The 121,835-nt window shown below is 60.1% G+C and overlaps 9 protein-coding genes across 14 annotated transcripts; 3 read left to right on the top strand and 6 right to left on the bottom strand.

Annotated features, from left to right (window-relative positions):
* The first annotated feature begins 4,871 nt into the window (after window positions 1-4,871).
* Window positions 4,872-23,000, top strand: BLM (BLM RecQ like helicase). Its single transcript, XM_048482034.1, has 19 exons — window positions 4,872-5,066; window positions 6,398-6,483; window positions 7,159-7,291; window positions 8,177-8,853; window positions 9,882-10,070; window positions 10,924-11,042; window positions 11,889-12,002; window positions 12,298-12,396; window positions 13,024-13,172; window positions 13,357-13,463; window positions 13,769-13,929; window positions 14,421-14,616; window positions 15,254-15,444; window positions 15,989-16,130; window positions 17,487-17,686; window positions 17,925-18,117; window positions 18,986-19,108; window positions 19,453-19,642; window positions 22,251-23,000. Exons 1-19 carry the CDS (start codon window positions 5,032-5,034, stop codon window positions 22,384-22,386), a joined length of 3,240 nt encoding a protein of 1,079 aa, XP_048337991.1. The 5' UTR covers window positions 4,872-5,031; the 3' UTR covers window positions 22,387-23,000.
* Window positions 23,001-25,478: 2,478 nt separating this feature from the next.
* On the bottom strand, window positions 25,479-45,673 carry FURIN (furin, paired basic amino acid cleaving enzyme). The gene is made up of 16 exons (XM_048482106.1): window positions 45,414-45,673; window positions 33,980-34,035; window positions 33,504-33,784; window positions 32,424-32,519; window positions 31,608-31,736; window positions 30,756-30,832; window positions 30,418-30,506; window positions 30,076-30,248; window positions 29,781-29,993; window positions 29,597-29,697; window positions 29,412-29,515; window positions 29,191-29,308; window positions 28,246-28,425; window positions 28,024-28,148; window positions 27,411-27,527; window positions 25,479-26,982 (listed from the first exon to the last, which is right to left on the bottom strand). The coding sequence occupies exons 1-16, from the start codon at window positions 45,671-45,673 to the stop codon at window positions 26,441-26,443; spliced, it is 2,661 nt and encodes an 886-aa protein (XP_048338063.1). The 3' UTR covers window positions 25,479-26,440.
* On the top strand, window positions 45,560-51,453 carry MFAP1 (microfibril associated protein 1). Its single transcript, XM_048482063.1, has 9 exons — window positions 45,560-45,753; window positions 45,879-46,098; window positions 46,258-46,387; window positions 46,735-46,922; window positions 47,192-47,300; window positions 48,484-48,644; window positions 50,027-50,186; window positions 50,469-50,558; window positions 50,978-51,453. The coding sequence occupies exons 1-9, from the start codon at window positions 45,672-45,674 to the stop codon at window positions 51,158-51,160; spliced, it is 1,323 nt and encodes a 440-aa protein (XP_048338020.1). The 5' UTR covers window positions 45,560-45,671; the 3' UTR covers window positions 51,161-51,453.
* A 969-nt stretch (window positions 51,454-52,422) lies between these two features.
* On the bottom strand, window positions 52,423-55,609 carry HYPK (huntingtin interacting protein K). The gene is made up of 4 exons (XM_048482069.1): window positions 55,377-55,609; window positions 53,483-53,538; window positions 52,870-52,921; window positions 52,423-52,768 (listed from the first exon to the last, which is right to left on the bottom strand). The coding sequence occupies exons 1-4, from the start codon at window positions 55,554-55,556 to the stop codon at window positions 52,673-52,675; spliced, it is 384 nt and encodes a 127-aa protein (XP_048338026.1). The 5' UTR covers window positions 55,557-55,609; the 3' UTR covers window positions 52,423-52,672.
* Window positions 55,610-57,799: 2,190 nt separating this feature from the next.
* Window positions 57,800-67,826, top strand: SERINC4 (serine incorporator 4). Of its 5 annotated transcripts, none has more exons than XM_048482060.1 (12): window positions 57,800-58,046; window positions 61,702-61,866; window positions 62,177-62,355; window positions 62,458-62,537; window positions 62,701-62,794; window positions 62,906-63,117; window positions 64,901-64,996; window positions 65,094-65,220; window positions 65,694-65,766; window positions 66,495-66,556; window positions 66,781-66,904; window positions 67,032-67,168. In XM_048482060.1, the coding sequence occupies exons 1-12, from the start codon at window positions 57,948-57,950 to the stop codon at window positions 67,035-67,037; spliced, it is 1,317 nt and encodes a 438-aa protein (XP_048338017.1). In that variant the 5' UTR covers window positions 57,800-57,947; the 3' UTR covers window positions 67,038-67,168. The 5 variants fall into 5 exon arrangements, with proteins under 5 accessions (XP_048338017.1, XP_048338019.1, XP_048338016.1 ...); XM_048482062.1 differs by having other exon boundaries at window positions 66,522-66,556; XM_048482059.1 differs by having other exon boundaries at window positions 57,804-58,046; window positions 66,522-66,546; window positions 67,032-67,826.
* Window positions 67,827-70,094: 2,268 nt separating this feature from the next.
* LOC125424652 (peptidyl-prolyl cis-trans isomerase FKBP8-like) lies at window positions 70,095-74,857 on the bottom strand. Of its 2 annotated transcripts, XM_048482066.1 has the most exons (8): window positions 74,393-74,857; window positions 73,118-73,287; window positions 72,761-72,849; window positions 72,414-72,637; window positions 72,135-72,319; window positions 71,354-71,431; window positions 70,791-71,112; window positions 70,095-70,760 (listed from the first exon to the last, which is right to left on the bottom strand). In XM_048482066.1, exons 1-7 carry the CDS (start codon window positions 74,655-74,657, stop codon window positions 70,837-70,839), a joined length of 1,287 nt encoding a protein of 428 aa, XP_048338023.1. In that variant the 5' UTR covers window positions 74,658-74,857; the 3' UTR covers window positions 70,095-70,760; window positions 70,791-70,836. The 2 variants fall into 2 exon arrangements, with proteins under 2 accessions (XP_048338023.1, XP_048338021.1); XM_048482064.1 differs by having other exon boundaries at window positions 70,095-71,112.
* A 1,955-nt stretch (window positions 74,858-76,812) lies between these two features.
* On the bottom strand, window positions 76,813-84,959 carry PDIA3 (protein disulfide isomerase family A member 3). The gene is made up of 13 exons (XM_048482057.1): window positions 84,636-84,959; window positions 83,068-83,146; window positions 82,386-82,503; window positions 82,024-82,128; window positions 81,565-81,694; window positions 80,812-80,928; window positions 80,603-80,728; window positions 78,638-78,820; window positions 78,243-78,351; window positions 78,020-78,148; window positions 77,794-77,873; window positions 77,523-77,580; window positions 76,813-77,207 (listed from the first exon to the last, which is right to left on the bottom strand). The coding sequence occupies exons 1-13, from the start codon at window positions 84,812-84,814 to the stop codon at window positions 77,088-77,090; spliced, it is 1,533 nt and encodes a 510-aa protein (XP_048338014.1). The 5' UTR covers window positions 84,815-84,959; the 3' UTR covers window positions 76,813-77,087.
* Window positions 84,960-89,342: 4,383 nt separating this feature from the next.
* On the bottom strand, window positions 89,343-91,040 carry LOC125424654 (zinc transporter ZIP1-like). Its single transcript, XM_048482068.1, has 3 exons — window positions 90,917-91,040; window positions 90,664-90,794; window positions 89,343-90,266 (listed from the first exon to the last, which is right to left on the bottom strand). Exons 1-3 carry the CDS (start codon window positions 91,020-91,022, stop codon window positions 89,625-89,627), a joined length of 879 nt encoding a protein of 292 aa, XP_048338025.1. The 5' UTR covers window positions 91,023-91,040; the 3' UTR covers window positions 89,343-89,624.
* Window positions 91,041-100,183: 9,143 nt separating this feature from the next.
* On the bottom strand, window positions 100,184-110,602 carry CKMT1A (creatine kinase, mitochondrial 1A). The gene is made up of 9 exons (XM_048482067.1): window positions 110,296-110,602; window positions 103,919-104,115; window positions 103,725-103,822; window positions 101,549-101,770; window positions 101,332-101,417; window positions 101,083-101,206; window positions 100,854-100,988; window positions 100,621-100,746; window positions 100,184-100,407 (listed from the first exon to the last, which is right to left on the bottom strand). The coding sequence occupies exons 1-9, from the start codon at window positions 110,445-110,447 to the stop codon at window positions 100,291-100,293; spliced, it is 1,257 nt and encodes a 418-aa protein (XP_048338024.1). The 5' UTR covers window positions 110,448-110,602; the 3' UTR covers window positions 100,184-100,290.
* Window positions 110,603-121,835: the final 11,233 nt, after the last annotated feature.

Genomic DNA, 121,835 nt, shown 5'->3' on the forward strand with positions numbered 1-121,835 from the left:
TTGCAGACCCCTCCCTGTAGTCCATGAACATCTGGAGAGCCACAGGTTGCAGACCCCTCCCACAGCAGCCCCCATCTAGTCCAACACCCACCTGCAGAAATCTTCCAGCTTCCCCTCCCCCAGCCCCAAAATGTCCTGCCCATTTCCCTGTAAATCTGACTGTCTCCACAGCAGAACTGGCTACTGACTTTGTTATTAAAGAAAATGAAAGCTGCAAATTCTGTGAATATTATCATGTATTTTTTACATAGTACAGTATACAGACCCCGGAGAACTCTCCGATAGGGGCAGGGAGGACGTATTCCTGAGGAGGCCATGATGTCCCCTCAGCCCTAAAGGGGAAGGGTGGTGTACTCACGCAGAAAATAAATCAAAATAAGTATGTGTGTTTGAACAGAGCTGGGGACAAGGAGGTGGTGCTGGCATCACTTCCTGCCATGATGATAAAGAAGAAGAAGAGTTTGGATTTCTATCCCCCCTTTCTCTCCTGCAGGAGACTCAAAGGGGCTGACAATCTCCTTGCCCTTCCCCCCTCACAACAAACACCCTGTGAGGTGGGTGGGGCTGAGAGAGCTCCGAGAAGCTGTGACTAGCCCAAGGTCACCCAGCTGGCGTGTGTGGGAGTGCCCAGGCTAATCTGAATTCCCCAGATAAGCCTCCACAGCTCAGGCGGCAGAGCGGGGAATCAAACCCGGTTCCTCCAGATTAGATACACGAGCTCTTAACCTCCTACGCCACTGCTGCTCCTGCATCCATAAAGGCGCTTTATGGATGGCACTGACCACATAGAGACTTTGATCAGATGCCATCAGGTCAGTTGATCTGGTAAGGTAGCCATTTTCTGCATGTTGCAGAGAGGTCCCTCCTCTGACCACAGTGGGGACACACACACACACCCAAACCGTGGGCCTGGCTTTTTTGCCCCGCGGGGCCGGGTGCAGCCGGAAGAGGATTCCAAGGAGAGCCTGTTCTGTTCCTCCAAGAAGCAACATGCAACCTATCTTTTACTCCAGGGAGGAGAAGGCGAGGAGTGCCGGGAGACCAGAGGCTGCAGATAATAAATTGTATTCGCCAGAGATTCTCGTGGCAAACAGGAGAGGGCTGGACTGACAAAGAAAGTCCCTTTTTATAAGAAAGGGGTAAGAATACATCTCTGCTCAAAACGAAACCACAAGTCTCACACACGTCATGACGAAACTACACTTCAATGCAGCACTTCCAATGAGCCGTATAAGAGTTCTCTTCCATTCTGGCTGTCCCAACCTTATGTAATATATTACCAAGTTCCGGGGGCGGTGCTAAACCCTCGTGGGAGTTATCAGGCAGGTTCTCAATTCTTCCTGGGCAACTCGCCCCCCCCCCCCCGCCCATTCATTCATAATCAAGAATATATTACACAAATTCCATTAATATATTTATTAAACGATACATAGAATAGCTGTTCCCTACAACCGTTTTAATCCTAATACATATAACCTATTTCAACAAACTTTGGGGTGTTCAGCAACTGTGTTCTTTAGCTATCTTGGGGCGCGTCGTATGTTAAAAGCCAGAAAACTTTGGCCAGCTGCGAAGGCTTCTGGAGCGCATTTTACTTCTGTCGCTACAATCCCTGAAGCTGCAGCTATTGCGGGGGGGGGGGGGGGGGTCCCCCCCGCCCCCCCCCCCCCCCTCCCCCGAACCCCCCCGCACACCCCCCCCCCCCCCCACCCCCCCCCCCCCCCACCCCCCCCCCCCCCCACCCCCCCCCCCCCCCACCCCCCCCCCCCCCCACCCCCCCCCCCCCCCACCCCCCCCCCCCCCCACCCCCCCCCCCCCCCACCCCCCCCCCCCCCCACCCCCCCCCCCCCCCACCCCCCCCCCCCCCCACCCCCCCCCCCCCCCACCCCCCCCCCCCCCCACCCCCCCCCCCCCCCACCCCCCCCCCCCCCCACCCCCCCCCCCCCCCACCCCCCCCCCCCCCCACCCCCCCCCCCCCCCACCCCCCCCCCCCCCCACCCCCCCCCCCCCCCACCCCCCCCCCCCCCCACCCCCCCCCCCCCCCACCCCCCCCCCCCCCCACCCCCCCCCCCCCCCACCCCCCCCCCCCCCCACCCCCCCCCCCCCCCACCCCCCCCCCCCCCCACCCCCCCCCCCCCCCACCCCCCCCCCCCCCCACCCCCCCCCCCCCCCACCCCCCCCCCCCCCCACCCCCCCCCCCCCCCACCCCCCCCCCCCCCCACCCCCCCCCCCCCCCACCCCCCCCCCCCCCCACCCCCCCCCCCCCCCACCCCCCCCCCCCCCCACCCCCCCCCCCCCCCACCCCCCCCCCCCCCCACCCCCCCCCCCCCCCACCCCCCCCCCCCCCCACCCCCCCCCCCCCCCACCCCCCCCCCCCCCCACCCCCCCCCCCCCCCACCCCCCCCCCCCCCCACCCCCCCCCCCCCCCACCCCCCCCCCCCCCCACCCCCCCCCCCCCCCACCCCCCCCCCCCCCCACCCCCCCCCCCCCCCACCCCCCCCCCCCCCCACCCCCCCCCCCCCCCACCCCCCCCCCCCCCCACCCCCCCCCCCCCCCACCCCCCCCCCCCCCCACCCCCCCCCCCCCCCACCCCCCCCCCCCCCCACCCCCCCCCCCCCCCACCCCCCCCCCCCCCCACCCCCCCCCCCCCCCACCCCCCCCCCCCCCCACCCCCCCCCCCCCCCACCCCCCCCCCCCCCCACCCCCCCCCCCCCCCACCCCCCCCCCCCCCCACCCCCCCCCCCCCCCACCCCCCCCCCCCCCCACCCCCCCCCCCCCCCACCCCCCCCCCCCCCCACCCCCCCCCCCCCCCACCCCCCCCCCCCCCCACCCCCCCCCCCCCCCACCCCCCCCCCCCCCCACCCCCCCCCCCCCCCACCCCCCCCCCCCCCCACCCCCCCCCCCCCCCACCCCCCCCCCCCCCCACCCCCCCCCCCCCCCACCCCCCCCCCCCCCCACCCCCCCCCCCCCCCACCCCCCCCCCCCCCCACCCCCCCCCCCCCCCACCCCCCCCCCCCCCCACCCCCCCCCCCCCCCACCCCCCCCCCCCCCCACCCCCCCCCCCCCCCACCCCCCCCCCCCCCCACCCCCCCCCCCCCCCACCCCCCCCCCCCCCCACCCCCCCCCCCCCCCACCCCCCCCCCCCCCCACCCCCCCCCCCCCCCACCCCCCCCCCCCCCCACCCCCCCCCCCCCCCACCCCCCCCCCCCCCCACCCCCCCCCCCCCCCACCCCCCCCCCCCCCCACCCCCCCCCCCCCCCACCCCCCCCCCCCCCCACCCCCCCCCCCCCCCACCCCCCCCCCCCCCCACCCCCCCCCCCCCCCACCCCCCCCCCCCCCCACCCCCCCCCCCCCCCACCCCCCCCCCCCCCCACCCCCCCCCCCCCCCACCCCCCCCCCCCCCCACCCCCCCCCCCCCCCACCCCCCCCCCCCCCCACCCCCCCCCCCCCCCACCCCCCCCCCCCCCCACCCCCCCCCCCCCCCACCCCCCCCCCCCCCCACCCCCCCCCCCCCCCACCCCCCCCCCCCCCCACCCCCCCCCCCCCCCACCCCCCCCCCCCCCCACCCCCCCCCCCCCCCACCCCCCCCCCCCCCCACCCCCCCCCCCCCCCACCCCCCCCCCCCCCCACCCCCCCCCCCCCCCACCCCCCCCCCCCCCCACCCCCCCCCCCCCCCACCCCCCCCCCCCCCCACCCCCCCCCCCCCCCACCCCCCCCCCCCCCCACCCCCCCCCCCCCCCACCCCCCCCCCCCCCCACCCCCCCCCCCCCCCACCCCCCCCCCCCCCCACCCCCCCCCCCCCCCACCCCCCCCCCCCCCCACCCCCCCCCCCCCCCACCCCCCCCCCCCCCCACCCCCCCCCCCCCCCACCCCCCCCCCCCCCCACCCCCCCCCCCCCCCACCCCCCCCCCCCCCCACCCCCCCCCCCCCCCACCCCCCCCCCCCCCCACCCCCCCCCCCCCCCACCCCCCCCCCCCCCCACCCCCCCCCCCCCCCACCCCCCCCCCCCCCCACCCCCCCCCCCCCCCACCCCCCCCCCCCCCCACCCCCCCCCCCCCCCACCCCCCCCCCCCCCCACCCCCCCCCCCCCCCACCCCCCCCCCCCCCCACCCCCCCCCCCCCCCACCCCCCCCCCCCCCCACCCCCCCCCCCCCCCACCCCCCCCCCCCCCCACCCCCCCCCCCCCCCACCCCCCCCCCCCCCCACCCCCCCCCCCCCCCACCCCCCCCCCCCCCCACCCCCCCCCCCCCCCACCCCCCCCCCCCCCCACCCCCCCCCCCCCCCACCCCCCCCCCCCCCCACCCCCCCCCCCCCCCACCCCCCCCCCCCCCCACCCCCCCCCCCCCCCACCCCCCCCCCCCCCCACCCCCCCCCCCCCCCACCCCCACTCCCCCCCACCCCCGCCCTCCCACCACCCACCCCCCCCCCCACCCCCCCCCCCCCCCCCCCCCCCCCCCACACCCCCGCCCCCCCCCACCCCCCAACCCCCCTCCCCTCCCCCCCCCCCACCCCCCCCCCCCCCCCCCCCCCCCCCCCATCCCCCCCCCCCCCCACCCCCCCCCCCCCCCCCCCCCCCCCCCCCCCCCCCCCTCCCCCCCCCCCCCCCCCCCCCCCCCCCCCCCCCCCCCCCCCACCCCCCCCCCCCCCCACCCTAGTGCATAGGTGTCAAACTCGCGGCCCTCCAGATGTTATGGACTACAGTTCCCATCATCCCCTGCCAGCATTATGCTGGCAGGGGGTGATGGGAACTGTAGTTCATAACGTCTGGAGGGCCGTGAGTTTGACACCTATGCACTAGTGATTCTGGCTGGGAAACCTTTGACAATATTTTAAGACAGCTCTGAGGACTGATTATAATGTGAAGCCAATAAAATATTTCTGCTGTGTGATAATTGTGCTAAAGCCCAGGCTGCTTTTGACTGCAATGGAGGTGAGGAGCGCAGTGGAAAGTCGAGTGGGCCGGTGATTTGCATAGACCTTGAGGATGAAGATGACTGCGAAGACTTCGTACCTCCCTCCCCAGAGAAAAAAATGCCTCCTGCCTCATCAGCTTTTAAAGGTCCTCGGTATGCCAAATCCAGTAACTCTCTGTGTTCTTGAAACATGTAAATACATCTACGGAAGCCTTTCTCAGGACCACCCTGTGACATAAATAAATAAAAGACACTCGGAGTCCATGGAATGACTGAGCCAGCCCATGGATTTGAAGTGTTCTTTGTTTATGTTACTTGTACTCCACCATTCTCTCTAGGACTGAAAACGGATTAACCAGAGTAAGCCAATACAGTTTTCAGAGAGGGCTGTCCAATAAACATTGCAATAAGATTTGAATGATAGAAATCTGAAAGTAGAGGTGAAGCCAGCATGAATATAAACATGGCCTGTTAAACAATGCAGAAATTACACTGAAGGATTATGTTTACTGGGTACAGATAGTAAGATTGTACTGATGGTACCAGGCAGTAGTACAGGCCACAGTGCTAACCATTTACCCAAGTAGCTTTCTAAACCTTTATGTAAAGGATAAACTCTTTTATTTGTGTAGAAAAGCCCTTTTGAATAGCTCAGTTTTGGATAGTTTGTGGAACTCTCCTGGCCTTCTCAGGTGGGTTATTCCATCAGGTGGGGGGCCACAGCAGAGAAGGCCCGTGTTCAGGCAGTGGATATGGCCCACTTGCTCATGGGTGGCATCTGCAGAAGGGCCTGCATGGATGAGCAAACCCGTCATGATGGCGTATGGGGGAGAGGCGGTCCCATGGATAGGAGGGGCCAAGGCCACGAAGGCAGCTCTGCATGTAATAGCCAGTCCCTTAAACTGAGCCTGGTAACTGATGGGCAGCCAGTGGAGTGAAGGCAGCATTGGAGTAATATGTTCTCCCCCTGGCTTCCATTCATAGCTGAGCCACAGTGTTCTGCATCAACTGGAGTTTCTGGATCAGTTTTGATAAGAGCAATGTCCCATGTACTGCAGTAGTCAAGTGTCAGTGTTCTTGTGGATCCCAAGTCTCCAGATCTGCCATATCAAGAAGAAAGAGGTTTTTGTAGCTGCGTGAAGTTGCTTCTCCAGCAGTAATCTAGTGTAACCGCTGGGTTCTTAGCTGGGTCAGCTGAACTCTGAGATGTGGGGAGCACAAAGTCTTTCCTGATTTCTGTCTTTTCAGTTTATTCACTCTTAGCGATTTGTCAGCAAATGGCCCAAAAAGCTGGTAGGAGAAACGGCCTAATAGGGAATATGTTTTCTTTGGTCATGTGTTGGTTTCAGAATGTGAATATTGGGCAATAGCGAATTTTTCCCCCTCTTTGTAACAAAGGAATTCGAACCTTTGCACAGGTTTTGAAATAATTATTTTCTCTACTGTGTACGTATCTGGAGTTTATATTCATGTCATATTTTCAGAGACTCTCCTCTTGAGAAAATAGTTGAAGATGTGAAAAGCAGCTCACCAGACTCTGGTTTTGCCAGCTTCAATGAAGGGCAGGAAGGTAAAATTGCCTTATGCTGTTGTGTTTGGTTCTTCTCTTTTGGAGAATACGCAGTTTTCCATGTTCTTCCGATGCAGACTGGCTGGCAGCATCGTAGTTGGGTAAATCTCAGGGCATGGTTGGGGGTGCCAAATGTTCTGGGTTTGTAGCCTGGGTGTGGACCAAAGGGATAGAAAGGGAACACTGACAAAGCAGTCATGGCAAAATCAGAAATGTACTTAAGTCTTCCTGAAGTATACGGACACTGAAACTGAAATCGGAATTGAAATTGAGGCTGCCAACTTCCATCCTCTGTCATCTTGGTCGGGCCCACTGTTGATTCCATCTGGGCCCGCCTGTTCCCTCCCTTTCTTCTTCTTTTTTCTTCTTTTATTTTTTCCTTTTTCTTTTAGCCTTGGGATCGGGCGCCTGTTTTAAACTGTTTAAATTGTTTAAACTGTTGAGCTGTTTTAAACTGTGTGTAACTGCTGCTGGAGTTTTAAATGTGTTAAGTTATGCTGTTTGAGTTGCTGTTGGAGAACAGCCATGTTGGGAGCCGCCTCGAGCCCTTCTGGGAAGAGGCGGCCTATAAGTCTAAAATATAAATAAATAAATGTTGGGGATTAGTGGTTTGAACACCAGCTTTCAAATAGCAGATTGCTTGCAACTAACATGATGATGATGATGATGTTTCAGGTAACGTGCTGCCACATGAAAATCTTCTGTACAGTACGATGGAGGGAATCTGTGATCTGGTGGATTCCATCCCAGAAAGAGAGCTGGAGTCTTTGTCTTGTGGGAAGGAGCTTCTGCGGAAGAGAGATCACAGGTTGGAGGCTTCAGTGATTCAGCATGTGTGCACGTGTGCATATTCACTCTCCGGTATAAGCATGCTCAGAACGTGATAAACTCTGCTGAATTGTGTCAACTTCTCAATAATAATCACAAGGCCTGAAACCTATGTTGCTTGTGTCTAAATAAAACTAGTTAAAACGTTTGTATCCCTGAAGAACCAAGGTAAAGGTGAAGCAAATTGTTAGAGCTGCACGAAGAAATTTCTAGCAGTTGTGAACATCTTTCCCCCCATCCCTGAAGCCGCAGTCCTTGGCCCTCGTTTCTGGTTCCTCCAGAGCAGCATTTCTGTGCTGAGCCCTGCCCTTTCCTCATTCATGTGTACTGGTATTGTGACCTTGGATTTTTTTGTTCCTTTATAGCGTCTTTGCTAAATTAACAAGATTGAGTGGCTTCCTGAGGGAAATAGTTCAGATTCACCATTTGTTTTTTCTAAAAAATGCAAAATGGCAGTTAAGAAGCAGAAGTTTCAGCAGCTGTTTCAGCAAAGCCTGCTTGAGACGCTGTCTGGACTGTGTACAAAAGTCTTCAGCTTACTAGTACGAGATCAGCAGATGTGTGAAGGTATGGGGGAGGGGTTGCTCTGGAGTGGCCAAAACAGTTTCCTACAGGCCAGATTCCAAGGGTTGCCATTGGAGACCAGGTCCTCAGAGTGCAGTTTGACACCCCATGCTATTCAGTCTCTTAAGTAAAACCTTTAGGAGAAACTATTCATGGTTTTGGAGCAGGTTGTCATCAGTATGCTGACCACACCCAACTCCATATCTGCCCCGAAACTCTGTGAGGAAGGCGAACTATAAACACAGTAAGCAAATAGTAGGAGAAAGGGATGGAGTGTTAACCTTGTGCTCTTTCTTTGCAGAAGAAGACTATTAAATCATGCTGAAGTGCGCAGAAGGAAGTCCACCCTCTCTCGCACCGTAAACCACCAAACGTCTTGGGGGGACGATAACTTTCTGTATGGTGAGGTTTCTCTTCAGCTGAAACAGAGTTATGCCACCGGCCCCGGAAGGAGCTCTGACTGTGGTAGCGAACTTTTCTCCAGAACGCTACCTCCTGTTGGGAACCTGCACAAATTCCGTTCAACCCCCTTTCCTACCAAAGCGCAGCACCCGGGTGAGGCCGATGCATTCGCTTTTTCAGAGAGTTCTGCTCTGGACAGCGGTATCTCAGCAGATGCAGGAATCTCTCTATCCAGGCACAGGGTTCGTGAAGGATCGTTGCTCGGGGACAAGAGAAATGAGTGCAGGATGCGTTCCAAGGAGACCCTGGCAGGCTTGAGGGACCAAAACAACCCCTGCTCGGCTGAGAGCCGTTTGGGAGCCGTTTGCCACTCAGCAGCAGACGACCAGGATTTTGATATGGATGCTTTTGACGAGCTGGATGACGTGCTCTTTAGCTCCGTGGTTGAGCAGCCGTCGACGGGTCTCCGCCAACCTGTTTGGGAAGATCAGCCTGCCGCAGGGAAAGGAAACTTCCGTCTTCCAAATCCCGCCAATCCCCAATCAGACGGCTTCGTGCCTGTCAAGGGCCGTGCAGGTGAACTGAGCTCATTTTGTGATTGGCTTCCTGGGCCCTGGTGGATAGAGAGGGGGCGTGGCAGTGACCCAGCGACCCCTCAGTGGTACTGCCAGGTGTTGTGTTATGCAGAGTCCCAGTTTTGGGTATGTGCATTTGATTCTGAGGCTTGGGACGGAGCAGGGCAGGGGTGTCGAATTCATTTGTTATGAGGGCTGAAAAATGACATAAATGAAGAAGAAGAAGAAGAAGAGTTTGGATTTATATCCCCCCTTTCTCTCCTTTAGGGGACTCAAAGGGGCTTACAATCTCCTTGCCCTTCCCCCCTCACAACAAACACCCTGTGAGGTAGGTGGAGCTGAGAGAGCTCCGAGAAGCTGTGACTAGCCCAAGGTCACCCATCTGGCGTGTGTGGGAGTGCACAGGCTAATCTGAATTCCCCAGATCAGCCTCCACAGCTCAGGTGGCAGAGCTGGGAATCAAACCCGGTTCCTCCAGATTAGATACACGAGCTCTTAACCTCCTACGCCACTGCTGCTCCTCAAATGTGCTTTGTTTGGGCGGGGGGGGGGCTTCCTTGGCTGGCGAGCCTCCAGCAGGGTCACCAGCCCAGATCAGGAGGGGGGCGGGCAGGCAGGCTGCTGCCTCAGCTGGAGAGCCCACAGGAGGCTTGGCACCCCAGATCAGCACTGGGTGGGGGCGATGACTACCCAAGCTGGCAAGCGCACAGTGGGTTCGCCAGCCCATAACAGCACTGGGAGGGGGATGGCTGCCGAAGCTGGTGAACCTGCAGCTCAGAACTGCCCTGGAGGAAGTGGTTGGCACTGGGAAGGGGGGCGGGGGCAGCTGCTGTAGTCGGTGAGCCCGGTGTGACCTTGTGAGCCCAGGTTAGTACAAGGGCGGGGAGTGGGGTAGCTGCCTGGACTGGCAAGCCACACCGCTTCTTTCACGGCGGCCCGGTCCACTTCCCTGGAAAACCCGGCTGGTGTCAGGAAAGCACCTGTTGGGAAAACTCCAGAGCCATATGCTGTCTGTTCCTCCTCTCCCAGCCCCACTGGTCCAAAATCCACCCAGAAGTGCAGCGCTGGAGTGCTTCAAAGGCTTAACATTCCCCCATTCTGACAAAATGATGAAGATATTTCACAAAAGATTTGGTCTTCATCACTTCCGAATGAACCAGTTGGAGGCCATCAATGCTGCTCTGCTGAATGAAGACTGTTTCATCTTGATGCCTACAGGTGGGTCCTGCGATGACTGGCCAGGTGGCGGTAATGGGGGGGGGTGGGCAGAAGGCAGTGCCATTTGCTGGGGTGGGGTGGGGATGGTTTTTACAAAGGTGAGCTTCTGCATCTGAGGAGCTGATGAGATGCTATGACTCGTGTGCTCAAAATTCAGTGCCAGAACCTCAGAGGTGTAACAAGGGGGAAGAGCAACCGGTGCATCCTCCCGCCACACCCCCAGAATGCCCTCCACACCCCCACAGGGCGCACACCTGGTGCATACACCCCTTTTCCCTTGGAGCTACTCCTTTGCAGAATCATACTTGGTATTTTATAATGAGCAGCATATGGGATATGCAGCTGGAATATGGGCAGAGTCTGTAAACCAGCGAAGGTTCTAGAACAGATTGAGTCTGTTTCAGAATCACCTATAACTCTGAAGAAAACCGTTGTTCTTTGACAGAAACACAAGATATTGTGAGAAAGAAAGCAAACGACCAAACGTGTTTTGACTGAATTGTTTCTTCTTCAGTGGTCACTTACATACGCAAGTGATGTTCCTTCATAACTCAGGGATAAAAACACAATGTCAATATCTCATTGAGCTTTTGAACCACACCTGTTCAACCCATCTTTCCAGAACTTTTTGAAGACCTGTAAAAGTACAAATGCCTTGGGCAGAGCAGTACATTGGGGGGGGGCGGGGCACCAAGCAGTGATGCAGCCGATGCCATTCCCAAAGCAGGTTGCTGCACTGTAGTGAGCACCGGAAGGAAAGCAGGAAAAGACCGGGGGGGGGGGGGGGGGGTGGTGCAGGAGTGCCTTCTGCCCATGCTTCAAACTGTCCGTGCTGTTTCTCCCTCTGATACAGGAGGTGGCAAGAGCTTGTGCTATCAGCTGCCGGCCTGCGTTTCCTCTGGAGTCACCATTGTGATCTCCCCCTTGAGATCGCTGATCGTCGATCAAGTTCAAAAGCTGACATCCATGGATGTGAGTTCAAGTGTGCATGTGGCTCTCTTCTCTTTGGCAGCCGCTGTCTGTGTGTCTCTAATCCTGCTCTAATCCTGTTATGCCTTCTGCCTTGTTACATGGCAGATTTAATAAGCAAGAAAAGGCTAAAAGATTGTGCCCATGTACCGATGGCTCAGTTGAATCTCTGGCCCACCAATTACTTCACTGTCTCAGATTCAAGGGAATCAGATTCAAGTATGTGAATCTCACTCCTTTACATTTACCCGATCTCCCCGATTTAATTAGATTACACTACTTGTTGGACAACCCTGATCCTTCTCTCTGTATGATAGTGGCAGACTTTCTCCTGGAAATTACTAAATGCCAGTAGATTTCCTTCGTCCTAACATGTATATCCTGTATTGTATATGCTTTTTAATCTGTTTTTATTATTGTTGTACTGCCAATAAAGGCTTGCTTACTAATCCTGCTCTTCGGCAATTTATCTTTATATTCCTTCTGATCTGTAAAGAAGTGTTTGGGCACCACAGTTTGGCATCAGGTTAATCCAAGGGGAATGGATTGAACTGGCCGTTAGGAACTCAGGCTGAAAATCAACAGTAGCTTCTGTCAGTCTGGGCAGGAGTTTCACTTGGCCTCTTCCCAGGTGTGGGCATAGCTGGGTATTTTCTGACCTTTCGTTGGTGAGTTTGGGCATGCAGCCCTTTGGGGGAAGGAGTAAGAAAAGCACATGTTGGGCTGCATTGCCGGTAGGACTGAAGAACAGCTCACCACCTGTTGAGGGAGGTTCGGGGCTCCGTTGGCAGCTTTCAGAATGTCAGCACAGCCGTTTTGGGGGAATGTAACCCTTTGTCTGCATTGCAGATTCCAGCTACTTACCTGACGGGTGATAAGACAGATGCCGAAGTTTCCAGGACTTACATGCAGCTCTCAAATAAAGATCCCATCATAAAACTTCTCTATGTCACTCCAGAGAAGGTGTGTGTACAGCCCAGAAGCCACCAAGTGGGAGATGCCGTGGACAGGGGTGGAAGCGGCTGCTGCGACGCTGGACAAGGGCTATTCTGTCCCCCCTGCTGAACCACTAAATATGAAGCAGGGCTTGGGTGGGTTAACCACACTGACGTTTGGTGGGGTTGAAGGCAAATTAGATAAGGACTGTAGAGCACTTCTGTATTCCCAAAGCATGACATGCTTGAGTATAAGTGAGGTGTCATGTGCGAAGCAGCGAGACCAGCTCACCAGGGAAGTTTCTGTCCCGTGCCTTCTCCAGGTCTGTCTGAGTGGCCGCCTGATGTCCACCCTGGAGCACCTGTTTGAGCGGCAGCTGTTGGCCCGCTTTGTGATTGACGAGGCGCACTGTGTCAGTCAGGTGAGGCCGACGGGCTGGTTCAAACCGTCACAGACCTCTGAGCCGGTTGGATTCCTACATTTAGCTGGGGGTGGATGCAACCTTCTTTCCTCAAGAGTCATTGCAGGGTGGGATTCACAGCCAAGGACTGTCTGGACGGCCACCAGCACACGTGGCTTGAAAAGAGGGTCAGGCGGATTAATGGAGCAGAGATCCCTCTGTGCCTACAAAGGAGAGCCTGCATATTCAGGGGCAGTCAGTCTCTGAGAAGTTATTCTCTTGACAACTGGCCTGTTTGTTGACCCTCTAGGGCAGTGGTGGCGAACCTTTGGCACTCCAGATGTTATGGACTACAATTCCCATCAGCCCCTGCCAGCATGGCCAATTGGTCATGCTGGCCGGGGCTGATGGGAATTGTAGTCCTTAACATCTGGAGTGCCAAAGGTTCGCCACCACTGCTCTAGGGCATGATGCTGGCAGGGGATGATGGGAACTGTAGTCCATAACATCTGGAGGGCTGCGAGTTTGACACCTGCGCAGGGGATGTGGTTAGCCACTATAGGAAACATTATAGGACTAGGTGGGCCCTGACTACTCCAGCAGGGCTGTTTTGACGTTCCTATCCCTTCTGTGTTGTCTTCCGGCCAGTGGGGCCATGACTTCCGCCCAGACTACAAGCGGCTGAATATGCTTCGCAAGAAGTTTGGCTCTGTTCCTATGATGGCCCTCACAGCCACGGCCAACCCGAGGGTGCAGAAGGACATCCTCAATCAACTTGAAATGCGTAAACCGCAAGTGTAAGTTTCGTCTGGAGATGATCGGGGTGAAGGCCGGTCCCTTCCGTGGGTCTTGGGGAGAAGGGAGGGAGCTGACTTGAAGCCCAGCAACTTTTGGTTTCCATATCATTTCTTACTGCTCATATATATAGTCTTCAAAAATGTACTGTATTTTAAACATTTGATTTCTGCTGAATTTTTCTAGGTTTAGTATGAGCTTCAACAGGCACAACTTAAAATATGACGTTTTGCCCAAAAAGCCAAAAAGCGTTGCTTTGGACTGTTTGCAGTGGATCAAAAAATATCACCCACGTGAGTCAGCTCCGCTTGTTTTCCCCCTTGCAAAAATCTGGGTGTCAGTAAAGAGAAATACTTGTGGATAAGAAGGAACTGAATCTTTTGGTAGTTAGCAACAGTATTGAAACCCTGTTTAAATTATTAAGCTGGTTGCCATCTCTGCAAGTCTGTTCTAGGGCCTGATGCTCAATAAAGCACACACACAATGTGTGAGTTGTTATGTGTGCTTGCGCGTCTTGCTGCTGGTAAGAAACTGCTGGTGGCAGCCATTCATCAGAGGAGCCAGCACCCCTGTCCTCACGCGAGTTCTCTCTTCCCAGATGACTCTGGAATAATCTACTGCCTCTCCCGGTACGAGTGCGATGGGGTGGCCAGCAATTTGCAGAGGGCAGGTGTGCTTGCGCTGGCATATCACGCTGGTCTCCCTGACAACACCAGAGACCTTGTGCAGAAGAAGTGGATTAATCAGGACGGATGTCAGGTAAAAGGCTTCAAGACTACAAAGATATAGAGCAAAGCTCCGCCCCGCCCCCGCCTCAAGAAGCGAGAGGTGCAGAAGGAGCTGACGCTGGTCTCAGTGCGAATTATTAGCTGTGGAATATGTTGGCTGTGTGTGTGGAATGGCTGGTGTGAGGGTTGATGGGGAAATCTTCAATTAGTGCAAAATGTGCTGAATGTGTAGCCAGTGTAGCTTTGCCTGAGCATGACCTAAAAGCCAGGAGAACTGCGGAGGGAGGGGAGCTCCCAGCTGCCTTGACTCCGAGGCGCTTGTGCCTGTCTTGGGGCAAAGCGCAACAGCCCCTGGGCCGCGTGGTTGTCCCCGTGCCTCTGCAAGTGCTGCCATTCCGCCTTCCTCCTCCTCGGCACAAGCTGAATACCGTGGGAACGGGACCTGCGGAGTTGTTGCATGAGGTGTGTCGTGACCCTGTCCTTGCCTTCTGTTGTGCTGCGATCTCCTCTGTTCCCCTCCAGGTGATCTGTGCAACCATTGCTTTTGGCATGGGGATTGATAAACCGGACGTGCGCTTTGTTATCCACGCTTCCCTCCCCAAGTCCATCGAGGGCTACTATCAGGAGTCGGGCCGTGCAGGGCGCGATGGCGAAATGTCCCACTGCCTGCTTTTCTACACCTACAGTGATGTCACCAGGCTCAGGAGGTTGATTCAGAGTAAGTGCCAGAAGCAGGGAGGCCTTGCTTGGAATGCCAGAGGGAGATCCCAGCCCTTGTCAGGGTGACAATAGAGTCACCTTTTGTTCGGTTAGCTAGAAAGTCCTCTATGCAGGACTGCCCTCGAAGGCTGCGCAGAAGCTTCACCTGGACGTTGTTGCAGGGACGCTGGCATATCTAGAAGCAGTGGACTACAATTCCCATCAGCACCTGCCAGCATGGCCAATTGGCCATGCTGGCAGGGGCTGATGGGAATTGTAGTCCATAACATCTGGAGCGCCAAAGGTTCGCCACCACTGACCTAAGGCAAGCAGTCAGTGCCAAATGGGGCCATTCCTCACCTTCCTGGAGTGAACCACTGTAAACAAAATTGTGCCGCTTCCTTTGAAAGTCCACTCTCCCTAAGTGTGCGGAATTTCAAGCACACTCAGTGCACAAGGTAAGGAGTGTGCAAGCATGGGTGTCAGCCAAGTTTCTGCTGCCTCAGACTAACAAAAGTCTGTGTGCCACCTTTAGTATCCTCCTGTTCTCTGCATGCTTGCATAGAACTGGCTTGAAGCCAGAGTCTGTTCCATAACTTCCCGCCTCACGCACCCCCTTCACCAACAAATCAAGGGGCCTGTTCTTTGCTTTTCAGTGGAAAAAGATCGGAACAGACATTCTCAGCAGACTCACTTGAGTAACCTCTTCAGCATGGTTCATTACTGTGAGAATGTAGTGGAGTGCCGGAGGCTGCAGCTGCTGGCTTACTTTGGGGAAACTGACTTCAATCCAAAGTATTGTAAGGAACATCCTGAAGTAAGTTGTGACAACTGCAGCAAAAAACAGGTAAGTACAGGTTTTGAAATGCAATATTTTAGAATCATTTGAATAGACTTCTCATAGTGGCCAGTCAGGCATGATTGTGGGTTGAAAAAAAGAAGTCTTTCAGGTGGTGTCTTTCAAATCTTCCTCAACATATTCCTCACAAGTTTTAGAGGGAGCCGTGTTTGTCTGCAGTAGAACCGCTAGACTCAAGCCTAGTAGCACCTTAGAAACTAACAAGATTTTGGGGGTACAAGCTTTTGAGAGTCAAATCTCCCTTTGTTATTTAATCCCATCTGACTCTCAGAAGCTGTACCTCAAAAATCTTGCTAGTCTCTGAAGTGCTACTGGACTGAAATCCAGATGATATTCCTAGTGAGTCTCTCAGATGTCGCATGTAAATTCCAGATTTGAGTAAAATCATTCATTTAATTTGCATGTCTTGTACCTTATGTGAAATGAAAGGTGAGAAAAATACTCCGTTATTTATAGCAGCGTGAATCAAGTTCAGCAGTCAAATGTTGCCAGTAGTTTGGTGCAGTAAAACAAACCCATTTATTTTTGTTAGAATTATAAATTGAAGAATGTGACTGAAGAAGTAAAGAACATTATTCGGTTTGTTCAAGACTATTGTGATGAAAGGGGAGCAAGGAGCATGAAGAGGAATGTGGGAAGATACACACTGAATATGATGGTTGACATTTTCTTGGGTGAGCTCTAACACGCATGGTTGATCAGGCGTTGTATTTGCCACAGAAAGGCAGTTGGGCTTTTCCGGGTAGCAGCCGGCCAGGACTGTCTTGGTCTTCCTCGTGCCTTTTGCGAGTCACCTTGTGGCCAGTGCTAGAAAGAGGAAGGCGCGCAAAGCCCTCTTTGCTGATCTGTCCTCACTGTGATTACTTCCTGCTGCTTGCCAAGATCATTATCAGAGGTCTGCAACCTGCGACTCTCCAGATGTTCATGGACTACAATTCCCATCAGCTCCTGCCAGCACGGCTGCTGGCAGGGGCTGTTGGGAATTGTAGTCCATGAACATCAGGAGAGCCGCAGGTTGCAGACCCCTGTTCTAGATAGTTTAATAATCCAGAAGGGATTTCTTATGGGCCCACCTCTATCCCATCAATGTGTTTGTTTATTTACATATTCATTTATTATTTTGATTTAATAGCCCACTCTTTCCACCAGAGCGGGCTCAGAGCAGCTAACAATATAAATAAAATAGCATTTATATAAAAGATTGTATAAAGATAGTCCTAAGAACAAATTCAGTGCTGGACAGCTCCGCTCCGGGGCTGCCTTCAATTATAGTCCTGGTGGAATAGCTCTGTCTCACCTAGTGGAAAATTCAGCCCCTAAGCAAGGGATTTCCAGAAGGCAGCTAGTGCTGCTGCATGTTCTCAGTCCCAGGCGCTGTTGCTGCTCTCCTTAGCCCCAAAGTCCCACTTGGTGGTCAGCAGCCAGGCTGCCTGGAAAGGGCGTGGTCCACTGGGAGGGTTTTCCCAATGTTTCCAGAATATATTGGCTGGCAAATATTAAGTCTTCTGAATTTTGGAAAGTGATTGTACTGCATTGCTTACAGAAAATGATTTATCTAAATTTTTGGATAGTTGGAAACCCTTTGATAGACTGTTTAGACAAAACAGAAAAAAATGAATTGGTATCTTGTAGATTTGAAGGTTAGAAGATGATCAAGCGTAAGACTTTATAGAGAAAAGAGTGAAGTTCATCAGTAGTAACGATTAAGATCTAATTTTACTTACGTTACTAAAGAGCAACTAGTAATATCTTTATGGGATAATACTCGGTGAAGATAAAATCGGGAGCCCTTTAGTTAAATGTACTTTTTGTGATTCTTCTTTTTCTTTTTTGTGTTGTCAAGTTTCTAAGTACTAATAAAATTTCTTTTTTAAAAAGGCAAGATGAATGTACACAGAACTAGTCTGAAATCTTCATTTTCTCTCTACTGTTACTTTGGAAAGTGGTGAATGTTGGGATCTGAGTCTCTGGGCTATTTTCCATTCTCTGCTTTCCTTGGCCAGGCATTCACAGTCTCTGTTTCTGGACAGGTACAAAAAGCGCCAAGATTCAGTCGGGCATATTTGGAAAAGGAGCTGGTTACTCCCGCCATAATGTTGAGCGGCTGTTTAGAAAGCTAATACTGGACAAGATCCTGCATGAAGAGCTGTATATCACGGCCAATGACCAAGCAGTGGCCTACATCCAGCTAGGGGAGAGAGCGCAGGCTGTGCTGAATGGCTCTTTGCAGGTATGCCCACTTACCTAAGCGACTGACTCCTCTCTAGTACAGGTCACAACTTTCCAGACATAGAGTCCAGGGCACAGAAAAACATAATCAGGAAACTCGTTATAGAGAGAAGTCTCTGCAGAGAGAAAAGGCGTGTATGTCGCTTGCTTCCCTGGTTAGTTTCAAGCTCTGAAAGAGACTCTGGGTAATGACCCTTTGCTTATTGTGTACAGTTCAGCGATGATTTGGCTTTCTCCAGGTGGAGTTCTGCGAAACAGACAGCGCCAGCAGCATTCGCAAGCAGCGGGTCTCAGCAGCCAGGACTTCCAAGCGGGAGGAGATGGTGAAGGAGTGCCTCTCAGAACTCACAGATGTTTGCAAAAACCTCGGGAAGCTGTTGGATGTCCATTACTTCAACATTTTCAACACTGCTACCCTGAAAAGAATAGCAGGTAATGTTAACCTCCCCGCCCCCGGTGAAGCTGTAGGGTGGGGATGGGGCGGAATATCAAGTTTGAATAATTAATTAATAGGGGGAGTTAATGTTTCTGTGGGGACGGCGCCTGACAGTTGGCTCTAAACGGAGAGCTTTTGCCAGGTTAAATCTTTCGGGGGCTCCAAAATGCTGTCTTGTTTGTAGCTGCTGACTTTCTGCAGGACTTTGTACTTGTCATATATGACCTTGATCTATGACATGTGGGGGCACGTGAGAAACTCACAGTCCCACTGATAACGCTGCCCCATTTTGCGGTTCACTTGCCAGACCCTCTTGCCAAAGCTCTGCCTGCCCGCCCACCCAACTGCTCCCTGCCTTCCTCAGCAGTGGGGGATGGGAGGTGGGTCCCCAATCTCCCCCTCATCCTTCCCGCCCTTGCACCCCCCCCCCACATGCAGCGGCAGCTCCAGCGGGGTGAATGCCAGCCTGCCCTTTGCTTTGCTGCCACCAGTCTGAGTGACGCACAAGCTCACACCCCAGCTCCTCCCTTGGCAGGAACTTGCAAGCAGGAGGAAGGGGAGGCTCGCCCACCCCCCACCCCCTCTCTGCCCCCTTGCTCTACCCGCCTGTCCCCTGCAGCAGCACCTGGCAGGACGTGGTGGAAGGTGGCTCCACTTTCTCTGACCCTTCTCCAATCTGGGGATTTTATAACCAAGCTCTTTCTTGATAGCAGAACAGGAGATGTATTATGTGTTTACAGCAAGCCATGCAGTGCTCCATGTCTAAACCAAGAGAGGGAGAGTCTCGCGTGACATTGGGGTGGGAGGTGAAGGTCTTTGTGTGTGTCTGAATTCCACAGGTTTGATCCCGTTCTCTGCTTTCAGAGACATTATCTTCGGATGCAGCCGTTTTGCTTCAGATTGATGGTGTTACAGAGGACAAACTAGAAAAGTACGGTGGAGAAATAATCAAAGTGATGCAGAAATACTCTGAAGGGACACTACCAGGTATTATATCTCATCAGTTTCAACCTTTGATACTTCTGTGTGTACATGGATAGGAAAACCCCTCCGGTCTAGGCAAGCACAGAGGTTTTGCTCTGAACTGAAAGGTAAATTCTGCTCAGATGTCACTGTACCTTAAAACCAGGAATCAAGTGAAAGGAGCCACTCTGGGCACAGAGTGAACCCTTGATGGTAGCCATGCTGGGTAAGTCAAAGACTTGCCACTGTCACCAGGCAGCAGGCTCTCTTTCCTTCTGCAGAGGTGCTGCCAGAGGGTTAAGAGTTGCAGACAACCGGTGTGATTGGATGTCGCATGCAGTGTGGAGTGTTTGGGTCTCTTTCTGCAGTAGCTGAAGAGTCAGGCCTAGCGACGGACGCTGGAAGAAGTGACAGGATTGACGATGAAGCCACCTGCACAACATCTGGCTACTTCCGCAGTGGAGCCAACAAGGGAAGGAAGAGAAAAAAGCCCCAATTCTTCAGGGAAACCAAGAAGAAGAAAACGGGCTCCAGAGGCTACCAGGCTCACTCTAAAAGGTACTTTTTTCCGATTCTTCACAAAGTTCGTATAAGTCAGTGGTTCCCAAACTTATTTGGCCTACCGCCCCCTTTCTAGAAAAAATATTACTTAGCGCCCCCTGGAAATTAATTTTTTTTTAAATTTTAACAGCAATTAAACAGAAAGATATATGTATTCATGTTTCTACCTGTGGCCATCACCACCCCCCTGGATCGCTGCAGCACCCACCAGGGGGCGGTAACACCCACTTTGGGAATCACTGGAACTGGTTTGTCGGCTACTGATAGGAATGAAGCCCCATTTTAATTTCTTCATTTCCCTGCGGGCGATTGTGCGAGAGGCCTGGCACAGAATAATCTTGCAGTCACTTTAATTTTGAAGAAGCTTATAAAAGCCTTCACTGGCAGCGCTCTGGTGTCAGACGAGGGGAGAGTCTGAGCGCAGTTCTCACGTAGCTTCGGAGGGCTGAATGGGTCCGGGGGGCTCCAGACTCGCCAGGGCCAGGCGTGTGATGGAAAGGGGGAGTGGCTGGCTGCCCACAGGGGAACACGCAGCGGCAGCATTAAGCACATCTTCCCCTTCAAGCTGGGTGGGAAAAATTGGCTGACATAATGGGAGCGCTTGTTAGAAACAGACAAGCCTATTTTGTTCTGATCTTTCAACGAGTCCCCTGAATCAAGTAATGCAGTGGCAAAATGGGCTACAAGCCGCCTTCTGGAGAGGTGCAGTAAACTTCTGTGTGGAAGATGCCCATTTGGTGATTGCTCCATCCGGGGGGGGGGGGGGGGCACGGATGCCATAAGGGCAGCCTCTCTTGTCTAGCTGGCTTGCAATTCAAAAGGGTAAACCTCTCTGGGGGGTCCCCTGATCAGCCACAGACAAGGAAAAGGCTCTGCCCAGCCACCATGAAGAGCAGCTGTCTCGGAAGCGGCACTCCTTTGGGAACTTGAAGCTCCACTCTAGCCCCAGAGCCTGGGAGAATGTCAAGGGCCAGTGACATCAATCCGAGTCCTCCCATGAAGGGACATTGACCTTCCTGCCAGTCAATTAAGGGTTAAGGGGAGTGTGAACCTCATGTGACACCTGTCTCTAGGCACAGAAAGCCATTGCTGGGAATTGGCAGCATTGAGTCCACAGCTTGTTCCTGGTGGCTGGGGTTGCTGCCTGGAACTGGAGAGGACTCTGTGCAAGGAACTCGCCCCGGCCTGAGAGACTCAAGGCCAATGCTGGCACCTGGCTCTCCCTCATACAATCCAACCCAGAGGACCTTGGGGCTTTATGGTTCAAAAATGGGGATGTGAGTACCATTCTTGGCTGGCAGGATGAAGAGAAGGTCCTGTGTGGAAGTTTTCCACTCTGTCCTCGAGGCCGTCAGTCCAGGTGACTGTGGAGCGTCTGTCTGCTCTCTCAGCTCGCCAGGTACCCAGGAGCTTCCTCTGTTTGGCTCTTGTGGGGCGTTGCTGCCAACACCGGCTGCTGCCTTTCAGCCCAGCCTGCTTCTCAAAGGAACTGGCTTGTTTTGGGGAGAGGGGAGAAGCACCTGTCCTGCTGTACCCCCCTGCTCCACACACACCTGCCAGGTCCCAGTCAGTAACCCAGGCAGGGAGAGTTCATGCTGGATTTGTCTTTTTGATGATCCACAGGATCCATGAAACTCCTCCAGCACCACATTTCCAATGAATCTTTCTTCCCGTCAGCGTTCTTCATACCACACCCATACATAGTAATAGAAGCTTGGATTTCAAAGTGGCTGACAAACTCCTTCTCTTCCTGTACCCACAACAGGCATCTTGTGGGGCAGGTGGGACTGAGAGAGTTCGGAGAGAGCCGTAACATGAAGCCTGCTCACCCAGCAGGCTTCATGTGCAGGAACGGGGAATCAAACCTGGTTCTCCAGATTAGAGTCCGCCTGCTGTTAACCACTGCATCACACTGGGAATATTATGGGATGAGTTAATCTGATCTTGGTTGCCAGCACACATCCTTACACCTAAGAATTGTTTCTAGCTTTTTCATAGCCTTAAACAGCAGTCCAAGCAAGGGTGTTCTTCTCATCCTTGTGAAGCGGTCAGACGGTCACGATCAGCTCGTTGATCCTGCCGTGTTCCTCGTGCTGCCTGGGCCCCCGCTTCGTTCAGACCCCCACCCCCCTCCTTTCCTGTTCTCAGCTCATTAGCCACCTTCTAGTGCAGCTCTCTCAGTCGGGTGGAATGTTGGTTGTTTTGACCCTAGTGGGGGAGGGTGGGGTCTCAGAAGGTGGGGTGAGGTGTCATCAAGCTGGCAATATGGGCTGTCCTTAGTTCTGGCAACAGAGGTCTAAATGCTCCTTTCCTGATGCTGTTTCATAATACAGAAATCAGTTGAAACCAGAGCCTTGTTGTTGTACAGGCTGGGGTACAACTCTGGTTTCTGTTGATTTCTTTATCAATGGATGAAATTTTTGGCCCAGCGCAGAGCGGAAATGTGCTGTAATGATTAATGCCAGACTGGCGAGACCAGAGTCCCCGTCCCCCTCTTGCCCTGAACGCCCTGGATGTCTTCAGTCTTTTGGTGGTGGAGGGCTGCCCTGAGCTACTAGGAGGAAAGAGCTACCAGAGGGTGTCACATTTTCCTTTGACTTCCCAGGGATAACAAAACCTGCACGTCAGCCAGCTCCAAAGGCCCAGGGGTGACTGGAGGAATCCACAAGAGGCCTGGGATTATGGCACTGCCCAAACCTCGAAGCAGGCAATACCTGAAACCTTCTTACTCCTTTGCGTGATGTTCCCTTTGGCCACCTTTATTTGTATGTGCAGTATTTTACAAGTGTCAGAATTTTGGTTGCAAATGTACATTTTCTGTCATAATGCTTTTGTTTAAATGTTTTTAAACGGACACACACTTGTTTGTGCCTTCCTGAAAGACATTGGGATCCACTTCTGGGAAAGGAAGTGAAATGACAAGTCAAGTTCAGGCTCCTGTGCATCTGAATGTGTTGGATGGGTGGATGGTATCAGCAGAGAGCTTGGCCGTGGCTGTTTCGCTTGGTGCTCCTTTCTGAAATAACGACTTAAGAAATATCCGTGCAGAGTGAAGTGACGGCCTTCTCTTAAAGCTGCACTGAAACCTCAGAAAAGATCCAGCCTGTGGCATGAAGGCCTGTTTCTGGGAGTGGTCCAGTGAAATGGACGTTCCCAGCTTTTGCCGGCCAGGGAGGCCTTGCTCTGTCGAAGGGCCTGCTGGAGGCAGTAGCCACGGTGATTCGTTGTTACAATGCTATCCCATAATTGCTTTAATATTGGAGCACGCTTCTTATGTCCTTCATACTCCGTGTTACAATCCAAAAATCTTGGTTCCTTTTTTAACTTCCAGAATAAAATGCAAAGTGTTCAGACATTTGGTGTGTAGTTATGACTGTGTTGCTTCTATGGCTACGAGAGAGATGCCCTCGTTTGATCTGCCTACTCAAATATGTGGCTGTGTGGAACTCAAGTGAGATTGATTATATCATCAGGAGAGTCTCCCAAACAATCCCTGAAAGTTTGGTGCTGCTCGCCCAAACAATGCGCCCCCTGCAGGCCAAAAACCGGAAAAGCACTAAAATGTTTTCAAAAACCCACAAACGGAGGGGCGGAGCTTCGGGCATGAATGGGGGGGGTTCAAACCCGAGAACCCCCCCCCTTACCTACGTCCATGGGCATGGCATATCTTGATAGGAATTCAGGCCTTCGCAGGGCCTTTTTAATGTCCCCTTTTGCCTTCTGAAATCTGAGCTGCTCTTCAATTTTGGCACCAGTCAGAACAAACAGCAGGACTTGGGTGCTGTGTGGTTTCCGGGCTGTATGGCCGTGTTCTAGCAGCATTCTCCCCTGACGTTTCGCCTGCATCTGTGGCTGGCATCTGTGACCCACACATTCAGATCCTCTGAAGATGCCAGCCACAGATGCAGGCGAAACGTCAGGAGAGAATGCTGCTAGAACACGGCCATACAGCCCGGAAACCACACAGCACCCCAGTGATTCCGGCCGTGAAAGCCTTCGACAAGACATTAAACAGCAGGACCTTTGGCAGTTTAAGCAGATTTGTGGAATAGTTTGAGGCAGCTGAGTTAGTTAGCTTGTACTCACGCTGCGGGGGGGGGGGGGGGGGCTGTAGACTGATCGCATCTTCCCCTGACGTGCTTCTGAAGATGTGAGCCATGGATTCGGGCAAAATGTTAGGACCTAAAACTACCGGACCACAGCCACGGTGCCCAGGAAACCCACAACAGTCAGGTACATGGATAATAAGGGTCTCATTTGTGAGTGAGCTGCTGATCTCCTCCAAGGGGTACGAGAGCAGGGACTTGGGGTTCAGACACCATCTCAAAAAGGGTTTTAATGCGAGTTACGATGTTGCTACTGATTTTAAATGGATTTTAATGCTCTCGTTTGATTTATATTGTCTATATTATGTTATATCACTGTTTGTTGTTGGTTTTATTGTACACCCCCCCTGAGCCCTCCGGAGGTAGGGCAGGCTATTAAATTTAATTAGTAATAGTAATAATAGTCCGCCCACGGCAGAGTAACTGAGTCATGCCTTCCCCAACTGATTGCTGTCAGGTTTGTCATTTCTGAAATGGACCCACCTGCCAAAGAAGCTCCTCCTGAAGTTTTGACAAGATTGGATCCAGGTGTTTTTGTGAAGGTCCTGTTGAAATCTGGGTAGGAAGCGTTGCACGCACAAAGCAGATCTGCTCACGGGCCTTCTGCCAGTATGTCTAAGGTACCGGGGCATTGCCTTGGATTCATCTCTGGTGTCTACAAGAATTTTATTTAAAGGTTCTCTGAAGAGCTTGTCTCCTTAAAGAGGATAAGGTACAACAGTGGTCTTTGAATGATAATCTGGAGCACCTTCCTTAGGAGGAGAGGCTGCAGCGTTCGGGACTCTTTAGTTTGGAGAGGAGACATCTGACGGCAGAAAATGTCGAATTTTTTTTTCTCTCTTTCTCACAATACTAGAATCGGGGCATACATTGAAAATGTTGGGGGGAAGAATTAGGACTAATAAAAGGAAACACTTCTTCACGCAACGTGTGATTGGTGTTTGGAATATGCTGCCACAGGAGGTGGTGATGGCCACTAACCTGGATAGCTTTAAAAGGGGCTTGGACAGATTGATGGAGAAGTCGATCTATGTCTACCAATCTTGATCCTCCTTGATCTGAGATTGCAAATGCCTTAGCAGACCAGGTGCTCAGGAGCAGCAGCAGCAGCAGGCCATTGCTTTCACATCCTGCACGTGAGCTCCCAAAGGCATCTATCTGGTGGGCCATTGCGCAGACTAGATGGACTCTGGTCTGATCCAGCAAGGCTCTTTCTTATGTTCTTAAAATCAAAGCAGCAGCAAGGGTTAGACAGCAAAGTCACAAGATGTCGGTTCTCCCTATAGGCAGGAAAAGAACTGAAGGAGAAGGGGTGGATACCTGTAGAAGATAGGAAGGAGAAAAATTCTAGTTCCTGCCTCCCTGGTAAAGTGGCAGGAATAACCCAAAAGATGTCCTCCTGCTTAATGGGAGAAGTGAGTGTTCCCCCTTCACAGAGTTCCAAGGCAGAAGCACGCTCTCCCCTCCTGCAGGAGATCCGAATGCCAGTTTGTCTCAGCCTCCTGGCAGAAGCCTCCTGCAGCCTTTCTCAAGGTGATGCAGGCACTCCTGGGATTGTGTCCAGCAGATAGTGTCAGAAATCTCTGCCATTCCTGGATTAACCGCAACTGCTTCTGGTGGGGTCTCAAAGATCAGCACAGCTCCATCATCCCGCCAGAATTGGGGTTTGACAGGGGAAAGGACAACACATGTACGTTGCATGACAAGACGACAAGGGAGGAGGCTGATTTGCATAGTTCCACCATTTAATAAACTTTAATCTCTCTAGCGTTATATCCACATCCATTAAATTAAAAAAATCTGGCCGCAGGAAACGGCTCCTTGTTTTTAAATTACAAGAAATTTTTGTGCACCAAAAAGTCATGATAGAAAAAGAGTCCTGGGCAGCCCCCGTCCCGCCCCCTGCCACGCAGTGCATGGGCCAGCAGGAGGGCGAGTCCAGGGCAGACAGCAGCAGGAGCCCAGGCCCCGCAGAAGATTGTCATCAAGAGGAGACGGGCTACAAGGCACATGAGGAAAGATGGAAGCTCCAGTGACTTTGGGCAGAGCCAGGGGGAGGAGGTGCCGAGTGGGGCTGAGCGGAGGGAGGCCGGCGGTCCTCCGGAGCTGCTGAACAGGCACGCAGCGCAACTCCTCCGAGCCCCATACCCAACAGGGAACCCACTCGCTCATCTGCCCCCTCTCCCAAGGCAGCAGAAACCGGGGCAACAGCATGCAAGGAGCAGGAAGCCCAGAGCTGCGACCAGGAGGGGCGGGGTGGGTGGGTAGGAGGGGACAAGCTCCAGCCCATTATTGCTGGCAGGGAAGGGAAGGGAAGCTGAGTCTGGAGCGCTTGTCTGCCAAAGACACCGGGGTGGTGGGGGTGGTCAAGGGACCGGGGAAGTCACAAGCTCTCGGGCCTTTCCTCCCCCTCTCAATACAGCTCCTCCCCACCCTTCCCTTCCCAAGGAAAGGAAAGCACCTCACACTCACAGGTCTCTCCCACCAGAAGGGGGACAGACAAACTGGTTCAGTTTAAAAACACTTTGGTGAGTTAAAACCAGAATTGGGCAACCGAGGACAGCTCCAGCAGCATCCACCCACAGATGGCAGGGCTCGGCTCGGCTCAGCCCTAGGAGAGGGAGCAAACAGGCGCAGAGACTCGGGGCCCCACGGCCTCCCCCCTGCTGTGCCGGGGGCCGCAGGATCATCAAAGAGCGCTCTGGTCTCTGATGAAGGCAGTCCGCTCCCCCTCTTCCTCTTCCTCCGGCCCCTCCTGCCAGGCATCGGACGGAAGCCCCTTATAGGCGACGATGCCTCCGCTCTCCAGCGAGTAGACCTTGACCCCGCGGAGGCGCAGACCCGACCGCAGCTGCAGCACAAGGAAGACGGTGACGAAGACCAGGACGATGAAGGCACAGCTCAGGCTGGCCACCAGGATGGGCAGGCGGGACGGGGGCGTGGAGAGCGGCACGCCTTCTGGCCGGGCAGGGGAGGCTCGGCTGCTCTGGGTCTGGTGGGAGCAGGTCTGCTCCTGGACGTTGTAGTGGGCGTGGACTGGGCAGGACAAGCACTGGGTGGACTCCGGCCCCAGGCAGGTGGCACAGGACGGGTGGCAGGGCACGCAGAGGTGGGGGCTCAGGTGGGGATCGAAGCTGTTCTCTAGAGGCGTGGCCATGGTGCCAGGGGTGAAGGCCGGGGGGCACATCTTGAGACAGCTCTTTTGATGGAGGTAGAATCCCTCTTCGCACACTGCAGGAGAAGGAAACAGAGAGGAGGATCGGAACGGGCAGCTCGGCAGCACCAGGGAATCCTGCAGCGGGGAAAACTCTTGATCCCCTCCCACGGCAGGGTCTGAGCGGGCTCCTACCGTGAGTCAGCCGGCCTGGGACCCAGCAGTACAGGAAGGGGCAAGGATATACTGGGGGAGGGGGCTTTTATTAGGAAGCAGCCCCTCACCAGGAACACAGTGAAGGTCAGAACACCTTCCCCAGCAGATGACAGACGTGGCAGAGACAAGAAAGCCCGTCAGGCGGCATCAAGGACGGCACACAGAGAATGCAGGCGGAAGAGCAGTGTGAAGGGAAGCCGCCGACCCCAATTGCCCACAAAGGGGAGGGGGCCCCTCCGATCCTCTCAGTCCGCAGATGCCCCACGGGGTTCTGGGCCTCTGAACTTACCCACACAAGCCTGGCTGGGAGCCAGCGTTTTGCAGCCCCCGTTCTCAAACTGGTTGGGGAGGCCGGGGGAGTCTGCGGCTGTCCCGTACAGCACGAGCGTGAACTTGGTGAGCGTACCTGTGACCGGAACAGGGGGAGTGGATCAGGCACAGGGATCCTCCCATTCCACCTTCACTCAAGGGGTTCTGCCAGCTCAGCACTGCAGGCCTTCCCTCCAGGAGGCAGCCGGGGTGGGGGGCAGCACTGAGCAGCTGGCAGACCCCCCCTCCCACCTTCCCATCCCCGAGCAAAGACAGCAGCCGCCCCCAGCTCCAGGCTCGGTGCTCTGGGGGGAGGAGCCATGGGGCGCATGCCGGGCCCTGCTGGCTGCCTCTTCTCCCCTTAAAGCCAGGAACAGGCCAGACCGGCTGCTGCTGCTGAGCCTTCTCCCGTCCGCCCACTCTGCCCTGCGGCCTCAGCCACTCGGATTAGAGCAGGAAGGGCTTAGCCAGCTGCTGGGGGAAGGGCAGAGTGTGCACAGCTGGCTTGGCAGGAGAGGTAGAGGGACGCACTCAGCTGGCATCACTAGGAGCCGGGAGCGCAAAGGGGAGAAGGTGGGGGGGGTGCCTGATACCGTAATTATTGGCTTCACTGGTGTTCTCTATCTCCAGCGCCCAGTCCCCCGACGGGTCCTCGTCCCAGGAATGTGTCGTCATGAAGGCCCAGTCGTTGAAGCCGTCCGCTGAGTAGTCGTGTGGCCTGGCCGGGGGGAAGGAGCGAGTGAGGCGGAGGGGCTGCGCTGGATGCAGAGCCCCTGTGGCACGAGCGGGGTGGTGGTGGTCGTGGCATGGCCTACCTGGCAGCGAGCAGGGTGGAGCGCGTGCCTGCCGGGCTGACGAGGTGGATGGCCAGATCTCCCCGCCGGTTGTAGGAGAGGGTGAGGCGCGCCTGCACGTGCTCCAGCTGGCTGATGTAGCTTGCCTTGCCCTGGCAGGCGTCCACCCGCTGGCGCACCTCTAACCGCTTCCCTATGTCTCTGCAGAGGGAGACAGACGGGCACTGCTCATAACGGCCAGAGCAGCGAAGCGGGCAAGGCTGCCTTGGGGGGGGGGGGGGGCGGGCAGGACCAAGAGCTGCACCCTGAGTGCCTGAAGCAATTTCTACGCTGCACTTTGAGCCCAACGGGGACGGGCGGGGTGGGAGTGGAAGGATAACATAAAATGCTGCATGTGGGCACAGCCAAAGGGAACGGAGAGCCCTGACTGCCTGCCCCGGCAACGGTCTGGAGTCATGAGGGACAGCCAAGGCCACGGGGGACAGCACTGGCTCATCAAACGGATGCACTGGGAACACCTGGTCTCAGAAACAGGTCCCTCAAGTCACAGCCAAAGCTCACGGGGGGGGGGATCGTGTGTCTCTCCAGGACGCCCCCCCCCCGGGCCACCCTCACAGAATAAGAGCTGCAGCCACCCCAGCAGACAGTGTAAGATATCTCCTCCAGCAACTAACTTCCCTTGCTGCACGCGAGGACAGCAACTGCCCCTTCCGTCTCAGCCCCAGCCGCCGTGTAGAAAGGCTCCTCCGTGACCAGCCCTGAAGAGCCCCCTGTGCAGTGCCCCCCCCCCCCCCCGGCCAAACCACAGGGCTGCATTGCCAGCAGCAAACCCCACAGGTTCCCCCTGCCCGAGTCAAGAAGGCCGCCCTTCGTTCCAGGCTTGGACAACAGAGGAAGTTTCCCACCCGGGGACCAAGCGCAGCCTCACCCCGCTCCACCCCACGCGCAGCCAGCTGAGGAACTCACTTGGGTTCCTGGAGGATGTCGACCACACACTTCCGCTGGGGGCCCACTGAGGTCCAGTTCTTGGCCAGAGCCACCATGGCCCCGGCATCCAAGAGGCCATAGCCATAGGAGTGGCTCACTGCAATCACAGAGGCAGGCAGGAGTCAGGCCTGTGTCCCTCCACTGCGCTCGCACCCAAACCCAAATGGGGATGGGTGGGGGGACAGGACGGCTGCAGCTACCTTTCCGGCCCACCCCGTTGACAGCCCAGTCGTTGGTGTTGAGGTGAGCGGGCTTGGAGGTTCTCACGACAAGGTGCTGCATGTCCCGCCAGGTGAGGTTGTTGCTACAGAAAAGGAAAGGGGGTCACCTGGCATGTAGCAGGCACAAAGAAGCCCCCAGAAGACCCCCCTGCCCAGCCACCTACTTGGCTTCCAAGGCCAGCGCGATGATGCCAGCAGCCAGTGGGGCCGAGGCCGAGGTGCCCGTGTGCGATTCGGTGCACTTCTGCCGCAGGTCTGTCGTCACCTGGGGGCGAGAGGCAGAGGAGAGGTGAGCCCCCGCTGCTCCCAGAGCCCCCCGCCCCCCAGCCCTCGCCGCGCGGGACTCACAATCTGCTTCTCGTTCTGGCTGCCGCTGCTGTAGGTAGTGGCCAGAGTGGAGGAGCAGGCCTCGCTGTACCAGGGGACATTCCCCGACTGGGTGCTGCTGCTGATGGACAGGGTGTAGATGCTGTTGGTGTAGCCGTCGCAGTTGCAGCTGTCGTGCTCCCGGCCGCCGTTCCCCGAGGCCCACACGAAGATGGAGCCCAGCCCGTTGCGCCCCTGCAAGGGAGAGGCAGCGAGGCTGAAGCAGCAGCCCCACCGCACCGGCCCCCAGACCTGTCGGCCCAGCCGGCCCGCTGACCTGGCTGACCCCCCTGTAGAAGGCCTCTTCGGCCAAGCGGGCGGGGCCGTCCACCGTCTTCCCGTCATCCTCGGGGCCCCAGCTGGCGCTGTAGATGTGGATGTGGTTGGGGCTCAGGCCCAAGGATTGGGCTTCCACGGCATCGGTCACCTCCCCGTCCAGCATGCGCACACCTGGGCAAGAGGCAGCGTTACTGTGACGCCCCTGGCGGCAAGTCTCAGAGGCCAACGTGCACCCCCCTCCCCCTGCTCTGGGGGCCAAGTAGAGCCAAGTGGACTTTCCAAAAAGAGAAACCTCCCCATTCTGGACCAAAGCAAGAAGGCGTCTCTGCAGGCCGCTCACCTCCAATCTTGGCATTGTATGCCACGCCCACACCACAGATGCCGTTGTTTGCCACACCGGCCACTTCACCTGCGCACCGTGTGCCATGTCTGCACCCGGACAGAGAGAAAACAACACAAGTGGGTCTGCAGGATCCCATCACCATGGGGAACTTGGCGGAGGAAGGGGGGTGTGTGTGTGTGTGATGCCTGGCCGACGGCATCTTGTCTTTTTCTGCACCCAGCGCGATACGCATCCAGGGCCGGAAGGACAGGCCCAGCCTCCAGGAGAGGACCAGCCCACTCTGGGTAACCCCCTCCCCCCACTTCCTTCCCCTCTTCCACCAGAAAGACACTTACCTGTTCTCATTCATCTGCGTGTAGCGGGGCTGGGGATCCGAATCCTGGTCGTTCACATCAAAGCTGGCCGCAGGGTCCTGCAGGAGAAACACACGGTCAGCGCCTCCCCTCCTCAAGACACACCCCCCCCCCCAAACTAGTCCAGGAGCGCTTCCTGGCTCTGCTTCACACAGCACCGTCCCAACTTAGGCGAGTCCTGCTCTCGGGAGGTGGGGTGGGGTGATTCACACAGGATTGGGGTCCTCGTGGGACGATCCGCAGCAAAACTCTCCAACTCCGAGGTGCAAATGCTGCTGCAGCCGTCCCTCGTGATGGCCCTCCCCTCCCCCCTCAGGCTCCAGTCATCTGAACCCCCCAGAGTTCCTCCCCAAGTGTGGACCACCACCCCACAAAGTCCACTACAGGCCCCCTAGTGAATCCACCTCAACTCTGGGCCTACCCTCGAGCTCCATCCAGGGCCGCGGTGGAAACAAGCGCCACCCCAAAGCCCCATCCGCCAAAGGCTCCCACTGGGGCCAGGAACAGCCATCGCGGCCCCCTCGCATCACCTAGGGAGGCACCGAGTGCTGCTGCAACCCCGCTTGACAACAGTCACGCCCAACTGCGTAGCCCGGGAATGAGGCAGTGAGCCCAGCTGGGAAACACCCCCCTCCCCTGAGAAGGTCAGAGTTGGGCCGTTTCTTCCTTCGGCACTTTTACCTGGACTCCAAGAGGGGATCTGAGGGAGCTCCTCCCCCCCCCCCCACCGCTCCCAGGAGCGCAAAGTCCAGGCAGGGAGCAGAGACGCACGCAGAAAGGACCAACACTGCCAGACACGCCCCTGTGCCGCCCCCTCCCCTCCCCCCGACTCACATAATTGACTTCTAGATCCGGGTGGTTCTTCTCAATGCCGTCGTCCAGAATAGAGACCACAATGCCTCGGCCGGTGTAGCCCTGTCGCCAGGCCTCCCGCACGTTCAGGTCTCGCTGGTTCCCGTTAGACTGAAAGAACAGGTGGCAGCCCGGTCAGCCCAGCCTTCGGGGCACGCCGCCACCCCACAGCCCTCCCCCCGCCTGCTCGCAGTCCCCGTTTTCGCACACTCTTCTGCACACCTCAGAGGCTGTGGTGGGGAGCACTCTGCTAAGCTGAGCCAGGCCCAGCCGGCTCCAGCTCTCTCTGCAGACGGCCCCCCTCAGGGCCACCCAGCGCCTGATGCCCTTGCAACGGCTCTGCTTTTGCCAAGTCCCCTGCTGGAAACGCCATGCCTGCCACCTCCTTGTCCTCAGCAGAGATTCCTCTGTTCCAAGGAGCAGCTGAGGCAGGGGCTGGGCTCTCTCTCCAGCAGGATCAAAGCCCGCAGGGTCATGGATTCAGAGAAAATGCCGCTCTGCTCCATTTGAACCCAGAGCCCAAGAAAGGGCATGGATTTGCTTGTGGGCTGACACTAAGCCCCAGGGCAGGAAGGAAGTCGTTAACTCTGCAGGAGGGGGAAGAGGCCGCAACCAATCCTGTGAGGGCACAATTGCACCCCGCCACGTCACGTGGGTGGAGCCACGCCGCTAACAGCCCAGGCCCCGCCCTTCTTCAAGACTATGATTCTGGGTGGTTTCAATCAGAACAGAGTACAGAGAACCATCCTGCAGGCCCTGCCTCCCAGCCACGAGAACCTGCATCCCGCCCTCCCTTACCAGGTACCACTGCTGAGGGAACTTGGGGTCTGTTGGCTCCAGGAAAACATCTCGTTTCTTCCGTCTCTTGGCTACCTGCTGCTCCAGCCAGTGCACCTGAAGTGGGGAGGAAGATGGTGATTATGGGCAGGCACGCAGCATCCCCAGCCTCTTCCAGTCATGCCAGCCTTCAGGTGCACAGAATCTTCACAGCACTGCTCAGGTCCTCCCAACTAAGCTCCACCGTCCAAAGAGGCAGCCAGAGTCTCGCAGGCCCTCCTTTGGGGACCAGGCCCAGAAGTGCCTCAGCAGACTCCAGGACAAGCGGGTGGGGGCAAGAGGACCCTCCCCCTCCTGGCCTCCACAGCAGCCGTAGCTAAATGCCACCAGCATCGGTGATTGGCAGAGTAACTAGATGGCGTGTGCCTTCATTGTTTTCCCATTTCAGAAAGCCAATTCACATGGGCACGTACATGCTTCCTTTGGGGCCTGAACACCGGCCAACTTCCCTTGGCTGCACCACACATCAAAGACTGCTGACACCATCAAAGACTTTTGATGTATTCCCCCCCCCAATCCCCCAACATGGAGATGCTGAAGACAATTTAATTTCAGGGTTCCTATCGGCACCCACACAGTTCTGCTCAGCAGACTGAGGATTGGTTGGGTCTCCTGATGACCAGGCACTATTTCTTCTGGACCACGGGGGCACCCCTGCCGCTTCCGCCTTTCCAGAAGCTCTGGGTTGGAGACTCTCTGGTGCAGAAGGAAGGGGCAGGAGGCAGACCTGTTGTCTGCTTCGCAGCTGGAGAGATGCTGGCCGGCCAGCAGGCTGCTCATCTGCAGGGCTTTCCTCCCCAGCCCCAAACAAAGGCAAGCGGAACCCCTCAGAAACATCTATGTCTACAGCCCACTGTGGGCTGAGAGCCAGGACCACCGAGGAGGCAGGCAAGAAGCCTCGGTCCAGAGCACGAGAACCTGTCCGGAGTGTCAAGGCCACGGAGCCAGCTGCCGCAGAGACCAGAAGCAGCTTCCGCAGCAGCAGCCGTGGCCACGCAAGCAAGAACAGGCCGAGTTCCATCCAATTGCCTCCAGACTCACCTGGGGCTCCCTGCTCAAGGCGCCGTGCCAGCCTGGGTGGGAAGAGAGCGACCGCTTCGCCACGCCTCGGTGGCAGAGGAGAAAATAGTCGTCAAAGATCTGGAAGCAGTGAAGAGCAGTCAGAGCAGGAAGCGCAGCAGGCGGGCAGCTCTGAAGACCAGCGGGGGGAGGCACAGGGCGAGGGGTGGGGGCTGCTCCTCCCCCCCCCCGCCCCAGAGTCTTCCCTCTCCCCTTCCACCTTTCCCAGCAGGCCACAGGGACTGCCAGACACTCCAAGCCAGCTCAAACACAACGTTGCTGCTGCTCTTTCAGCAAACCTCCCGTGACGGACCCAGAGCAGCAACTGCAGCAGCAGCCGCTCTGCAAGGGCCCCACAGCGTATGGGGGCTGGGCTGAGGGGAGACAGCCCTGCTCAGCTCTCAGGTGCACCCCATGACCTTGCCCATCAGATGGACATGGAGCTTCTGGGCGGGCACCTGCTCCAGTGAGGAGGGATGGCAGAGCCAAGCCCCAGCGCTGCCTCTGAGCCAGGCTACAGGGGGAGGAGTGAGCAGGAAGGGGGGGCAAGTGGGGGCAGCAGCCAGCCGGAAGGAGAGCTGGGTCTGGGACCCCCCCCCCAACCCCACATGCCCCAGTTGGGCTAGAAAGGCGGACAGCAAACAGCTCAACTCAAGAGGCCCGCAATGGAAGCATGAACCACTATGCAGAACTCTGGGGAAAGGGACGCCCCCCTCTTTCCCTGCCCACCCACCCCCATCCCAGATATTAGTAAAATACACTCCCTCACCCTTCACCCGCCAAGGAGGAAGGGGGCACGTGAGGTACAGCAACCCCTGTGGGTCTGTCTCTCTGGGGAAAGAAATCGCCCCCTCCAGCTCTTTTGGGTCACCACAGCAGCCCCTCCCACCAGGCGTGTCCTCAAGGGCTGCCCTGTGACTCCGCTGCAGACAAAAGCAAAGGGCCTCCAGTCGCCCGGCTCAGCACTGCCTGCCCTCTGCCAGTCTGGGCCGGGCAGGGAGGCAGAATTGGAGGAGGGCGGGCAGGTTCTAGGCCCGTGGTGGCGAACCTTTGGCACTCCAGATGTTATGGACTACAATTCCCATCAGCCCCTGCCAGCATGGCCAATTGGCCATGCTGGCAGGTCCCCCCCCCCCCCCACCCCCCCCCCCCCCCACCCCCCCCCCCCCCCACCCCCCCCCCCCCCCACCCCCCCCCCCCCCCACCCCCCCCCCCCCCCACCCCCCCCCCCCCCCACCCCCCCCCCCCCCCACCCCCCCCCCCCCCCACCCCCCCCCCCCCCCACCCCCCCCCCCCCCCACCCCCCCCCCCCCCCACCCCCCCCCCCCCCCACCCCCCCCCCCCCCCACCCCCCCCCCCCCCCACCCCCCCCCCCCCCCACCCCCCCCCCCCCCCACCCCCCCCCCCCCCCACCCCCCCCCCCCCCCACCCCCCCCCCCCCCCACCCCCCCCCCCCCCCACCCCCCCCCCCCCCCACCCCCCCCCCCCCCCACCCCCCCCCCCCCCCACCCCCCCCCCCCCCCACCCCCCCCCCCCCCCACCCCCCCCCCCCCCCACCCCCCCCCCCCCCCACCCCCCCCCCCCCCCACCCCCCCCCCCCCCCACCCCCCCCCCCCCCCACCCCCCCCCCCCCCCACCCCCCCCCCCCCCCACCCCCCCCCCCCCCCACCCCCCCCCCCCCCCACCCCCCCCCCCCCCCACCCCCCCCCCCCCCCACCCCCCCCCCCCCCCACCCCCCCCCCCCCCCACCCCCCCCCCCCCCCACCCCCCCCCCCCCCCACCCCCCCCCCCCCCCACCCCCCCCCCCCCCCACCCCCCCCCCCCCCCACCCCCCCCCCCCCCCACCCCCCCCCCCCCCCACCCCCCCCCCCCCCCACCCCCCCCCCCCCCCACCCCCCCCCCCCCCCACCCCCCCCCCCCCCCACCCCCCCCCCCCCCCACCCCCCCCCCCCCCCACCCCCCCCCCCCCCCACCCCCCCCCCCCCCCACCCCCCCCCCCCCCCACCCCCCCCCCCCCCCACCCCCCCCCCCCCCCACCCCCCCCCCCCCCCACCCCCCCCCCCCCCCACCCCCCCCCCCCCCCACCCCCCCCCCCCCCCACCCCCCCCCCCCCCCACCCCCCCCCCCCCCCACCCCCCCCCCCCCCCACCCCCCCCCCCCCCCACCCCCCCCCCCCCCCACCCCCCCCCCCCCCCACCCCCCCCCCCCCCCACCCCCCCCCCCCCCCACCCCCCCCCCCCCCCACCCCCCCCCCCCCCCACCCCCCCCCCCCCCCACCCCCCCCCCCCCCCACCCCCCCCCCCCCCCACCCCCCCCCCCCCCCACCCCCCCCCCCCCCCACCCCCCCCCCCCCCCACCCCCCCCCCCCCCCACCCCCCCCCCCCCCCACCCCCCCCCCCCCCCACCCCCCCCCCCCCCCACCCCCCCCCCCCCCCACCCCCCCCCCCCCCCACCCCCCCCCCCCCCCACCCCCCCCCCCCCCCACCCCCCCCCCCCCCCACCCCCCCCCCCCCCCACCCCCCCCCCCCCCCACCCCCCCCCCCCCCCACCCCCCCCCCCCCCCACCCCCCCCCCCCCCCACCCCCCCCCCCCCCCACCCCCCCCCCCCCCCACCCCCCCCCCCCCCCACCCCCCCCCCCCCCCACCCCCCCCCCCCCCCACCCCCCCCCCCCCCCACCCCCCCCCCCCCCCACCCCCCCCCCCCCCCACCCCCCCCCCCCCCCACCCCCCCCCCCCCCCACCCCCCCCCCCCCCCACCCCCCCCCCCCCCCACCCCCCCCCCCCCCCACCCCCCCCCCCCCCCACCCCCCCCCCCCCCCACCCCCCCCCCCCCCCACCCCCCCCCCCCCCCACCCCCCCCCCCCCCCACCCCCCCCCCCCCCCACCCCCCCCCCCCCCCACCCCCCCCCCCCCCCACCCCCCCCCCCCCCCACCCCCCCCCCCCCCCACCCCCCCCCCCCCCCACCCCCCCCCCCCCCCACCCCCCCCCCCCCCCACCCCCCCCCCCCCCCACCCCCCCCCCCCCCCACCCCCCCCCCCCCCCACCCCCCCCCCCCCCCACCCCCCCCCCCCCCCACCCCCCCCCCCCCCCACCCCCCCCCCCCCCCACCCCCCCCCCCCCCCACCCCCCCCCCCCCCCACCCCCCCCCCCCCCCACCCCCCCCCCCCCCCACCCCCCCCCCCCCCCACCCCCCCCCCCCCCCACCCCCCCCCCCCCCCACCCCCCCCCCCCCCCACCCCCCCCCCCCCCCACCCCCCCCCCCCCCCACCCCCCCCCCCCCCCACCCCCCCCCCCCCCCACCCCCCCCCCCCCCCACCCCCCCCCCCCCCCACCCCCCCCCCCCCCCACCCCCCCCCCCCCCCACCCCCCCCCCCCCCCACCCCCCCCCCCCCCCACCCCCCCCCCCCCCCACCCCCCCCCCCCCCCACCCCCCCCCCCCCCCACCCCCCCCCCCCCCCACCCCCCCCCCCCCCCACCCCCCCCCCCCCCCACCCCCCCCCCCCCCCACCCCCCCCCCCCCCCACCCCCCCCCCCCCCCACCCCCCCCCCCCCCCACCCCCCCCCCCCCCCACCCCCCCCCCCCCCCACCCCCCCCCCCCCCCACCCCCCCCCCCCCCCACCCCCCCCCCCCCCCACCCCCCCCCCCCCCCACCCCCCCCCCCCCCCACCCCCCCCCCCCCCCACCCCCCCCCCCCCCCACCCCCCCCCCCCCCCACCCCCCCCCCCCCCCACCCCCCCCCCCCCCCACCCCCCCCCCCCCCCACCCCCCCCCCCCCCCACCCCCCCCCCCCCCCACCCCCCCCCCCCCCCACCCCCCCCCCCCCCCACCCCCCCCCCCCCCCACCCCCCCCCCCCCCCACCCCCCCCCCCCCCCACCCCCCCCCCCCCCCACCCCCCCCCCCCCCCACCCCCCCCCCCCCCCACCCCCCCCCCCCCCCACCCCCCCCCCCCCCCACCCCCCCCCCCCCCCACCCCCCCCCCCCCCCACCCCCCCCCCCCCCCACCCCCCCCCCCCCCCACCCCCCCCCCCCCCCACCCCCCCCCCCCCCCACCCCCCCCCCCCCCCACCCCCCCCCCCCCCCACCCCCCCCCCCCCCCACCCCCCCCCCCCCCCACCCCCCCCCCCCCCCACCCCCCCCCCCCCCCACCCCCCCCCCCCCCCACCCCCCCCCCCCCCCACCCCCCCCCCCCCCCACCCCCCCCCCCCCCCACCCCCCCCCCCCCCCACCCCCCCCCCCCCCCACCCCCCCCCCCCCCCACCCCCCCCCCCCCCCACCCCCCCCCCCCCCCACCCCCCCCCCCCCCCACCCCCCCCCCCCCCCACCCCCCCCCCCCCCCACCCCCCCCCCCCCCCACCCCCCCCCCCCCCCACCCCCCCCCCCCCCCACCCCCCCCCCCCCCCACCCCCCCCCCCCCCCACCCCCCCCCCCCCCCACCCCCCCCCCCCCCCACCCCCCCCCCCCCCCACCCCCCCCCCCCCCCACCCCCCCCCCCCCCCACCCCCCCCCCCCCCCACCCCCCCCCCCCCCCACCCCCCCCCCCCCCCACCCCCCCCCCCCCCCACCCCCCCCCCCCCCCACCCCCCCCCCCCCCCACCCCCCCCCCCCCCCACCCCCCCCCCCCCCCACCCCCCCCCCCCCCCACCCCCCCCCCCCCCCACCCCCCCCCCCCCCCACCCCCCCCCCCCCCCACCCCCCCCCCCCCCCACCCCCCCCCCCCCCCACCCCCCCCCCCCCCCACCCCCCCCCCCCCCCACCCCCCCCCCCCCCCACCCCCCCCCCCCCCCACCCCCCCCCCCCCCCACCCCCCCCCCCCCCCACCCCCCCCCCCCCCCACCCCCCCCCCCCCCCACCCCCCCCCCCCCCCACCCCCCCCCCCCCCCACCCCCCCCCCCCCCCACCCCCCCCCCCCCCCACCCCCCCCCCCCCCCACCCCCCCCCCCCCCCACCCCCCCCCCCCCCCACCCCCCCCCCCCCCCACCCCCCCCCCCCCCCACCCCCCCCCCCCCCCACCCCCCCCCCCCCCCACCCCCCCCCCCCCCCACCCCCCCCCCCCCCCACCCCCCCCCCCCCCCACCCCCCCCCCCCCCCACCCCCCCCCCCCCCCACCCCCCCCCCCCCCCACCCCCCCCCCCCCCCACCCCCCCCCCCCCCCACCCCCCCCCCCCCCCACCCCCCCCCCCCCCCACCCCCCCCCCCCCCCACCCCCCCCCCCCCCCACCCCCCCCCCCCCCCACCCCCCCCCCCCCCCACCCCCCCCCCCCCCCACCCCCCCCCCCCCCCACCCCCCCCCCCCCCCACCCCCCCCCCCCCCCACCCCCCCCCCCCCCCACCCCCCCCCCCCCCCACCCCCCCCCCCCCCCACCCCCCCCCCCCCCCACCCCCCCCCCCCCCCACCCCCCCCCCCCCCCACCCCCCCCCCCCCCCACCCCCCCCCCCCCCCACCCCCCCCCCCCCCCACCCCCCCCCCCCCCCACCCCCCCCCCCCCCCACCCCCCCCCCCCCCCACCCCCCCCCCCCCCCACCCCCCCCCCCCCCCACCCCCCCCCCCCCCCACCCCCCCCCCCCCCCACCCCCCCCCCCCCCCACCCCCCCCCCCCCCCACCCCCCCCCCCCCCCACCCCCCCCCCCCCCCACCCCCCCCCCCCCCCACCCCCCCCCCCCCCCACCCCCCCCCCCCCCCACCCCCCCCCCCCCCCACCCCCCCCCCCCCCCACCCCCCCCCCCCCCCACCCCCCCCCCCCCCCACCCCCCCCCCCCCCCACCCCCCCCCCCCCCCACCCCCCCCCCCCCCCACCCCCCCCCCCCCCCACCCCCCCCCCCCCCCACCCCCCCCCCCCCCCACCCCCCCCCCCCCCCACCCCCCCCCCCCCCCACCCCCCCCCCCCCCCACCCCCCCCCCCCCCCACCCCCCCCCCCCCCCACCCCCCCCCCCCCCCACCCCCCCCCCCCCCCACCCCCCCCCCCCCCCACCCCCCCCCCCCCCCACCCCCCCCCCCCCCCACCCCCCCCCCCCCCCACCCCCCCCCCCCCCCACCCCCCCCCCCCCCCACCCCCCCCCCCCCCCACCCCCCCCCCCCCCCACCCCCCCCCCCCCCCACCCCCCCCCCCCCCCACCCCCCCCCCCCCCCACCCCCCCCCCCCCCCACCCCCCCCCCCCCCCACCCCCCCCCCCCCCCACCCCCCCCCCCCCCCACCCCCCCCCCCCCCCACCCCCCCCCCCCCCCACCCCCCCCCCCCCCCACCCCCCCCCCCCCCCACCCCCCCCCCCCCCCACCCCCCCCCCCCCCCACCCCCCCCCCCCCCCACCCCCCCCCCCCCCCACCCCCCCCCCCCCCCACCCCCCCCCCCCCCCACCCCCCCCCCCCCCCACCCCCCCCCCCCCCCACCCCCCCCCCCCCCCACCCCCCCCCCCCCCCACCCCCCCCCCCCCCCACCCCCCCCCCCCCCCACCCCCCCCCCCCCCCACCCCCCCCCCCCCCCACCCCCCCCCCCCCCCACCCCCCCCCCCCCCCACCCCCCCCCCCCCCCACCCCCCCCCCCCCCCACCCCCCCCCCCCCCCACCCCCCCCCCCCCCCACCCCCCCCCCCCCCCACCCCCCCCCCCCCCCACCCCCCCCCCCCCCCACCCCCCCCCCCCCCCACCCCCCCCCCCCCCCACCCCCCCCCCCCCCCACCCCCCCCCCCCCCCACCCCCCCCCCCCCCCACCCCCCCCCCCCCCCACCCCCCCCCCCCCCCACCCCCCCCCCCCCCCACCCCCCCCCCCCCCCACCCCCCCCCCCCCCCACCCCCCCCCCCCCCCACCCCCCCCCCCCCCCACCCCCCCCCCCCCCCACCCCCCCCCCCCCCCACCCCCCCCCCCCCCCACCCCCCCCCCCCCCCACCCCCCCCCCCCCCCACCCCCCCCCCCCCCCACCCCCCCCCCCCCCCACCCCCCCCCCCCCCCACCCCCCCCCCCCCCCACCCCCCCCCCCCCCCACCCCCCCCCCCCCCCACCCCCCCCCCCCCCCACCCCCCCCCCCCCCCACCCCCCCCCCCCCCCACCCCCCCCCCCCCCCACCCCCCCCCCCCCCCACCCCCCCCCCCCCCCACCCCCCCCCCCCCCCACCCCCCCCCCCCCCCACCCCCCCCCCCCCCCACCCCCCCCCCCCCCCACCCCCCCCCCCCCCCACCCCCCCCCCCCCCCACCCCCCCCCCCCCCCACCCCCCCCCCCCCCCACCCCCCCCCCCCCCCACCCCCCCCCCCCCCCACCCCCCCCCCCCCCCACCCCCCCCCCCCCCCACCCCCCCCCCCCCCCACCCCCCCCCCCCCCCACCCCCCCCCCCCCCCACCCCCCCCCCCCCCCACCCCCCCCCCCCCCCACCCCCCCCCCCCCCCACCCCCCCCCCCCCCCACCCCCCCCCCCCCCCACCCCCCCCCCCCCCCACCCCCCCCCCCCCCCACCCCCCCCCCCCCCCACCCCCCCCCCCCCCCACCCCCCCCCCCCCCCACCCCCCCCCCCCCCCACCCCCCCCCCCCCCCACCCCCCCCCCCCCCCACCCCCCCCCCCCCCCACCCCCCCCCCCCCCCACCCCCCCCCCCCCCCACCCCCCCCCCCCCCCACCCCCCCCCCCCCCCACCCCCCCCCCCCCCCACCCCCCCCCCCCCCCACCCCCCCCCCCCCCCACCCCCCCCCCCCCCCACCCCCCCCCCCCCCCACCCCCCCCCCCCCCCACCCCCCCCCCCCCCCACCCCCCCCCCCCCCCACCCCCCCCCCCCCCCACCCCCCCCCCCCCCCACCCCCCCCCCCCCCCACCCCCCCCCCCCCCCACCCCCCCCCCCCCCCACCCCCCCCCCCCCCCACCCCCCCCCCCCCCCACCCCCCCCCCCCCCCACCCCCCCCCCCCCCCACCCCCCCCCCCCCCCACCCCCCCCCCCCCCCACCCCCCCCCCCCCCCACCCCCCCCCCCCCCCACCCCCCCCCCCCCCCACCCCCCCCCCCCCCCACCCCCCCCCCCCCCCACCCCCCCCCCCCCCCACCCCCCCCCCCCCCCACCCCCCCCCCCCCCCACCCCCCCCCCCCCCCACCCCCCCCCCCCCCCACCCCCCCCCCCCCCCACCCCCCCCCCCCCCCACCCCCCCCCCCCCCCACCCCCCCCCCCCCCCACCCCCCCCCCCCCCCACCCCCCCCCCCCCCCACCCCCCCCCCCCCCCACCCCCCCCCCCCCCCACCCCCCCCCCCCCCCACCCCCCCCCCCCCCCACCCCCCCCCCCCCCCACCCCCCCCCCCCCCCACCCCCCCCCCCCCCCACCCCCCCCCCCCCCCACCCCCCCCCCCCCCCACCCCCCCCCCCCCCCACCCCCCCCCCCCCCCACCCCCCCCCCCCCCCACCCCCCCCCCCCCCCACCCCCCCCCCCCCCCACCCCCCCCCCCCCCCACCCCCCCCCCCCCCCACCCCCCCCCCCCCCCACCCCCCCCCCCCCCCACCCCCCCCCCCCCCCACCCCCCCCCCCCCCCACCCCCCCCCCCCCCCACCCCCCCCCCCCCCCACCCCCCCCCCCCCCCACCCCCCCCCCCCCCCACCCCCCCCCCCCCCCACCCCCCCCCCCCCCCACCCCCCCCCCCCCCCACCCCCCCCCCCCCCCACCCCCCCCCCCCCCCACCCCCCCCCCCCCCCACCCCCCCCCCCCCCCACCCCCCCCCCCCCCCACCCCCCCCCCCCCCCACCCCCCCCCCCCCCCACCCCCCCCCCCCCCCACCCCCCCCCCCCCCCACCCCCCCCCCCCCCCACCCCCCCCCCCCCCCACCCCCCCCCCCCCCCACCCCCCCCCCCCCCCACCCCCCCCCCCCCCCACCCCCCCCCCCCCCCACCCCCCCCCCCCCCCACCCCCCCCCCCCCCCACCCCCCCCCCCCCCCACCCCCCCCCCCCCCCACCCCCCCCCCCCCCCACCCCCCCCCCCCCCCACCCCCCCCCCCCCCCACCCCCCCCCCCCCCCACCCCCCCCCCCCCCCACCCCCCCCCCCCCCCACCCCCCCCCCCCCCCACCCCCCCCCCCCCCCACCCCCCCCCCCCCCCACCCCCCCCCCCCCCCACCCCCCCCCCCCCCCACCCCCCCCCCCCCCCACCCCCCCCCCCCCCCACCCCCCCCCCCCCCCACCCCCCCCCCCCCCCACCCCCCCCCCCCCCCACCCCCCCCCCCCCCCACCCCCCCCCCCCCCCACCCCCCCCCCCCCCCACCCCCCCCCCCCCCCACCCCCCCCCCCCCCCACCCCCCCCCCCCCCCACCCCCCCCCCCCCCCACCCCCCCCCCCCCCCACCCCCCCCCCCCCCCACCCCCCCCCCCCCCCACCCCCCCCCCCCCCCACCCCCCCCCCCCCCCACCCCCCCCCCCCCCCACCCCCCCCCCCCCCCACCCCCCCCCCCCCCCACCCCCCCCCCCCCCCACCCCCCCCCCCCCCCACCCCCCCCCCCCCCCACCCCCCCCCCCCCCCACCCCCCCCCCCCCCCACCCCCCCCCCCCCCCACCCCCCCCCCCCCCCACCCCCCCCCCCCCCCACCCCCCCCCCCCCCCACCCCCCCCCCCCCCCACCCCCCCCCCCCCCCACCCCCCCCCCCCCCCACCCCCCCCCCCCCCCACCCCCCCCCCCCCCCACCCCCCCCCCCCCCCACCCCCCCCCCCCCCCACCCCCCCCCCCCCCCACCCCCCCCCCCCCCCACCCCCCCCCCCCCCCACCCCCCCCCCCCCCCACCCCCCCCCCCCCCCACCCCCCCCCCCCCCCACCCCCCCCCCCCCCCACCCCCCCCCCCCCCCACCCCCCCCCCCCCCCACCCCCCCCCCCCCCCACCCCCCCCCCCCCCCACCCCCCCCCCCCCCCACCCCCCCCCCCCCCCACCCCCCCCCCCCCCCACCCCCCCCCCCCCCCACCCCCCCCCCCCCCCACCCCCCCCCCCCCCCACCCCCCCCCCCCCCCACCCCCCCCCCCCCCCACCCCCCCCCCCCCCCACCCCCCCCCCCCCCCACCCCCCCCCCCCCCCACCCCCCCCCCCCCCCACCCCCCCCCCCCCCCACCCCCCCCCCCCCCCACCCCCCCCCCCCCCCACCCCCCCCCCCCCCCACCCCCCCCCCCCCCCACCCCCCCCCCCCCCCACCCCCCCCCCCCCCCACCCCCCCCCCCCCCCACCCCCCCCCCCCCCCACCCCCCCCCCCCCCCACCCCCCCCCCCCCCCACCCCCCCCCCCCCCCACCCCCCCCCCCCCCCACCCCCCCCCCCCCCCACCCCCCCCCCCCCCCACCCCCCCCCCCCCCCACCCCCCCCCCCCCCCACCCCCCCCCCCCCCCACCCCCCCCCCCCCCCACCCCCCCCCCCCCCCACCCCCCCCCCCCCCCACCCCCCCCCCCCCCCACCCCCCCCCCCCCCCACCCCCCCCCCCCCCCACCCCCCCCCCCCCCCACCCCCCCCCCCCCCCACCCCCCCCCCCCCCCACCCCCCCCCCCCCCCACCCCCCCCCCCCCCCACCCCCCCCCCCCCCCACCCCCCCCCCCCCCCACCCCCCCCCCCCCCCACCCCCCCCCCCCCCCACCCCCCCCCCCCCCCACCCCCCCCCCCCCCCACCCCCCCCCCCCCCCACCCCCCCCCCCCCCCACCCCCCCCCCCCCCCACCCCCCCCCCCCCCCACCCCCCCCCCCCCCCACCCCCCCCCCCCCCCACCCCCCCCCCCCCCCACCCCCCCCCCCCCCCACCCCCCCCCCCCCCCACCCCCCCCCCCCCCCACCCCCCCCCCCCCCCACCCCCCCCCCCCCCCACCCCCCCCCCCCCCCACCCCCCCCCCCCCCCACCCCCCCCCCCCCCCACCCCCCCCCCCCCCCACCCCCCCCCCCCCCCACCCCCCCCCCCCCCCACCCCCCCCCCCCCCCACCCCCCCCCCCCCCCCCCCCCCCCCCCCCCCCCCCCCCCCCCCCCCCACCCCCCCCCACCCCCCCCCTCCCCCCCCCCCCATCACCCCCCCCCCCCCCACCCCCCCCCCCCCCCCCCCCCCCCCCCCCCGCCCCCCCCCCCCCCCCACCCCCCCCCCCCCCCATCCCCCCCCCCCCCCACCCCCCCGATCTCCCCCCTGCCCCCTCCCCCCCCACCCCCCCCCCCCCCCAACAGCCCCTTCCAGCATGGCCAATTGGCCATGCTGGAAGGGGCTGATGGGAATTGTAGTCCATAACATCTGGAGTGCCAAAAGTTCGCCACCATGGCTCTAAGGTGCTACTGCTGGACTTGAGCCCCCCTCGGCGCCTGCCCCAGGCCGGCCGGCCCCCGGCTCAGCGCACCGCCCTTCCCGCCCTCGGCGGCTAAAAACCGTCCCTGCAGAAAAGTCAGCGCGGCCAGTTGTGGCTCGCCCCCCCCCCCGCCCTGAGCGACTGACGACAGCTGCGGGTCTCACAGGTCTCACTGCGACGCAGCGTCTCCTGCTGCCTCCGGACGCGGGGTGGGGGGGGGGGGACGGCAGCAGCAGCAGCTCCGGCGCTCTCAGGAGCCAGGCAGCGGGTGACACCCCCCCCCGCCCCGCATGCAGACGTCGCTCTCCCCCCCCCACCCCCACCCCGCGGTCCGGAGGCTCAATTCAGCCCCTTCCGCCCCCGCCCCCCCCCCGCTGCACAGGACGGCCCAGCCAGAGCGGCCCCCGCCCGGAGCCCCGCGCCCGCCCGCCCGCCCATCAGGGACTCACCACCCGCCGGCGGAGGGGAGCCGCTCAGCAGAGGCCGGCGCTGGCAGGGCGTCCCGGGGCCCCGGGGGAAGCGGCCCAGCGCCGCGGCATGTCGCTCGGCGGGCCCGACGAGGAAGGGCGGCTGCGGCGCTCCAGGCGCCCCCCCCCCCGCACGGCAGCCTCCTCCGGCGAGCGAGCACGGACAGCCACTCACGCAGGGTTGCGTCCGGTCCCCCCGCCGCTCCGCTCGCCTGCCTGCCTGCCTGCCTGCCCGCCACCAATCAGAGCCCAGGAGGAAGTCCCGCCCCCCGCGGACTGAGGCGGTCCCCACGGCCTGCTTCCGGAAGTGCGCGTCTGGGCGGCGGAAGGGCTTCCGGGTCGGGTCAGGCGGTGTTTGTGGTGGCTGGTCGCGCTCGGTCGTTGGGGCCTCTTCCGTCGCCGCCGCCGCCTCCCCGCCGCCGCCGCCGCCGCCATGTCGGGCTCCAGCAGCGCCCTCATGAAGCAGCCCCCGATCCAGTCGACGGCCGGGGCCGTCCCCGTCCGCAACGAGAAGGGTAAGTGGGGGGCCGGGGCCTGGGCCTGGGCGGGGGCGGGCGGTCCCCTGGCCCCGGGGCGCCGGCATGGCTGTGCGGCCCGCCCGCCGACCGCGGCCCCCCGCTGCGCTGCTCTCCTCCCGCAGGGGAGATCTCCATGGAGAAGGTGAAGGTGAAGCGCTACGTGTCCGGCAAGCGGCCCGACTACGCGCCCATGGAGTCCTCCGACGAGGAGGACGAGGAGTTCCAGTTCATCAAGAAGGCGAAGGAGCAGGAGCTGGAGCCCGAGGAGAAGGACGAGGACCTGGCCAGCGACCCCCGCCTGCGCCGCCTGCAGAACCGCACCAGCGAGGACGTGGAGGAGAGGTCGGCCCCCGCCGGGAGGGAGGGGGGGAGGGAAGGGGGCACAGAGAGAGAGCGCGCTGGGAGCCCCCGGCAGAAGGGGGAGGGGGGAAGGGACCTCAACCCTATCACGGGGCAGCTTCTGGAGGGGCTTTGGCTTACGTCTGAGGTTGTATATTCTAGGCTGGCGAGGCACCGGAAGATCGTGGAGCCAGAAGTAGTGGGGGAGAGTGACTCAGAAGTGGAAGGCGAGGCATGGCGCATGGAACGAGAGGACACCAGCGAAGAAGAAGAGGAAGAAATTGATGATGAGGTACAGATCTGGTTGCACTCCTCCTGGCTGTCCGTGTTCCTAGCTTTGAAGCTTGCAAGAAACAGAGTTATTCCAGAACCGTCAGAGGTTGGGCATTCATGCTGTTGCACTCATCTGAATTTCAGAGGTCTCTTTTTCTGCAGGAACAAGTTGTTCAATAACATAGCTTGTACCAAATCAGTAGCTGTCCATGGATTCTAACGGGTAGTGGTTCTCAGCACTAGGTATATGTGATCCTTGAGCTGAAGATGCTAAAGAACAATCTCAACTTTTATTTTATTGCATACATAACAAATCTCTCTTATGGAGCCACAGGGGCTTCATGCTTCACTTTCCCCTTTTGTTAGGAAATTGAGCGCCGCCGTAGCATGATGCGCCAGCGTGCACAGGAGCGGAAAAATGAGGAGATGGAAGTGATGGAGTTGGAGGACGAAGGCCGCTCTGGGGAGGAGTCAGAGTCTGAGTCGGAATATGAGGAATACACGGACAGCGAGGACGAGACTGAGCCCCGCCTTAAGCCAGTCTTTATCCGCAAGTAAGCACTGTTGTCTTTTAAGTAGCATATAACAGTCATCACCTGATTTCATTTCAGGATGGCAACAGAAGGGACAGGGAATCTGCCTCGGAAGAATTCCCTTTTTTGTAACAATAACACAGGTTTTTTTGTTGGCAGCATAGGAGGCTCTGGAATTTCCCAAAAGAGGCTGGGTGGGAAAGTAGATTGATGAACAGAATCTAGAAGACAGTTTCATTGCTGTTTTCGGGCTTAACAAGCATAGGGCTCACCAAAAATGTCTGCTGCAGGAAGGACCGAGTTACAGTCCAGGAGCGAGAGGCAGAAGCACTGAAGCAGAAAGAATTGGAGCAGGAGGCCAAGCGGATGGCTGAGGAGAGGCGCAAATACACGCTTAAGGTAACAGTAAAATAGTGAATTCTTGCATGAGAGTGAGAGAGAAAATTGTAAGATGGATTTGTAATTGGTTGACTGACAGAACACAAAGGGTGCTCACCAAAAATTCTTCTTCATCCTGGAGAGAACTGATTAACCTTGTTTTGTTTTAAAATTTTGTCCTGTTTTATATGCCAATAAAGGCTTGTGTTTAAAAAAAACTGATTAGCAGGGTGCTACAGGATTTTGTCCTGGGCCCAGTGCTATTCTGTATTTTTATTAACAACTTGGATGATGAAATAGAGGACATACTACCGGTAATCGAATTTGCAGATGACACCAAAGTAGGAAGGGTAGCTAATGCCCCAGAGAACAGGGTTAGAATTCAAAATGACCAGGACAAATTAGAGCTGAACCTAAGCTAACAAAATTAATTTCAATAATTGTAAGATACTGAGGCAGAAAAAATGAAATGCACAGATATAGGATGGGGGCACCTGGCTTGACAACAGTACATGCAAAAGGGTTCCAAGAGTCTTAGTAGACCGCAAACTGAACATGAATCAGCAGTTTGGTGTAGCCGCCAAGAAAGCCAATGCAATTCTGGGATGCATCAATAGGAGTATAGTGTCTAGACCCTAGGGGCATAATATTCTGCATTGGTCAGACCTCACCTGGAATACTGCATCCAGTTTTGGACACAATTGAAGGATATTGCCAAGGTGGAGTGGGTCTAGAAGAGGGTGACCAAAATGGTAAAAGGTCTGAAATCCATGCTGTATGAGAAGAGACTTGGAAAGCTGGATATGTTTAGTCTGGAGAAGAAAGGGTTAAGGGATGACCTGATAGCCATGCTTAAATATTTGAAAGGATGTCATGTTGAAGATGGAGCAAACTTGTTTTCTGCTGCTTCAGAGACTAGGACAAGAAGTAATGGAGACAAATTATGAGAAAAGAGGTTCTACCTAAACATTAGGAAGAATTTCCTTACAGTAAAGGAAATTCGACAGTGGAATACAATGCCTTGGAGTGTGCTGGAGTCTCCTTGGGAGGTTTTTCAACAGAGGCTGGATGGCCATCTGTCAAGAGTGCTTTGATTGTGTCTTCCTGCACGGCAGGGGTTGGACTGGATGGCCCTTGTGGTCTTTTCCAACTCTTTGATTCTATCATTCGATTAGAAAACTCACCCTATTGCTTGGCAATGCAGATTGTAGAAGAAGAAGCCAAGAAAGAATTGGAGGAAAACAGGCGCTCCCTGGCTGCCCTCGATGCTCTGGACACCGACGATGAAAATGATGAAGAAGAATATGAGTCATGGAAAGTGCGGGAGTTGAAGCGCATCAAGCGAGACCGTGAGGAGCGGGAAGCGTAAGTGCACTCATCCCATGCCCTATCTGTGAAGAATGCCTTAGGGAGCTGGGGATGTTTGGTATGGAAAAGAGAAGGTTAAGGGGGAGCATGGTATCCGTGTTTAAAAATTGGAATGGATGTCATGTTGAAGAAGAAGCAAGCTTGTTTCCTTCTGCACCAGAGACTAGGGCATGGTGGCGGGCTGATGGGAATTGTAGTCCATGAACATCTGGAGAGCCGCAGGTTGCAGACCCCTGGACTAGGACAAGGACTAATGGATTCAACATGCAGGAAAAGAGATTCCACCTAAACATTAGGAAGAATTTCTTCTTGATGGTCAGGGCTGTTCGATAGTGGAATACACAGCAGCTTGTTTCTGCTGCGCCAGAGATTAGGATATGCAGACTACTAGGGCCTAGAGAAAACATTAGGAAAAACTTTCTGACAGTAAAGGTTGTTTGACACTGCCTTGGAGGGTGGTAGAGTCTCCTTCTGTGGAGGTTTTTAAACAGAGGCTGGATGGCCATCTGTCAGGAGTGCCTTGATTGTGTATTCCTGCATGGCAGGGGTTGGACTGGATGGTCCTTGTGGTCTCTTCCAACTCTGATTCTGTGAAAATAAGGGAGTAATATGTGGGGGCTGCCTTCTGGACAGGTGATATTCCGTTCATGTCATCAAAAATCTATTATGGAAAGAATATCAGTGGAGAAGTCTGATGGTGTTTGTATTTTTTTCCCCCTTTGGTCTGCTAGAGGCCAGGTTTGGCTTAAAAAGCAGGACAAAAATAGCAAGAGTGTGTTGCTTGGAAACCTTCACTTCACAACTAGATAATGCAGAAAAAAGATGCAAGTATAACCCAATTTTTAAAAAATCAAAAGCTCAGTTAACTTAATTCCATTAGTTTTTAATTTGGTTACTGTGAACATCTTTTTTTCAGCATTAAAATGTACATAAAAGCAAACATATTAATGCTGACACAGCATTTTAAATGTTAATCAGAACTTCTGTCAACATACTGAGAAAGAAGCAGGTTTTAAACGTAGAACATGTTCAGCATCCAACACGGATGACAATAGAAGGCATATTACATCATTGTGTAAATTGCAGCAGACTATTTTTCTGCTCTCATTACCAGTCTTGCTTCTAGATAATTCTGAGTACTAATCTTTAGGCAGATAGATGTCTGATTACAGCAGAAGCTTCAGAAGCAGTTGTCAGAGCAACTGGTTGTCATGCACGCTTAGTACTCGGGAAATGCATCCATTAGTCGGAGAGCTGATTCAAGAGTGATTTTCATTGGCTTTTTCCCTTCTCGTTGGCTTTTGTAAGTCGCTCAGACCTGGCCGCAGGGGCAGGCATAGTGAGATCGTCTACACAGACTGAAGTTTTCCTTCCTATAGGTTAGAGAAGGAAAAGGCCGAGATTGAGCGGGTACGGAACCTGACTGAGGAGGAACGTCGAGCAGAGCTCCGCGCAAACGGCAAAGTCATCACCAACAAGGCAGTCAAGGGCAAATACAAATTCCTGCAGAAGTACTACCACCGCGGGGCCTTCTTCATGGTATGCGGGGAGAGAACCCCAGACTTTGTCTACAGACAGTTCTTTCTGCTGTAACTATTCACTTTTGAAGCTTCTTGCTTCTGGAATGCGATGGGAGCTGTGTTGAGTTTGGTGTGTGCCTGATGGCTTTGCAGCTGGGTGGGAAAAGAGGGTTATCTTAAGAACTGGCCCCTGCTTGTCTAGACTAGCCGTGGGGTCACCTTCCTCCGACACCTACCTTGGAAATGAGAAAATGTGTAAAAGCAAGGCCCCCCTACTGATATCTGACTCATAATTCCCCAGGATGAAGACGAAGACGTGTACAAGAGAGACTTCAGTGCCCCAACTTTGGAGGATCATTTCAACAAGACCATCTTGCCAAAAGTCATGCAAGTGAGTGTAAAGAAAGAGCATTTCAGGGGGGAGGGAATCACTGCCTATGTTCTAACTGGGGGCTGCAGCTGACTTTTGTTTTCCCATATGTATGCATACTACACCCCCCCCCCCCCAAATGCCTGGGCCTTTACTCAAATCTTATGTGTTTATTTGACATATTAGTAGTAGTACTATTTCACAGCTGGAATCAACTGGTTTTCTGGGCTGCGTGGCTGTGGTCTGATAATTTTTCCTCATAACATTTTGCCCTCACTCATGGCTAGGATCTTCGTACTGTGACCTGCCTCTGAAGATGCCAGCCATAGACACGTGCAAAATGTTAGCAGCAAAAACTGCTGGAGCACAGAACACCCAAGCAGGCTGTTCACTTGATCAATACTTTTCCTTTCTCTTCAAAATTCTCTTCTGCTGTCCAGGTTAAGAACTTTGGCCGTTCTGGGCGAACAAAGTACACGCACTTGGTGGACCAAGATACAACCTCCTTTGACTCTGCCTGGGGCCAGGAGAGCGCACAAAATACCAAGTTCTTCAAGCAGAAGGCGGCAGGGGTGCGAGATGTCTTTGAGAGACCTTCTGCCAAGAAACGGAAGGTTAACTGAAGGGTGAAGATCCGAGTATGACATGTTGCCATGTTGGGCAAGAACTCTTCCCCTCCTTTACTTGGAGGCCAAATCTCCTTGGCTCCCTCCCTTGTAGTGGAACCACCAGTCAGCACCAGCTCAGTAGGCTCTTGGACCCCCTGCAGAAGAACTGGCGACAGGGCACGTCCTGTTCTTTGTGTGGTGTGTGGGCGCACTTTCTGGGCAGACTGTACATTATCTTCTGTTCTTTATGTCGGGGTAATGGGGAAAAAGCAGGATGAAACCATATTAAAGTGTTTTTTTTCCTTTTACACTGCTGTTGCTGTGCTGCTTAGTGGTGGGAAAGAGGAGATACTGCAGGAGCCGCAACTAAGGCCTGCTGGTGGCAGACGATGGTGTGACACAAGAATGATGATCTCAGTTGCTCATGTGAACACTCAGCAAGGGCAGGGAGAAATGCCCAGAAGCATTCAAGCTGACCTTCCTGAAAGGCTCAGTGACCAGAGACGGTTCCCCCTTCATTCACAGCAGGGCTGTGCTCAGTTCCATAAGTCTTCTTACAGTTAGAGAATTTTAGAGCAGGTCAATAATGAGATAAGAACGGCTACCGAATGAGAAAGTATACGTTTGTGTGACTGATATCAGAATCTCCACACACGTTAGTAGCAAAGCTGTGGGTAAAATTCAAAAATAAAAATAAAATCTGCATAATACCTTTAACTCTAGCTGCCAAAGTGACACAGCTAAATGCAAGTTGTCAAGTTCTCCTCAGCAGACTGGAAGTAATAAAAAATAATCTCAGGGAGCAAAAAAGATAAGATCTTAAGAGTTACTCCAGCCACAGTCCAGTTTAAAGGCCAAGGGTGGTTGGATCAGTGGCAAATTTCAGTACTAGAGATGAAGCAGTGCTAGAGATGGTGCAATCAGCACAAGGTTTTGCCCAAAGACCACCAAGCGCTTCTTTGCTTTCAGGTTCCACAGGATTCAACGACCTTATACCTGATGTTGGGATCATTTGAACATCACTGCCTTTCTTTTTCCAACAGCAAGGATACATTTTTTGCTATTTGCTCTCAGGCCAGAAGTGCACTGAACAGCAACACCATTACAAACCTCTGTTCAGCATTTTACACACAGTGTAAGACATGTCTGTCCCCACTTGATTCATTTCAATAACAAGGACCAACTCTTTGAATCATGACAACAGAAATCTACCCCAGCCTCTTCTCTCATATATATATAGTTTTTGTAACATGCAGCCTGATTAAATTTGCACACTGTTTTGTTTTATAGTATGTTTTATTAAGCCAACAAAAAGTTATTTTGGACATTAATAAGGAGGTTCCATTAATGTGAAAGAGATAACAGGTCTCTTTCTATCACCACTCCCGCCCTGAGAAGGGAAAGGTCACACAGTGGATCCTGTTCAATCCTGTATGAACCACATTATTCCAGTAGCTTCAAAGCAATGAGTACCACATGCTGAGAAAAGGCAAAGTTCTTTCATTTCCTCACTTTGTCAGTCAGCTCTCAATTGGTGAGCGTGATCAGTGCCTCCACTACGTTTCCCAAGTGCTCTCGTAAGCTGCGCTCTGCTGCTGCCCTGGATATCTCCATCTCATTCATCTATCAGGGAAATGGAAGGAAAACTGTCATTGAGGCTGCATCTGTCATGTGACGCTTGAAGAGAACTGTTCTCATGCACCACCAGCAAAACAACGACTCACAATTAGCTCCAAGTCTTCTTTCTTGATGGTAACTTTGGCCAATTCCTTCTCTCTGAAAGCAAAACAAACAAAATCTGTTTAGGGCCCCCAGATAGCATCCCACTCCACGATCAAGCAATGCAGGCCCTACAGCGATGTTTCACAGCCTCTCGTTTGCATTTGGGCTTGCAGCCCCATGAGCAGAGGCAGAATTCTGGTGCTGCACCAATGGAACTCATAGTAAGGATTTATGGCCAAAGTATGGTAGAAGGCTTTCACAACTCGAATCAACTGGATGGTGGGTTTTCCAGACTGTGTGGCCGTGGTCTGGTAGTTTTAGCTTCTTAGGAGCTAAAACTACCAGACCACAGCCGCAAAAACCCACAGCCAATTTATGGCCAGACTCATTTCTTAACATTTGAAACATGTATATCGTGCTTCTACCAGTTAAACTGGTGAAAACTGCTGCCACTTCATGAAAAATGCAAACGTTGTCTCGAACTTGGCTGTAGCTACAAGGATCTGCTTTGGTGCCAAGTCATGTTCATAGGCTGTGGCTGGCGCACCTGGCAGCTCTTACCAGGGTGGCTGAGAAAGTTGCCGACATGCCTGCTCAGTGAAAGGAAGAACTCACCGCTCCTGTTTTGCTTTCTGCTCCCTGGATCTTCGGTCTCCGATCACAGACATAGCCTATGGGGGGAGGAAATTCCAGAATGTGTTAAGAACTCAACAAGGGTCTACCAGACAATCCACAGGAGATCTCTTAGAGGAGTCGTGGTCCATTTAGTGTAGCATCCCCTTTCCAGCAGTGGGTGCTCACAGGGAAGCCCTCAGTAGAGCCTGCCAGTTGCTCCCCAGCATGTCACAGTCAGAGGCCGGGTGCATATAAAACGGTTTGGCTACCACAGCTAACAGCCCTACGTCTACCCAACCCCCTTTTTAAAGCCCATCTCAACTAGTGGCTGTCACCTTGTTCGTGGCAACAAGCCCCACAAGTTGTGTGAAGGAGTCAGGCATCCATGTGATACACAATGACCTCCAGTTGCAAATGAAAAGTTATCTCTGTGTCTGCATCACCGTTATGTAAACATCATCACGTCACCCCCACAATTGCTGTTATTAAAACTAAAAAGCGCCAGGTAAATTTTTCTACACTGTTTTCAGCATTCCAACACCCTTTTTAAGATATGGCACCCCAAACTGTACACAGTATTCCAAACGAGGCCTCGCCAAGGGGGGAGGGGCTGTATAAGGACAGTCGTGTACCCATGCGAACAGAAAATGACCCCCCTAAAAATATTATATACACATAATTGTAAGTTGCTTGAGAATGTGAAATGATCCCTTCTATTTTTTTAACAGCATATCTGGGGCAAAAAGTATACTTGTAGTTGAATAAATACTGCATATTTTCAAGTTTCATTATCAGTTCCTTGCCTGATGGTTCCCAGCATGGAATTTGCCTTTTTTTTATTCACAGCCGCTCACAGATAACATTTTTGTCAATCTATCCAACCACAATCACAAGGCATTTTTTTTGGTCTGTGATCACCAATTCAAATCCCACTGGTGTGTACATGAAATTCAGACTCATTGTCCCAATGTGCATCACTCTGCATAGACTTGCCCTGAATTTCATCTTCTATTTTGTTGCCCATCCACACAATGACAAGAGTCCTTCAGCAGCTCCTCAAGATGTGTTTCCACTACCCTGAACAACTGAGTGCCAATTGTGAACTTTGCTCCCTCACTGTGTTCCATGTGCTTTATGGAAAAAACCCTAACCCACACCAGCTCCGACAGGTGTCTTTTGGGGCTCTACAGCTTGCCTCCCTCCACTATGAAAACTGTCCATTTATCTCCACCTTCTACCCCCTCTTCTATACTCAGGTACCCATTCAGGAAAGAACAAATGATCTTATCTGTGTCAAAACCTTTGGTTAGGAACCCGGCCAAACACTTTCGGAAGTCCGGGCATTCGGTGTCTCTTGGTTGCCGGCGGCACTGGAAGCACCCCAAGCAGCTGGCAGAGCAGGACTCTCCCCCCCGCCCCCCACGCCGCACAGAGGCCCAGCAGCGGCAGAGTCGCTCGTCCGGCCACCGGTCTGTCGCAATCAGCGCCTTCAGGCGGAACGGATGCGCAGCCCACGGGCGGCGGCTGCGCAGGTGCACCGGGGACGCTGCGCCGCTCTCCAGCCTTCCAGCCCTGAAGACTGGAGCGGGGCCGCCCGGCGCAGCCTCAGCAGAAGACGGACCCCTCCCGCGGGCGGGGGGGGGGGAGGGCTCCGGCTGGGCCTGGCCGGGGGGAGGGGCTGAAGAAGTGGCTGCAGCTCGGACAGGCGCCCCGCCCCCGCCGCCCCGGCCGAGACTGAAGGCTTCTGACGGGCATGAGCTGGGGGGGCGGCGGCTTCTCCCCCTCCCCTCCCCTCCCCTCCCCCCGCCGCGGCCAGAGCGGAAGCGCCCCTCCACCCCCACCCCCCGGCCGGCCGGCCGGCCCGGTCCCCTCGGGGGCGCATGCGCGCGCGCACCGTCTCCAGGTTGGAGCTCTGAATCTCCTTCTCCTCCGCGTAGTCGGTGACGCGCTCCAGGTCGGCCGCGCCGCTGTCGTGCTTCCGCGGCTTCTCGGCCGGGCGGCCCCCATCGCCGCCGCTCGCCGACCCGTTGGGCTCCGCCTCCAGCTCCAGCTCCACATCGCCCTCCGCCGCCATCGCTCGCTCCGCCGGCCGCCGCTTCCGTCGCCCGCGGTGACGGACTTCCGGAAGCGCGCCTTGGACGAGGGGCTGGCCCAGGGCTCTGCAAGCCGCGGCTCGCCGGATGTTCACGGACTACAACTCCCATCAGCCCCTGCCAGCATGGCCCATTGACCGTGCTGGCAGGGGCTGATGGGAATTGTAGTCCATGAACACCTTCTGGAGAGCCGCAGGTTGCAGAGGCGCAGCAGGCCCGAAGGCGGCCGGGCTTCCTTTTCCCTGCTGGGGCTGCCGGGCGGTCGTCTGTGTGGCGCAGGGCCGAGGAGGAGAGGCTCGCGGCGACGACACGGAGCCCTGCAGGGCAGGCCGGGCCGTCCTGCTCCGCTGGTCCAATGGGATGCTCCAGCGGCGGGCAGATGTGCTGCTCTGAGAATATGATGGGGGGGGGGGGTCTGAGGGGATAATAAAGGTGCGACCTGAATCAGTGTTTGGTAAAATTGGCTTTGCCCCGATGGTCTCGGGCTCATGTTCCTTAATAAAGACCACTGAATCAAGAACCGGAGTCTGATTATTGGACTCAGCCAAGGGTCTTCAAACTATGGCCCTCCAGATGTTCGTGGACAACAATTCCCATCAGCCCCTGCCAGCATGACCAAGTGGTAAGGCTCATGGGAATTGTAGTCTATGAACATCTGGAGGGCCATAGTTTGAAGACCCCTGCTTTCCGGTTCCGAACATTGGGTCAGAATTCAAAATGACCTGAACAGACGAGGGAGCTGGACCAAAGCTGACGAAATGAATCGTCTCCACCAAAAGAAGAATCACAGGAAAAGGGACAGAAAGGCTTGGGGTTCTGCATAACTCATCTTTTAAAGGACAGAGTGGAAACTGCACAGAAGTTGAAGAATTTTGTTGCAAGTCCACCCTTGTTGAGGGAAATCTTTATCAGTGCACCATCTATTTGTACCATCTGCTCGGCAAACTGCCGGTCCTCTCCCAGGGGGAGAGGGGGTGGGAATCTTGGACACCGTCTACAATTGGGTTATGTTGCTACTGCATTTTAATGTATTTACTGTATTATTATTTGAATTATGTTGTTTGTTGTTTTGTATTGTTTGGTGGTTTTATTGTACACCCTTTGTGGGTGGGCAGTATACTAAGTTTAATAAATAAATATCAACAGAGATGAATGTAAGATTCTACACTTAGGCAGGAAAAATGAAATGCTCACATATAGGATGAGGGACACCTGGCTTGACAACAGTACATGCGAAAGGGATCTGGGAGTCCGAATAGACCACAAACAACATGAGTCAGCAAAGTGATGGGGCAGCCAAGAAAGCCAGTGCAATTCTGGGCTGCATCAATAAGAGGATATTATCTAGAGATTGAGGGGCGTAATAGTAGAACTCTATTCTGTGTAGGTTAGACCTCACCTGGAATCCTGTGTCCTGTTCTGGCACCACAGTTCAAGAAGAATGTTGACAAGCTGGAGTGTGTCCAGAGGAGAGCTACTGAAATGGAAAAAGGCCTGGAATCGATGTCCTACAAGGAGTAGCTTAGTGAGCTGGATATGTTGAGAGAAGAGAGGGCTAAGGTGTTGCATGATAGCCAGATTTAAATATTTGGAGGAATATCACATTGAAGAGGGAGCAAGCTGGTTTTCAACTGCTCCAGAGACTCTACGGTACAGGAAAATACCTAAACATTAGGAAGAACTTCTGGACGGTCAGGGATGTTCAACAGTGGAATACGCTGTCTCAGAGGGAGGTGGAGGTTTTTACGCAGGGCTGGATGGCCATCTGTCGGCAGTGCTTCGATTATGTGTTCCTGCATGGCAGGGGGTTGGTCTCTTCCAACTCTACGATTCCATGAAAATAAATAATTGATCACTGGCCGCAAAAAGTGAAAAATGCCAAGAAAAGTTGCTTGAGCCAAGTCAGTGTCAAAGATTTGTGGGGCCTGTTGATCTGCTTAGGGAGCCCCCCGCCCCGCCCCGTTCTCCCTCTCTTGCTCTGTGGCTTGCCTTGCATTTTCCCTCCGGGGTGACTTCAGGTCAGCAAGGCCCTCATCACCTGTGGCAGCTCAAGAGCCACCTGCCCCGAGAGGTGCTGCTGCTAAGCCCTCTATTTCTGCTGGGTAAGAGGGTTAACGGGGCAGATTTGGCTCCTGACATCATCCAGCGGAATGGCGAGTTTCACTGGGAGATCAGATGAGGGAAGGCCTCCCCCACCCTGGCCAATCGCAGGCCTGGAGAAAGCAGGAGGCGGCCGGCCACCCGCTGCCTCTCCAGCAATCTCTCTCTGCCCTCTGCCTGGAGGGCAGGGAGGTTGGGCAATGCCGCCAGGCTTCTGATGCTCCTTCAACTGCATCGCTAGGCAGGGGCCTGGGCGACACACCCCAGAGCCAATGACGGGGGGTGCAGAGCAGCACCCCCAGGCTCTCCCCCAGGGAGCTGGGAACCTCAGGACCAGGGCAGGAATGGTTCCAGCCTGCTGCGTGGCTCAGGTAAGCAAGGAGAAGGGGAGGGGGAGGGAGGCACCCAGAGCGTAGGATGGTGTTGCTCCCTGGCCAGGGTGATTCGGTGAAGGAACCACCACCACCACGGCCAAGAGGAAGCTTGCTGAAGGAGGCCTTCCTTCCAACAGAGGCTCCAGGTTGATCGCGCCACTGCTGCTGTGAAGTCTTGGCGTGGAATCAGTGGAGGCGTGGCTTCCACGGGAGTGGGATTGGGGCCTTGGGGAGCCTGCTAGCAGGCAGAGAGGGAGTGGGTGTGACGTCTCGCGGGCCGGGCGAACCCTTCAATTGAGGCTGGATAGCAAAGATTGCCGGGGTGGCCTTGCTGGGCCAGAGCAGACTCCAGACTCCTGTCCAGCGTTCTTGCCTCCCGCTGTGGCTGGAGGAGAGCAGGAAAGGCTGGTCCTTCCCAGTGCACCCTGCAGCTACTTTTGGGGTGAGCAGCAGACGCTCAGGTGAGGCTCAGGGTCACGGCCCCCTCAGGCAAGCAACAAGGCAGCCAGTGGGTCGCATCCGTTCCCCTCCATTCACAGAACTCTCAGTCAGCAGGAAACGAAGAGCCCAGATCCTGCTTTACGCTGGTGCAGCTGACAAGGGAGCAGAGCAGCCGCGCGTCCGGAGACGAGGTTGAGCTCTGGCGATTGTTCCCACTGGATTTTCCTGTACGGGCAGGACAATCCAGGGATGAACAATCTCTGTCGTGCAATCGTTGTTTGAGATCTCATAGCAGTGTGTGGATGGAGTTTTGACTGGTCTTGGGACTAGGGCCGTGGTGGCGAACCTTTGGCACTCCAGATGTTATGGACTACAATTCCCATCAGCCCCTTCCAGCATGGCCAATTGGCCATGCTGGCAGGGGCTCATGGGAATTGTAGTCCATAACATCTAGAGTGCCAAAGGTTCGCCACCACTGGACTAGGGTGTGGTGCGTTCCGGTGATCTGAGGCACTTCCTTTCCTGAACTGGGGGAACTTCTCTGCCCAGCCGCTGCCCATGAAAGCTACAGCCAGGTGGGGCCCCTGATTGCTTCACTGGGGAAATCTGTGCGTACCCGAAAGAGCAGGTTCCAGGACCTGCTTCAGTGCAAGAAAGTTCTGCGCAGGAGAAGGCTGCAGCACTCACACACCAGCGTTCCAGGGCAAATTTGGGCACTTTGCGCTTGGGAGGCCCTGACTCCGAGGACTAACCTGCCAACCTGACCTGGCAAAGTATATTGGATGGTTAGAATCTCAGATGATGCTTCCTGTTTCTTTGGCCGTTTCCCCACTTTTAAAATGACGCCCGTTTCGTCTGGTCCAGGACCTTTTTAGCGCGAGGGTCGTGTTCCCTGGGCTTCCCCACTGCCCCGCGCCCTGTGCAGGGTCATCAAAAGGCGCCGTTTTGAGCAGCGCCAGAATGACCCGTGCTGAGGGGGTGCAAGAGCAGCAGAGTCAGGGCGGCTGCCTTGTAGCCGCCCCTGTCGTGGGGAGTGCAGTTGGATCCCGCGCTACTCAGCGAGAGTAGCACGCAGCAAACAGTGAGTGGGGAAAGGGCCCTAGTCCTCCAGAGTTCCAGCATCTCTTCTCCAATCTAATGGCTGCCCCGCCCCGCCCGCCCCCGCTCAGTTTTCCCTCCGGCACTTCCTTAGCTACCCCAAGCCAGCTGCCTGCAGACAGTTGTGTCAGTGCTACTGTGCCTTGGTGTTGTTAAGTACCCCTTCCAGAGGGGCCCATCCAGATGTGCCCAACTGATGCTCTCCTGATGGATAACTGGATCCCCTCCTCCTGGGATCCCTGGGGTACTTGGGGTTTCCAGGTCATGGCTCTGCATGGGGTGGGGGTGTTGGTGTCTGTGGGGGAGGGGCTGCTTGTCCATCTTCCACGGCCACATCTGGCCAGGGCAGCAGTTAGGGTTGCACAGGGAGTGACTGCTGTGACTGGAGGGGTCAGTTTCACATTTGTCACCGTCCTGCTCAGTGGCCTGAGGCAAGCCCCTCCCTCGCAACCTCGGCCCCCACCTGCAGTATAGGGATAAAACTACCTGGTAGGGCTGGTGTGAAGATCATTTCCACAGCTAATTGAGTCATCAACTCAGGAAAGGGACACGGGTAAATTCAGATTTACCGAACTCAGGTTGGTGAATTGGGATAGTTCTCTTTTCCTCTGTTGCACCCTAACGACAATCCTGTGATGTAGGTAGGACTGGACTGAGGTTGCCCAGCAAGCTTTGTAGCAGACTATAGATTTGAACCTGAGCCTCTGCAGTCTCCCTCTAACCACTACACCACACTTGTTCCTGATTTTCTTATAAGGGCTTCCAGAGATATGAATCCCAAGCCAGTCCCCAGGAGACGTTTTGGATGAGCCAAACCGCCCCTTTGGACTAGGATCAGAGGCTGTGTCTTCTTTTGGCTGCATTGCATCAGCATTGGGCCCCTGGCTCGAGGGCCTGGTTTTTCTCACAAGGGCCGTTAGGTCCCTGTTGCACAGTGTCCCTTCTGGGATTAGAGACCACCAGTAGGGCTGTTTTAGCCAGGGAGTCACCCAGCCCAGCATCCCTACCGGCCCGCGATTCTGCTTCCTGACGTCTTGGATTCTGAGAGCCTTGCTGCCACCAAGCCATCTTCCCCTGCCGCCACCCCCCCAGCCTCCGTGGGCCCAATTACAGATGGCAGAGAAGGGCTCAGCTCCCCTGGAAGGAAGGCATAGGAAGACGATCACATAAGCCCATTAGCAGGGACTTAAACCCTCCTCTTGGCAGCCAGATGGGCCAGGCAAGCAGGTGGTTGAGGCCGAGCCTGTTGGGCAGGTCTGGGAATCATTGCGACGTTGGGCCTGGGTGAAAAAGAGGCATCCCAGGAACGTGTCTGATTCCAGGAAAACAGGAGGAAGAGAAGACACAAAACCTGCCAGCAGCACGGAGGAGAATAAAGCAAAGGAGTAAGAATGCGAGCGTGGGTCCTTTCCACGTGGCCAGGCTGGGAGGGCACGCACGGATTCCCAGCCTCTCTTTGGTCTGTTCTCTGCAAGTGAGGGCTAACAAGGTGCAACAGGCTGCTGGCGGGAAGCCGGCGGCACCCGCAGATGTCTGAGCCACGGGGCATTTTTGGAAACGGCTGACCCGCCCTCGCACTCCTTGCACTCGGGACAAATCCGTCTGCAGCAGCCTCCCCCAGGAATTGGCCTTCCCTGCAGGAGGCCTGGAATGTTTTGTGCCATTTGCCTCGTGGCCTGATGGGGCGCTGGCTCAGCCACATTCTCCTGTGGCTGTCATGGAACCCTGTGGCAATTGAAGGGGGGGGGGCTTGCCTTCCCCACCGCCCCAGCAGCAGGTGGTGGCTGAGCCTCCCAATCCTCCCCTAATCCCTGAGAAGACATAGAGTTGCTGGGCTCTCCCCCCACCATACAGGGTTATGTCCTGGAGCTTGTAGGGTGGGCTGTCGGGGGTCTTGGCCCAGGACCTCCCGTTTCCCATCCGGGTCCACTCTCCTTTGTTCAGGTGCTGAGGCACACATTTGCTTGCAAGGTGGTGTGTTACCTAGTCAGCTGGTCTGCCTGCCTTGGGAACTGGGAGACCCGGGGGGGGGGCTTCCTGGCCCCCAAAGAAAGATCGAGCAGGACCAGCCCCCCACCCGCACAACCGGGCCTTTGTCCTTTCCCCTGCTCAGATCTGCTGCTGCTGTGGCCCCGCTCCCTGCGGCTCGTCCTGCCCCTGCTGCCGCATCAGGGTGTCCACTGGCACACGGCTGCTCTACGTGCTCTTCCACGTCTTGGCGTGCGCCGTCTGCTGCTTCATGCTCTCCCGCACTGTGGTGGAAGCCATCAAGGAGAAGGTGAGTGAGGGCAAAGGGGGGGGGCCTGAAGGGGGAGCACGGTCTCTCAAGTGCACCGGCAAGCGCCCACCGGCCCAGGGCCAGGCTGCTGCTGCTGCTCCCCCCCGGGGCGGGGGGGCTTGTCTGCTGCTGGCGGGATGACGGCATCCTCTGCTCTTCCTTGTAGCAGCGCTGAGCCCCAGCCTCCCAAGGCAGCCTTTGCCAGCCCCCCCCCCCCCGCCTGGCCCCCTTTCTGCCCAGCCGTCGGGCCCTTGGCGATCTTTGGGGCGCTGTGCAGCTGGCCTCAGGCAGCCTCTCCCCACACTCTCAGGTGCCTCTTTACGCTGTGCTGTGCGAACATCTCCCAGGGGGCAGCGACTGTGACATCCTGGTGGGCTACTCCGCCGTCTACAGAATCTGCTTCGGCACCGCCTGCTTCTACCTGGGCCAGGCGGCCCTCCTGATCAACGTCAAATCCAGCACCAACGGCCGGGCCCTGCTGCATAACGGGTGAGGGGGGACAAAAGCCCCCGGGGGTGGGGAGGGGAGGGGCCATGAGGCCTCCCGGTCCAAGGCCAGCCTGCCTGTTCATGGGCTCCGGGTCTGTTGCAGGTTCTGGTTCCTGAAGCTTCTGCTGCTGGTGGTGCTGTGGGCAGCAGCCTTCTTCATTCCCGACCAGCGCTTCATCCGAGGTACCCCCTCCCCACGTCTGCAGTGCGAGGGACACGGGCCTCATGGTAGAGAAGGCAGCCGGGCCGGGGGGGCGGGGCGGGCGGCAACAGGGAGGAGCAGCCCAGGGCAGCGGGCTCAGCTGTGTCGGGACCCTGACGCCCTCCTGTGCTTTTGCCCCTGCAGCCTGGCACTTGGTGGGCATCTGCGGGGGCTTTGCCTTCATCCTGGTGCAGCTGGTGCTGATCACAGCCTTTGCCCACACCTGGAACAAGAACTGGTGAGTTCCCGGGAGGCCCCCAAAGGAGGAGGAGGAGGAGGAGGAGGAAGCTGCTGGGCAAAGGAGGGAGGGGGTCGAGGAGCCCTCCTAACGCGAGACTCCCCTTGCCAGGCTGACGGGCGCCTCCGGAGACAAGCGCTGGTGCCTGGCGGTGCTGCTGACCACGCTGGGCTTTTACCTCGTGGCCTCCATGGCCTACACCTTCCTGTACAAGTTCTACACCCACCCGGGCGGCTGCGTCCTCAACAAGGGGCTGTTGGCCTTCAACGGCTGCCTGTGCCTCCTCCTGTCCTTTGTCTCCGTCACGCCCTGCGTCCGCCTCCGTGAGTGCCGTGGGGACGGGGGGAGGGGGGTGGGTGTCCTTGTGGCCCTGCGGGGGCCACAACCTCAGACTGAGACCTGCAGCGAGCGAAACCGGGGATGCTCCGAGAGCTCAGTTTCTGAAGGGCAAAGAGGGGTCAAGACCCCTCCTCTGCAGCTCACTCTCCCAGCAGCCAGGCCGCCACAGTGGCCGTGCTCCGAGCTGCCCCCTTCTTCGTTCAGTTCTCCTTCTACCTGCGCGTGTCGTGTGACTGAGCATCCCCCGGGGATGACCAGACTGATCAGTTCCAAAGGCAAGACTGGGGTATATATTCTTCGACAAAGGCTGCTTCTGTAGGGAACCTCAGAGCTGGCGGGAGCAGGTAGGAACAGCTGCCCCCTGCTGTGTCCTTGTACTGCTCTCTCTCTCTCTCTCTCTCTCTCTCTCTCTCTCTCTCTCTCTCTCTCTGGTGAGCTTGGAGAGGCCTGGTGGCCTCCCATAAGCATAAGCATTTTATTGTCATTGTGCACGCACAACGAAATTTACAGCAGCATTCCTCGATGCACACAATTTCAGACTCATACCCCGTCCTCACTTTCCCCTTCCTCCACCCACCCCTACACACATCAACACGAAGCCGCGGAGTTCAGCATAGCCACAGCTCTAGAGTAGAAGCTGTCTCTAAGCCTCTTTGTCCTAGTTTTGATAGACCTGTATCGTCTGCCGGATGGTCACAGTTCGAAAAGAGAGTGTGCTGGAGGAGACGGGTATCTCAGAATATTTTGGGAATTATAGAGTTCTTCCAAGGAGGGGAGAGGGCAGCCGATAATTCTCTAAGCAGTAGTGATCACCCTTTAGCGCCTTCCTGCCACTGGGCAACTGGAGAACCATACACGGATGCAGTGGGTTAAGACACTCTCTATAGCACAGCGGTAAAAGGACACCAGGAGTTTTCCATTCAGTTGTTGTTTCCTTAAAAGTCTCAGATAGTACAGTCTTTGCCCCTCCTTTGGTCTGACTCCAAGAGGAAAGCCCCAGGAGGTCCACAAGGCACACTCCACGTGAGTTTACAGGACGTTCTCACCTCCGGGGGGGGGGGGTCTTCCACGAGAGATCTCTGTGTGGAAGTGACGGTGGGAAAGGCCTGAGTCAAAGATGATGGACAGCGTGAGAGTTGGGCAGAACATTCAGGAGGCCTCCAGGCACTCCTCTGTGATGGATCTGGTTGCAAACGTTGTCTTATTTTGCTGTGTGTCTCTGGCTAGCAGGTGGGGTGAGAAGAGAAGGTCGGCAGCGGGCGTCCGGATTAGCAGCACACATTCTCAACAGTCAAGTCTGTTGAGGAAAAACAAGCAATATGCGCCAGAAAGCTCTTGTTGGTTTTCTGATTATTTTGATTAAATTGTAGGTATATCAGAGCAAATCCAATCAGCCATCAACAATATGCATGAAGAAAAAGAGAAAACAAATACACATGTTCATAACATGTAGAAGACAATGACACCCACACACCCACACACCCACATTTCACTGCTTTCTGTGAGAAGAAATCTCTTTCTGGCCCAGGGAACAGCTGGGGGGGGGGCAGGAGAGGCTCTTGGGGAGGGGCTGTGCAGCTGGGGTTGCATTCCAGAAGAGGTACCCCGTGGCTGCGGAGACCAAGGGGGGGGGGGGCGAGGGCTGGGACTTCTTGCCACGCCTGCTTCAGGCTAAAGCCCCTTCTTCAGACGTTTGCAGGGTGCCTCTTGACGGCCCCGTGGGCGGGTGGGGGGCGGGGGCTTGACTCTTTCCCTCTCTGCTCCCAGGACCATCCAGTTCTGGTCCCCTGCAGGCCTCCATCATCTGCTGCTACATCATGTACCTGACCTTCTCCGCCCTCTCCAGCCGGCCTCCGGAGAAAGGTCCGTGTCGCCCCCCCCCTCCCCGCTTTGCCTCCCGGGGGAGCTTCGAGGGGCGAGACCCTCAGAACTGCTCACGGTTCCTGTTTTTCGCCCACAGTGCAGTACCAGGGCCAAAATGTCACCATTTGCTTCCCCAGCATCGGCAAGGACGGGATGCAGACGGAAGACACGGTGGTGGCGGTGCTGGGGGCAGGAGTCATGTACGTCTGTGTCCTCTTTGCCTGGTGGGTACTGGCTGCGTTTCCTGGAGGGCTCTGATCACCAGGGAGAAGGGCCAGAGGTGGCCGGATGGGGGGCTGGATGAAGAATCCGTAGCCATCTCTCCCCACCCCCACCGTCACTCCACAGCATGAGGGAGAGGGAGGGAGGAGGCAGGGCGGAGTCCTCCCCCTGGAGAGGGGCTCCCTTGCACTACCCACTGCCGTCCCCACCAGGGCTGCGTTTTCAGTCTGGGAACATCTGCAGAACTGACCCCTACCCCGCCCCCTTGCTGGGCGGCCTGCTGAGCTGCAGAGAGGCCGGCCAGCTGGGAAACCTGTCGGAACGAGCTCTGACGGGATGCTGGAGTCCTGGAGCAGGGGGCAGGAAGGTCCTTGTGCCAAGTCGCGCAGTGGTGGGGGTGAGGGGGAGGCTTTGCGCGCCTGTGGCTGCTGCCGCCACCGTCTTCATGTTCCCCCTCCTTCTTCTCTGGCTGCAGCAACGAAGCGTCTCTCCTGGCAGAGATATTTGGGCCTCTGTGGATGATCAAGATCTACAGCGTGGAATTTAAGGTGAGCTGTGGGTGAGGTCAGCAGTTCCTGTTTGGGAAATACCCCAAATGTTGGGGGCGGAGCCTGAGGAGAGTGGGGGTTGGGGAAGGGAGGGGAGGGGAAGGTGCGGCATAATGCCACAGAGGTCACCTTCCAATGTGGCTGTTTGACCTTTGTCACCCGGAGAGCAGCTGTAAAAGCACGAGAACTCCAGCCACTACCTGGAGGTTGGCAACGGTGTACAATAGCCACTGTCTTCTTTGGCGTAGGGCGGGAAGGTCCTCCTGGAGCTGCCTGCTGGTCTTTGTGGTTGATGCCGGAGGGTTTAGGGTCCAAGGCAGCGCCTGGAGCTGCTTCTGCGACCTTTATTTTCATCCATGTGGATAATGTGTGGATCCCCCTGAATTAAACTTGCCAATGGCTCCTTCCGCACATGCAGAATAATGCACTTTCAAACTGCTTTCAATGCTCTTTGAAGCTGTGCGGAATAGCAAAATCCACTTGCAAACAGTTGTGAAAGTGGTTTGAAAACGCATTATTCTGCGTGTGCGAAAGGGGCCAATGTGGGTCGAATCCTGCATCCCTCGCCGTTTGCACAGATGGTTCAAAATGGGGATGTGTCATTGTACCAGCCAAAAACTGGCGCCTGGTTTCCTTGGCTCCCAGAACAAGCGCTGCTCCCCGCGGGGTTGAGCCCCATCCTGGCCCCACCTGTTGCTGCCCTGAGCCGTGCTCTCTCTTCCTTGCAGAACCCCTCCTGCTTTTTCTGTTGCCAGGACCGGACGGAAGAGGATCTGGCAGGTGAGGCCCTGTGAGTCCCGGAGGAGCCAGCCAGGCTTTCCCTTCTGCAGGCGAAGGAGCCGCCGTGCGCGCCCTCTCTCCCCCGGAGACTCTGCTCCCTTTTCCTGGCCCCGGGGCAAGATTCCTCCCTGCCCGAAATGAGGCACCCACGAGAGCCAGGCCGGCTGGCCGGCTGGGAGTCCTCTGAGACTGGATCTGTGTGATGCGGAGGTGGCTTTTTTGTCCCTGGTACAGAGTCTGCAGGGTCTTCTGGGGGCCACAACGAATCCGACCGCGTCATCTACAGCTACTCAGCCTTCCACTTTGTGTTCTTCCTGGCCTCGCTGTATGTCATGATGACCCTCACCAACTGGTTCAGGTAGGGGCGCCTCCTGCCCACTTCCCCCCCTGTGCAGCCAAGCCCCTCTGCAGTGGGCTTCCTGTGCTCCGGCCTTCGGCTGCACACCTGCCCAGGAAGGCTGCTGTAGCTCTAGCTCTCTCTGCAGCTATGAGGATGCGGAGCTGGAAACCACCTTCACGCACGGCAGCTGGTCGACCTTCTGGGTCAAGGTGGCATCTGGCTGGGCCTGCATCCTGCTCTACTTCTGGCTTCTCCTGGCTCCTCTCTGCCTTCCGGGCTCCCACCAGCGCCACCCCAACAACCCTGCGCAGCGCATCGTACGGAGGCGGCGGCGTGCGCTCCACCGTGTCAGCGTGGCTACGTAGCCTCGGGCTGGAGGCCATTGTCCGTGCCACGCTCTGCCGTGGGCTGACCCCCTGACCGGATTGCCTGAGGCAGACATCGAGAGAGGTGCCGGGGAGAGACCGATCCCCAAAGGGTTTCTACCGGATGGGCTTGGCAGCGCCACCAGTGTCTGCCAGGGACACGGATGTTGCCCCCCACGGGGCTCCTGGTCACAGCGAGAGGAGCCAGCAAAACGTGCCGGGATGGTGAGGAGGGACGTGGCTGGGGTGGGGAGTGACTCCGGAGCTGCTGGAGCAAGGAAAGTCGGACTGATGCGGCGCCTGGAGCGAGGGCAAGGGCTGCGTGCAGAGCCACCAGAGCAGGAGCACTGTCTTCCACCACGAGCCGGCCTCTTCAGTGAGGGGGACGGGGCCCGGTTGAGGGACGGCCGTCTTCTTCCACCCAGGAGCACTTGTGCTGGTGGAAGGCCCATCCTGCCTCGCGGAGAAGCAGAGTGCAGAACCGGACCCCTGATCTGCAGGAGAGGGAGGCCGGAGGCTGCCTGGGACGGGGTGTGCTGGTCACGCCAATAAAGGCTTGCTCTGTTCTCCTGCTCCGGAATGTCTCCTCTTCCATCTTTCCCCTGGTGCCTGGAGCGGAGGGGGTGGCTTCCCAGCATCCATGGGTCCACGGGTCCACTCGCCTCGTCATCCTGCCCCACAGCAGAGTCTATTATTTGGGGCTCCCCAGGGTTTTATGGTCTGGCGGGCAGGGTCCTTCCGACAATCCAAGCAAAGGGAGACAGGGAAAACCTGAGGCTAGTCAGAGAGGGCCGGGGCCCCCTTCCCAGCTCTGGCAACCTCTCAGGGCAGCAGGGGGAGGGGGCAGATAAGCGGGCTCACTTGGCTTCCTGGGGCAGGGAGGGCCTAATCCTATCAGGGCATTAAGTAACACCACAAAGCTCCAGGCCGTCTGCTCCAAGCCAATTAGCTCCAAGCGGATTCTCTGCTGCTTCTGTTTCAAAGCCAGCCTGCTTCTTCCCATTTCACTGTTCCCGTTTCCCCAAAGAACCCTCGAAACAGAAGCCGTGAAAAGCATCTGGACATGACGTCTTCACTGGGTTACAGTTTCTGACCAGCTGGATGAGCTTACCAAGGAGGGGGCAGGCGGATGGGTCAGAGCTGCACTTGTTGCCCTGGCTGGCCACGGGGCACAGGGAGGGAGGGTCTTCCCGCAGTCCCTCCCAAAGCATTGGCAGCAGAGCCCTTCACGGGATTCCCTTCTGGAGGGGCTGCAGCCCTCTTCCTTGGGAGGAGCGAGTCCCTTGACCGGAACATGGTGGTGGAGGGATAGGAATCATTGGAGAAAAACCAAAAGGCTCAAAGAGGAGGTGGAGTGCAGCCGGACGTGAGAAGAGAGTTTGTTGTCAGAAAATACTGGAGGAGGAAGAGGAGGAGGAGGAGGAGGGGGAGGAGGGTGGTGACGGCCCAGTGGGAAGTATCTGGCTGAGGTTTTGTGATTGGAATCTATAGACCTGCCGTCCTGGGTGAGCAGGAGGATGCTGCCTCCTTGAACAGCCTGGCGGGATCCAAACCACAGGCCCTGGAGTGCCTAGATGGTGGTGGCGAACCTTTGGCACTCCAGATGTTATGGACTACAATTCCCATCAGCCCCTGCCAGCATGGCCAATTGGTCATGCTGGCAGGGGCTGATGGGAATTGTAGTCCATAACATCTGGAGTGCCAAAGGTTCGCCACCATGGGCCTAGGAGACTTCAGTTTCCCTGACTTGGGTGTCCACAGTCACAAAAGTTCCTGACCTGCGTGGCTGACAGCTTCGTTCACCAAATGGTGGAGGAAGCCACGAGAGGCTCAGCCCTACTTGGCTCACTATTGACCAGCAGGCAAGAGACTGTCGATGGGGTGAAGGAAGGTGTGGGGGGGGGACCTTAGGGGGAAGTGACCAAGTCCTCCTAGAAATCCTTTTACGGTGGGGCCCAAGGACATTTGAAGTCACGCTTGTCTGTTAGATTTTAGTCGGGCAGACTGTAATGAACCCCGAGGCACAATGCGAGTCATTGCGTGGGCAAGACTGCTGGAAGGGGGAGGGGGGCCTCTCCTAAAACAAGAGCTCTCCCAAGCTCAAGGCATCGCTCTTCCAACAAGACAGGGACATGGCATACTCTGTCTTAGAAAAAGATGTTAGTAGGATCAGCTGAGGTGCAGCAGTTGAGAAAATTGTATGCTACTCCATTCAAATATTGTCCCAAACAAAGATGAGAATTGTCATACATTTTTACACACTTGCTTTGTCAAAACCAATATTTTGTGCATTGTTGGTACTTTGATACAAGAGCATTTATAAACTGAATGCCAAAATGTATTTTCTAGTTTCAAACGGACAGGGGAAGTAGGCCTAGGTAGGCACTGGGACCCAGCTGGAGCAGTCCACAACAAGGGGTCTGAATGCCGTTTCCCTGACCAAACACTACCCTGCTTCTGCTGCTCATTAAGGACTTTCTAGCAAGGGGGAGGTGTTCACAAGCTGGATCTGAGGGAAGCCTATTACGGGGGTCTGGATCCAGGATGGGGATGAGTGTGTGGATGGGGTATTGGTTTAACACAAGAGACTCCGTAGGAGCATATACAGTTAATAGGGTCAGTATTTACCAAATGGCGGAACAGTGCTCTGCGTGTTTGTGATGAGGGATTCCATGTATATCTCCACCAAGAATCTACGTTGTGCTTAACCCAGTCACAAGTTGGGTCATGGGTATTTGGGACCTTTTAAAATTGTACGTGTCACCAATCTGTGGGCAGCTCAGGGATCATGGCGCAGTGGCTTGAGGTGTGTGTTCACTTAGAAAAGAATCCTACTCACAGTCTTTTACTATGCATTTTATTCATTGTATAGTCCACCTTTCTCAGTGAGACTCAAAAGAGATTTCACAGCGTAAATCAATCACTCAATCAGATGAGATATCTAATAAACAATGTGATAACACTAGGATCATAGCGATTTGAAACAGCAAAAATTATACAATATTTCAAATGCAAAAAATGCTATTACAAAGGTAGATACAGTAAGATAAAACATAACAGATAATGCATAACATACAGTGATATAATCCACAATTCTGTTGCTTTTATCAAAGCGCCTTCCTGAATCATTCCATGATCATGCAGCTCGACTGTCTTCATAAAATGCCCTCTTGGGCCACTCTGTTTTACAGAGTGAGCAGAATGACACAAGTGAGGAGCCCTTCGGACATGCTCAGAATGGTCACAGAAATTGCGTGCTCCCCCTGCCTGTGAGATGATGACCCTCACTTGTTTGCTGGGGGTGGAGAGAGACCTCAGCTTAACCCATCAGCGTCAGGAGAAAAAGCCCCCCCCCCCCAGCACAGAAGAAAACAGCTGCTGGGCTTGCCGCTCATTCTCAGGGGTCAAAAGGGCAACGGGGGGACCGCACGGGCTGCCACTTGAACGATGAGGGCTGCAAAGGGACACGCCCAATGCCTTTGCTCAGTGGTGGCCACAGGCACTCCGGACCGTCCAGGGGTGCTTTGCCGCTGCGTGTATCTGCAGGCATGACGAGCAGAGGCCGCCTTTGGAGTCCTCTTCCTTTCAGGGGAAACTCAGATGAGGAGCAACAGACAGGCTCAGCTGTGGCTGCCTCAAAGCAGAGAGGCCAGAAACTGCTGCCGCCTTCCCAGCAGCTGCGCAGGCAACTCCCTCATCTGGAACACAAGCGGCGGCCACAGGATTTTGGGGCGACAGGGAAGTGCGCGCCTGGTCTGGGCCTGCTGGCGAGTGGCTGAGGGGTCCTCCTGGCACGTCCCCTCCGGGCTCTGGCTGGCCTCTCTGCCGCCTGGCCATCCGGGAGAGCTCTGCATGAATGGCCTAAGAGAGAGGATGGGGCCCTGCTGGTCAAGTCCTTCTCCAGGCCCTTCCCCCGACCTCTTGACAGCTCTATCCATGGGGGGGGGGGTTGATTCCCCTGGCTGTTCCCCTTTTCTCTTGGAGGGGGCCAGGTCGATTTGCCTGAGCCCGGCTGGCTGACTGGCCCAGGTGAGCAACTAGGGTTGGGTGAGGCTGCAATGCTGGTTCCGCCCTGGCCCTGTCCAAGGGCCGTGCTGCTCACCTTTGCGGTGGGTTCCAGCTGGAGGGCTCTCTTCAGCAGCTTGGCCGCGGCCTGGTCCTGGCCCAGCTCGGCCAGTAGCTGAAGGAGGGAAGGAGGGAGCGCGTGAGTGGGGGGTTGGCGGGCGGTCCGGCTCTTTTCACGATGGACCCTCCAACCTCCCTCCCTCCCGCTCGCTGCCCTAGTCACAGAGCAGGAGGAGGAGGAGGCGGCAGCACTGGTGTATCAATAGAAAATTGAGTCCGGGGCAAGAACCACCCCCCACAATGGGCGGCCACCCTGCCCCGCCCCCTCACATCCCCCTCTTTCATCCTCCCAGCCCTCCTCTGCATGCACGCCCCCCCTCCAGCCAACTAGTGCCCTGCCCCCTTCTTATTCTACGGGCCCAGCCCATCTCCATGCCGGCCCGCTTCTGCCCAGCCCCCACCCCTGGCTTCCTCCTCAGGCCTGCTGGCTTGCCCAGGGCCACGGGGCTCTTGCAGTTCACGCCTGAGCCGCCCATTGAGGGACCGCTCAGTGCCGAGCAATGTGCCATGGCCGCGTGCCCCCTGCCCTTGCGCACTACCTCCACTCATGGATAGCCCTCTGGCTGGGGGGAGGTTGCTGGGGAGCTGGGGAGGGGCAGCTGGGCGAGTCTGAGGTGGGGGTCAACCCCAGACTCCAATACGGCGGAGGGGTGGGGGGTGATTGCCCACCCCCCACATGACTAAACGGCTGCTGCCCAGGGACGTTTGGCCCCATATGTCCCCCTGGGCAGTACGCCCCTGGGAGGAGGCGCGCCTACCTTGCCTTTCCAGTAGAGGGCCTGGGCGTCATCGGGTTCTAGGCGCTCCGCCTCATGGCAGAAGTCCAGCGCTGCCTCCCGCCGGCCCAGCTTCAGCTGTGCGGCGGCGCAGCTGGTGAGGCACTTGAGCCGCAGCTGCCGCAGCTCGACCTCCTGCTCCTCAACCTCCTGGTCCTGGGGGCCGTCTGTGGGGAAGAAGCTGACCGCTCAGTGCCCCCCGCCCCACCCGGCCTTGGGCGCCTGCTTCCCGGCCCTCACCCTGTGTCCAAGGTCTCTTACCGGCGGCAGCAGGCGAGGAGGGCAGGAGGCGCAGTGCCCGCTGGTAGGAGCGCAGGGCCAGCTGGTAATCCTGGCGCTCGAAGTGGAAGCGGCCCTGCTCTCGTGCCCGGTCGGCCAGGCCCAGACGTTGCGGGGCCGCCAGGAGCGCCAGATCAGGACTCTCCCGCACCTGCAGCAGCGTCACCTGGTAGAGCAGCGGGGCTTCCGCAGGTATGTCGGGCTGTCTGCGGGGTTGCGGAGAAGAAAGGCTGCCTGGGTGGCCCCCTCGGTGGCCGGTGAGCCAGGCCTCATCGCCCGCCCGGGTTCCAACTTTGGCCCTCAGAGCAGCAACGCTTGGCCGGACCTACCTGCCCAGGCGGCCGTAGGCATAGGCTGGCCTGGTGAGGATCAGGGCCACTTCTCCCGGCCGCATGGACAGAACTGCCAGATCCAAGGCCTAGGAGGGGCAGAAACAGGCCGGGCCCATCAATGCCCAAGTGGGCGCCACCAGCGCAGGGGGAGGGCGAGCCCCGGCAGCCACGAGGGGAGCCTCTGGCTGCAGCTGGGGGGGGGGGATGTGGCAAAGAGCCACCGGGGCCCTCCTTGGCACCGCCGCCAACGCAGCCAGCCAGCTGAGGGGCCCGGCTCAGCAGAGGACCCCCCCCCCATTCTAAAGGCCAAGGCAAGATCCAGACCCACCCCCACCGCCGCCAAACACATCTGACCTGAACGGCCTCCCCCTGGCCCAGAACGAAGGTCAGCCGGGGGTCCTTCTCCACCAGGCTCTGGTCCTGCAGGGCTCCCAGGAGCTTGACCGTGACCTCCTGGCCCGGCTGTGGCCCACGGGCCTGGCCCTGGCCGCCTCTGACCCGCAGCTTCCTCACACTCTTCTCTTCTGAAGGGCCAAGGAAGAGGGGGGGCTGCTCTCCTGCTGATCCCCCCTCCCCCCACGGTCTGGCCCTCTTTCCAGAGAGGACCGGCCAGGCTGAGACAAGGGTCCGCTGGGTTGGGCAGGTGCGTTTGAGCTTGTGCCCGTCCTGGCCACAGGGAGCTGTTTTGTGCAACCAACCAGATGTGTGTGTGTGTGTGTGTGTGTGTGTGTGGTTGCGCGGGGGGGGAGCTTTCCCAGGAGAGGGGGCCTCCCATACTTCCCTCCTCTGAGCCAGAATGAAAACCTCCACTTTCCGTGAGCCCTTTTCTCACCTTTTCTTCCAAATCCAAATCCAAAAACCTTTATTAGGCATAAAACCAGTGCCAAGAATTTCAAATACAATTTCTTCCCCCACCAGAGTGGCAGAGCAGGAGCAGCAGAGGGGTCATGCGGCTCTTCCCCAGGGATGCCCCCCTGCCCCCTCGCCGGCTGGCTGGGACCCCACCCAAAATAGCCCTGGAAGCGAGGCCCTTTTCTCAGGGAGAGTTTCCCACCAGCCTCTTTCCTCCCCGAGCACTTCTCCGTCATCCCCCACCCACCCACCCGTCTGTCCCCTGGCTCAACGTCCTGGGGGCACCGGATCCTTCACCAACAGCAGCTGCTTCTGACACCAGCCAGCCCAGCTGCTGCCCTGTGGCTGAGGGCAACCCCCACCGGTGACCCTCCGCGGCCAAGGGGCTCAGAGCAGCCGGGGGGGAGTCGAGCGATGCCCAGAAGGGGGTGGGGAAGCTACTGATAGGTGCAAAGGCTGCCGAAGCAACACTCCACACGGAAAAGCTGTGTTGGGAAAGACTGACGCGCACCCCCCCCCACCACGCACACACGGGTGCCACAGATTTGCCTGGGCTACATCCAGGCCAGATACAAGCCGTCCAGCTGCTATCTCTCCGACTCATTGCTGGGCTTGCTAGAGGACGCCAGGCTGCCCAGATGATCGAGCAGCAGCCAGCCAGCCTAGCATCAGTGGGGCACTGGGCCTGCCTCCCACCCCCCCCCCACCCCCGCTGCTGAGAAGCGTCCAGCCACACTGTCTGGCTTTCTGACACTCTCCCCCTCCCCAACAACTCACCGAGCAAGTCCTCCCAGCCGTCAGCAGCAAAGAGCCCCTCAAAGTTGCCTTCCAAAGTTGCCCCCAGCAAGTGCTCCACAGACTGGTGGAAGGCCTTCTCTTCTTGCTGGGGTGGGGGCTCTTGAATAGTCACAGGCGGCAGCAGGAACTGGACTCTGCGCCTCAGGCGTGGGCCACGGCATCCCTCCTCCTCCTCCTCAGCTACCTCTGGCAACTGGGGCCCAAGGCTGGCCCTTGTCATTTCTCCTTCCTGAACCCAGGACATCAACCGCCAGTGAGCATCGGAACCCCGCTCTGCTGCGGAGAGCAGCTAGGTGGGCAGGCGGACAGGCACCGTCAGCTGTGAGGGCACTAATTCCCTGATTGCATCTAGGGTGTGATTAGGGTAAGCCCTGCAGCTTGCTTCCCTGTACACGTGCAGAAGGCTGCAGCCGGCTCCCGCCAGTCCTGTCAATCATGCAAATACCGTGCCTCTGATTCTCTGTTCAGAATAAAAGAAAAATTACCATTTGATGAAGAAGAGTTTGGATTCATCCCATAAGGAGGCTCAAGGTGGCTGACAAGCTCCTTTCCCTTCCTCTCCCCACAACAGACACCTTGCGAGGCAGGTGAGGCTGAGAGTTCCGAAGAACTGTGACTAGCCCAAGGCCACCCAGCAGGAACGTAGGAGTGCGGAAACACATCTGGTCCACGAAGACATTCCTGACACTTTGCCTGGAAATCTGAAAGAATGCTGATCAAAGATTTCTTGCACACAGGGAGGACTGTGCTCTGGTTCACCTGCCCACACACACACACTCTTAAAGGCACAGGCAGGGGCATTGGCACGCTTTCCCCTTCTGCCAGCCATCACTTGCCCATGCCTTTGTATTTACACTTTTATAGTGAGATCGCTGCTGTCAATAGAGTACAGCATGGGGGGGGGGGGGCGGTGTGTGTGTGTGGAAGGGAGGTACTTGTTGGTCTTTTCATTGATATGTGTAAGTCCAGGTGGGCCAGAGGCCCGCCCTCCCTCAGAGCAGGAGGAGCCTTCAGGGCAAGCAAGGTCTGGAGGTCCATCCTCACTCTGTGGTGGGGTGGGGATGGGCTGCGAAGTGGCTCACAGGGTGTTTGTTGTGAGGGGGGAAGGGCAAGGAGATTGTAAGCCCCTTTGAGTCTCCTGCAGGAGAGAAAGGGGGAATATAAATCCAAACTCTTCTTCTTCCTCTTCCATCTTCTCTTCTGAACTGTCGCCTTTTTCTTCTTCCTCGTCCAAGTTTTGTTTCTCTCCAAGCAGCTTCCCTCCTTCCAAGGATATCCGCCGGGTGGGCTCTGAACCCCACTGGCCTTCTGGGGGCTGTGGCACAAGCCGCATAGGGCATGATGTCCAGAGGCATCTGCCGTGAAGGGCGCTGCGCCCTTTGCACTCTGCTCATGCCCACCAGAACTAGGCAACTGTCAGGTGAAGCTAGCCGAGTAAGACCAGGCAGTAGAGGCTCTTGTTATTAGAACTGCGACATCAGGGACTCCTGAGGACCCCGGCTGAGGCTTCGTGGGCTTCTTGGGGCAGTGAAGTCCGGCTTCCTGTCCAGGGTGTCCTCGATAGCGCCCGTGACATCTGCAGGTAGCAAGTCAGCAAGCCTGCTGTGGGAGCATCTTCGGTTCAAAAGCTGGGCTTTCCAGGTGGTCTAATTCCTTGGCTGCATCGGGAAATTGCCCATTGGACACAGGTTGGGTGAGCTGTTCAGTGTTCCAGAAGGGGCCCTGACTTCTCTGCTGAAGTGGTGCCGGGGGGCGGGGGGGAATCCCTGGAGCTCTCCAGAGGTTCACCCTTGTTCTCCTCGGGCAACTTGAGGGCAGTTATAACTTTTGCTAATAGGGATTGGAAATCCTCCCCATCGAAAAGTCTCCCTTCGGCAGAGAGTCCTCACTAAGCCCCTCTCCCTGTCTGAGGAAGGAAACTAGACTGGCTAACAACAGACCAACAGGGGGTTAAATAGCAGCAGCCGACTTCCTGAGCCACCAAGATGCCCTCCCGCCCTTCAGAGGAAGAACAGGAAACTGCTGTTTTTTTGTATTGTCCTTTTCTTTTCCATCTTTTATCCTTTTTCTTTCATCCCTCCTGAACCACCTTCTCCTTAAGTCTTTCCGCCCCAGCATACTGTGTCCAGACTTCTGTTATAACAGACTTCCCTCTGTGATACACCTCTGAAGATACCAGCCACGGATGCAGGCGAAACATTAGGAACAAGATCTACCAGACCACGGCCACACAGCCCGGAAAACCCACCAAAACCCGTTCTGCGCTCAGATTCACGTATTTCCTCACACGTGTCCCCCTTCTTGACATGCAATGTGGCTCCCTCTCCCGCTCTGTCTATGCCTTCAGCGTGCTGCTCTCGTTACGGGGGTTTCAGCGGCACCATAAAGCAAAGCCATTCTTGGGACGGGGGGTGTTTTATTGTTTCACTCCTCCAAATGTACAAAACATTAGAAAACAAGCCCCCGCCCCCACCCCCCCAAACATCAACCAGTCCAGGGCATCCGTGGCCAGTGCAGCTAAGAGAAGAGGGAGCAGAAAATTAAATAGAATGGCAGCAGTTGGGTCCCTTCTGATCCACGTGGCTTCTTCACCTTCCAAGAGCTTCTGCTGCACGATCGGTCTGCCCATGTGGGCCAGCGGCTTCCTCCGCAGGCAAGTGGGTGCCCAGACCTCTCAGAGGTCTTCCTTGGGTGCCGCCTTCTTCTTCTTGGGCTTTCCGTCCTCCTGCAGGACAGGCGGGTAGGTGGCCTCCCGCTTCAAGTAGTTGATGAAGTCGCTCACCTCACGGCCCCCCTGCCAGGAAAACCAGACATGGAGCAAGGTGTGGCAACTGGCGACAGGGCACACTTGATGGGCCAACCTGCACCCACCCCCCAATTATGAAAGGAGGAGAAAAATCTGGCTTCACCAGTGGAGAGGAGTTGATAGCCTTTTCTCGCTGGGCTGATGGCCTTGCATGAGCCACAACCTCCCTCAACAACACTCTGTATCCCAGAGCGGGGGGGAGGGGGGGCGCCTGGAGAGGGAACCACCTGGGGTGATCTCAGCTCCTCTGGGTTCAGGGGAAAGAGGCAGGATGAAGGGCCACCACCTGCATCCATGACTCACCTCGTATTTCTTTGGGCTTTGCTTGCTGCCCGCGGGAGCAAAGTAAATTGTGGGGAAGCTACAAAGAGAGAAGCCCTGTTCACGTGAGTGCACACAGCAATTGCCCCACAGGTCTGATTCCACCAGGGGCCCCCTCGCTGCAAAGACACCCAACAGCCCAAACTACTTGCATAATGCAGCTGCTTCAGGGAAGCCTAGGCGGCCTGGGGGCAGCTGGCCAGCCGGAGAGGCTAGGACAAGAAAAGGGCCATCAGACAAAGCTCAACCTTACCCTCGGACTTCATAGGGTGAAGGCACATCATTGGCTGTGGCGTCCATCTTTGCTATGACGACGTTGGGATCTTTGCTGAGCTGTTGAAAGGAGAAGAGAGTCAGGGCTTCTGACCACAGCCCAAGGCTTCCCAAGCAGGAAGTCGCATTCCTCTTTCCTCGCTGCTGCTCCCCATCGAGGGAGCGTCTGCACTGAAACCCACCCCCTACCGAGGCCTCAGGCACACCTTCTCGGCTAGCTCCTTGTACTTCGGTTCAAGGTTCTTGCAGTGGCCGCACCAAGGCGCGTAGAACTCCACAAGCACATCTTTGCTTCCGTCGTTGACCAGCTCATCAAAGTTCTCTGCCACCACCACCTTGGGGGGAAAAGACAGGCCACAGTGAGGGCGAGGCTCCAGTGGAGGGGAGGACGTGAACAGAGAGAAGAGCCGAAGTGGCAGTTGCTCCAACCTTCACAGGCCCATCGTTGTTCTCTGGGATGGGCTCGGACTTCAGGTATCTTTTCAGATTGCCATCAAAATAATCCTGGAGGAACCTCTCAAGAACCTTTCCATCACGGCTGCAAACCAAACAAGAACCGTTTCAGGCATTTTGCATGCACCAATTCCTCCACCCCCAGAGAACCTCAGGCTTTTCCTACTCTAGTTTTTCTGATACTGCAACTACTGCTGTGTGCCTCTTGTGAGGTTTCAAGGGCTATGAGTTTTAATCTGCACGTTGCCTGCTCCGTTCGACATCAACTCAAGCATTTCATGCAACAGCATCAAGTGGCATATGCAGTTTGAAGCTAAATGGAGGTGAGAAGGCACTGCTATCAGGAAAAATGGACAGAAGGCTCTACTTACGAGAATTCCTCTTGCATGACATATTTCTCTCCCTTGGCTGTCCTTATTGCAACAACGGGAATGTCCCCAGTGGTGCTTTCCAGCCCAAATTCTGAGATCTCGTGGCTAAAAGTCTTCTGATTAGCAACAGCAAAGTTGAGAGTGTGCCCAGCATCCAGGAAACTCCGGGCCACCTTCATCACTCTGGGAAGGGAAAAAAGACCACTCATCTCTGCCCCGGGAAGCAATTGGGAATCTGCAGTGCAAGGCAGCACGAGGAATTCTTCTGCCTCAGCAGGCATCGGGAACTGAAGGCATTGCGGGAAACTGGGAGATTGATAAAGGTGAGCGGTGGCAATTCCGGGCCCTGAGGAGAAGTCAACTAATCAAGAATTGCTAATCAAATTTGTCCCACCCAGAGGAGAGCCTTTTGCTACTGCAAGATGTAATGTGCTGCCATCAGCTCTGCTGGAGGGAAGATTTAAGAATATGGAACGTTCTAAAAGAGTTTGTTCATGTGATAGGACTACGGTTGAAACACTTGACCATTCTTCGTTTCTATGCCCTAAATACAATAAGATACGCATGAAATACATGAATTCCATTTTCTTGCAATGTTCTCAGTGGCAAGAGTGTTATAAGATACCCAATCTCCTGAACAGCTCTGATGTGCTCTTTTGTGAAACTGTTGCAAATTTTATACTGGAAATTAGTAATTTTAGCAATTTTAACTGTATTTCTTAATCAAATTTGCAGATGCCAACAAATTAGGAGGGGGAGCTAATATCCCAGAGGACAAAGTCAGAATTCAAAATGACCTGGACAGATTAGAGAGCTGGGCCAAAACAAACATGAATTTCAACAGAGATAAATGTAAGATTCTACACTTAGGCAGAAAAAAATGAAACGCACAGATATAGGATGGGTGACACCTGGCTTGGCAACACTGCATGCGAAAGGGATCTGGGAGTCTTAGTAGACCACAAACTAAACATGAGTCAGCAGTGTGATGTGGTGGCCAAGAAGGCCAATGCAATTTTGGGCTGTATCAATAGGAGTAGAGTGTCAAGATCAAGGGATGTAATTGTACCACTCTATTCTGCATTGGTCAGACCTCACCTAGAGTTTGTGTTCAGTTCTGAGCACCGCAATTCAAGAAGTATATTGACAAGCTGGAACGGGTCCAGAGGAGGGAAACAAAAATGGTCAAAGGTCTGAAGTCCATGCCCTATGAAGAGAGGCTTAGGGAGCTGGGGATGTTTAGTCTAGAGATTAAACATGGTAGCTATGTTTAAATATTTGAAGAGATGCCATGTTGAAGAGAAAGCAAGCTTGTTTTTTGCTAGAACACGGAGTAATGGATTCAAGGTGAAGGTAAAGAGATTCCACCTAAACATTAGGAAGAACTTCCTGACTGTCAGGGCTGTCTGACAGTGGAATTCACTGCCTCTGGAGAGTGGTGGAGTCTCCTTCTTTGGAGGTTTTTAAACAGAGGCTGGATGAACATAGTGCTTTGATTGTGTGTTCCTGCATTGCAGGGGGTTGGACTTGATGGCCCTTGGGGTCTCTTCCAACTCTATGATCCAACCTTGCTGAGCTTAAAAGACCACCCTTTCAGCTTTCATTTTTACAAGACGGAGCCTGTTGGGAGCAGCCTAAAGGAGCCTCCATCATAGTAGCCAGGAGCAGAGTCAGGAGAAGTGTTTAGTTTGCACACTTAAATCATGCTGCGTTGTAAAGATAGACTGTTGCGGCACAGAACAATTGCAGTGGATCCTATAAGGACAAAGAACTTTTTACATGCTCTATTGAAACTGTTCTATGCTATTTTTTACATTTCTAGCAAGCTCTCTGCTTGTTTTACTACTTAATACTGACATCGTTCTTTTTGTTTGCTATGACTTTATTGGTTTTTTCTCCCTTTGTGAGCTGCCTCTATCAAGCCGGTCTCCAGAAAAGCAGCATAATTTTGCTCTACACACCAACCTGTTCCGCCAGTAATTGGAGCCCTTGGGATTCTTCTCATAGTCCACGTCATAATAAGCTACCAGCAGGTCCTTCCCTTGGATCAGTTCTTTGTTGTCTTCTGTCATGTGTGGACAGATGCCAAAGCTGACAGGAGGAGACAGAGCGTGTCAGTCAGCTTCTGGGCCAAAGACACAGGGGTGAAGGACGAAAGAGGCGGCTTCACTTACATGTTCTCCTGAATAAACTTCTTAACCTTGCCTGTGGTGATTTTATCCTCTGTGTATCGCACAGAACTTTCCTCAAACTTGTTTGCCAGGTGAGGGGGACGGAAAAGAATGATGCCCCTGTGGAGAGTTGACAATGGCAGCTTAGCAATGGGTAGCGCACACCCCTCTTCTGAATTCAGCCCCCAAACTGTGTTACTAACTCCTCTGACAGAAACTTCCAATCTGCTGGGTTGGCAGGTGCCTACACTCCTTAACAAATTCCCCAAAGAAAAGCTAATCGATTGTCAGCTCAAGTTCCAACTTGCACGCTCCCAGGAGTGCGGCCCGCAGGTGCCAGATGGAACAAAAGGAACCAGCTCAAAAGGGTTTCGGGGTTAGGGAAAAAGAATGAAAAAAAATATCTTTGCCTGTGTAACAGACACAAAGTGCTGTCTGGCAGAGTCAAGAGCCAATCAGAAGCCTGGCTAATACTTTGGGTGAACTGCCTGCAGGAATGGCCCAGACTTTAGAACCACAGGAGTCCAGGTGCAAGAACCACAGGAGTCCAGGTACAGGACGGGCTTTCTGCACAACCGCAACAGAAATTGAGGAACACACAGGCCCGTCTGTAGGCTGTAGCGACACATCCCTGGTACATGAATATGGTTAAACAAACATGCCGCAAGCTTACAGCCAAACACCTTTGGCTATGTTGCTTTCCCTGCATTACAACAGAAAACGAGGGTGTCAAAGGCTGCCCTCTGAACCACTTACTCGCCATCAGGCTCGTATTTCCTGATGAGCTCCTCATCACTGGTGTGTCCAAAGCGATAATTGTCACGCAAGGTGCTCGCAGCTTTCATGAACTCTGAGTGCGCATCACCAAACAGTTCCTTGAAAAAGCCTACAGCATGAAAAATCGGGATAGAGAACATTGGTAATGCATCAGGCACAAGCAAATAGGAGCAAGACTACTCATCTATTCCACTCAGCATCTCCACAACCCAGAAATAACTTCAGCCTCTGGCCTGTTGCACCTATAGCTGGAGAAGAGCTCCAGTACTTCATGTCAACACTGTTGTGTTCTCACTTGAGAGCCATCAGATGAACAGACAGCAAACCCCCAAACTGAAAGGGAAGAGAGCACCTTCAAGCCTAGCGAGTACAAGGCCCAGAGAGCCTCTCACTCTGCATGCAGCAAAAGCTCAAATGGTTTGTTCCCAAACTACTTACCCACCACGGCGGAATCCTTTTCACTGATGAATTTCTCAAAGACTTCACCACGGAGAGCAACTGAGGCCGGGCCTGCCTGTTTCTTCAGATGGGTCACGATGCCATCTTGGGAGAAAAACTGGCAAGGTTAGAGGCTGACTGCTAAACCAAGGGATGCACAGAACACAAGCGACAGCTCTGCCAAAGTGCCGCACACAAATCTGCCAGAGCTGTAGGAATGCCTTTTTCAAACGTGACCCTTGAAAGCGCCCCCATCCCAGCAACTGTGCAGCAGCCCCCCTTGGAGCTCATGTGCCTGGTCAGCTATTGCATATGAAACCAAGTGCCCCTGCAAAAGAAGACTCTGGCCTGCAGTGCCATACCAGCTGTCCTTGGCCCATCATAGGTGCCCGACTCCTCCCCGTTCCTGAAGATCTTGAGAGTTGGGTAGCCACTCACACCGTACTTGTTGCAGGTGTTTGAGTTTGCTGTACAGTCCACCTGAAGAGAGAACACATTCAATGTTTGTACTAGATACTCAAGGTTTGTAGCCTTCATTCTGGCATATTATGGAGCTTCTCAGTACACACTACATGCAAAGTGTTAATACAAAAAGAGAATCCCTCAAAAGCAGCCTCCTCAGAAGTCCAGAGAGATCCAGGCTACCTCAACATGAGGATCCAAGTCATAATAAAAATTAAATATGCCAACAAAGGATGTGCCTGAAAAGTATCTGACGCCAAATAGCCTTTCTGGCCCTCACTGTAACCAAGGCTATGCAACCACACACTACGGAAATTTGGTGGAAATAAGTTCTTCACTATAGCTATACCCACCTTTGTTCCCAACTGTACGCACAAGCTCCACGACACATCTGAGGAACCAACTCCTCACTCACCAATTAACAGTCTACTACACTTGTAATCCAGCCAGTTTGGGATCCCAGGGACTGTAATGGAACGCCACCATCATGTTAAGCCTCCTTCCCTCACACGCTAGCTTTCAGGCCAGCCTGCTTATTCTGGGAGCCCCCTCTCCTTGCAAAGAAAAGAAATGCCCACGAACCTTCACAAGGGGAACAATCCCTTTAAGCCTTGTGGCAGCCGACTCGTATTCGGGGGCAAGGCGCTTACAGTGTCCGCACCTACAAGACAGTTTGGTGAAAGGTCACTATATGCTGTTCCATTCCTCTCCAAGGCTACTGGTCCCCTAACATCCTTCTACAAAGAACTTGGTTTAGAAAACAATCGACCACCTCCCCTTTGATCTCTCCCTTGCAAAGACATCGGCATAAGCAACAGTCAACAATAGTGGCACACCACTCCTAAAATGTGTGCTGCATTCAACAGGACATTGTGAAAACACAGTTCCAATTAACTTCACAAAGGCAGGGTGGATAAAAATCAGTGTTTTTAACAATAAACATTTTTGGTAAATACTTTCAAGATCTGAGTATTACTTTCACTGACTTGAGATCTACCATACTATTAGAAAGGAAAGTTCTACAATGGTAGCAGGCTATACAAGAGACCTGGAATAGGAACATTCTAAGGACATCCCTCTATCTATGGGCACTACAGCATGCGTGCAAAAAGCACAACACAGAAAAGGTTGCTTAAATGGGGGTGGGGGGATCAAGTTAAGAGTTCTGTCTCAGGCGGTAGAGTGGAAACCACTTAAACATTTTGAAGTAATAATCTCACTGCTTAATAGTTGCAGATTTTTTTCCCTGTGGCAGATTTTTTGTTCCTTTTGGACAAATCTGTTTCAAACTTAAAAAATCATTTGGGACCTGAGAAATCAGGAGAGCTGGTTCTTCTTTTTCCAAATAAACAACAGGAAACGGAGATGTTTACAATGAAACAACAGAGTGAGCCATTAAAAGCAAACTTTACACTTATTGTGATGACAAAGCAAGACTTAGTTAGCAAAAAAAGTAGCTTCACTATTTCCGAGCTTCTCTACAAGCAGCTCTTCAGTTCAAAAAAACTGCTGTCGAAGGAAAAAAAAATACGCAGCGCGGCTTGACCGAAAGGAGGGGGCTTCAGCAGAGCCAGAAAAGCACTTGGGGGCGGGGAGGGGGCGCCGGGAAACAGCCCCCCCCCCCCGCCACCGGGCACTTTCCCTCCACCCGAGGATGCTGCTGCTGCTGCTGTTGCCATCGACCCGCGCCCGGAAACGAACGCGCCCCTTTGGAGCACCGCCTCCTCCCGGTCGGGAGCCAATGGCAGGCGGCAGCGAGGCCCCGCCGCGGCCAATCTCGACCAGACACGGCACCGAGGCCCCGCCCACCTGGGGCGGCCGCCCCGAAGCACCCTGGGGGCTGTAGTCGGGATCCCACCCCAGGGGAAGCCCACCGCCCTCCGCTAAGGGGGCCCGGCCGGCGGCCCACGGTGCCCTCCTCCCGCTCTGCTCGGACGGACACCTGCCCGCCCCTTCCCCGCCCGGGCCCGTCCCCGCCCTCCCCGCAGCGCCTGTCGTCCGCCCCCCCCCCGCCGGTCCGCCCGGGGTTCCTTCCGAGGGCAGCGCCGGGCAGCAGGGCGGGGGAGGGGGGGCGAGAGGCGCAGCAGGCGCGGAAGCCTCCCCGCCCGCCCGCCCGCCCGCCCGCCGCCGCCGCCGCCGCCGCCACCCACCAGGGCGCGTAGAACTCGACGAGGGCGAGGTTGCGGTCGGCCAGGCCGCTCTCGAAGTCGTCGTCGCTCAGCTCCAGCACGTCGGAGGCGCCCCCGGGCCGCGGCCCCAGCGCCGCCAGCACCAGCAGCACCAGCAGCGCCACCGGCGGCGGCAGCGGCAGCAGCGTCGTCCTCTCCATCGGGCCCCGGGCGGGCAAGGCAAGGCAGGGCGGGCGGGCGGGCGGAGGGGTCGCGGCGGCGGCGGAGCGGGAGCCGGAGGGCGTCTGCGGGTCTCGCTCTCCCTCACGCTCGCCTCAGCGGGAAGCTAAAGGGGAGACGGAAGTCCCGCCCCTCTGCTCGAACAGTGTGGCAGGCGCTCATTGGTCCGCGCCTGCTGACGAGGCCCAATGGGGAAGGATCAAAGAGGCGGGACCTTGCGTCGGGCGCCCCGCCTCCGCGTCGCTATGACGACCGCGCGGCTTCACCTGCGCGGCGCTGCGGTCCGGCGGCACCCCTCGGCTCTCCCAGGACGCATGCGCAGGAAAGGGGCGGGGCCCTTGTCTCGAGTGGGGGCTTCGCGGCGGTTCCTGTGGCGCAAAGTGCGGAATCCCACGAGGAACCCCCCGGGGTGGGGTGGGGTGGGGTGGGGAGGGAGGGAGGGAGGGTGTCCCGAGTCGGAACTCACATCTGGGGCCGGGAGCTGCGATTCTCCCTTATTGGACCCGAAGAGGGCGCGGGGCTGGAATTCCCCCCCCCCCTCCGCCACGGGCCACCCTCTTAAACTCGCACAAAATGCAGCCCTTGATGGCTCTCAAGTGAGACACAACAGCGTTGACATGAAGTACTGGAGCTCTTCTCCAGCTATAGGTGCAACAGGCCAGAGGAGCAGCAGTGGCGTAGGAGGTTAAGAGCTCGTGTCTCTAATCTGGAGGAACCGGGCTTGATTCCCGGCTCTGCCGCCTGAGCTGTGGAGGCTTGTCTGGGGAATTCAGATTAGCCTGGGCACTCCCACACACGCCAGCTGGGTGCCCTGGGGCTAGTCACAGCTTCTCGGAGCTCTCTCAGCCCCACCTACCTCACAGGGTGTTTGTTGTGAGGGGAGAAGGGCAAGGAGATTGTCAGCCCCTTTGAGTCTCCTGCAGGAGAGAAAGGGGGGATATAAATCCAAACTCTTCTTCTTCTTAAAAGCTGGCCAGAGACATGAATGCCTTTGCGCACTCGCACAAGACAGGCGGTGGACACGTCGCTCAGTGTTTGCTGCCTGGGAGGTGGAGAAACCAGATGAAGGCAGAAAACGCCTCTTGTGGCAACGAACACATATTGGTGCTGTCATGGGAAGGCTGGCGGGCTAAACTTTGGAATACTGAAAAGAGTGAACAAACCCACAGTGTCGTCACACTTGATATGCTTGAAAATATTGTATAAAGCTCAGAAAGTAATCATCTAATGCTGTAAAGTGTCATCTTCCCAAAATTTCTTTTTTTTACATTCTCGAACAGACTCCCCCAGTCTTTGTTTCTTTACCCCCAACTTTACCAGCAGCCTCGGTGCTTAGGAGAGGAGAAGTGATGAGCAGCGCTCTGTAGCAGCAGCAGCCGCCATGTGTTTCGTCTCAGCAGACGGCGCGGCACCGTCTGCTCCTGGGCCAGCAACGCTCCCTTTCCCGTTTCCTGGAGACCTGGCTTAACACTGACTTCCTGGCCTTGGGCTGACAGAAGGAGAACATTGGCCCGACCTGTGGCAGCAGCCAGAGCACCTGTGCTGAAGACATGTCGCCGACACCTCCCGTCCAGCAGGGGGCGCTGCAGCTCCACCTGGCACCGAGACCTGCCTGAAGCTTTCTCGCCCTTCTCCAGCTACCCAGCAAGGCTGCAAACTTGGCACTTTCCGCAGGGGCTGGGAGGAGCAACCACGTCATTCAGCTTTGCCCCTTGCTGAAAGTGCAGAACTACACCTGAAGTGCTGATATTAAGCAGGGAAGATATCTGAGCAGATTTTAAAGAGGTCAGCCTGCCAGCATCTGAAGGACAACTTGGTGACCCCGGGAAGCCAGCATGAATTTATCCTACCAGACCAATCCACTCTCCTCCTTCGATCGAGTGACAAGCTTGCTGGATCTGTATCATGGGAAGGCCACCCTCGGCGCTGTTTTCACTGATTTCAGTAAAGCTTTTGACAGGGTTCCACACAATGTCCTAATGAGTAAACTAGACAACTGTGGACTGGACTCTAGGGCAGTCAGGTGGATGAGGTACAGGTGGGAGAACCACACCCAAAGAATAATTCTCAGTGACATTTCAGCTGCTCAGAGGGAGGTGGCCAGTGGGGGTGGGGAGAGTCCAGTGGGCTCAATATTTGTATAAATGATCTAAATGAGGGGGTAGAAGGACTACTTAAATTTGCAGATGACGCCAAATTGGGAGGAGTGGCAAAAACCTCCAAAGATAAAGTCAGAATTCAATTAAATCTGAATGGACTGGGTGAGCGGGCAGATGTGAACACAATGCAGTTCAACAGAGACAAAACTAGAGTCCTACATCTGGGTAACAAAAATTAGATGTACCATCCTGGATCGGGGATACACTTCTGGGAAACACTGTGTGAACGAGATCTAGGGTTACACGAGAACTGTAAACTGAACATGAATAGTCAGTGTGATGCAGCAACAAAAATGGCTAATGTGTTCTTAGGGTGCTCCAACAGAGGCATAACATCCAAACTGCCCGATGTTGTAATCCTGCTGTACACTGCATTGGTTAGGCCGCATTTTTGGAAGATGTGGACAGAATTGTGCAGGTGCAAAGGAGAGCGATTAGGACAGTGATGGCGAACCTTTTCAAGACCGAGTGCCCAAATTGCAACCCAAAACCCACTTATTTATCGCCAAGTGCTGACACGGCCGTTTAACCTGAATACTGAGGTTTTAGTTTAGAAAAAATGGTTGGCTCCGAGGCGTGCGTTACTCGGGAGTAAGCTTGGTGGTAGTCATTAGCTTTGCTTTGAAGCAACCATGCAACTCTTCAAACCGGTGAATCACGACCGTAGGAGGGTTTACTCAGAAGCAAGCCCCATTGCCAGCAACCGAGCTTAATCCCATGTAAAGGATGGCGCTTTAGTTCTTTGCATGAGAATCAGTGGGGATTAACAGCGCTTAACAGGGTTACTTACACTGATTCCCCAAAACTAGGTTTTAGGTTTAATGCCAATAATCGAGCCCAGTGGCCCAGGCCAGCCTAGATGTGTCAGGAGGGGGGCGATTCCCCCCCACATGATGAACTCTGTGCGTGAGTGCCCACAGAGAGGGCTCCGAGTGCCACCTCTGGCACCCGTGCCATAGGTTCGCCACCACTGGATTAGGATGATCAGGGGGCCCTTCAAGAAAAGGCTGAGGGACTTGGGAATGTTCAGTCTGGAGAAGAGGAGGTTGGTGGCTCTCTTTAAAGTATCTGAAGGGCTGTCAGAAGAATTTGGATTTATACCCCCTTTTCCCTCCTGCAAGGAGACTCAAAGGGGCTCATCAGCTCCTTTCCCTTCCTCTCCCCACAACAGTCACCTTGTGAGGTAGCTGGGGCTGTGAGAGTTCTGAGAGAACCTTGACTGGCCCAAGGTCACCCAGCAGGAATGTAGGAGTGGGAAAACATCTGGTTCACCAGATAAGACTCTGTAGCTCATGTGGAGGAGTGAGGAATCAAACCAGGTTCTCCATAGTCTACTGCCGTGGTGGCGAACCTTTGGCACTCCAGATGTTATGGACTACAATTCCCATCAGTCCATAACATCTGGAGTGCCAAAGGTTTGCCACCACTGGTCTACTTGCTCTTAACCACTACACATCACTGGGCAGGGAGCTGTTCCTGTCTGCAGCAGAGCAGAGAACACACAATTATGGGTATAAAATTGCACGTGGAAAGAACAGTAGGGATTTTTTGTGTTTGCAGTGAAAGTAGTTCAGCCTTGGTATCAGCTACCGATGGAGGTGGGGAGCTCCCCCTCTCTGGCTGTTCACAAGTAGCTGCTGGACAAATAGCAGCTGGTCAGGGTTGTTCTAGGACCAGATTCATCCAGCACTGAGCTGGGAAGGTTGGACTCTTCCTGTAGAGGACATATGCCGGGCGGCCACCTGGTCATCCATCTGAACATTTATCAGACATTACAGAATCCAGTCCCTTGCAGCCACCGAGACCGCGTTTGGCAGAAGGGTTTTGGAACATATTTTTGGAGACTGAACAGATCCCACCCATTTTGGGGACACTGCTCGGGGAGGTTCCATCCAAGATGCCCTCAGTTGCCTCCAGGAGAATGGTCCATTGGTCACTTACGATGAAGGGGCCTTCTCCTTGTGGGCGACGAGGGCATCTTGGCCCTCCCTGATGCTTAGTCAGTCTCAAATTCTCTACAGTCTACGCACTAGTTAGTCATAACTGTATTGTGTTTCAACTTGAGGTTTAGTTATCATGGGGTTTATGCTAACATTAGCCTTGTTACTTCCTGTTTGTTGTCTTGTTGGAAAAGTTTTTATACACTGCTTTGTCAGTCATTTTACTGGAGCAGGAGATGGACGCCCAAGCCTTCCACAGGAAATAGCAAGTTTTAGTTCCTGCCTCCCTGAGAAAGGGTTGGGAAATGATGGCCCGTATAGCTCTTTCCAACTCCACGGCTCTATGTGGTGGGAGGGATGGGACAGCAAATCATAGAGACTCCAATTTCCAAACTGTCACAAAGCAGGAAGATAGTTTTAATAAAATCACTGAAGGACACAACAGTCCCTCCCCCCTTTATAATAACTTCTTATAATTTGCTCCCTTTCCTGGGCAGTGCCCCCCCCCCCCCATACACATTCCAAACTGCTGGCTGAGCTTGCAGCCAGGATGGAGTAGCCCAAAGGATGGAAAACGACGTGAAAAAGAGGCCTTTGAGTGGAAGCTGTTGGAGGCAGCCTATGTAGAAATAAAAATATGAGGGGTCTGTATTAAAAGCAATCCCCGCGCCCACCGGGGTCCCTGGGCAGCCTCAGGCCAGCAGGCGCAGGCCGACCATGCCCGAAAAGCCCAACAGCACAGCCAGCACTTTGGGCAGGCGGTTGGCGGGAGAGCCGAGCTCCTGGGGCAGGATCTCCAGGAAGGTGATGTACATGAAGGTTCCGGCCGCCACGCCTTGCAGCAGGCTCCGAGCAGTGGTGTTGCCGTCGCCGCCAGAGCTCTGGGTCAGAGCCATGCCCAGGCCGACGCCCAGCGGAGAGGTGAGCACGAAGGCGCCCAGAGCGGCCGCCAGCCACCGGAGCGGGAGGGGGCTCTGGAGCAGCAGGAGGCCCAGGCTGGCAGCCACGACGCTCTTGTGCAGCAGGACAGCCCCCGCCAGCTGCAGCACTCTGCTCGGCGTGTCCTGCAGGCCCACGGACAGGCCCTCGAAGACGGAGTGCAGGCACAGCGCCAGCGTCAGCACCAGGGAGCGGAAGCGAGAAGCGCGGCGCCGGGGGGCCTGGTGGTGGTGGTGCTGCTGCTGCTCCTCAGGGCCGGCCTGCCCGGGGCAGGGGGGCAGCAGCAGCGAGGCTTCGTCTCCGCCGGGCTCGCTGCAGTCCAAGGCCACGTGTTCGACCACCAGCACCAGCAGGAAGCCCACGGCCAGGACCAGCTCCGGCACCGGGAAGTCCAGCTGCAGCCCGAGAGAAAGCAGGAGAAAGGGCTTGGCTTCAGAGACCCCTCCCCCCCGCCTGCCTTGACCCTAACCCCAGCCCACTCCCACCCCCCACCCGGCAACACGTCCCTTGCCCAAAGCAAAGTGTCTACCTGGGAGGTTAGGCAGACCGCAGGCAGCCACCCTCTGGCCAACATAGCCTGCAGGGCGAGTGCAGAACGCCCCGGCTGTGTCGAGGCACTGCTCCTGCAGCTGGCGGCTCGACGGCCCGTTCGCAGCCGAGAGCAAGACCTCGCTCCCCTCCCAAGACCCGCCTCCCCACTCCAGCAGCCGCCGCGCCACCGGCGGGCCCTCCTCCTCCGACCGTCCTGGCCGAGGCCTCCCCCCAGCCCCCGCGTGCGCCCCGGCCCGGTACCGAGAGCCTCTGCCGGCGCAGCTCCTCCCGCAGGTCGCGCAGCGAGTCGGGCACCACGTCCAGCAGGCAAGTGGCCAGGAAGACGCCGCCGGCCGCGCAGCTCGCCAGGCTCCGCCAGCGCTGCGCGGCCCCTGCGCCGGGGGGTGGGGGGAGGAAACGAGGCGGTCAGGCGGGGGCGGCGGGACCCCCCGCAGCTTCCCTTCGGCCCCGCCGCGCCTGCCCTCCCGGCTGTCGGGCCGTGTGGCTCACTCACCGGGCCGGGCGAGGCGGCGCAGCGCCGCCGGGAGGAGGGCGCAGAGCAGCGGCAGGAGGCCCAGCGCCAGCAGGCAGCCCAGCTTGACCGCCGCCAGCGCCCACATGGCCGCTCCGGCCGCGCCCGCCCCCCGGCGCCCTTTTCAAGCCTCGCGCCACGTGACGCCCCGTCGCCGCCGCCGCCCCCCTTCCCCCCCACCCCGGGGCCGCCTTTGCCGTCGGGGCCCGCCTGAGGTGGGCCGAAAGGGCTTGGCCCGGCGGTGGGTCCGCCGCGTGACTCGGTCTGGCCCTGCGGAGGAGGAGGCGGCGGCGGCGGCGGCAGGGAGACAGTTTCATCTTGAGTTGCCACTGGTTGCAGGACTGAAGTAGTTAAACCTGCAACGGGTCAGCTGCCGGGCAGTTTAGCTGCATCCTCATGGCATTACATGTGTTAGGATTCCTGAAACGGAACCCCCTTTGTAGTTTACGTTGTTCATTCCAAATGCCATGGAAGTCAAGCCTAATGTTTCTTGGTATTGCCTGTGGGGTTGTGTCTGTCGCTCACCTCCAGCGCCAAACACCCACAGGCTGGCCCTGGGAGCCTCAGCCAAGCCGGGCCCCTTGGTGGACTGAGAGGGGGCCAGGAGGCACCGCTGGCTGCCCTCCCGGGATGGAACGACTGGGCGACTCACAACTGGTCCCTCCCCGGTCTGGCAACAGCCGTGTCTTGGGGAGGCAGAGGGTCAGAATCTAGGCTGGTCGAGCGTGTGCAGAGGCAGATCTGGCTAAGACTACGATGCCATTTTGCGTGGTGGTTACTTTCTTCCTACAATAAACCACCCCACACACTCTTGAAATAACTTGCTAATCTGCTATGTTGGGTACAACTTCTCCTCCTCCTCCCCTCTCTTGAATTCCCACCTCCCAGGAACCTCCTCCCAAACAGAAAAAGTTTTCATTTTTTTTTAAAGTAATGAGACATGTTTTAAATGCAAAGAGAAAACTTGAACCTGGTGATACCGAAAAGGCAGAAGCCAAGTTTGTGATTGAAAGCAGTGAGGTGGGGCTGTTCTGAATAAACCCCAAAGACTGGATCAGTGTGTCTTGTCACTGACAGCAGCGTCGGCATCTTCCACGCTGTTAAGAGGGTTGGGCATATTCATGGAGAATAGATCCATTTCAAGGGTGGCCAACCTATGGCACTCCAGATGTTCATGGACTGCAATTCCCATCAGCCCCTGCCAGCATGGAATTGTGGTCCATGAACATCTGGGGTGCCATAAGTTAGCCCCCCCTGATCTATTTGGTCTTGCTACTAGCAGTTAAGATGGCGAAAGGCAAGATTCATGTTCTAAGGCAGAGGAGCTCTGACTATGCACATTTTAGGGTGTTGTGGGTTTTCCGGGTTGTATGGCCATGTTTCAGTATCATTTTCTCCTGACGTTTCACCTGCATCTGTGGCTGGCGTGCCACAGGCAAAACGTCAGCAGAAAATGCTACTGGAACATGACCATACAACCCGGAAAACCCACAACACCCACTAGTGATTCCAGCCATGAAAGCCTTCCACAAGACATTATACAAGTTTTGTTTTGATTTGTTGATTTGGGTGTTGATTTCCCAGGGTTGCTTTGGGCTCAGGGTGTGGGTGGAGCTCTGCTTGTGGGCTTCGTGGAGACATCTGGGCTCCTCCTGTGGCAACGGGCAGCATGAGCAGGGGTTTGGGCTAGAATGTGGCCTGTATGGCCACCGCCAGCTCTATGGTTCTGTGACTTCATGAACCTTTGGCTTGAACCTGTGTTTTCTTCACATGCATTGTCTTGCTGTACTCGTGACAACAATCTTGGCAGGTAGGTCGGAGCAGCAAGAGTGGCACACCTGCAGCCACCGAGCAAGCTGGTTTCCAGCTAGCAGCTGTCTGCTCGTGCTCTCGGGGAGCCGGTCAGTGCCTGGCCTTTGGGTCAGTGGCCTAAATGGCGCCTGGGGGCATGACTGCCTCCCTGTGCTGCCCTCCCCCTGCCTGGCTCCCTGCGCCCCACTTACGGGCACCAGGGGGGAGTGGGGGGGAGGAGGTGGCTCAAATGCCCCCCACCCCTGACCTCCCTGCAGGCCGGCCTGGGGCCCGGGGAGGGCAGAAGTCATCCTGCAGGGAGGCTGGGAGGGGGGCAGGGCACCATGGTGGGCAGCTCAGGTGCACGCCATTTCATCAGGTGGATGCCCCCCCATGTGACAAAACAGCATGCTCCCGGAGACCTGGGATACCCCATATCCCCATCAGTGGTCCGCCAGTGCTTTGGGCCAGAGGCCCGTATCTGTGAGCCGATGACTTGTCTGGGAGGGGTGGAGGGGGTTGTACGGCTACCTCTTCCTGTGGGCAGCCCTTTGCTCGCTGCCCGGTGCAGCCTGTCCTTGCCCAGGAGACCCTCGCCCTGACCCTTGTGTTTGGCCACACCCTCGCCCTCTGCTTGAGAAGGCCCACTCCTGCATCGGAGAGGGAGGGGAACTAGTGGCCCAGGAGAGAGTGTGGGCAGCCGTCTTCTTCAGCCTTTGCCAGGACTGAGTATCAGCTCAGTTGACCAACAGTGTTTGGAGAGCTTACAGAGGCCCCCGTTTGGAGAGCTTACAAAGACCCTACTGCCACTCCCATTGAAGCCCTGTCACTTGTGGCGGGGGGGGGGCGCTCCTGACCCCTTTTGTCAGAGCTGAAGCAACTCCCTGCTCTGTGGGTAGTGAGGGAGCGTGGCTGGAGCACCAGCAGTCCCAATGATGCCTGAGTCAGAAAGAGAGGGGTATAAAAGGAATGGCTCCTGGAGCAGGTGGAGGCTGGGCTGAGAGGTCCCCTCTGAAGCAGACTGCTTACACTCCTCTGGTGATTGGCAGCCAGACCCCCCCTCCCCGCTCCAGTCAGCTTTTCATTCCTTGACAAGAGGGAGGAGGCCAGAGGTGGTCGTGGTTTGGGAATTAGAGGAGGTGTGTAGTTTTTTTCATGAAATGTGTAATGAGGGGAAGATAATTTTAAGAGTTTTGTAGTTCATTTTATTTGGGGGTTATATTTGGTTAGTTATGTTTAGTATTATTGGATATTTTTAATTTGTATAATTATGAACTGAAGCTGTTTTTAGTGAGATCCATACCGCACCCTTATAGGTTTAGTTTTGTATAAAGTTGGCGAAATGTCCCTCTCTCACTGTGAAAACCTTGACTGAGAGTCTCAAATTGGGAGAATTCCATCAGAGCGATGGTGACCGTGAAGAAGAAGAAGGAGGAGGAGGAGGAGGAGTTTGGATTTATATCCCCCCTTTCTCTCCTGCAGGAGACTCAAAGGGGCTTGCAATCTCCTTGCCCTTCCCCCCTCACAACAAACACCCTGTGAGGTAGGTGGGGCTGAGAGAGCTCCGAGAAGCTGTGACTAGCCCACGGTCACCCAGCTGGCGTGTGTGGGAGTGCACAGGCTAATCTAGTTCCCCAGATAAGCCTCCACAGCTCAGGCGGCAGAGCTGGGAATCAAACCCGGTTCCTCCAGATTAGATACACGAGCTCTTAACCTCCTACGCCACTGCTGCTCCAGGAGGCGCTTTGAGTTCTCTGCTGAAGAGCATTTCTTTCCCTTTGTCCCAATGCTGGCTGCTGGGAGTCTCCTTATTTCATCCTTGACAAAAGGCAGAGATTCACACAGGAGCTGTCTTCCTTGGGGTTCAGTATCCCATGACTGTCTGTAGGCCGGACACTCATCTTTGACTAGCCACACTCCACATCTGTGGAACAGAGCTAGGGAAACTGGTCTGTCTGCACCCTGAGTGTTTATCTCCTCTCTGCGAAATGGGGGCAGGGAGGAAGACGGTGCTTGAAGCTTCTCTGGAATGGGTTTGCTGAGTTCTCTTGCTGTGACTCAGTGTTCCCGAGCTGTACGTGGGGACAGATCATGAATCTCTCTGCTCCTATTCTTATCCCATCCTGCCTCTAAGGAGAGACAGTGATGAGTCCAATGTCAGTCAATAAACACAGGGCTGGGTGGGAGCCCAGAAGGGCCACCCTGAGACTCTAGGGCCTGTGGAGCCCGGCTGCCGGCATCCCTTGCTTACTTTCAGAGAGCAAATAAGTGAAACACCCTCACCAGGCACACCAAGTCTGGTGATGTGGACTCCATAGCCACCCCGCCAATACCCACCAATCACAGAGTGGCATGCCACCAGTACCCCTGAGTGGCATACAAAGATACAGCCAAATGATACATGCTGATGTATCATTTGCTCCTGATACATGATGATGTATCAGGAGCAGCAGTGGTGTAGGAGGTTAAGAGCTCGTGTATCTAATCTGGAGGAACCGGGTTTGATTCCCTGCTCTGCCGCCTGAGCTGTGGAGGCTTCTCTGGGGAATTCAGATTAGCCTGTGCACTCCCACACACGCCAGCTGGGTGACCTTGGGCTGGTCACAGCTTCTCGGAGCTCTCTCAGCCCCGCCTACCTCACAGGGTGTTTGTTGTGAGGGGGGAAGGGCAAGGAGATTGTCAGCCCCTTTGAGTCTCCTGCAGGAGAGAAAGGGGGGATATAAATCCAAATTCTTCTTCTTCTTCTTCTTCTTCTTCTTCTTCTTCTTCTTCTTCTTCTTCTTCTTCTTCTTCTTCTTCTTCTTCTTCTTCTTCTTCTTCTTCTTCTTCTTCTTCTTCTTCTTCTTCTTCTTCTTCTTCTTCTTCTGATGTGGTAATTCCTTTCCCCCCTCACGATATCTGGCAGCCCCCCCCCAAAGGTGGACTCCCCAAGGGAGGGAGCCAAGAGGGCACAATGCCCTCCTCCTCCCTTGGTAGGAGCACCATGGTCTGGACGGGGAAGGTGCTGCAGTGAACGTTCTCCGGGGAACCCCGTGGTGGTGGGAGAAGGAGCATCCCCAGCCCTGCAGCCTGGTTCCCTTCTGCCAGGGACACACTCAGGGCAGTTCCTGGCCCTCTGTGCCTCACCCTGACTCCTGTGGCTTGCTTAGCAGAGGCCCCCTGAGACAAGACCCCGGACGGGCCCTGCACAAGGCAGGAGGGGGGGACTTTGGCCAGACCAGGGGAAGGCAGGCCCAACAGCCCCTTCCCAGAAAGCCTTCTTGTCAAGCCCTGAAGAGCTCCCGAGGGAAAGACACCGTGTAAGTTGTGGGTTCAGATCCCACAAACCTGGCTACAGGCTAGACCCAGACCAGCAGTCGCAAAAGAGAGCCAACAAGAGGCCGGGCGGGAAGAGCCCCCACACCTCACGCAGGAGCAGTGCTTTTCCCCCATGACTCACCCAACCAGGTAGGCCAGGCAAGGACCAGAAGACCTGAGGTGGTCGCCCTGCCATACAGACCCAGCATGGCACAGGGGAAAGGCCCTCAGGGGGCAGGTCCAAGGTCGCCTGAAGCAAGCCCAGGTGGAGGCCAGAGCACGCAGTGGTGTAGGAGGTTAAGAGCTCGTGTATCTAATCTGGAGGAATCGGGTTTGATTCCCAGCTCTGCCGCCTGAGCTGTGGAGGCTTCTCTGGGGAATTCAGATTAGCCTGTGCACTCCCACACATGCCAGCTGGGTGACCTTGGGCTAGTCACAGCTTCTCGGAGCTCTCTCAGCCCCACCTACTTCACAGGGTGTTTGTTGTGAGGGGGGAAGGGCAAGGAGATTGTCAGCCCCTTTGAGTCTCCTGCAGGAGAGAAAGGGGGGATATAAATCCAAACTCCTCCTCTCCTCCCTCCTCCTCCCTCCCTCCTCCTCCCTCCTCCTCCTCCTCCTCCTCCTCCTCCTCCTCCTCTTCTTCTTCTTCTTCTTCTTCTTCTTCTTCTTCTTCTTCTTCTTCTTCTTCTTCTTCTTCTTCTTCTTCTTCTTCTTCTTCTTCTTCTTCTTCTAAGTGGAGCCACGCAGGTTAGACCTGACAGGCAGGTAGGCTACTCCTGTGCTGCTGGCTCAGTGAGTCCTTTAGGACTGCCGCCATCCCCAGAGGTTCTGAGAGTGGTGCTGCCTGGGAACGAACCTCAGTCCCAGGCATAATGCTGTAGAGTCAGAGTCCGCCTTTCAAAACAGCCGATCTCTTAGACCACAGGCCTTCTGGTTCTTGGGCAAAGATGGCTATTGAAGTGAAGCTGGCCTTTTTGAGGTCAAGACCAGGAAATGCCAGCTGACTAGCTGCTGAAATCCCAAAGGACCAGGACCATCCCAGATGTTGCTTTGGGGAAAGGAGAGGGAGGGGCGAGCGGAGTCACTTGTGGAAACACTGATGTCTGGAAGCACAAAGAGGATGTGAGCGGGTGCCCGGAGCTGCTGGGGTTTCCCCTGGGCTGCGTGTCCTTCTGGTGACTCTGAATCATCCCAAACCCTTTGGAGTCAGCAGGCCTGCTGGAGGATGGGAAGGCCCAGGCCTGTGGGGGGGGGAAGAGATTGGCCGGCAAGGGGGTGACCCCTGCAGCCTCCTCTAGGAATGGACTCCTCTTTGTATGTTGCATGTTGAGGGCAGGTAGGGATGCTGTGTAGTTAGGTTGTTAGACTGTGATGTCTGGAGGGGAGCCACTCTCTGGTCCAGCCCCCAGTGCCCGGAAGCCACGGTGGCATCTGCTTTTCTCAAAATAGTTCACATGAAAACAGATCAGCACTTGCAAAGGACTACTTAGCAGAACCCTGAACAATAGACTGGTTTTAAGTCTTATTTGTTGGCTGTTGTGGGTTTTCCGGGCTGTGTGGCCGTGGTCTGGTGGATCTTGTTCCTAATGTTTTGCCTGCATCTGTGGCTGGCATCTTCAGAGGTGTGTCACAGAGGGAAGTCTGTCACACGTTGTGTCCGGTGAGAAGGGAATGTTTTAGTGGGGTATATATTGTCCATGTCCCAGGGTGGGGGATCAATCAGTAAGTATTTGGGTCTGATTTGTGTTGCCCTTAACTGTCTACTTAAGCAGCAGCCTGCCAAGTGGAGTGGTTGCGTGGCCATGATGAGGGAGCAGAGCGTGGTTGGACTGTGAAGGAACGTGTGTGCACGGAAAGCCGACGGTGCTGTGCTGCCCAATGGGACAGACAGGTTGTGTGTGGCATTCCTCCTCTGTGCCATTCTGATGGATGGGCGGGGGCAGGGGGGGAGATGCATGCGTGCATCAGAGGGGTCTGAGGAACCTCATTCCTGACATTGACCCTTACAAGGAAGGCCACGTATTCAGAAACAGCAGCTTGCACACCCTCTGGTGGTGGACTGCTCCAGCAGACTCCGGCAGCCGCCAGTCCCGCCCTGGAGCACTCAGCTTGTACGGCCGTGAACAGGACAGGATTGCTGGCCAAGAAGCAGCTGGGAAAGGCGACTGGCCCCTCCTTTGTTTGCTGATCCGCCCTCCCCTGGCTCCCGCCTCCTCCCTGCCTCCGGGAAGGAAACACAGACAAGAGCAGGCAGGGTCCATTTCATCACCAGGTGAAATTAGGGAAAGGGGTCCTATGCAAGTGTAACCCCCATGCTCAGAATGGGTTGACCCAGTAAGGGGTGGAGACTCAAAGCAGCAAGAGGCTGCAGACCTCATGTAGTTTGAAGGAGACAAGGGTACCAGACTCGGACCTTGATTTCTATAAGCCCTTAACACCTTGTTAAGGTAACTGCAATGTTGTTGGGAACTACTGGGAAGGTAGTTGTTTATTTTTGCTATGTTGTAAATGTTGGAGCTTATTGTTTCAGGGTTTCTTTTTGTGTTTGTAATGGGTGAGAGTTCTCCTGGAAACCTTCATCATGTTGAATCCTGTTCACCAAGCCCTGGGAGTCTTCAGGAGCCAACCCACTTGCAAAGAAGAATTGGACTTGGCAGTATCAGTAGACTGTAAATATAAGGACTTGAAAATGCAACCTGAACAGGACCTTGAAGTTAAATGTTGATGTTATATGTTATATGTTAAGAAAGTAAACCATTTTGTTTTTAAATTTTGTTGCTGCAAACCCATTCCAAGTTCTGCCCCACAGAACCCACAGATAGAGGTTACACAAGCACGGGGTCATTTTTTACCCGGGGTGTGAGGTCACATCAGGAGGTTTATTAGGGTGTTCGTGAGGTGGTTTGCCATTGTCTTCCCGAGTTGTCCACACTTTATCCCCAGCAAACTGGGTCCTCATTATACCAACCGACCTCATCAGGATCAACCTTGAGCCAGCTACCCGACACCGACTTCCATCAGGATCAAACTCAGGTTGCAAGCAGAGCTTTAACTGCGGTACCGCAGCTTTCCTTTCTGTGCCAGTGGCCTCCTCCCTGTGACATTAACCCTTGTAAATACTGAAAGGGATCCAGTAAACAGACCTGGATCGAAAGAGTCATCTTCTGCTGCTGGGGCACTGGCGTAATGCCCATTGGGCAAGGTGGGCAGCTGCCCAGGGCATCACCTTGTGGGGGGCATCAAAATGCTGGGTTCGTTTTTGGGTATTTTAGTGGTTTTCCATTTTTGGCCTGCAGGGGGCGCAGTTTTTAGGCTAGCGGCACCATAATTTCAGCATATCATCAGGAAACTGTCCTTATGCTACCCCCCAAGTTTGGTGTGGTTTGGTTCAGGGAGGCCAAAGTTATGGACCCTCTAAACTGTAGCCCCCATCTCCTATTAGCTCCCATTGGAAACAATGGGGGATGGGGCACTCCCCTTTGGGAGTCCATAACTTTGGACTCCTTGAACCAAATCTCACCAAACTTGGGAAGTAGCATAAGGACAGTCTCCTGATGATATGCTGAAATTTTGGTGCTGATATGTCTAAAAATGCATCCCCTGCAGGCACCAATGTCCTGGTGCAAAAAGAACTTTGGTCGTGGTGGAGTGGCCGCCCGGGGGGGGTGGCATCCAACTCAGGTTTGCCCAGGGCTGCCTCGTTACGCCCCTGTGCTGGGGTCTGCTGCTTGCCAGGGGAGTGGCCTCTTTTTTGGGTGTTGTGGTTAAGAGTGGCAGATTCTAACCTGGAGCAGAAGAGGCAGCTGCCTCTGGACCATGGGGGGAGAGGGAGGGGGCGCGCTGCCCTTCCATGCCTGCTTTGCACAGCAAGTCTGTGTGCACCCAGAGCGGCCCATGGGGCACAGGCGCCTCCCATACCTGCTCCTTGTCCCCCCATCCCCACCTGCTTGCCCAGGGCTCTTGCCAGCCTTAGTCACATGCCCAGGGTCACCCGAAACCCCCCCCCCCACACACACACACACTCATGGCTCCCTTTTGCCTTCTATTGTGTTGGAGGGGAGGGCATTTGGCCTTTCTCTGTGGAGGCCTGTGATGATTTGAGGAGCCCCACCCACAACATTGCCCTCCCCAGGGGGTAAGAACAGCCAGAGGCAGAACGGGTCACAGCAGTTGGAAGTTTATGGGGACACGCAGGATGCGCAGGGCCCGTGCCTGAGACAACGCATGCTGGCGCCCTCTGGAGCCCCGGGGGGTTTGCTGCGGGACAATCAGCTGCGGAACTGCGCCACGGGGGAAGGGATCCGGATGTCCTGGCCCCGCTCCAGGCGCCGCTCGCAGTCAATCAGGTAGTTGACGCCATCAATCACCAACTGCACCAGCTCCACCTGGCAGGGAAGGGAACAGAAAAGGGGGGGGGATCAGGCAAGGCAGAAACCGTTCCGGGGGCCCTGGGTGGCGTGCGCTGGGGGTCCGGCCAATTGCACGGAGTTGCCCCCGCCAAGGTGCCCCTGCCCCTCCTAAGACCCCCAGCCCTGCTCGAGCGATGGCCACGCAGCCACGCCCTGAGTCGCCACGTGGCCTGCTCTCGTCCGAAGCACCTCTGATTTCCCGAGACGATCCAGGTTGGAAATGTCGAAGGTGCTCCCCGTGGCTGCCGTGTCCACGCCACCAGTGCCACGTTTCTGCAGCCTCAGGTTCTCCAGGATCTTAGAGAAGCGGCTGTCCTGAAGAAGTGGGGGCACAGAGGTCAGTGCTGCTGGGCTGGGCTGAATGGGGTGGGGGCCGGGGGGGGGGAGGGCCTCGCTCGCTGGGCAGCAGCTCCCCCCCTTACCTTGCTCAGCAGCGGCAGCTTGATGTGGACGCCGGCTCGGAGCCCCGTGCCCAGGTTGGAGGGGCAGGTCAGGATGTAGCCCAGCCGCTCGTTCCACATGAACTCCCAGCCCCGCTCCTGGATGAGGCGCTCCACCTGCAGAGGGGAGAGGCCAGGAGGGACAGGTCACAGCCGGTGGCTTTGGGGTCCGGGGGAGGGGGCGGCGGAAGGGGTCGTGCTGCGGCCTCACCTCCTTCAGGCCCCGGCAGAAGCGCTCGAAGACCCGCTTCATGTTGCCCCCCTTCTCCATGGAGATGACGCGGGTGTGGTCCTCCTCGTTGATCCAGATCAGGAAGGTCTTTTCATGGTTGTGCCTGGGGGGGGGATGGGGGAGAGTCAGGGCGCAGACTCCCCCTGCCCCTTCCCTCCCCCCCGCCGGGGCTTTGGACGATCAGCCCCCGTCCCGTCCCCCCCCCCCCCCCAGGCGGAGCAGCTCTACCAGATCCCCCGCGCGTCGGGCCAGTCGCGAGCCATGCCTGCGGCCGTCAGCAGCGGCGAGACGGGCTTGTCGAAGAGGAAGTGGTCCTGCAAGAGGGACCCGGCGTGAGGGAAGCGACGCCCCGAACAGCCCCCAGCAAAAGGCCGCCTTCTTGCCCACCCCCACCTCCTCCTGCGGCGCCCCCCCCCCTTCCGCCCGCCCCGGCCCTGCCGCTCACGTCGATGAGCTGCTGCTGCTCCTTGTCGGTCATGTCGCTGAGGCGGTAGTACTTGCCGGCCAGGTCCCCGCTGAGGCCGGCCAGCGCGTCGACGGCCACCCGCTCCACCTCGCGGCGCTCGGCTCGGCTGCAGGCCGGCGGCAGGCTCAGGCCGCGGATGCTGCGCCCGGTCCGCACCCGCGACGACAGCACGTAGCGCTCGTCGAAGTGGCCCGCCTTCACCTGCCGGAGGGAGGGAGGGAGGCAGGGAGGGGGGGCGCCGTCAGACGGACTTCTGCGGCCCTGCCCTGTGCCCCCCCCCCGCCACCGGGGGCCGGGCCGCCTCCCGCCCTCACCGGACAGCCCCCCCAGCCGCTGCCAGCCCCGCCCCCGTCTGTCTGCACGGAACCGGCGCCGGTGCTCCCCCCCACGGGGGCTCCGTGCGCCTGGTCCCGCCTCCTTCTCCGGGCGGGGTGGGGGGGAGTGAGTCCACAGCTGGGCCACACAGCGTGACTGAGAGACCCCTGCCTGCCTGCCTGCCTGCCTGCCTGCCGGGGCGCCCCAGCCGCTGTTCCCGCGGCGCGTTTGAACGGACTGCGGCGGCCCGGCAGTGGGCAATGGGGGCTCCGTCCTGTGACCGACAGACCCTGGGCCCAATGGGGGGCCGCCGCTAGTCCCGCCCCGCCCCGCGAGGCCTCTCCTCCTCTGCTGGCCTAAGGCGGGGACTGCAGCCAGCGATAGCCCGCCGCTGCGCCCGCCGCTGCTGCCGCTCTCTGGCCTCGTGGGGGGGTGGGGGGTGGGGGGTGGGGGGTGGGGGGGCTGCCGCCTCTCCTCGGAGGGAGGGAGGAGCCCTCTGGAAACACGCAGCATCGGGGAGTGCGAAGCGCAGGTGGCGGCTCAAGCCAGGCGGCGCGCAAGAGACAACCGCCCCTCCCCCGCCCGCCACACTGGGGAAGGAGCTCGCGGGGGTGGGGGTGGGGGCGGGGGGGGGGTGGTAGCCCCTCCAGCGCCATTGAGCTCTGTGCGGACTGGGACCTACGAGGCGGGCTGGTTGCTCGTCAAAGGTCTCAAAGGTGCAACCCAAGACCCCGCGCGTGCGCGGGGGGATTCGGGCTCTCTGATCCGGAGCGGTGCGCAGCTGGTCTGGGGGTGCAGAAAGGCTGCGGATGCTCCGATCCAAGCAGCGGGGGCAACCCCGAAGGCCCCGGCCCGGAACTAGGCTCTGGCCTGCTGAGGCTACGGAGCGTCCAGTGGGCCAGACAGAGCTGGTCTCTTGGGGCCCTCAGGCAGAGGCGAACCTGCCAGGGGGTGCGCCTTGCACCGGGCGACCAAAAATTCAGGTTTGGTGAGGTTTGGTTCAGGGGGTCCAAAGTTATGGACTCCTAAAGGGGGTGCCCCCATTGTTTCCAGTGGGAGCTAATAGGAGATGGGCCTGCACCTTTGAGGGTCCATAACTTTGCACCCCCTGAACCAAACTTTACCAAACCTGGCCGGTATCATAAGGAGAGTCTCCTAAAGATACCCTGAATTTTTGGTGCTGCTATAATCTACGCCCCCTGCAGCCCAAAAAAACTGAAAAAAACCACTAACAAATACAAAAAACACAAACGAACATGGGGCCAGGGGGGGGGAGGCGCACAAAACTCAGATTTTGCACTGGGCTTCATTTTCCCTAGCTATGCCTCTGGAGCCCTGCTTAGGACAGACGACCCCCAGAGTCTAGCCCAGGCAATGGCGCTGTCCCCCGGGCAGGACACTCAGAGGCCCCGACTTAGCAGTGGTAGCAGTTTCACAGGGCCCTGACCGCTTGCTGCCCAACCCGCCCCCGCCCTCAAGCCACATGGGCCGCCCCCTCCTGCCGCTTCGGAGAGGTCAGGGGCAGCAGGCGCAATTTTGGGAAGGCTGTAGAGGGGGGCACCAATTTAACACTTGCCCTGGACGCCCCCCCAGCCTGTGGTTTGTTTGGGGCGTTCCAAACCCATGGGCGGGAGGGGGGGGCAGAGCTTTTAAGGGCTCTTCGGGGGTCTCTGTTTGGACTGACAAACAAGGATCTTGGAACCAGCTGGAAGGAGCTTCCGCCTTCTTGGGAACATTTAGCCCAGCAGCATCCTCCTCTCCCCCATTCTTCACATACAACCCAATTAGTCAACTGCCCCCCCCCCCCGGCTTCTCCCTGCGGACGCCCGTGTTACTCCACCTTGCTGGCATCCAGGTCTGTGGGGTGCTTCATAGTGTGTGGATTGTAGCCGTTGTGTCGCTCCTCAATCACTGGGTCAAAGATGTCGGCAAACACCTGGAGTCACAAGGGCGATGGGGCACTCGGTGGTGAGGGGCACGGGGAGTGGCGGGGGCAGGCGTCATCAGGGACAGGTCCTGGCTCCTGCATGCTTTCGTGGGATTTCTTAGTCTCGTGCCACCATGCGGGTGCTGGATGCAGGGGGTGCCCAGGGTTGTCCACCCCGGTTTGGATGCACTGGTCCAGGGTCCAGCCGTTGGGGGTCGCTCTGTCACACAGCCGGGCGTAGATGGTGGGGGTCAGGTTGCTGGCCATGCAATTGTTGTGTTTCCGCAGATCTGGGTACTCTGAACTGTGGGTGGGGAGGGGGGTAGAGAGTGGGCTGGAGTTAGAGGTGTGTAGCTCTGACCCATTTGGCCTCTCCCCACCCTTCACCAGGTGAGGTTGTGTGGCCGCCAGGCCCATCTGCCTTTGAATGGTGTTCTGCATCTATTAGTGTTTCTTCATCAATCTGGAGAAAGAAATCCATTTCTTGCCATTACCCTATTTCCCCGAATATAAGACATCCCCAGAAAATAAGACGTCGTAGAGGTTTTGCTGAAGTGCGAAATATAAGGCATCCCCCGAAAGTAAGACGTAGCAAAGTTTTTGTTTGGAAGCATGCCTGATGAACAGAACACAGAAATATAACACATCCCCTGAAAATAAGACATAGCGCATCTTTGGGAGCAAAATTTAATATAAGACACTGTCTTATTTTCGGGGAAACATGGTATTTATCCTGCTGACTTTGCAAGGCTGCTCTCCCCATTTTGTCCTCATGGGGTTAATGGCTGAGAGATGCTGGCTGGCCCAAGATCGCCCAGTGGGGGGTGGGGGTGGGGTTGAAGCTGGTCCTCCCAGAACTCCGGGCAGTGATCTAACCACTATACACGCTGCCCATTGAAGCTCATAGCAATGAATTAACCTCTGAACCTCCATGCTGATCCCATTACTGAGATCCTTGTAGGAAAGTTAGTTATTCATTCTGTGGAGGAAGAGCTTTGGTTCCTCTGGACTTGGCCTGTGCAGCACCCAGGAGCCCCCTGTTCAGTTTCTCCACACACTCTGCAAATTTAGATGCCCCACCTCGTTTTCTAAAGTGAAAATAGCCAAACTCTTTAGCCTTTCCTGATAAGGAAGCTGTCCTGACCCCGGATCATTTGGATGACTTTCCCCTCATCTTTCCCAGAGCAACAACGTCCCTTTAGCAGTGGTGGTGAACCTTTTCGAGACTGAGTGCCCAAATTGCAACCCAAAACCCACTTATATATCGCAAAGTGCCAACATGGCAATTTAACCTGAATACTGAGGTTTTAATTTAGAAAAAATGGTTGGCTCCAAGGCGTGCGTTACTCAGGAGTAAGCTTGGTGGTAGTCGGTGGCTTTGCTTTGAAGCAACGGTGCAACTCTTCCAACGGGTGAATCACGACTCTAGGAGGGTTTACTCAGAAGCAAGCCCCATTGCCAGCAACCAAGCTTGCTCCCAGGTAAAGGATTGCGCTGTAGTTCTTCACGTGAAAATCAGTGGGGTTTAACAGTGCTTAACAGGGCTACCTGCACTGCTTCTCCAAAACTAGGTCTTAGGTTTAATGCTAATAATCGAGCCCAGTGGCCCAGGCCAGCCTAGATGTGTGTGTGGGGGTGGGGGCGACTCTGCGCATGCCCACAGAGAGGGCTCTGAGTGCCACCTCTGGCACCCGTGCCATAGGTTCGCCACCACTGAGATATAGTGACTGCACTGCACGCAGAACTCCCAAATGCATCTGCACCAAAAATCTCCACAAGAGCTTTACAATTTTGGCCGTTTTGTTTCCTAATAACCCCTCAGCACCACCCCAAGATCTCTTTCCTTCTCCACGGCTGGCTCGCTTGCATTATGAGAACTGTCTGTTTACCCCTGTGATCCTATTGTTGTCTAACCAGTTGCTAGCCTCGCCCACACCTGCAGCCGCCCTCTTCCCTGTGCTTGCAGAGCTAATGCCAGAGCCACTGGGGAGCTTATTTGGAATCCGATGAAGCAATCCTCCTGGGGCCTGTGTTTCGTATACAAGGGCAACACTGGAGATGGATCCGCAGCAGCACCCTGGCAGTGCTGCTTGGGTGAGCCTCGTCTACCGCCTGGGGGCATGTCGGTGCAATGCAACGCTAAGCATTTTGGCACACACTCAGTCACACACACAACCCCAGGACTGTCATTATCTGCAGGCCGGCAGATCCTCCAGAGGTCACTACTGATCACTCGTATTAGAATCTGTGTATTGCATGGGGCGGGGGAGACGGTGCAGAACCCGCCCCCCCCCCCACCTAGCCTGTACTGTCTCAAGGACCCCACCTTTCACAACTAGCAGCAAATGTGAACAGTGCTGAAGGGGGGGGGGAGGACCCTGTTGACCACCAGGATGCCTTGCTAGGGTGGCCTCCTCCATTGCAGGTGGGGGTGCATAAACATGATCTAGGGCAGTGATGGCGAACCTTTTCGAGACCGAGTGCCCAAATTGCAACCCAAAATCGCAAAGTGCCAACATGGCAATTTAACCTCAATACTGAGGTTTTAGTTTAGAAAAAATGGTTGGCTCTGAGGTGCGTGTTACTCTGGAGTAAGCTTGGTGGTAGTCAGTGGCTTTGCTTTGAAGCAACCATGCAACTCTTCCAACGGGTGAATCACGACCCTAAGAGGGTTTACTCAGAAGCAAGCCCCATTGCCAGCAACCGAGCTTACTCCCAGTAAAGGATCACATTTTTGTTCTTCGCCTGAAAATCAGTGGGGTTTAACAGCACTTAACAGGGTTACCTACTTCTTCCCCAAACCTAGGTCTTAGGTTTAATGCTAATAATTGTTGCTGCCTTTTAATGTTTTTACTTACCCTGTATTGTTGCTTTTATTTGTTGTACACCACCCAGAGCCCTTTGGGGATGGGGCAATATAAAAGCCTCAAAAATAAATAAATAAATAAATAAATAAATAAATAAATAAATAAATAAATAAATAAATAAATAAATAAATAAATAAATAAATAAATAAGCTCAGCGGCCCAGGCCAGTCTAGATGTGGGGGGGGGGCACTCTGTTTGCATGTGCCCACAAAGAGGGCTCTGAGTGCCACCTCTGGCACCCGTGCCATAGGTTCGCCACCACTGATCTAGGGAGACAGCCAGGCCCACTGCTTCTGTCTGTGAGGGTGTTGTGTTTCCATTAGCCCAATCGTGTGTGTGTGTGTGTGTGTGTGTGTGTGTGTGTTCTGCACAGGAAGCCAGGTGGGTGGCTGGCTGGCTCTGCCCTCTCTGCCTGCCACAGGTCATCAGCACCCTGTCGTGGGCTGTGTGGCGAGGATCCATGTGCTCGCATGGCTCTCTGCCTTGGCAAGGGAGGTTACCCCTGTGGTGCAGGCACCAGATACCAAGGAGCGCTGCTGGTGCCTCGCCCGTGTTGGCAACATGCCAGTGTCAGGGTTTTCGGCCTGCACTGCTCCAGTTCCCGGTCTGCCAACTCTGGTCTCTGGAAATGCTGTCTCTTTGACACCCCCTGGTCAGTGTGTGGTCAGCGGTGGCCATCTGTTACCACCACTCTCCGCATCCCTGCCGGGTGCATTTCCTGCCATGACCCTTTGGTCTCCTTAACTAGCTTTCATTCCATGCTGTACATTCATGGTCAAATGCCTGTCCCCATTTAGATGACCTGGAAGAATCGCCACCTGCTCTGCCTGCCCTGAACTGGGGGCCTCCGCAGGCTCCTGGCTTTCCTCCGCGGAGCAGGTTTAGAATTTGCCCTGAAGTCTGCCCAAGTCTGTCGCAGCCCAGCAGCCCCCCTCTTCCGTCCAGGCTCAGCCGCTTCCAAAATGCTCCCTGGGGCCCAACCGCGGGGCTGCCTTATTTCATATATCTGCTCTGGGATTTAAAAAAAAAATCCAGTTTAGGATCATAGACTTCAGCTGTAGGGGGGACCTTCCATTGCATAGGGCAGTGATAGCGAACCTATGGCACGAGTGCCAGAGGTGGCAATCAGAGCCCTCTCTGTGGGCACACGTGCACAGAGTTCATCATGGGGGGGGGTGGAAAATCACCCCCCCACACACAGACATATCTAGGCTGGCCTGGGTGCCTGTTCTCTGGGTGGCTGATGTCCGAGCGGGGGCAGAGGAGGTGGAGATGCTAGAGAGGCGCAGAGGTGTGCATGGGACTTGCTGGAGGCTAGAGCAGGCTGGCCCCTGCTTGAGCGGGTGGGGTGGAGGCACTGGAGCAGCACAGGGCAGAGCGGCGCAGGACCTAAACCTCAGTATTCAGGTTAAATTGCCGTGTTGGCACTTTGCGATAAATAAGCTGGTTTTGGGTTGCAATTTGGGCACTTGGTCTCGAAAAGGTTCACCATCACTGGCATAGGGTTTGGTACCTGGTGGATTCCTTTCCCAGGCCTGCCGCCCAGTCCCAGAACCCTGCACTTCTCTACTGGGATTGCTTTGTGACTCTCTGTTTATTTAGACAGTGCTGTGTCTCTTCCCACCCACCCCCTCTTTGTGTTGCTTGTGGCTCAGCTGCTGCTTCATGGAGAGAGGAGAGACCCAGTCTGCTAAGGAGGACCTTTCAACACTGAAGGAGTTCATCGCCTTAAGGAGATGCTGCCTGTAAGCCGCTTGTCTCCTGACCTCCTTCCTCATTTAGACGAGGAGCTTCGTTCTTTCCCTGACCTCCCCGGGACCTCAGCAGGGTCACCGGGGGCTGGGTTCAGCTTTGCCGCTGGAGGAGGGGCACCAGAAGAGTCACTGTCTGCAGGCCCTGGTCTGCAGCTCTCCTGCTGGTCACACAGCAGGAAGAGGCAGCCCCCTGTTTGGGGGATGGGGGCGGGGGGCTGCTGCACAAGGGCCTGATGAAGATAAGGGACAGGCATGCTTAGTGCCCGTTAGTAAGGTGTTCTAATGAACATTTGGCAGGTGCATGAGGTGTGTGTGGCTTGTAGCTTTCCAGGTTAGCTGGTTGCTCTAGGCGAGGGGGTGCCTGCATTCTATGCCCCTTCTGGGAGGTCCCAGGAAGAATGTGGGGCTGGGGAGAGGGGGAAACCCTCTGCTGCCAGGCTAATCCCCTGCAGGGTCTGGGTTCAAGGGGTGGATGGCAGGAAATAGCTGGAGGAAGAAGCCCAGCAGCAACTCTTGCAGGTCTCTGCTGGCTTCTGTGAAACCTCCGGAGAAACCCCGAATTTGCTGGAGAATCCTCAGCTGCTCCCCTGCCCCCCCCCCACACCTTCCAGCTGCTGCACTTTCTCCCCCTGCCCCCCCGCCCCGCCCCACCCCAGACTTGTCTGGGGAACTTCTTCCTTGGATCTTTTCTGAAGGGACCCAGCATTTCTTGGGGCCTTTCTCAAGGGCTTCTGCACCAAATGGTGAACAAGTGTTAGACTAAGAGTGGGAGACCAGGGTTCCAAACCACCCCACCCCCACGACTCTGCCCTGAAACTCACTGGGCAATCTTGGGCCAGTTTCTCTCTCTTCTAGTGTCATCTACCTCACAGGACTGTTGTGAGGGCAAAATAGAGTATGGGGGGAGAATTACAAGTGCCACCCGGAGCTTCTTGGAGGACAGCTGGGATCATCACATGCAAGGTTGCCAGCTGGGGGGGGCGAGGGGGCGGTGTTCCACGCTCCTGCGTGGGAAGGGATAGCTGGAGGTTTCCACAGCTGGGAGGAGGAGGTAATTAACATTGCCCGGTCAATAACATCTTCCTAAGCTCCAGGCCAAGTGGCAACCTGGCCGGCTGAGCCCCTGGGCCCTTGCTGGGTGGAGGAGGGGCTGCTGCTGCCCGCAGGATGAAGCTGTGCTAGGAAGGTGCTGGTGGAGCTTGTTGGGAAAGGTGTCAAGAGACGACCCGACCCCTGGAAAACCCTCCGGAGAAAGATCCGGGTGTTCTAACGAAAACCAGGTCTCTTCCCGGGATAAAACCGGGGTGCCCGGAAAAGGCAAGTGTCGCCGTGCCGAACGCCAGGAGGCCCTCACTGGGGGTTCTGTTCCGGCCGCCCGTCGCCCCCCCCCCCGGCTGCTTCCTCCCCAGGCAAGGCGGCCGAGGCCGTGGCTGTCGCCTGGGAGTGGCCAGCCACCCGTCCCATTTCCTGGTGACCTTCATCGGGCGGGCCGGGTCGCTGGGACTGGGGAGCGCTGGGAGGCGGCAGGCAGGGCCTGGTGGTGCAGCGCGATTTGCCCAAGGACGCGGGCACGAATCCTGGCGGGCGGGCGGAGGCCGGCAGCGCTCTGTCTGTCCCCTGCGCAAGGAGGCCTCTCAGGGCTGCTGCACTAGAGGCGAAGCTGCGGGAAAGGGGCGCAGGGAATGCCCGGCTCGGGGGCGCTGCGCACGGCAGGCGATTCTGGCACGGATCGGTGCCCTAGTGTGTGCGACAGCCCCCGCCCGCCCGCCCGCCCGCCCGCCCCCCGCCCGGCTAGCAGCAGCCCAGCAGCACTGTCGGAATGCCGCAGCCCAGTCGGCCGGCCGAGCGCCTGGGAAACCCTACCTAGCCGGGTAGAGGCGTCGCTGGACCCCCGCGGCGCCCACGGGGTCTCGGGCCAACAGCAGCCCCGCGGCCAGGGAGCCGGCGGCGCCCACCATGGCCAGGAGGCCGGCGGACTTGCGGGCGGAGAGCGCGCGGGCGAAGGTGTTGGCCATGCTGCAGCGCGGCGCAGAGACGAGCAGACGACGACCACCACCACCACCACCACCAGGAGCCGGGGCGAGCAGAAGAGCCAGCCAGCGAGCGCGGGCAGCAGCAGCAGAGCCGGGCGGGGGGCGGGCGGGCGGGCGGAGACGTGAGCGGAATGGCTACTGCCGCCAGGCGGGGGAGGGAAGGAAGGAGGGAGGGAGGGAGGGCGGGCGCCGCCGAGATTACGCCGCCCGCCCGCCGGCTCAGCCCGCCCCAGCCCAGCCCAGCCCAGCCCAGCCCAGCCCAGCCCAGCCCAGGTGAGCGAAGAGGGCTGGCTCGGCTCCTCCTGGCCACCACGCCTAGCCCGAGTCTTCCGGAGGACTTCAGCACCAGAGGCGCGGACAGCTCCCTGCCGGCTGGCGTGGCGGAGGAGGCGGCGGCCGCCCGAGCAAAGTCCAGCCGGGCCCGCAGGACGCACCTGAGCCGCCGCCCCTCCCCGCGGCTCCTGGCCAGCCGGCGCACCTACATCGGCAGCCCGGAAGGAGCCAGGGGGCGGCGGGCGGGCCTGACTCTGGAGCCAGTGAGCCACGAGCCTCCCCCCCCCCCACCCGAGGCTCCTGGCAGGGCCCGCACCAGCCGTAAGGTCCGACCAAGGATTGCCCGACTGCCCAGCGGCTGACACGGAGAGTCCAGGAAGGTCCGGCTGGCCAGGGCTGCCCGCGGCACAGAGCTGGAGAGGGGCCTCCTGGCTGAGCGGCAGGGGCAAAAAGGACGGGGCCAGAGGGGCTGCCCGCTGACACGCATGGGGCACTGGGGGCAGGAGAGCTGCTTGCGCCAGGCGGTGGAGGCCAGCCAACTCTGGAGCTGCAGCGGGCAAGGAGCCCGGCTGCAGGAGCAAGGGCAGACCCGCCTCTATGGAGCCTTCGGCCGCGTCTCAGCCGCTGCAGACCCATGCAAGACCGTCGTGGTGCTGGCACCGTGACCAGACCGAAGCTCACCCCAGGCTGAGAGTATGCAGAGGAAGCTGGCTGGTGTGGGGGCATACTCCAGGGAGAATCCAGGTTGGGCTCAGAGGGGCGGAGAGGACCCCGTTTTAAATTCCCAAGGAATTCCTCTGCACTTGAGCAGTCTTGGCTGGAAGATTCTATGTCAGACCTATGTCGGAGCCCTTTTGCTGGGAGGGAGGGCTTTATTACACACACACACACACACACACACACACACACACACACACACACACACACACACACACACACACACACACACACACGTGCACGCGCGCACACACGGGGAGAGAGAGGGGGCCATAACCCCCAGTTTGATGCCAACATCAGAAGCTCTGACTACTGGCCTCCCACCCAACAGTCACATGGACACTTCTCCCCCACCAGGGTGACCCTGCTGTCCCCTTCATCCTACTCTGCATACAAAAAAGCCCCCCCCCCCTTAGTAGTAATCGCAACCCAAATGTTGCACAATATTTGTGTCGAATGTGTTAAAAATGAGATTAAAATGAGACTGGCACCAGTTCTGCAGCAGCCCCCCCCCCCCCGGCAGGTGTGAAATAATCTATGACATGATTCAAATGAGAACACCATTCAGTTTCTCAGGCTCATTTCAGAGCACTTTCATGCCCTGCCACTAACTCTGGGGCGGCTGCTGACCGAAGGACAGGGGGACCCACACCTGTGGCTTCCTCTTCCTCCTCCTCAAGGACCCAAGGAGGCAGTTAACTGGGATGTCCTTTGGCGGCAAAAACCACACAAGCTCTATACACCACACCTGTCCTGTTCCACTTCCTCCTGCTGGCATTTCCCAGGAACAATCAGTTGCAACCCAAGGGTGTGTTTTTGTTTACCTGTGGGCAGGTGTGCCTACATGATGGCTGTCACGTACTTGGAATAACCTTTGTTACCTAGCAGCAGGAGCTGCTTGCTGGGTCCGGGAGAGGCAGAGCTTATAAACCACAGGCCACAAGCAGGACACAGCAATGGTGGAGGGAGGGAAGCACATAGCCAGCCACTCCCTGCCAAGGAAGACTGTGGTGTGCCCAGGAGGGGCAAATGTGGAACAAATGTGCACCCTGGAGTTTTGCCCATATAGCCCCCCCCCCCTCACGCAAACCTGGGCCTTCCTCCTGCGTCAGCTTCTGCCCCTGCAACTCCATAGGCAGAGAAATCCCTGGCAGCACGCCCAGGTGCTCAGGGCACGGAGTGCCAATCTTTGGCTGGACAAGAGAGATGCAAACATGGGCTGAGCACAGCAGGAACGCACCACTGCACTTTGCAAGAAAGCAGATCTGTCAACCCATGAACCACTCACAGAACCAGCATGGAATAGTGGTGAAGAGTAGCGGACTCTCTATGCCTAATAAAGGTTTATATATACGTGTGTGTGTATGTGTGTGTGTGTGTGTGTGTGTGTGTGTGTGTGTGTGTATATATATGTATATTTATATATGTGTGTATGTGTGTGTGTATGTATATATATATGTATATATATATGTATATATATGTATCTATGTGTGTGTGTGTGTACATATATATATGTATCTATGTATGTATATATGTATATATGTATGTGTGATGTATGTAGATGTATATGTGTGTGTGTGTGTGTGTGTGTGTGTGTGTGTGTGTGTGTGTGTGTGTGTGTGTGTGTGTGTGTATGTATGTATATGGAGTAGCAGAGTCCATTCTGGAGCACTGACTTCAGCTCCTACTCCTCCACATGAAGCCTGCTGGGAAACTTTGGGCTAGTAGTCACAGTTCTTTCATAACTCTCTCAGCCCCACCCACCTCACAAGGTGGTCGTTGTAGGGAGAGGAAGGGAAAGAGTTTGTAAGCTGCGTTGAGATGCCTGATGATTGCGAAGAGCAGGGTCTACATGCAGACTCTTCTTCATCATCCAGGAAGGGCATGTAGACCTACGGTAGACAGAAACCCAAGTGGAACCAGCCTTTTGCACATCTGGGAGCAGCTCTCTATCCCCCACTCCCCTAAATGGGCACACAGGAAAACGACACAGCAGGGGTCTCACACGTAGCCAAGCCAGAGTAAAAGGCACAAGCCCACTTGTGGAAACCCCCCCCCCCCCGCCGCCACAGGCATTTGCAAAACGAAATGCAAGCAACGGCACATACAATCTTCTGCATTCAGGATCACCACCATGCAGAAGGGGGGGGGGGTCATGGCCACCTCCACCCCCATCCCCCGTGCAGCAGCATGGCTTACAAGATACCAGCTGTGTGATTTGGGGAGTGTGACTCCCCCCTCCATGCAAGCAGACTTGTGCAAACAAACATGATAATCCAGTGTGGTATCCTTCACCTCCTCGTCCCAATCTGATGCCCACTCGGAAGAGAGCTGAGGTTGGTGAGAAGTGCACTGTGAGAATTCATTGCTGATTGGCCTCCTGTGGTCCCCCACGGCTTGGGGATGTAGCACCTCGTTGGGGGCTTTCCTCTCCATGCAATGGATGTCTATGCTTTTGCTGGCAGTGTGGCTCAAGCTGTGCTGCTGGGGCCCCTTTAGACAGCCCCCTAACCATCACCCAGCTCCTGTGAATGCCGCTTTTGATGCCAGCATGGAGACTTCACCTGCGCTGGAGGGCTGTGATGTGTTGGGGTACACTGGCATACCTGCCCCGCACCCCCCCAGGACTGAGCTGTTGGCATCCTAAGCTGCAGCAAAGCATCAGGCTGGAGCAGTGTTTTTATTTTCCACCAAAGTTAATAACATCTGTATGAATTTGTTTATAGAAATGACCTTATACAAAGCTTTGGATCCTGCTTTCTTTTCACGGAATAAAAGCAGGAAGAGTCTGTCTCTGGCTGCCACCAGCTTCAGCTTGGGGGGCAGAACAAGAATCTGAACATGATGACGACTCTGCCAAACATCACCTGCAAAGTGGCCTCTGCCAGGGCCTGGGCCAGACCCGTGTTTTGACACAAAATGCTCCAAAGTGTGGTGCCTCCAGGAATCTCGTACGTCTGCATGACTGAGAACACACAAAGGAGGCGTTGGCACAACAGGGTTGATTCTTCAGGTTTTTTGCAACACAAATTGAGGAGGTTCCTGGGGGCCACCCCACTACTCACACTTGTCAGGGGACGTACAAGCTGGAGTGGTCCAAAGCTTATTTTGTGGGGCAGAGTGCAGTTTAAACATCATGAACTCACAAAGCTGCCTGATACTGAATTGGATCACTGGCCCACTAGGATCAGTCTTGCCTCTGCTGCAGACCGGCAGTGGCCGTCCAGGGCTGCCTCAGGTTCACATCACCTACTGCCAGATTAAAAACTGGAGATGCCTGGGAGGGACTCAGCCCGAGACCTTCTGCATGCAAAGGCAGCCAATCAATAATCTATTACAGTCAGAGACCAGCAGAATAGAACCTGCCTGAGGAGAGTGGCTACAAGAACATATATACAGTTTCCCCCGACAATAAAAGAAACCAAAACCAAGTCAAAATGTCAGCACTCAACCCCTGTAAATTCTGGCAGCTGCACAGAACCCGGCAACTTCTGTCTGAGGTTTCCATTTCAAGGTTTGCCAGCAGATGCGCCCTTCCTCTGACCTTCCTGGGGTTTTTTGAAGGATGGGCGTAATATACGTAATATGCTGAAGACCAACCTACAAGGGACAGCGCTGCAGCACACATAGAGCTGGTCCAGTTCCCCCAGCAGTGCAAGGACCTGGATGCTTCCTTCTAATAGGAGCAGCAGTGGCGTAGGAGGTTAAGAGCTCATGTATCTAATCTGGAGGAACCGAGTTTGATTCCCAGCTCTGCCACCTGAGCCGTGGAGGTTTATCTGGGGAATTCAGATTAGCCTGTACACTCCCACACACGCCAGCTGGGGGACCTTGGGCTAGTCACAGCTTCTCGGAGCTCTCTCAGCCCCACCTACCTCACAGGGTGTTTGTTGTGAGGGGGGAAGGGCAAGGAGATTGTAAGCCCCTTTGAGTCTCCTGCAGGAGAGAAAGGGGGGATATAAATCCAAACTCCTCCTCCTCCTCTTCTTCTTCCTCCTCCTCCTCCTCCTCCTCCTCCTCTTCCTCTTCCTCTTCCTCTTCCTCTTCCTCTTCCTCTTCCTCTTCCTCTTCCTCTTCTTCTTCTTCTTCTTCTTCTTCTTCTTCTTCTTCTTCTTCTTCTTCTTCTTCTTCTTCTTCTTCTTCTTCTTCTTCTTTTATTTTATTTATTTATTTATTGGATTTTTATACCGCCCCATCCCCGAAGGGCTCTGGGCGGTTTACAACATATAAAATACAATATGAAATAAGTAACCATTTAAGGCAGCGATAAAAATTATCAATTCCTATTCTAATTGTAAAAATTCGGCAAGTTGGAAATGGCGTCCAGCATTCCAGTAATAAAAATCCCTCCCCCCTCAGAGGGGCAGGCATGGCGAGTCTGGATTAGATGGCCAATTGTGATTGTCAAGGGACAGAGGAAGGGGGCACTATTAGTGTCTGGTTCCTCCAAAGGCCCGGCGGAACAGCTCCGTCTTACAGGCCCTGCGGAACTCCCCAAGGTCCCGCAGGGCCTGGACAGCTGGAGGAAGAGCGTTCCACCAGGCCGGGGCCAGGGCCGTAAAGGTCCTGGCCCGTGTGGAGGCCAGCCGTATCACTGAAGGGCCAGGGACCACCAGTAGATTGGCCTCCGCCGATTGGAGAGGCCGTGTAGGGACATATGGAGTGATGCGGTCTCTAAGATACGACGGTCCCAGGCCGCGTATGGCCTTAAAGCAAATTGTGGCTACATTCTATAGAGCCGTTATCAACAGGATACTTGTCAGGGTACCCAAAACCAAAGTACATAATCGGAATAACTGGTGTTTACTAACCATTAAAATGAATCATCAACTAATTAAAAAAACAATTAAGTAATTTCCATTCATACTACATTCCGCCCATGCTAAAGCTCGCTGAATGATCAAATCATGAACTGTATGGAAAATAAAGGGTCAGTGCCACCCATCAGATGGAGCTGTTTACGGAATGTGCACCATTCTTCTTCTTCTTCTTCTAATAAAGCCAATTGAAGGACACAGAGGTCAGAGTGAAAGCTATCCTGGGTTTGGGAATCAGTACATTAGGTAGTAAGTCTGACAACACCTGGGTGTTGTGGGTTTTCCAGGTTGTATGGCCGTGTTCCAGTAGCATTCGGAGAAGATGCCAGACACAGATGCAGGTGAAACATCAGGAGAAAATGCTACTGGAAACTGGTCATACAACCTGGAAAACCCGCAACACCCTAATGATTCCAGCCATGAAAGCCTTTGACAATACATTCAACAATACATTTGACAACACCATTTCTTCTTCCTGAAGGGATGGTATTTTGCAGCAGAATTTAAATGATGCTGAAGTTCCAAAGGACCCAAAGCCTTTGCTTGGTTTAAAATTGAGATTTGGAATAACCCTAAAGCTCTGCATGCCTGGAGGTCACCGCACTTGGAAGCACTTTATACAAAAAGCAGGCTTTGGACCGGAGGCTCTTCCACTGGGTCACAGACCCTCCCCTCAATATAATAAACCATGGTGGTTGAATTGGAGCATCGGGAAGCAAGGACTGCAAAGGCGGCGCTCCCCTGTGCTGGAATATCTTCATACAGACCCAACGTCACAGCCATGATGGCGGAACAAACAGCATCCCTGTCAGATTGTGAAACCGTTGGTTCAAAAAGCTTTATTGGAAGGCATCAGTGGCTGGCAAGAGGAAAGCCAAAAGCCAATTCTAGATGGTCTTCTTCTCTCAAACCCAAAGCACCCCTCCTCCCCCCTCCCATCTCCCCGTGCTAAACCGCTGCACAGCACAGAGACAGATCTTCAAGGCACAGTTGCAGGCGGCCTCCCCGGATGCGGGGCTCCCTCCGGACAATCCCGCTCTGCCACTCTGAGGCTGCTCCGTTTGTGCGGGGACAAAATCTGGGGCAGAAGAGGGGGGGGGGCGGGTTCAATGGGGATGACTCAGGAGAGGGTTCTTCTGTCTTTAATAGCAAGCCTTTATTGGCATAGAGCAGTACAACAATAATAAAAACAGATTAAAAAGCACACAATACAGGATATACGTGTTAGGACGAAGGAAATCTACTGGCGTTTAGTAATTTCCAGGAGGAAGTCTGCCACTGTCATACAGGGAGAAGGATCAGGGTTGTCCGACAAGTAGTGTAATCTGATGAAATCGGGGAGATGGGGTGAATGTAAAGGAGTGAGATTCACATGCTGGGATCTGATTCCCTTGAATCTGAGACAGTGAAGGAATCGGTGGGCCAGAGATTCAACTGAGCCGTCGTTACACGGGCACCATCTTTTGGCCTTTTCTTGCTTGTTAAATCTGCCATGCGACAAGGCAGGAGGCAGAGGGCCCTCCTCCTGGTGGTTGTGGGCTTCCCATGTCAGACTCCCGCAGGCCCGTCTGCCTCTAAGACGCCAAGTCCCCACAAGCGGGATTCGCTTCCTTTCTTTGCCGCTGGGCTTCGCCCCGGGGCTCTGGGCGGGCGGGCGGGCGGGGGACGCGACGCCCCCCCCCCCCCCCCCCCCCCCCCCCCCCCCCCGGGCTGCTCGGGCCGTCCCGAAAGCCCAGCGCCGCCCCCTCTCCCCCGCCCACGCGGTCGGCCAGCGGGCATGCGCAGAGGAGGGAGGCCGGCCGGCCCGCGAGCGCCCCGCTCCCTCCGGCGCAGTTGCCGGCCCGTCCGCCAGGGGCCGCCACCACGGGGCTCCCTGGCCGGCCTCAGAGAGCCGCGGTGGCCTTTCCGGCGCCCCGCCTCCGCCGCGCCCCCATTGGGTGTCCGTGCGCAGGAGCCCTCCCGCGATTGGCCCGCCGCCCGGCCGTGGCGCTCCCGGGTTCGCCTGCTGCTGCCGCTGCCGCTGCTGCCGCTGCTGCCGCGCCGGAGGGGCCGCCCGAGAGAGCGAGCGAGCGAGCGAGCGGAGGAGCCGCGGCCTTTCCCGCCAGCCTCGACGCCGCCGCCGCCGCCGCCGCCGCCGGAGGGGAGCGCCGCCATGGGCCGGGCCGGCGGGCGGGCGAGGCCGGGGCCGGCGGGCGGGCCACCCCCCCCCCCCCCCTCCCCCCCCCCCCCCCCCCCCCCCCCCCCCCCTCCCCCCCCCCCCCCCCCCCTCCTTCCTCCCCCCCCTCCCCCCCCCCCCCCCCCCCCCTCCCCCGGCGGCCTCCTCCCCCCCCCCCACCCCCCCCCCCCCCCCCCCCCCCCCCCCCCGCCCCCCCCCCCCCGCCTTCCTCTCCCCCCCCCCCTTCCCCCCCCCCCCCCCACCCCCCCCCCCCCCCCCCACCCCCCCCGCCCCCACCCCCCCCCCCCCCCACCCCCCCCCCCCCCCACCCCCCCCCCCCCCCACCCCCCCCCCCCCCCACCCCCCCCCCCCCCCACCCCCCCCCCCCCCCACCCCCCCCCCCCCCCACCCCCCCCCCCCCCCACCCCCCCCCCCCCCCACCCCCCCCCCCCCCCACCCCCCCCCCCCCCCACCCCCCCCCCCCCCCACCCCCCCCCCCCCCCACCCCCCCCCCCCCCCACCCCCCCCCCCCCCCACCCCCCCCCCCCCCCACCCCCCCCCCCCCCCACCCCCCCCCCCCCCCACCCCCCCCCCCCCCCACCCCCCCCCCCCCCCACCCCCCCCCCCCCCCACCCCCCCCCCCCCCCACCCCCCCCCCCCCCCACCCCCCCCCCCCCCCACCCCCCCCCCCCCCCACCCCCCCCCCCCCCCACCCCCCCCCCCCCCCACCCCCCCCCCCCCCCACCCCCCCCCCCCCCCACCCCCCCCCCCCCCCACCCCCCCCCCCCCCCACCCCCCCCCCCCCCCACCCCCCCCCCCCCCCACCCCCCCCCCCCCCCACCCCCCCCCCCCCCCACCCCCCCCCCCCCCCACCCCCCCCCCCCCCCACCCCCCCCCCCCCCCACCCCCCCCCCCCCCCACCCCCCCCCCCCCCCACCCCCCCCCCCCCCCACCCCCCCCCCCCCCCACCCCCCCCCCCCCCCACCCCCCCCCCCCCCCACCCCCCCCCCCCCCCACCCCCCCCCCCCCCCACCCCCCCCCCCCCCCACCCCCCCCCCCCCCCACCCCCCCCCCCCCCCACCCCCCCCCCCCCCCACCCCCCCCCCCCCCCACCCCCCCCCCCCCCCACCCCCCCCCCCCCCCACCCCCCCCCCCCCCCACCCCCCCCCCCCCCCACCCCCCCCCCCCCCCACCCCCCCCCCCCCCCACCCCCCCCCCCCCCCACCCCCCCCCCCCCCCACCCCCCCCCCCCCCCACCCCCCCCCCCCCCCACCCCCCCCCCCCCCCACCCCCCCCCCCCCCCACCCCCCCCCCCCCCCACCCCCCCCCCCCCCCACCCCCCCCCCCCCCCACCCCCCCCCCCCCCCACCCCCCCCCCCCCCCACCCCCCCCCCCCCCCACCCCCCCCCCCCCCCACCCCCCCCCCCCCCCACCCCCCCCCCCCCCCACCCCCCCCCCCCCCCACCCCCCCCCCCCCCCACCCCCCCCCCCCCCCACCCCCCCCCCCCCCCACCCCCCCCCCCCCCCACCCCCCCCCCCCCCCACCCCCCCCCCCCCCCACCCCCCCCCCCCCCCACCCCCCCCCCCCCCCACCCCCCCCCCCCCCCACCCCCCCCCCCCCCCACCCCCCCCCCCCCCCACCCCCCCCCCCCCCCACCCCCCCCCCCCCCCACCCCCCCCCCCCCCCACCCCCCCCCCCCCCCACCCCCCCCCCCCCCCACCCCCCCCCCCCCCCACCCCCCCCCCCCCCCACCCCCCCCCCCCCCCACCCCCCCCCCCCCCCACCCCCCCCCCCCCCCACCCCCCCCCCCCCCCACCCCCCCCCCCCCCCACCCCCCCCCCCCCCCACCCCCCCCCCCCCCCACCCCCCCCCCCCCCCACCCCCCCCCCCCCCCACCCCCCCCCCCCCCCACCCCCCCCCCCCCCCACCCCCCCCCCCCCCCACCCCCCCCCCCCCCCACCCCCCCCCCCCCCCACCCCCCCCCCCCCCCACCCCCCCCCCCCCCCACCCCCCCCCCCCCCCACCCCCCCCCCCCCCCACCCCCCCCCCCCCCCACCCCCCCCCCCCCCCACCCCCCCCCCCCCCCACCCCCCCCCCCCCCCACCCCCCCCCCCCCCCACCCCCCCCCCCCCCCACCCCCCCCCCCCCCCACCCCCCCCCCCCCCCACCCCCCCCCCCCCCCACCCCCCCCCCCCCCCACCCCCCCCCCCCCCCACCCCCCCCCCCCCCCACCCCCCCCCCCCCCCACCCCCCCCCCCCCCCACCCCCCCCCCCCCCCACCCCCCCCCCCCCCCACCCCCCCCCCCCCCCACCCCCCCCCCCCCCCACCCCCCCCCCCCCCCACCCCCCCCCCCCCCCACCCCCCCCCCCCCCCACCCCCCCCCCCCCCCACCCCCCCCCCCCCCCACCCCCCCCCCCCCCCACCCCCCCCCCCCCCCACCCCCCCCCCCCCCCACCCCCCCCCCCCCCCACCCCCCCCCCCCCCCACCCCCCCCCCCCCCCACCCCCCCCCCCCCCCACCCCCCCCCCCCCCCACCCCCCCCCCCCCCCACCCCCCCCCCCCCCCACCCCCCCCCCCCCCCACCCCCCCCCCCCCCCACCCCCCCCCCCCCCCACCCCCCCCCCCCCCCACCCCCCCCCCCCCCCACCCCCCCCCCCCCCCACCCCCCCCCCCCCCCACCCCCCCCCCCCCCCACCCCCCCCCCCCCCCACCCCCCCCCCCCCCCACCCCCCCCCCCCCCCACCCCCCCCCCCCCCCACCCCCCCCCCCCCCCACCCCCCCCCCCCCCCACCCCCCCCCCCCCCCACCCCCCCCCCCCCCCACCCCCCCCCCCCCCCACCCCCCCCCCCCCCCACCCCCCCCCCCCCCCACCCCCCCCCCCCCCCACCCCCCCCCCCCCCCACCCCCCCCCCCCCCCACCCCCCCCCCCCCCCACCCCCCCCCCCCCCCACCCCCCCCCCCCCCCACCCCCCCCCCCCCCCACCCCCCCCCCCCCCCACCCCCCCCCCCCCCCACCCCCCCCCCCCCCCACCCCCCCCCCCCCCCACCCCCCCCCCCCCCCACCCCCCCCCCCCCCCACCCCCCCCCCCCCCCACCCCCCCCCCCCCCCACCCCCCCCCCCCCCCACCCCCCCCCCCCCCCACCCCCCCCCCCCCCCACCCCCCCCCCCCCCCACCCCCCCCCCCCCCCACCCCCCCCCCCCCCCACCCCCCCCCCCCCCCACCCCCCCCCCCCCCCACCCCCCCCCCCCCCCACCCCCCCCCCCCCCCACCCCCCCCCCCCCCCACCCCCCCCCCCCCCCACCCCCCCCCCCCCCCACCCCCCCCCCCCCCCACCCCCCCCCCCCCCCACCCCCCCCCCCCCCCACCCCCCCCCCCCCCCACCCCCCCCCCCCCCCACCCCCCCC

This window comes from Sphaerodactylus townsendi, linkage group LG17 (assembly GCF_021028975.2).
Source record: "Sphaerodactylus townsendi isolate TG3544 linkage group LG17, MPM_Stown_v2.3, whole genome shotgun sequence".
Classification (NCBI taxonomy): Eukaryota; Metazoa; Chordata; class Lepidosauria; order Squamata; family Sphaerodactylidae; genus Sphaerodactylus; species Sphaerodactylus townsendi.

Bases quoted from the DNA above. Each gene is read 5' to 3' on its own strand.
- BLM (XM_048482034.1), top strand. From the start codon at position 5,032: ATGCCTCCTGCCTCATCAGCTTTTAAAGGTCCTCG. The intron at 6,484-7,158 runs GTAAAATTGCCT...ATGATGTTTCAG, and splicing joins CTTCAATGAAGGGCAGGAAG to GTAACGTGCTGCCACATGAA. The intron at 14,617-15,253 runs GTAAGTGCCAGA...TTTGCTTTTCAG, and splicing joins GCTCAGGAGGTTGATTCAGA to TGGAAAAAGATCGGAACAGA.
- MFAP1 (XM_048482063.1), top strand. From the start codon at position 45,672: ATGTCGGGCTCCAGCAGCGCCCTCATGAAGCAGCCCCCGATCCAGTCG. The intron at 46,388-46,734 runs GTACAGATCTGG...CCCTTTTGTTAG, and splicing joins AGGAAGAAATTGATGATGAG to GAAATTGAGCGCCGCCGTAG. The intron at 46,923-47,191 runs GTAAGCACTGTT...TGTCTGCTGCAG, and splicing joins AAGCCAGTCTTTATCCGCAA to GAAGGACCGAGTTACAGTCC.
- FURIN (XM_048482106.1), bottom strand. From the start codon at position 45,673: ATGGCGGCGGCGGCGGCGGCGGGGAGGCGGCGGCGGCGACGGAAGAGG. The intron at 34,036-45,413 runs GTGAGTGGCTGT...CTCCCCCTGTAG, and splicing joins GGGACCGGACGCAACCCTGC to CCTGGCTCAGAGGCAGCGCT. The intron at 26,983-27,410 runs GTAAGTTCAGAG...CTTCTCCTGCAG, and splicing joins TCCCAGCCAGGCTTGTGTGG to TGTGCGAAGAGGGATTCTAC.
- HYPK (XM_048482069.1), bottom strand. From the start codon at position 55,556: ATGGCGGCGGAGGGCGATGTGGAGCTGGAGCTGGAGGCGGAGCCCAAC. The intron at 53,539-55,376 runs GTGCGCGCGCGC...CTCCCCCCATAG, and splicing joins AGAGCTCCAACCTGGAGACG to GCTATGTCTGTGATCGGAGA. The intron at 52,922-53,482 runs GTGAGTTCTTCC...TTTTGCTTTCAG, and splicing joins CAGAAAGCAAAACAGGAGCG to AGAGAAGGAATTGGCCAAAG.
- SERINC4 (XM_048482058.1), top strand. From the start codon at position 57,948: ATGACGGGGGGTGCAGAGCAGCACCCCCAGGCTCTCCCCCAGGGAGCT. The intron at 61,867-62,176 runs GTGAGTGAGGGC...CCACACTCTCAG, and splicing joins TGGAAGCCATCAAGGAGAAG to GTGCCTCTTTACGCTGTGCT. The intron at 66,547-66,780 runs GTGAGGCCCTGT...TCCCTGGTACAG, and splicing joins GACGGAAGAGGATCTGGCAG to AGTCTGCAGGGTCTTCTGGG.
- LOC125424652 (XM_048482066.1), bottom strand. From the start codon at position 74,657: ATGTCCTGGGTTCAGGAAGGAGAAATGACAAGGGCCAGCCTTGGGCCC. The intron at 73,288-74,392 runs GTGAGTTGTTGG...TTGGCCCTTCAG, and splicing joins CGGCTGGGAGGACTTGCTCG to AAGAGAAGAGTGTGAGGAAG. The intron at 71,432-72,134 runs GTAGGCGCGCCT...TCCCTCCTTCAG, and splicing joins CCCTCTACTGGAAAGGCAAG to CTACTGGCCGAGCTGGGCCA.
- PDIA3 (XM_048482057.1), bottom strand. From the start codon at position 84,814: ATGGAGAGGACGACGCTGCTGCCGCTGCCGCCGCCGGTGGCGCTGCTG. The intron at 81,695-82,023 runs GTAAGTAGTTTG...TTCATGCTGTAG, and splicing joins AAAGGATTCCGCCGTGGTGG to GCTTTTTCAAGGAACTGTTT. The intron at 77,581-77,793 runs GTAAGGTTGAGC...CTCTCTTTGTAG, and splicing joins TCACCCTATGAAGTCCGAGG to CTTCCCCACAATTTACTTTG.
- LOC125424654 (XM_048482068.1), bottom strand. From the start codon at position 91,022: ATGTGGGCGCTGGCGGCGGTCAAGCTGGGCTGCCTGCTGGCGCTGGGC. The intron at 90,795-90,916 runs GTGAGTGAGCCA...CCCCCGGCGCAG, and splicing joins GCGCCGCCTCGCCCGGCCCG to GGGCCGCGCAGCGCTGGCGG. The intron at 90,267-90,663 runs GTACCGGGCCGG...CTCGGGCTGCAG, and splicing joins TGCGCCGGCAGAGGCTCTCG to CTGGACTTCCCGGTGCCGGA.
- CKMT1A (XM_048482067.1), bottom strand. From the start codon at position 110,447: ATGGCCAACACCTTCGCCCGCGCGCTCTCCGCCCGCAAGTCCGCCGGC. The intron at 101,771-103,724 runs GTGGAGTAACAC...TCCCTCCGGCAG, and splicing joins CAGACCTGGATGCCAGCAAG to GTGAAGGCGGGCCACTTCGA. The intron at 100,408-100,620 runs GTGCTTCGGACG...CTTCCCTGCCAG, and splicing joins ATCGTCTCGGGAAATCAGAG to GTGGAGCTGGTGCAGTTGGT.